Here is a 139,860-nt window from a genome sequence, read left to right on the forward strand (position 1 = left end):
CCCCATATGTGGAGATGTACACTGATTATTGCATAGAATTCAGTAACCAGCAGTTGCATGGAATTGTGCAACTAGCAGATTTTCTCCTTTGATAGAGCAACCACGTTTGGGTCTGGAAGTTCACCACATCAAGGGGTATGGTGGCCAAGGAAAGCTGACTTTCTGATACTCCCCAATTATGGAAAAACTAAGAACATTAGGGATTCATTGAGAAGGGTTGCTAACAGCTGTGCTTGAAGTCTTCTCGCTAAAGATGAACTGGGAAACATTGTAACAGTGTAACCAGAAGGCAGATGAGTCCCCCACTGATTTCCATCAGCCTTTCTTTGTTGAGGCTTTCTCAAAAATCATTGGTGTGGACCTGGGGGCAGATCAAAAGATCCAAGTTGTGCTCTAGTTTTAGCAACCTTTGTCTTGGCTCTCTTGCTGACTATTCAAACACAAATTAAGCAAAAAATGGTAGGATGGCAAGGACAGAGTATTAGTCAAATCTGAGCAGCAGCTACTCGGTTTTGGTATAATCTGGAAGAGGACAAAGAAGAAAAGAAGAAATTAAAGGTTGCTGTGTTGGCTGCTCAGTTAGAACTCTTTACTAAAGTAAATAATCACTACTCTGGTCAATGTATGAAGGGATCAAAGGAAGAGGGACTGTAGAAAGAGACTCTGAAAGATGCAGGAATTGCAGGGACAAGAGAATCAAAACAACCCAGAAGGACAAAACCCTTAGCCAGGAAGTACTTCGCAAATGGCTCAAAATTGACAGATTTTGACAGACAGACAGAGAAAATCTTGGAGGTGGGAACTGCTGAACTATATGTGTCAGTAACTTTTCCTCAGGCTAACCTATCTTTGCCTTTTGTGATAAACACTGGTGCTACTCATTCTGCAATTTCATCAGAAATTTCTCGCTTTTCATCTGGTGACAGATCATTATAGGTTGTTGGTATTTTGCACCAGTCTCCTACTTGTTACTTTTCTTCCACTATTCCCATACAGATAGGTCCTCTTACTGAGGAATGTATGTTTTTACTTTCTCCTGATTCTTCTATAAACCTATCAGGAAGAGACCTGTTATGCGACGAAAAGTCTACTGTGTTCTGTACTCTGAATGGAGTATCTCTAGAGTTCCTTGTGGAAAAGGCACCTGATTTGGTCATTATTTGCCTTCTGAAAGAAAAGGGGTATGACAGAGTGTGGCAGTCTCACATCATGCTGGACAAGCATAGCAAGCTGAAATAAATCAATTCATCACTTTAGGCCTAATGGATGATGCTTTCTTTCCCTTCTGGCTTTGTGTAGAGGTTTTCTAAATTGGAAGATTTTGCTTTTAATTATATTTCCCCAAAGTAGACATCCTTGTCTTGTTCATGATCTTAGGGGGAAAGCATTCAATCTTCCACCATTAAGTAGGATGTTAGCTGTGAGTTTTTCATAAATGGCCTTTACTAGGTTGAGGTAGTTTCATTTTATTCCTAGTTTGCTATATGTTGTATCATGAAAGGGTGCTAGATTTTGTCAAATGCCTGTCTGTATCTACTGAGATAATCATATTATCTCAATATGTGATTATATGAGATAACAATATGAGTTTATTCTATTAGTATGATATATTCCTGTAATACTCATTCTGGATATTCTGTAATTGATGACTTACCATCTTGAAATCATGGGCTGAGCTAACGGCTAAAGTTGTTTACCTGTGTTTCCACAGGTGCATGGAAATCATATTACAAACCCTCCAACCACAAACCCCAACATCTATGCCCAATAGGGCACTTCCCCACCTAACAACTTCCTACCATTATGGTAATAAAGGATCTCATCCATGATTTTCCTTCATGTCTTCTGTCTCTTGACTGACCTGCATGGTATGGTAAGTCCCCTCCTCTTGAAAACTGTAAGTAATAAAGTTTTCTTTAAAAGGCACTTGTCTCCACATCTGTCACCTTATCACACCTGATTAAAACAAATCCTGGGTACATCTTAAAAAAATTGGCTTAGTGAGCAGAGTGGTTTAGTGACAGACAGGGATGACATGTCTCTAGACTGCTTTTGGCTTACTAACTGGACCCAAGAGACGGCAAATACTGCCTGGGAAGGCACTGCTGGCTGTTGACACCCTTGTGCTTTAGCAGCCACTGCATTGTGTTGTGTCTGTTGGGTTTCTCTGGTTATCCAACTCAATTGTGTCAGAGCTCAAAAAGCTGAGTCCTCCCAAAGCAACTGCCTAGCTTAAGGTACTGTCGTCTGGTCAAAGAGGTCCCTAGTTGGTCCCCATGTGTTTGTGATGCACCTAGTCTGGATGAGAGCTCCAGGGGTGCTTTAGAGTAATTGGCTATCATGCTGAGCAAAGGTTCCCTAAAGAGATGGGAACAATTTCCCTCCCACTCTCACCTGATGGGTGAATCTGATCTGTCGACCTTCCAAGTCAGTGTAGATAGGGGCAGCTCCAATATTCCCCCTTGTTTTCCTTGTAGGCAAAACATGCACTAGCCATCTCATCAGGTAGCAGGAGATGGCCTGACTAGGCATCCTTACACTGAAAGGATCTACTGACTATTGGTTTGGGGGCATCTGTCCTACAGAGACCATGGCTCTCCACAAATATTATGTTGTTTCAAACTCTTCTGCTTTTGTCTGCCTTGGTGCTGTCACAGTTCAATTCCAGACCCAGCAGGATATAAGAGGGCTCATCCCCAGAGACCAATAGCTCAATGTTTAATGAGAAAAAGGAAAGGAAAGGAATATCTGGTTCTGACTTCCCCTCAAATCCCAAAGGATGTAGTCGATTATTATGAAATTGTAAAATACCTAATCCTTGTGCATGGGCTCTCTTAAGTGCTGCTGCTTAACAGTACACAAAAGGTCTTATACTCCAACAAAAAATCTGAAAGCTAAAGCTGATGCCACTATTGCTTTCTTGGATGTAAACTCTGGACCCTCTGAGGTCAAATGGGACACTCTAGAGACGGGGGATGCTGCTCACAGCAGATGTCGCTAGGGACCACCAGGAGTTTATCTGGTAACACTAAATGCAAAAACAAAACAAAACAAGAAACAAATGATCAGGGACAGAGAGAAGACAAAAGAAAAAGAAAAAGATTACCCACTTGGAGATACAAGCCATTCTAAAAGATGTTTGAGTGAAAAAAAAAACGGAGAAAGGGGCTTATTATACTGTGGATAGGGGCTGTCCCAGATAGCAGGTGCTGCCTAGAGGCACCTGGCTGCTCTCTCCTCCTCCTTTCTTTCTTAGTAGAGATAGAAACTGAAAAACCACGGCTTCAGGTGGCTAAAACCTAAAACAGAAAGGGAAAAAACCCTAGATACAGGGGGAAAAAAATAAAAGATAACTAAATAAATGATATGTATGATACTTTAGTATAAATATATAGTAAATAAATTATATATGTGTATATATTATAGTATACAATTATATTAAAAGTCCATAATTTGACCCAATTGGAAGTCTAAAATTTCTATACTAAAATAATTTATATGATAAAAAGGTAAAAAGAGTGCCAATTGCCTGTTGTGTCACTACAACATAGATTCTTGATTAACTTAATATTTGCTAAAATGCACTAATTGACAAAGCTTTGTGGACTTTACCAACACTGGGCCTCAAATTATAGTTATAACTGGGGATACCACTCACCTTAAACATTATACCTCTTATAATCTTAGGAGAGTAACTAAATATAAAATAGAGGGAAAACAGGTATGCCTCACTTTAACTGTAACCTTGCCTAAATTTTCCATAGTCATAGTACTCATTGTCCTAAAATATCCCGTATTGGGCATAGATGTTCTAACGATAAATAATACATTAAAATTAAAGTGAATCTTTGGCACTTATGAGTTGGCTTGATAAAATGGGAACCCATGGACCTCTAATTAAAATAGTTAATATGGCCCAATGTAAGTTAAAACAGGGCATTCAAGGATTAAAATTTATTATATAAAACCTAATTAATAAAGGAATGATTATCTCCTTTACTTTTCTGTTTGACATCCTAATTTTGCCTGTTTTAAACATGGGAAAAATAATGGATGCCTCATGATGAATTACTACAACCTTAATCCTGTGGTCCCACCATTAGGGCCCCTGTATTAGTTCAGTTTGGGCTGCCATAACAAAATACCACAGTTCCGGTGGCTAAACAACAGAAATTTATTTTCTCACAGTCTGGAGGCTGGAAAGTTCAAGATCAAGTTCTGGTAGGGTGCAGTTTCTGATGAGGACTCTCCTTTTGTCTTGCAGATGTCTCTACCTTCTCACTGTGTCCTCACATGGCCTTTCTGTGGTGTGTGCACATGGAGAGAGAGAGAGCTCTCTGCTCTCTCTTCTTATAAGGCCACTAATCCCATTAGATCAGGACTCCAAGCTTATGATCTCATTTAACCTTAATTCCTTCTCCAAATACAGCCACACTGGAGGTTAGGTCTTCAATATATGAATTTTGTGGGACATGAACATTCAGTCCATAACAGTCTTTATACTTAATATCCACTATTATTAAAATTACTGACTCTATCCAGTCAACAATGGTAAATACTTTGCTCTTATAGACTTGGCTAACAAGTTCTATTCAGTGCTTATTTCAATAGCCTCTTAGCTACAGTTTGCCTCCACCTCTGAATGGACACAATGCACCTTTTCCAGACTACTCACAGTGTGCTTCAAAGGCTTTGCCATTGCATACAATCTTTGCAGACAAGATATTAACTGCAACCATTTTTATCCAGGTGGATGACATTATAGCTCTGATATGACATTACATTGATGACATCTTCCTATAAGGAGATTCTTTTGACACACTCATTACAGACACACAAATCTAACATCTTTTAGTCTTTTTTAGGTTCTGGTGGCAACATATTCCTCATTTATAAATTTCGTGAAATCTCACTGCTACTGCTTCTTACAAATCAACTTACCTCAAATGGGGCTCCTTCCAATAAAAAACTCAAAAATCTGTCCAAATTAAAATCAACAGGCACTCCTACTAATGCCCTCAGAGACTCTTTCACTAAAGAGACCTCAGTAATCTCTTCTCATGTCTCCTGGAGTCTCTGGACCACTTACGGTGGCCATAAATTACCCAAGAACTTCTGATGCAAGAGACTGCCCCTCTTGGCCTCATGCTATGTACCATTAAAACAACAAATGACTGGCTACATCCTGGGGTCTCCTGGAAATAGAGGCTCTCACAGGCCCTCAGCCTGTGGCGCTCCACACCCAGCTGCCCATTATACTTTGGGTCATGGGAACATACCACACAGCTTGGCACAGCTCCCAAGGCCTTTTTAATACAGGATGGAGCCAAACCTGGGCCCTCTGGCATAATCCACCTGCAGGAAGGGGTGGCATCCCCTATCCTCAGTCCATTGCCAGATGCCATGGTGCTGGAGGAGGCTGCCTCTTTCCCAGAACCCTAAGCTACATGGGTAGCCCCTTGGGATTAACTGAGTAAACAGCAATAGGAATTTGTTGGCTATGTGAATGGCACTGCAAAACATCATAAAAATGATAATGCTCAGTGGAATGATGCTGCTTTCCATTCCCTAGCCAGGATATCTTTGATAAAGGACAGGATCCAAAGGTCAACAAAATTAACCAAACTTCAGGTAGTCATCTTAGCACTGGATGCCCTCGCCAAAAATGGTCCCATCTTCACATTTATTAGAACTATTGGGACACTGCCTAAGAGTTTACCCCTTCAGGACAAAGAACTCTGGGAATCTCTTGCCTCATAGATACCCAAATTACAAATTTAAATTAAATATATATATCAAAATCACACGTCTCTACATACACTAAGGCCACAATGCAAGGTCTTGCCAGGACATTCCTTTTCCCCTTTCAAGTTATAGACATTACTAATAGTAACCAAGGCACACATTTTACTTCTCAATATACATAATTACAGGCTCTTGGAAAAGGCATTCAATAGAATGTTTATGTCCCTGATAGGTTCCAGATATTTGGCATAACTGAGAGACAGATACTTGTCCCTTGGTATCCATGGGAGATTGGCTCCAGGACACCTGCGGATACCAAAATCCGAGGATGCTCAAGTCCCTTATATAAAATGGTGTACTGTGTGCACATAACCTCTGCACATCCTCCTGTATACTTTAAATCTCTAGATTACTTATAATATCTAATACAATGTCAATGTTCTGTCAATATTTGTTATGCTGTATTATTTAGGGAATAATGACAAGAAAAAAAGTCTGTACATGTTCAGTACAGTTGTATCATAGGTCTTTTGATCTGTGGTTAGTTGAATCTGTGGATGCAGAACCCACAAATATGGAGGGTTGACTGTAATTGTCTTCTCAAACAACTCCTTTTCAAATTCTGGTCCAGCAAATGGACACCTAACTGGATCTCTAACTTACTCTTTGAGGAGCAATTGAGGTGGAAAACCAGTGGGGCATATAATTGAAGGGAAGCCGGGGGCAATGACGTTGTTAGCTGAGATTGAATATATCAGCAGAGTAAACATTTAAGGTGGGGTACAGGTGATTGGAGACCAAATGACAAGTCCAGCAATTTCCAATTCCCAATGTGTGGAGAGCCTTCTCAGCTAGGTCAGTTTAACCAGAACCCTCCATTCTTGATATCTGATCAATCTGGATATCTGATCAGTTCCTCATCCTCCACCATCCTCCAGGTGATGTCTGATCACCCTGGCCTGTCTTTAGCAAGAATCCTATTAAGTTGGTTTAGCCAGAGTTCCCCTTAACTTGTTGTTTCCTCTTAGTAATTTCTATCCACTGACACCGCCCTCCTCCCCACCCCCCCACGCCGACCCCCTGCTCATTGACTATAAATTTCTACTTACCCTGCTGTATTTGGAATTGAACTAAGTTCTCTACTGAGATCTCTTTTCCACTTTTGCAATTGTTCTGAATAAAATCTGTTTTTACAGCTTTAACTACTGTCCAGCTTTGGTTTTTCTTTGACAAACCAATGATTTAGCCATATTTCAGTGAGTCGGGCTTGTTCTGATGTCAGTTGTGTCAGGGGTCCCCAAGATCATCCTTGGGTTCAGTGATTTGCTGGGAGGTTTCACAGGATTCGGCATACAGTCATCCTCATGGCTAACATTTATTCCAGCAAAATCAGCAAGGGGAAAGACTCGTGAGGCATTGTCCAGAAGAAACCAGGCATAAGCTTCCAAGGGTCCTCCCCCAGTGGAGTCACACAGGATGTGCTTAATTCCTCCAGCAAGAAAGTGTGATAGCACACGTGGAGTGTTGTCTACCTTGGAAGCTTGAGACTCAGTGCCCAGGGTTTTTATGGGCACCCTCTGCCTGGCACATACTAAAATTCCAGATTCTCAGAAAGAAAACAGGTATTCAGCAGAAACATGTTGTTTGCATAAAGAAGTTTAGGCACAGTGAGCCACTGATTATCAGTTAGAACGGTAGGAATCCTTCAGAAATCCAAGTTCCCAAATCTTTTCAAAATCCAAGTTCCTGGATACCAACCTTACAAGCAGGCCTTCTAAGAAGAGCAGTCTCAGTCCACTTAAATCACAATAGTATTCAATTTATTTTTAGTTTCTTGTTTCAGTTTGCAAGTTGGCAATGCTTTCAATGGTTCAATCCCTGTTTGTGGCTAGTTATGATTCAGACTTGTGAGTGACAGACACACTAATGCAGTCATGAGATTATCAAATTCAATCATTTCAATTTTTGCATTGGTTGCCATTATCTATTTTTACTTGTGTATATTTTAACCCCACAATGCCAAAATGCAAGTGTAAACTTTGTGATGAATTTTCTGAAAAGTGGACATTTATTAAACAAAGAAAAATTTCCTTTGAAGCTTCTTGTGCAGTATGCAAAAATGGTAGTAAGTCAGATATAAACCAGCATATACTAACAGCTAAGCATATGAGATGTATTATTTCCTCAACTAGTACTATAGAAAGGGATAAAATAAATTTTTGATTAAGAGGAATTCAGATTGGGATATAGTAATTGCAGCAGAAGTTGTATATACCCTCCACAATGTATATCGCCATCACTTTTGCAGCTCAAATGACTGTTTGAATGTACTGCTACCAGAAGTATTTTCTGATTCCAAAGTTGCAATCAAAAGTTCAAGTGCCAGGATGAAATCTACTGCAACGATAACAAAAATAATAGCTCCACTTATGATCACAGAGATTTTCAATGATCTAAATGCTCCACCTTTTTTCAGCATAGCCATGGATGCCAGCAATCACAATGCAGAAATAAATATTTTCCCTGTGCTTCTACGCTGCTTTTGGTGGAGGTAATACAAATACAAATTTTGATGGATGTTTGCATAAAGTGCAGACATTTTTATTCCAAGTTGAAACAAAGCACGAATGATTCTGTGGAAGATGTTGGCTGTCCTGCCCTTATTCTTCTTAGTGCTTGCTGTTCAAATAGCTTCCGATGTTCTTTCTATTGACAATGAAGTAATTGTCATGAAATTGTTCTCTTACTTCAGCATTTATACTGTTTGAATTGAGTGTTTAAAGGATTTTTGTTGACATTCAGTATTGTTCGTTTCTCTTGCATTCAGAAAGCCTTGGCTCTCTTTAATAAACAGTTGAGAGAGTAGGTCTGGGAAATCTAATGAAAGAAGTATGTAATCTAGTTACTTATATTTACTTAAGATAAACAACGAATAAAACTGTTGTATAAATATGTCTCATGCTTGTACTTTATTTGCTAAATCTATCAATTCGACCCAATATGCCAAAAATCTCAGACCCTTTTCTAAGCCAGGTCTCGCAAGGGCTTAAGGGAAAAGTCCTGTGCGTTTTCTGGCGCAGGACGCGGGAGCCGCTCCGGACCTTCTGCGCATGTGCACTGCCGCCCCTCCCGGTTTGTTCTCGTTCGTCGGCCGCGGCCTCGCGAGGAGACGGCTCCGGAGCCTCCCGCGCACGAGGACCAAGGCTTAGGAGAGGAGGCTGCGGGCCCCACAGGGTGGGCCGTGCGTGGACCTGGGGACTCCGCGCTGTAGTGGCGGGTGGAGGAGGAAGCGGCTTTGTCGCCTGACCTGGCGTGAATCCGGCTCTGATTTTATGCGCGTGATGAGAACCGGCACGTCCCAGCGCTTGTTACCCAGTGGAACTTAATTTTCTCATGTCGGTGGTGAAGGGTCCTCCGAGGCCTGGGTAAGACCGCGCGGAAACTGGCCTCCGGGCGCTCGGTAGGCGTGCGCTTCTCTCCTCGGGGGCTCACTTAATCCTCCCAACCACCTGTGGGCAGTGTCGCGTCCCTCTGTTAACAGTGAAACAGGCTAGGAGAGGGGATAGAAGTCCCAGTGGCGAACGGAGCAGGGGCAGGAGCAGGGGTAGATCCCATCCCTCGTTCTCCGCCCGGCGTAAGACCTGGGCATGAGTCAGGCACAGCCTCTAGCAGCTTCACGTGCAGTGTGCAAAAATGGTAGTAAGTCGGATATAAACCAGCATGTACTAACAGCTAAACGTAAGAGATGTATTATTTCCTCACTAGTACTATAGAAAGTGATAAAATAAATTTTTGATTAAGAGGCCCTAACCCCTCAAGGAATAATTTAGAAGTGAATGTGGCGTTGGATTTGGGGAATTTCTTCCTGTTTCCAAAGAACCTGTGAGTCTGGCACATAAATGGAGGCGTCCAGGTCCCTCTGACACCCTCCAGCCTTGCCGCTACCCTCAGTAGCAACAGTTTGCATTTGCAGAAAGTCCAGATCCAAGAGCTTTAGATCTTGGATGAATATTCTAACTGACTTAGGTCCAGCTTTCTTGGAACGAAGCAGACTCTTGTGAGGTAAGAAGGGGGATTCCAGGAGCAGGAATCCCTCGTAGGACAGTTAGTCAGTTGGCCTGAGAGCTCAGTAGAGATCCAGATCGAGGTGGAAGGAGCAAAGACTCCCGCTCAGTCAGAAGCAATTCAGGTCCTCCTGCCAGAACCGCTGTCATATCCAGATTCTCTTACAGAATGGGTGATGGTGGAAGCTTTGGGCTAACTTTCAGGAGAGTTGTAAGCGGAGGCTGGGATAGGAGGGCAGGGCAAAAGGAACAGAAAATCCTGCTGCTTGGGGAATAATGAAGGCGTCATGTGGAGGGAAGAGCTTACCAGCCACAGGGGAGGAAAGTACCTCCTTCGTTCTTTACTCCACTCTTTCTCGATTTTGAGCTGCTCGCTGGCTACAGCTCAGCTAGAGATATGCTGATGCTCCCTCTGTCCTGAACTTAGAGAATCAGAGATGGTACTGCAAGAAAAGTCTTTAACTCTTACCTGTTTCTGCTTTACTTAAAAGATGGGGGTGGGATGAGGTGGGCAGGAAGTGGGTCTAAAATGTTAATAGCTGGTTACAGTCACACATTTTGTTGTGGCAGAATCAAGAGCAGACATTGAGTCTTTTGATGGCCTAGGCAGGTCTTGTCTTTGACAACAGTCAAGTCAAAACCAGTTTTTTTAAAAATCAAAAGATGCTTTTGAGAACTTGAAACCAAGTTAGAGCAAACTTTTTTTTTTCTCCAAGAAAGAACAGCCCATAAAACACCCATCGTTTTTTTCAGAACCTTGTTGGGATTCTCTGGTTTATAATGAACATTACAACCGGGGTATTTTTGCTCAGCATCAGTTTTAATGAAAGCAATATGTTTCATTCCTTGGCTTTTCCTAATATGCTTAGTTAGTTTAATGTGTTTACCTTTTTCTGTGTTAGAGCATACATTGTTAATAAATCAGTAGAAAACAAATGTTTTTATATTTGAAAACTGGCAAGCACTGTAATCCTACTAGAGCCATGCGTGGCCGTGGGGTGGTCCTCCCTCCTTCCCTGTTATCCTTTCTGCCCCCTCTCAAGGCGTCTCCCCTTCAGAGGTGCTTTGCCGGTGGCTCTGTGGAGCTTTTTGGGCAGGACGTCTCTCATGAGCTTTCCTTCTTTCTCAGCTGTACTCTCACAATTCTCTACACTGTTCCAGGACCAGTAGAAGATGATCACATCCCAGGTGAGTTGTTCATTTATTCACAGTTTTGTTTTTTAACAGTGATTTTGTGAGGTTTGTAAAATGTCTATACACTCATGGAACAGTAGAAATAAATATGTTAACATCATGGAAAATATAGAGCAGAAGTCAGCAAATTACAGTGCATGGTTCAAATGCAGCTTACTGCCTACTTTTTTATTGCCCACAATCTCAAGAATTTTTAGGTGGTTGAGAAACAAATCAAGAGTAATATTGTGTGATGTGAAAATTGTATGAAATTAAAATTTCAGTGTCTATAAAATTTTATTGGGACACAGCTGTGCTTATTCATTTATGGCTATGGCTGCTTCACATTACAAGGGCAGAGTTGAGTGGTTATGACAGAGATTATGGCTCACAAGGCTAAAATATTTACTATGTGACCATTTGCCAAAAATGTTTGCTGACCTCCAATACAGAGTAGCAGATCAATAGTAGGGCAAAGATGCCATGTAGGTAGATGCAGATCTTGTGATCTTACTGAGTTGTGAAACTGAAACATAAAAATGTTTTTTGAGGGGCGGGCCTGGTGGCGCAGCAGTTAAGTTCGCAATTCTGCTTCAGTGTCCCAGGGTTTGCAGGTTTGGATTGCGCATCACTTGGCAAGCCATGCCGTGGTTGGCATCCCACATATAAAGTAGAGGAAAATGGGCACGGATGTTAACTCAGGGCCAGTCTTCCTCAGCAAAAAGAGGAGGCCTGGCGGCAGATGTTACCTCAGGGCTAATCTTCCTCCAAAAGAAAAGTTTTTTGATAGTTCATTAGGTGACATTGTGAATCTCCCAATGACAATCCTACAATTACAATTACATAAAGAACTGGTAGGAATAAAGTGAATAATTCTTATCTAATCCAGGAGAAAAGTTAAGATGTCAAAAGAAAGTATGTGATTAATTCAAATGAATTGAGCCAGCGTTAGGACTCAAGGTTGTTCAAAGGGACAAGTCTGGGTAAACCACGGGGATGTAGAGTGGTTGGCAGGATGAGGCAGGCTTTCCCAGCCCTGGAGACTGGGCAGAATCTAAATCTTTGCAGAGTCTCTCGAGGGATTCCACTCTTCTTTAATTGTGGTAAAATACACATAACATGAAATTCACATTCTAACCATTTTAAAGTGTAGAATTCAGTGGCATTTAGTACAGTCACAGTGTTCTAAGTTCACAATACCACCATCTATTTCCACAATATTTTCATCACACTAAGAGGAAACCCCATACCCTTAATAAGCAGTAGCATAATTTTATAAGCAGTTACTCCCCATTGCCCTCAGCCCCTACCAATGACTAATCTGTTTTCCATTTATGGATTTTCCTTGTATAAGTGGAATCATACAATATGTAGCCTTTTGTGTGTGGCTTTTTTCTCTTAGCACGATGTTTTCGAGATCATCCATGTTGTCGCATGTATCACTACTTCATCCCTTTTTATGACTGAATAATATTGCGTTGTAGGTATATACCACCTTTTATTTATCCATCAATTGATGGGAATTAGGAGTGATTCTGTGTTTGGCTATTGAGAATAGTGCTGCTAAAGCATGAATGGGCCATGCTTTCCCTTTTGTATGCCTTGTGGTTTTTTGGTTGAACACTGGGCATTTGAATCTAATAATGTAGTAACTCTAGAAATCAGATTCTCCCCCTTCTGTAGGGTTTGCTCTATTTTCTTACTGTTTTTGTTGATTGTTTTTGTTTTTTGGTTGTTGTAGGCTGTCTCTGCCAAGGATTAACCTGATGCATAAACTAAATGTCTTCTTAGGTCTTTTCTGAGCCCTTCCTTGGATGTGCACTGTCACTTTCTAATATTCCCAGCATATGCAATTGTTTTTGCATGTCCTAATGTTCAACGTTTGGTTCCGGAAAGGGGAACAGCAAAAACTGAAGGGGGAAGAGCAAAAAATGAAGGGGCTTGCAACAAAGGGGAGCAGTGCAAAAACAATGGCTAGCTGCCTCTTTGCCCCTCTGTGGTCAGAAGCATCAATCAGCAGTCAGAGCACAGATTCCCAATATTTGGAAGACATAGTCCTTTCTCCCACCAGAGCTCCCACAAGTTGTGTGCAGTAGCTGCTAATATGGTATGAGCTGAAATTGACAAAAGTATACTATCTAAGCCTTCCCCTGGAAGTTGCAAGCCTTCAACAGACTCCAGAGTTCCAAAGTCTTACATCAGACAGATTCTGCCAGTGCAGTTGTTGTCTTTGTGGGGAGACATGTCTGTGGAGAGATGTTTGGGTTGTTTCCACCTTTTGGCTATTTTGAATAGTGCTGCTATGAACGTGTGTGCATGTACTTCTTGTTTTCAGTTCCTTTGGATATATATATAGGAGTGGAATTGCTGGCTCATATGGCAGTTCTACATTTAACTTTTTGAGGAGCAGCCAAACTGTTTTCCACAGCAGCTTGAACCATTTTTCATTTCCACCAGAAATGTATGATTGTTCTGGATTCTCTAATTCTGACCAAAACTTGTTTAGTATTTCTTGATTATTGCCGTGCTAGTGTTTGTGAAGTGGTACCTCGTTATGATTTTGATATGCATTTCCCTAATGACTAATAATGTTGAGCATCTTTTTGCATTGGCCATTTTTTTAATCTTTGGAGAAATGTCTATTCAAGTTCTTTGCCCATATTTTAATTGGGCTATTTGTCTTTTTTGTTGAGTTGTAAAAGTTCTATATATATTCTGGATATCACACCTTTGTCAGATTTGTGATTTGCAAATATTTTCACCCATTATGGAGATAGTCTTTTTCTTGATAAGGTCCTTTGATGTACAGAAGTTTTAAATTTTGATGAAGTCCAATTTATCTATTTTTACTTTTATTGCTTATGCTTTTGGTATCATATCTAAGAATACATTACCAAATCCAAGATTACGAAGATTTACTTCTATGTTTTCTTCTAAGAGTTTTATGGTTTTAGCTCTTATATTTAGATCAATTTTGAGTTAATTTTTGAATATGGTGTTGAGCTAGTTAGTTGTCCAATATCATTCTTTCTCTGGGATATCCAGTTGTCCCAGGACTGGACTATTCTTTCCCCATTGAATGGTTTTGGCCCTCTTGTTGAAAACCAGTTGACCATAGATGTGTAGGTTTATTTCTGGACTCTGTACTATTCCATTGGTCTTCGTGTTTGTTCTTAAGGCAGTACCACACTGTTTTGATTACTGTAGCTTTGTGGTAAGTTTTGAAATCAGGGAAGTGTGACTCCTCCTAATTTGTACTTTTCGTTTGTTTAAGATTGTTTGGACTATTCAAGACTGCTTGTAATTGTGTAGTTTTGGGCATCAGCTTTCCCATTTCTGCAAAAAAGGCTGTTGGAATTTTAATAGGGATTGTAATCTACAGATCACTTTGGATAGTGCTGCTGTTTGAATAGTATCAGATCTTTCCATCCGTGGGCACAGAATGTCTTTCTATTTATTTAGGTCTTTAATTTCTTTTAGCAATGTTTTGTAGTTTTGTATATCCTTGATTAAATTTATTACTATCTATTTTATTCTACTGGATGGTGTTATAAATAGAATTGTTTTCTTAATTTCCTTTTCAGTTTGTTCATTGCTGGCATAGAAGAAACCTGATTATTGTGTTGATTTTGTATTCTGCAATTTTGGTGAATTCATTTATTAGCTCTTCTAGCTTTTTTGTGTATTCTTTGGGATTTTCTATATATAGGATAATGTTATATGCAAATAGAGATAGCTTTGCTCCTGTTTTCCAAATTTGGGTTTATTTTATTTCTTTTTCTTGCCTAACTGCTCTGGCTAGAACTTTTAGTACAGTGTTGAATAGCAGTGGTGAAAGTGGCCATCCTTGTCCTCTTCCTGATCTTAGTGAGGGAGCTTTCAGTCTTTCACTGTTGGGTATATTAGCTGTTGGTTTTTCATATATGCCTTTTATCATGTTGAGAAAGTTTGCCTCTGTTCTTTATTTTCATAGTGTTTTTATCATCAAGTGGTGTTGGATTTTGTTATTTTTTTCCTGCATCAATTGAGAAGATCATTTAGTGTTTTTTGTTTGTTTTACTAGAGTGGTGCATTACACAGATTGATTTTCTTACGTTGAACCACTGTTGTATTCCTGGGATACATCCTGCTTGGTCATAGTATATAATCCTTTTTTTTTTTCTTTCTGCTTTTTCTCGCCAAATCCCCCCCTGTATATAGTTGTATATTTTAGTTGTGGGTCCTTCTAGCTGTGGCATGTGGGATGCCACCTCAACATGGCTTGATGAGTGGTGCCATGTCCATGCCCAGGATCTGAACCAGAGAAGCCCTGGGCTGCCGTAGTGGAGCGCACGAACTTAACCACTCAGCCACATGGCCGGCCCCCTATAATCTTTTCAATATACAACTTAATTTGGTTTGCTACTATTTTATTGAGGATTTTTGCATCTATATTCCTAAGGGATATTGATTTATAATTTTCTTGTGAAGTCTTTAAATTTGGTGTCAAGATAATGCTGTCCTCATAGAATGAGTTAGGAAGCATTTCCTCCTCTTCTATTTTTTGGGAGAGTTTGAGAAGAGTTGGTGTTAATTCTTCCTTAATTGTTTGGTAGAATTCACCAGTGAAGGCATCTTTTCCTGGGCTTTTCTTCATTGGGCAGTTCTTCATTACTGATCTCTCTTTACTTGTTATATGTCTGTTGAGATTTTGTATTTTTTCATAAGTCAGTTTTGGTAATTTGCCTTTTTCTAGGAACTTGTCCATTTCATCTAGTTATCTAAGTTATTGGTTTACAGTTGTTTATAGTATTTTATAATTTTCTCCCTCTAATGTTCCCACCTTCATTTCTGGTTTTAGTTCCTTGTGTCCTCTCTCTTTTTCTTAGTCTGTATGGCCAAAATCTTATTAATTTTGTGTTTCTATTCAACGAATCAACTTTGGGATTTACTTTGTCTATGGTTTTCTATTCTCTGTTCATTTATCTTTGCTCTGATATTTATTTCCTTCTTTTTGCTAGTTTTGGGTTTCATTGCTCCTTTTTTCCTAGTTCCTGAGGCTGTAAAGTAATGCTGTTGTTTTGAGATCATCCTGCTTTGTTAATGTAGGCATTTACTGCTATAAATTTTCCTATGAGTATGCCTTTGGCTGTATCTGATAAGTTCTGATATGTTGTATTTTCTTTTGTGTCTAAGTATTTCCTAATTTTCCTTGTTATTTCTTCTTTGACCTATTGGTTGTTTAAGATTGTATTGTTTAACATTCACTTATTTTTTAATTTTCCAGTTTTCACTTTGTTACTGATTTCTAGCTTTATTTTTATTATGGTCAGACAAGGTACTTACGATGATTTCAGTCTTTTTAAGTGTATTGAGACTTGTTTTGTGGTTGAACCTATGGTCTATCCTGTACAGTGTTTCATGTGCACTTGGGAAGAATGTATATTCTGCTTTAGTAGGTGGAATGTCATACATACTTTTCTTATGTCTAGATGCTTTATGGTGTTGTTCAAGTACTCTATTTTATTGTTCATCTTTTATCTAGGTGTTTGATTCATTAATTGAAGTGGGGTAGTGAAATCTCCACCTATTATTGGTAGAACTCTGTATTTCTCCTTTCTAATCTGTCAACATTTGCCCCATATATTTTGATTCTCTCTTGTTTGGGACATATATGATTTTGATTGATCTATTTTCTTCATGAATTAACCATTTTCTAAATATGTAATGTCCTTTGTCTCTTTTAACAGTTTTTGACTTATAGTATATTTTTTCTGATATTAGTTTAGCTATCCAGCACTCTTTTGGTTGCTACTTGCATGGATATCTTTTTCCACCCTTTTACTTTCAACTCACTATGCCTTTGGATCGAAAATGATTTCTTTTGTAGACAGCATATTGCTGGATCATGGGTTTTTTTTTAATTTTTAATTTTTAAATTTTTTTTTTTTAAAGATTGGCACCTGAGCTAACAACTGTTGCAAATCTTCATTTTTTTCCCCTGCTTTTTCTCCCCAAATCACCCTAGTACGTAGTTGTATATGTATATATTTTTAGTTGTGTCTCCTTCAAGTTGTAGCATGTGGGACGCTGCCTCAGCGTGGCCTGATAAGCGGTGCGATGTCCATGCCCAGGATCTGAACCAGTGAAACCCTGGGCCGCCGAAGCAGAGCATGTGAACTTAACCACTCAGCCACGGGGCCGGCCCATGTTTTTTTTAATCCTGTCTGCCAGTCTCTGCCTTTTCATTGGTGAGTTTAATCCATCTACCTTTAATGTAATTATTCATGAGGGAAGACTTCTGCAGCTGTGTTCTTTCTTTTCTGTGTGTCTTATACCATTTTTGTCCCTAATTTTCTCCGTTACTGCTTTCTTTTCTTTTTAGTTGATTTGATTGTAGTATACTGATTTGATTCCCTTCTCATTTCCTTTTGGGTATATAATTTAGATATTTTCTTAGTGGCTGCCATGGGGATTAATATTAACATTGAAATTTATAACAGTCTAGTTTGAATTGATACCAATGTAGCATCAATAGCCTGTAAAAACTGTTCTCCTATACTGCCGTGTTTCTCTACTCCATGGTGTTACTTTCTCAAATTGCACCTTTATAAATTTTGTGTCCAATAACATAGACTTATAATTATTTCTTATGCATTTGTCTTTTAAATTGTGTAGGAAAAACAAAAGTCAAGTTACATACCAAAAATACAATAATACTGGCTTTTTTTTTTTTAAGATTTTATTTTTCCCTTTTCTTCCCCAAAGCCCCCCCAGTACATAGTTGCATATTTTTAGTTGTGAGTCCTTCTAGTTATGGCATGTGGGATGCTGCCTCAGCGTGGCTTGATGAGTGGTGCCATGTCCACACCCAGGATCCGAACTGGCGAAACCCTGGGCTGCCGAAGCAGAGCATGTGAACTTAACCACTTGGCCACGGGGCTGGCCCTAAATACTGGCTTTTATATTTGACTATATAGTTACCTTTATTACCTTTACTGGAGATCTTTATTTCTTTTTTGGCTTTGACTGACTGCCTCATATCAACTCAAGGACATCTCTTTAGCATTTCTTATAGGACAGGTCTGCTGGTAACAAACTTCCTAGGATTTGTTTATCTGGGGATGTCTTAATTTCTCCATTTTTGAAGGATAGTTTGCTGGAAATAGAGTTTTTGGTTGATGGTTTTCTCTTTAACAGTTTAAAGATATCATACCACTGCTTTCTGGCCTCCATGGTTTCTAATGAAAAACAGGCTTTTAATCTTATGGAGAATTCCTTGTATGTGATGAGTCACATTTCGACCTGAAGGACTCCCTTTAGCATTTCTTACAGGGTAATCTAGTGGTGACGAACTCCCTTGATTTATGTTTATCTGAAAATGCCTTCATTTTAGAAAGCCGTTTTTCATGAGTATAGAATTCTCAGTTGACAGGTTTTTTTCCCCAGCACTTTGAATATATCAACCCAGTGCCTTTGGTCTTCAAGGTTTCTGCGGAGAAGCTGCTGCTAATCTTACTGAGGATCTTTGTGTTTGATGAGTTGCTTTTCTCTTGCTACTTTCAAGATTCTCTTTGTCTTTTTCTTTCTACAATTTGATTATAATATGTCTCAGTGGATGTATTTGAGATTATCCTACTTGGTGTTCATTGAGTTTCTTAGATGTGTAGATTCATGTCTTTCATCAAATTTGGGAAGTTTTGGGCCATTATTTCTGTAAAGATTCTTTCTATCCACCTCTCTCTCTCATTCTCTACAACTCCCATAATATTTATGTTGGTCTGTTTGATGGTGTCCTGTAGGTCCCTTTGGTTCTGTTTACTTTTCTTCATTTTTTTGTTTGCTTCTCAGACTTTATGATTTCAATTGCCCTTTTTTTAAAGTTAGCTGATTCTTTTCTGTGTGCTCAAATCTGCTGCTAAACACTTCTAGTGAATTTTTCGTTTCAGTTATGATACTTTTCAGTTCCAGAATTTCTATTTGTTTCTTTTTTATAGTTTTCTCTGTTTATTTATGTTCTTTGGTTCATAAATTATTTTCCTGTTTTCATTTACTTTTTTGCCTTATGGTTTAGCTTTTTAAGCATATTTGATACAGTTGATTTAAAGTCTTTGTTTAGAAAGTTCAATGTTTGGTCTTCCCCAGGGACATTTCTGTCAATTTATAGTTTTCCTTAGATTGGGCCGTACTTTCCTGTTTCTTTGTATGTTTTGTGATTTTTGTTGTTCTTGTTGTTGAAACTAAACCTTTGTATATTATAATGTTGTAACTTTACAGATCACTTTCTTGCCCTTCTCCAGGCATTGCTGTTCTTGATTTTTTTTTTAAAGCTTCAGTGCATGGTTGTGTATCCTAGTTGTTAGTTTTTAGTGAGCCACCCCCACAGTATGACAACTGACAGACAGGTGGTGTGGTTCCATGACTGGGAAATGAACTTGGGCTGTGGTGGTGAGAGCACCGAATCTTAACCACCAGGGCTGGCTTGAGTTCTTGATTGTTGAAGGCTGTAGTTATCCATTTTTTTTTTTTATGACTTTTCCAAACTGTTTGTTTGGAAAGCTGTGTTTCTTGTCATGTGTGCTCACTGGATTCTCTGTGACCTTATAGCTTGTGTTCAGTTAGGGTTTTGACAGTCTTTTTATTGAAGGTTAGAATAAAACAAACAAGCAAAAAACTCCAAACTCCCACTTTCCCAGTCTTTGTAAATTGGCTTTGTGCTGGAGTGCTTCTTTAGGACTTAGTGTGTGCATGTGCAGCTCGGTCTAAGCTTTCACATCCTGCTTGCACGGAGTGTTAAGGTCAGCCAAAGGTGAAAGCTTAGGATCTTGTGAGGTCTTTTCCAGGCATGCTCTTGTCCTGGGTATGTGTCTTGTATGGCTTTCTAAATTCCCCAAGGTACACAGGTACTTTTGATTACTCTAATTTCCCAAAGAAACTCACAAATTTTTTCCCCAGGCTTTAGGCAGTCTATTGTATGTCTCTACTGTAATCTTTTGCCCCAGGTAGCTATGGGTTTTTCTTGTCTTACAGTGTTTTTTAGCAATGTCCACTCCTTTTCTGCCTTGAGTGAGTTCTGATTTATATGAAGCAGAGATATGTGCTTTGCATTAGTCCTCAACTCCAGACAGATTAGAACAAACACAATAATTTGTGAATAAGATCTGCTCTGCAGCCTTGGAACTAGGGGCTAGGGTCCCACATGGGAATATGGGCTGCCATCTTCAAGACTGCCACCAGGCCAGGGAGGGAGTGGCATAAGGGCAAATAGACCTACCACAAAACTGTCCTACTGTTTTTAAGTTGCGTTTTTGTTGATTTGGTGTTTGCTTGGTTGCTATAAACCTTTGACTGTTTTCCAGAGTGTGACAGAGTTGGTTCTGACTGTTTCTGCTCTTTTTTTGATATTTCTATGGAAGGATGAGCATTTGGTGCTTCCTACTGTACCATTTTGCTGGTGTCACTTCAGTACTTATTTGGTTTCATTGTTGTTGCTTAATTTTTTCTTTTATGACTTTTCCTGGATTGATGACTTTTCTTTTGTTTTTCTGGTAGTTTGAGAGTTTGTTATTCTCTAGTTGATTATCTTGACACAATTTTAAATGTATATATTTCTGTATTAACATCAAATTTTTATTGTCTCTAGTAGCATTTAAACAAGATGTGATTGTTTTTTTATTGAGCTATAATTGACATAAAACATTACATTAGTTTCAGGTGTACAACATAATGATTTCATATTTGTATATATTGCAAAATGATAAACAAGATCTGATTTTTTTGGTAAGTTTTTATTTCTCTCTCCCATATCCTATGTTTTATAGAGATCATCTTAGTAGTTTTTTTACATGTTGAATGTTAATGTTTTTTTATTCTTAATAATTGAAGTGCTAATGAGTTAGACTTGATTTTGTTGTCCCAGTATGAAAGGTAGTTTGTGGAAACAGTTGTTCTTGAGCTCTAGAAGAGCTGTAATTTAAGAATGGCTGTGTGTGAGGCCCTTTAAGTGTCATCCCTTTATCAGCTCATGTAATTCCAACAGTTTTCAGAGTTAGCTTACACTTTTATGTAATTTCAGAGCTGATGAATGCCAGTGAATAAGGGTTTATATGTGGAAGGTAGATAGGATAATTTATCCATGAGAAAATTGTAAATAGTTAAGACATTTTATCTGATTGTGAGGCCAGTGCACGCTGCCTGTGCCTCCTTTAAGTCATCTGCTCTTGTTTCAAGAAGATTATGAAATACCAGAGCTATTTGCAGAAAGTGAGTTTGAAGTTCCCTTTGCTGTGTGTTGCAGACTGCTGAAAAAGATGATCTGGATATTCTTTGTCTTTTATTGCAGATTTTATCATCTCGTTTTCGGTTGCATACTTGAGAAGTTGACTTTACAGCTACAGATGCTTAATTGATTAGTGGAGCCATGGCACTTCCCTTATTTCAGGACATCTCAGTTTCTGAGTCCTCAGCATGTGGCAGTATCCATGGTCACAGTGGAGGGAGGCTTAAGATACATGTACTCTCTCAGGAAGTTAACAGTCTTATGCCACCTGTTCACTAAATCACCGAACTACTTCCCTTCCATTTATAACCCTAGTAGCTGTCTTCTCTGGCTTTACCAGAAACTGGTTAATGTTGGTCTCTTACATTCCCAGTTATTTCTTATATGTCACGTACAGTAGTCTTCCCTTATCTGTGGTTTTGCTTTCCACAGTTTCAGTTATCTGTGGTCAACTGTGGTCCAAAAATATTAAATGGAAAATTCCAGAAATAAACAATTCATAGGTTTTAAATTGTGTACCATTCTAAGTAGCATGATGAAATCTCACACCATCCTGCTTTGTCCCACCAGGGATGTGAATCATCTCATTGTCCAGCATATCCATGCTGTATATGCTACCTGCCTGTTAGTCATTTAGTAGCTGTCGCAGTTATCAGATCAACTGTCACAGTATTGCAGTGCTTGTATTCAACCAACCTTTATTTTATCTCATAATGGCCCCAAAACACAAGAGTAGGGATGCTGGCAGTTTGGATATGCCAAGGAGAAGCTATAAAATGCTTCTTTTAAGTGAGAGGGTGAAAGTTCTCAACATAATAAGGAAAGAAAAAAAAATCATATGCTGAGGTTGTTAAGATCTGTGGTAACTTTTTTTGTAGTATATTGTTGTAATTGTTCTATTTTATTATTAGTTATTGTTAATCTCTTACTGTGCCTAGTTTATAAGTTAAACTTTATCATGGGTATGTATATATAGGAAAAAACATAGTATATGTAGGGTTTAGTATTATCTCTGGTTTCAGGCGTCCACTGGGGGTCTTGAAACATATTCCCTGTGTCTAAGGGGGGAGCTGCTGTACTCCTTGTCCTTGGCTTCTGCTCTTTTGACAGAGTGCATTCTGGAATATTTTGCAAAATGTGTTCAGGGATTTATAGTTTTTTAATTTTTATAGATTTATTTTTCTTTGTTGTATAAATGTATTTACCTGGTTATGTAATTCTGGGGGAAAAAGAGCTACTGCCCTCAGAAAATTGTGGGCATCTCTCTCTCTCTCCATTTTCTTCTGTTATTTATTTTTGCTGTGGATAAATCAAGCGTCAGTTTGATTCTTATTTCTTTGTCGCTGTGATATTGTGATTTATAAGGGAAATATATATTTGGTCATTTAGATAACCAAAATATATTTCTCATATGTATTTGGTCTTTGTCTATGGTTCTTGGCTCACAGTTCCCAAAATCCCTGGAATTTCCTAAGTGTTGAGGGTGATAAATGTGTCTCTTGTTGTAAAGGTGTCTCTGTTTTAAAGTATATAAATTAAATATAAGTTAATAAGGTGACTTTTAGAAAGCACCTAAGGATGGAAAGGGGAGAGGGGCTAGAGATTGAATCAATCACCAGTGGCCAGTGATTTAATCAGTCATGCCTATGTAATGAAGCTCCATAAAACCCCCAAAGGACAGGGTTCCTAGAGCTTCCAGGTTAGTGAACATGTGGAGCTTCTGGGAGAGCTCTGCGTCTGTAAGAGGCATGGAAGCTCCACACCCTTTCCCCATATATTGTCCTACACATTTCTTTCCTCTGGATGTTCATCTGTCTCCTTTATCATATCCTTTTATAATAAATTGGTAATCCAGTAAGTAAACTGTTTCTTTCAGTTCTGTGAGCCAGTCTAGCAAATTGATTGAACCCAAAGAAGGAGGGGGTCATGGGAACCTCTGCTTTATAGCCACTTGGTCAGAAGCACAGGTAACAGCCTGGACTTGTGACTGGTGTCTAAAGTGGTGGTGAGGGACAGGCTTGTAGGACTGAACACTTAAACTGTGGATTCTGATGCTGTCTCCAGGGACTCAGAATTGAGTTGAATTCTTGGACACCCTGCTGGTGAATTATTTGTTCGTGTCGGAGAAAACCTCCTCCATACTGGAAACTGAGTCTCAGAATACCCAATTTAGTAGCCAATCATTGCTTGTTTGCTTTCACAGAAGTTTGAGGATTCTAATTGGATTTCAGAAATTTCATTAGGTTGAGCTACACGTTTTTACTTTTTTTCGAGAAATCCTCCTTGGCATTAATTGTGTCCTTAAGATTTGAAGATTTCATGTATCTCTTCAGGGACATCTTCTGTTATTTCTTTTTTTTCTTCTCTTCTATCCTATGTGATGTATCCTGGAATTTCTTCTAGAGTGGCTTTTATCTCCTGATTTATCCATATTTTATAAACTCTTCTTCATTATTTCTCTGATTTTTATTTTGTTATGAGAGATTTGTACAATTTTGTATTCTATATCCAATTTGTTTTCTAGTAGCATTTTAAGGGCATTTCTTTTGTGTTCTCACAATTAAGCAAATGTGAAAATTTATTTTGAGTACTCTCTCTTTTCTCTCTGATGGATTCTTTTAGCCAACTATTCTCACTTTATGTGGAAGCAGTATTCTCTTGAACATCTTTGAGGATTCTATTTAGAATATTTTGAAACTTTCCCCTATTTCTTGTACTCTTTTCCCCTTACTGTTCAATCATTCTGTTTATTCTGATTGCTTACTTTTCATATTTTGGTTTTCCCCACCTGTTTGGTAAAGTCTTCATTTTCCTTTCATGTTTCCCCATGAAGGTCTAGTTTGAGAAGCACAGGTAACTGTGGCAAATTGACTTCGTAGATATGGATATAGATATGAATGTATCTGACATCTCACCAGAGCGTTCTGTAGGTGAATGGGTGGGGCATGGACATGGGAGGACCCCGCTTCAGGCCAGGCAGAAAGGAAACAGGCAAGCAAGCAGAAGGTCCCCCTTCAGCTGCTGAAATGGAGAATGCTGTATCCTGAGGTTAGAGTACTAAGGTCCGTTTCATTAAGTGGTTTTTCTTTTAAAGAAAATACGTGCTGTTATGGACAATTGAAGTTTTGGGAATTGCATTTCTTAGTTGGCTTTACTTTGGATAGAACTCTCCATTTATATATAGAACTGGTTTTTAAAAAAGCCCCTGGCTTTATATAGAATGGCTACTCATCAGCTTCAGTCTTCATTGACTGCTGGATGTCTGCAGATAGGGGGCAAGGGTGCCCTGAAAGTCAGTTAGTTTGCCAGTAAGCTACTTTGTCACCTATGCTGACCCCTTGCCCTGGTTGGAAGGCTCGGAGCTTGGAGGTCTCTGGCTGTAGCTGGAAGCCTCCTCTTCTGCCCACTTCTGTACTTGTATAAGTTGCAGGTACCATGATTCTAGTTTCTCTTCTCTGATATCGTCTACTGATACCTTCTGGAAGTTACATAAAATTGTCTTTTTTGGTGTATTCTACTGTTATTTGCACACTTCTTTTTTGTTTTTTGTTTCTTCTACTCATATTGTTGGAGGCATCAGAGGTAGATGTTTAAGTCCACGATCTTTAGTTGGAAGGGACAGTTATTTGTGAAACTATCTTCTTTACTGTTTCCACTATTCTCTTGTCATCTGGTTCTTTTCTCACATTTCAAAAAAGTCTCTTCTCAGGGCTGGCCCCATGGCCTAGTGGTTAAGTTCAGTGCACTCTGCTTTGGTGGCCCAGGTTCAGTTCCTGGGTGTGGACCTATGCCACTTGTCAGTGGCCGTGTTGTGGCAGCGACCCACATACCAAAAAAAAAAAAAAAAATAGAGGACGATTGGCAACAGACGTTAGCTCAGGGTGAATCTTCCTCAGGGGGGATAAATCCCTTCTCAGCCTTCATAGCCTAGTCTGTTTTCTTTTTCTGCCAGCCACTTGAATATTGGTGTTCCCTCAAATTCTGTGCTGGTGTTTTTCTTTCCTCAATCTTTGTCTCCTCTGAGCATCTGATTCACTCTGGTGACCCCAGTGACACAGAGTTGTCATTTTCACCCAAATCCTTATTTTCATACTAGACCTCTCTCCTGAACTCCAGAATCATTTATCCAACTTTCAAGTGGGTATTTCCATTTCCGTGTTCTGAAGACATTTAGAGTGCTATGTGTCTAGCATCCATTTCATTGCTACTCTGCATCTACCCTGCTCTTCCTTCTTTTCCCTGAACTTGACAGGTTCCCAGAACCTCCAAGTCTGCTCATGCAGACCCTCTGGGAATAACTCTTCCTCTCTTCCTTTGCTTAATGAGTTCCCTGTTTTGTATATCCACCATTGCCCCTTTAATATACATGATGTAGCTCCAACACTGCTCTCCAGCACAGTCTCCACCCTGCTTTGGGAGCATTGCTTCCTTAGTGACAGATTGTGTAACTGGGACTGGAGGGTCTATTTCCATTTTACCATTGGCTTCCTGTTACAGCCACGCATTACTTGATGACAGGATACATTCTGAGAAATGTGTCCTTAGGAGGTGTCATCGTTGTGCGAACATTGTAGAATGTACTTTCACCAACCTAGGTAGTATAGCCTGCTACACAGCTAGGCCATATGGTACTAATCTTATGGGCCCGCTGTCGTGTATGCAGTCTGTTGTTCACCGAAAGATTGTTGTGTGGTGGATGACCGTATTCACAGCAAGGACTTGGGGCAGGTGGAGGCTGGTGGGAGGGAGGCTATGTCCCAAGGGAGTGTGCAAGATAGTTTTGTATATATCAAATTTTGTCAATGTTTTAGGGCATGAGAAGAAAATACTAGCTTGTCTATTTACATTTTTATCTGAAGAATAACAAAATTAAGCTCTCCTCATATGTGAATTGATGGTATTTTATTTAATTTATAGATAAATATAAATAAAACTGGTGGTGACTCAAGAATTTTACTCATTAGTTGAGTGATTAAATATTTGAAGATCACTAATAGGATTAAAGCCAAGTATATTTCCTAGTTTCCTCCCCTAACCCCTCCCTCCACCTCTGCAGCCTTTATCGCATCACAGGTTCAGATCTGCTCTCTTGCCCTATCGTGCAGTTCCATTGACTTGCCGCATGTTTTTTCAGATCTTTCTTAACTTTTCTTGCAGTTTTGCCATATATTTGCAAAGAAACTGCTATTCATATTTAAGCACTGAAAGTATTATCTGCTCAGTGAAATCCAAGGTGCTAACACTCTCACATGAACTTGCACAGAATCTGTTTATGATCCCTGTCTGTGTTGCACATGTTTATAGTATGGGTCCTTTAAGTCCTATGGTAGGCATGTCTTTGTGTGTTTCCTTATGAGGGTCAGTTCTTTGAGACCAAGAAGAGTATTTTGTTCAAGCTGAGATTCTCATAAACTTGGACAGTGTCAGGCACATGTAGGCACTCAGATATTTTTGCATTAAGTAATAGATTAATTCACCAATGTTATTTCTACTACGATTTCTTTTTTCTTACAAAATGTAACACAACAAGCTATATAGTAGAGGTCCTTTGTAACATTTTCCGGTCAATTATCAACAATAAAAATGATGAGGATTCGTCTTTAAACACCTTTTTTTTCACATCACCTGATTCTGACCACTTCAGATTGAGCAGAAATGTGCTTTTCCAGGGATCGTTGTCATTCAGGGATGTGACTGTGGGCTTCACCCAGGAGGAGTGGCAGCACCTGGACCCTGCTCAGAGGACCTTGTACAGGGACGTGATGCTGGAGAACTACAGCCACCTCATCTCGGTGGGTAGGTAGCAGTTGTTTCCTATGTAGAGCCCCAGTATGCGTGTCCTTTTTTATTTACAGAAACTTGTGGAAATTTTGTAGAATATAGTAATATTTAAATTTGGGATTTAGAAGTCAAGGACAGTTTATCCATTTTGGGTACCAGAAAGGATGTGTTTTCCTCTGCCCCATAACAGGATTAAATGAGCTTTTTTTATTGTACACTCTTTGAGCTATACTGTCCTCCTCCTTCAGAGGCCCTGAAACTCACCGTTTGTCCCAAGTCATACAGTTCTCATCCACAGGATATTGCACTCCTAAACCAGAAGTCATCCTCAAATTGGAGCAAGGAGAGGAGCCATGGATATTAGAGGAGGAGTTCCCAAGCCAGAGTGACCCAGGTGAGTTAGTGAGTATGAGCCGGATGGAGGAAATCAGATCACAAAGGGTTAGTTCAGCGATTGAGACCATAGAAGTGGCCTTCAGGAATCACTTTTTAGAGGCTCCAAACCTTTGGAAGTAGTGTGTTGACATGACTCAAATATCCAGTGTCACTGAATCACCCAGTATCTCCCAGTGTCACTCTCATACACAAGTGGTATCCCTGTTTTTTTAGGTATACATTATATAGAGTTAAGCATGCAGATCTTAAGTGTATAACTAAATGAAATTTTCTATGTGTATACACCCATGTACCGATCATCAGGATGAACATATAGAGCATTTTTCAGCAGCCCAGAAGGCTTCCTGGTGTCCTCTTCCCAGTAAATGATATCCCACACTTCTATTACCATAGATCAGGTATGCCTGTTTTTAACTTCAGATAAATGTGGTGATATGGTATGTACTATATATATATATATATACACACACACACACACACTATATGTATGTAAGGGTATACTATATAGATGATATACAGAGATTGTATCTGGCTTCTTTGGTTCAGCATTATGCATGTGAGATACATCTATGTTGTGTATATCAGTAGTTTATTGCTTTATATTGCTGTGTAGCGTTCCGTTGTGACTATCCCAGAGTTTTCTGTTCATTCTATTATTGAAACATATTTGGGCTACATATTTGAAACATATGTGTTTTGAAATATCTTTGAGTTTGGAGTATTTGAAAAACGTTATAAATATTCTTGTGTGTGTCTTTTGGAGGACGTAAACTCCATATTTTGTTAGATGTATAACCAGGAACGGACTTTCTGGGTGTAGAGTAGTCACATATTTAGCTTTAGCAGTATTTGGTTTAAACAGTTTTCCTGAGTGATTGTACTAAATTGTATTGCCACCGGCAATGTATGAGTTCCAATTGCAGTACATCCTTGTGAGCACTTGGTATTGTCAGTCTAGTTAATTTTAGCTATTCTAGTCATTGTGTTGTGGTATCTCAGTAGGTTTTAATTTCCATTTCTCTTATGACTGATGATGTTGAGCATCTTTCATATGTTTGTTGGCTATTTGGATATCTCCTTTAGTGTAGTGACTACTCAGGTCTTTTACCTATATTATTATATCGAATTATTGGTCTTTTCTTATTGAGCTATAGAAATTTTAAAATATATTCTGGATATGAATCTTTGTCAGATATATGTCTCTTTCCAGTTATATCTTATCACTCTCTTAATGATATCTTCTGATGAACAAAGCTTATTAAAAAGACCATCCTTTCTCCTGCTGAATTGTGGTTTTATCTTTGCCATTTATCAGGTGAGCCTATATGTGTGGTTATGTTTCTGAGCTTTCTGTTCTGTTCCACTGGCTAATCTATCCATCTTTATGACAATATCACTGTCTTTTATTATTATAACTTAATTATAAGTCTTGACGTCTGGCAGTGTTAGCTTTCTAGCTTTGCCGTTTTCTTCAAGACTGCTTGGTTGTTCTATGGCATGGATACAGAATGTTGCCAAGAGCATCTTTAATCTACAAAATATATTAAAATAATATCTGTGTTTCCATACATTATGGATAATGCTATAGTGCTGTAAGTCTTTTGCATTTTCATATAAATTTTGAAATCAGCTAATCAGTTTCCACAAAGACACAGACATACCTACTAGGACTTTTATTGGGATTGCACTGATCATTTTGGGGAAAATTGACATCTTAATGATACTGAGTTTTCCAGTCTATGGCCATAGTATAATTCTACTTAGCTCTTCTTTAATTTCTCCCTGGTTCTCTAGTTTTCTGTTTAGCCCATTTTTTCATTAAATATATTCCTAAGTATTTTATGTTTCTTTTATACTATTTTCATTTTTACTTTATACTATTTATAGTATTTTATTCTCCAATTGTTTAATGCTATTATATAGAAAAACAGTTGATTTTTGCACATTGGCCTTGTATCCTGCAACATTGTAAATTCACTTATTCTGGTAGTTGTTTTATAGATTTCCTAAAATTTTTCTATGTAAACAATTGTGTCATCTATGAATAAAGTCAAGTTTACTTCTCCTTCCTGATCTTTATACCTTTTTCTTTTTCTTGCCTATTGTACTTGGCTAAGAATGCCAGTGAAATGTTGTATAGAAGTGGTGAGAGTGGATGTCCTTGTCTTGTTCCTGACCTCAGGGAGAAACTGTTCAGTATGTTGCCATTAATTTTGATCTTAATCAAAGAATTTCTGTAAATGCTGTTTATCGTTTTGAGCAAGTTCTTTTCTATTCCTAGTTTGCTAGGAGGTTATTTTTTGTGTGTGTCATGAATGAGTATTGAGGTTTTTCAAATGCCTTTTTTGCATGTCTTGAGATAATCATATGATTTTTCTTAGTCTGTTAATATGGTGAGTAATCTTGTTTGATTTTGAAATGTTAACCCAACTTGACATTTCTGAAATACATCCTCCTTGATCATAATGTATTTTGCTGTTTTTATAATCACTGAATTTGGTTTTTTACTCTTTGTAGAATTTTTGTGTGTGTGTTCTTGAAAGAAATTCTCCTTTCATTGTCTTTTCTTGTAATCTTTTCAGACTTGGGGTTGAAGGCTGTACTACTTTCGTAAGATGAGTTGGGCAGTGTTTCATGTTTTCTATTCTATGGATGATTTTATGTAAGACTGTTATTTCTTCTTTAATGTTTGGAAGATTTCACCAGTGAAGTGATTTGGGTCTGAAGTTAGCGCTTTGTGGAGATTTTAAATTTCAAACTGTTAAATTTTTAATATTTATCTTTGTTAATATTACCATAAATACCACCCATGAGGTTTCTGGAACAGAACAGATGGATTATTATTTATTTTAACTCAAGTAACGACTGTGTGATCCCGAGGTACTCAGTTTCCTACTCTGGGGCATTGAGACAGAAGCCAGGTGTCCCATACAAGCATTTGGAGTTGGTATTGTGGCGGAAGAACACTGATAACTTTAATGTGGGTGTGTTTCTGTAGAAGAGAGAGGTAGCTGTCCCCTCTCCTTTTAAAGGAGAGAGAAAACCTTTGCTCCCTTGGGAAGGGTCCTGAGTTCTCACTCTAACCCTTTGGACTGTAAATAAATTTCTTCAAGAGAAAAAGAAGCCCATTGTCTCCAGCTTTACACCCAAGGATTTATACCACCAGGGGTCCCAGGTTTCAGTGCCCCCACTCAAGTGTAAACCTCCCTGGCCTCCCTGGCGTTCCGTTGCTATCTAATCGGTCAGAAATTACTTTCCAAGTCTCATTCTTTTCCCTTAGCTGCCAAGTTTCATTAAGATTCACTCAAAAAGTCCTAACTGTGCAGAAATATAAAATTTTTTTCTCTACAGTCCTACAATGTCACTCATCTTTTTTCTGCATCGGTGCTTCTGGCCAGTTTTTCTATATATGTGCCGTTCTTCATTCATTTCGTTTTAGTCTTTAACCATAAAGGTCTATCTTAGGGAGGCAGATCGTTTCCTCTTCAAGTTTTTTCATTAACCTTTTACCTGGTCCAAGACATTAATCCAGATCTGACAGGACATAGTAATATTTTACCCAGACTTTGCCTTGGCCTGCAAGGAAGAAGTCTGTGGCACGTTGTCTCATCCACACAACTCTGGCCAGTCAGTTGAAGCTGACTTGAATGCCTTCCAGCTGAGGCAGGGTCATGGATCACTTCAGCTAAAGGCAAGAACAAGTTCCACACCTCCTTCCAACAGAGTAACTGCACTGTAGGTAGAACTGCTCACAGAGCACATGTCTGAGGTCTGTCACACTGCCAGATGTTTCCTCAGATGCTTGAATATTTCTGATAACTACCATAGGTGCAAATCTTACTTAAATTGTAAGTTAATGCCTGACTTTCACACACACAAGAAGCACAATCCCAGAGGGTACACCTGGAAATAGAGATTTTGCAGTTCTTAGGAGCTCCCCGAGAAGGCCTCTCACTGGCTGATAGACTTTAGACCCCCCATTTCAGGCCAGATACTCAGTTTTGTCCTCGTTTCAGAGGGCCTCCTGAAGGCAGTCAGTTCCAAACAGTCCTGCTTGTCCATGACACCATTTCCTCTGCCTCTCCCTTTCCCTCCCCCCAGTCTGGAAGTGTTCCACAGGAAAATGTGGGTTCTGTGGTTTGCTGGTCAGAGCATCAGGCAGGGCTGGTGGAAGCAGCTGCCAGTTTGAATGGCAGGGATTCACTGCAGTTTGCACTTGGGATGAGCAGCATGGATGGCAGTTAGGGAGAGAAGCAAAGGCATTTCTCTTCTGGAAGGAGTTCTCTGGGAGCAGTTCTGCAGGACAAAGATGAGCAACGACCTACCCTGTCCCCGGTGCCCTTATAAAGGTTCATGTTCCCAGGTGCCAGAGGTTTTGCTTTCCCTCCATTGTTATAAAATCCCTGTGTCTCATTGGTAACTGAAACTTCACATTTTCTCCAGTGGTCCTCTACTCTCACCTGGATCTTTCATCTGGAAGGTCTGGGTGCAAGAGAGACCAAGCCTTTAACAGAAAAACATGTTCATACAATTTAAACAGAATTAATTCTGAATCCTCTTTTGGCCAGTCTCTGACCTGGAGTTGCTACTGTTAAGAGAAAGAGACATGTCATGCTCAGGGGAATGATCAGGGTGAGATCTTGAATTTTTAAAATTTTCAAAGTTGGTCTATATACTATGCCTCCACACGCCTCTTTTGTCCTTATCATACCTGGTAAGCAGCCTAGGGACTGTCCCTTTCTGAGGACAGCTGCATTTAATAATCAGAGTCTCTTGCTGAGGTGTGTGTACCAAGAAAGAGGTCAGAGAAATAGAATCAGACTCATTCCTGCTCATTGTTGAAAAGGTAGCAGTGGTGAAGTATCCTCTAGAGGGGGTTAAAATTCAGATTTGATTCATTCTCTAGGAATGGGTGGCCCTCCCCACCATCTTGTGCCTTCCATAGGAATCACAAGCTAAGGATGCAGTTAGCTTCTGTGATCTGGGTTGTGCAGTCTCTTCCATCAGAACAAGCCCTTCCTATGTTAATAAGTGACCCAGACAGTTCTGCCAGGATCCGTGATGTTTCCACAGCTCCCTGTGCCACAGGGGTGTCAGAGTTCTGCCACTGAGCAGGATGGCCATACCTGCTTATAGCTTGGCAGAGCTGAAGGCCACAGCAGAGCAGGCCATTAGGGAAAACCTCTGTGACTCCAGGTGTTGGATGGATAGCTAGCAAGGCCTTTCCTGTAGGGTTTTCTTTTTAAAAGTGTTTTTCACCTTGTCGATTGTAGATTCCAAGTTGTTCCACCCAAAAGTGGGTGCAACAGGCTGTTGACTTATTATCAGCCTCTGATGAGTCAGGCATCGGATTTTAACAAGAGCGCATTAGCAAGCTCAACATTGCTTTTCCAAAAGGCAGCTCCCAAAGTGTATCTCCATCTGGAGGCTGCCTCCCTGGTCATGCTGTCTCCTTTGCCTGCTCTTAGGCAAAAATACTTTGTAAGCCTCTTTTAGGCCACTATAGGCAAAAAGCATCAATCATGGAGGCTTGTTCTGTCTCCAGTACTATAAAATTCTTGGCATGGGTACTGAATCCTCATCCATCAATACTTATTTTCCAGATTGGGATGGCCATCTCTAGGACTTATGTCAAATTAATTTATGCCACATATTCAGATGTAGTAACCACAAAACAATACAAAGATGTTTTAAAAAATTCCCCCTTTTTTTTCTTAGTGCAAATTTTGCACAAACTCCAGCAGCTAAAATCAGCATTGACAGGGTTACAATCTCAGCTGTCCAGATCCTGGGTGGGGCAGAGCTGGGGCTGCAAGGCTGCCATGGAGGGTATTTTGAAAAAAGTCCCCCCTTTTACAATTCCTTCTTTGACCCATGGGTTGTTTAGAAGTGAGTTGCTCCTTAAATTGTTCTTTTCTACTTATCCTTTAGTTCTCAAGTTTTAGTTTAATACAGAGAAGATTCTTTGTATGATTTCAGTTGTTTGAACTTTGTTGACATTGTCTATTTTCTGAAATGTTCCATGTGCGCTTGAGGAGAATGTATATTCTGTCATTGTTTTGTATAGTGTTCTATAATAATATTGTTCAGGTCTTCTGTATCCTGAATTTTCGTCTTTTGTCTGCTGTTCTATCCATTACTGAGAAAGGTGTTGTGGAGTCTCCAACTATGATAATTCTTGAGGCTATATTAATTAGGCAAAGAGAAATTTCGGATTGTCACATCTCACTTTTGAATGGCCTCTAGTCATTATGAAATGCCTGTCTTGATATGTGTAGTGGCACTTTTGCCTTTAGATCTACTTCTGATATTAACATAGCGACACCAGTTTTCTTTTATCTAGAGTTTACCTGATATATCCTTTTACATCCTTTACTTTACCATGTCCATATATTTAAAGTGTCTCTTATAAGCTGATTATAGTTGTTTTTTAAATCTCTTCTGTGACTTTTTAAATCTTTTATTTAGATTCATTAGTCCATTTATGTTTGCTGGTATAATTAGGTTTAAGCCTACATCTTGCTGTTTCTTGTCTTTTTGTACCACTTCTTCTTTATTCTCCTATTCCTTCGTTCACGTCTCTTTTTAGATTTTTATTATTATATTTTTTTGCCTCTATTAGCTTTTAATGAGTTATGTATTTGTAAAAATTACTTTATTTAGAGGTTACACTACTTATGACAATATGCATTCCATTAGGGCAGAACTAAAGAGATAAGTGTGGATGCCAGCAGTGTGAAGATGTTCAAAGTTGTGAGAACTACATGAGATCTTCTTGTACATGAGTATAAATAAATGAGAGATGTGATCTTGTGGCTGAATCCTGTGGCACTACAAGGTTTAAAAGTGATGAGGAGGAGAAGGATTGAACAGTGGGGACTGTAGGAAGAGTCTGAGGATGCAGTAAAACTGAGAGTATGTGATGTTCTGGAGGCCAAAAGAAGAGTGTATTTCAAGGAGAAGTCAATGGACCTCAGATTTGAAGATGGAAACGTAAAGTTGGTATTTTAACCTTGACTTTTTTGAAACAAGAATACAACAAGTGGTAAGAGATACAAACAAATCAAACCCCACTTTTGAAAGAACTATCAGAGAGTTTAGCTCCGAATCTCAAAATAAGTGAAAGGGTTGCCAGTAGCAGTGGAAAGTGAAGTAGAGGTGTTTGCAGCACTGCAGAGTGCGGAGGTGTCATGTTCAGATAGAACTCGAATTGTTCAACCCAGTCTTTTAGAACATCAGGAAGGACTTTTAGGATAGTGGTAGCTCTCTGTACTGGGTTTCTTCCTGAGAAGCAGAGGGCTGGGGTTACATGAGGACTCAGACACACAAAGTATATTAGAAAGATGCAGTCTATCTCTGAGGTAGTAGAAAATGAAAAAGACTTGATACTTGAAAAAAACAAAGACTTTTCTTATTTTGTTGGAGAGTAGTAAAGACTGTGCCCTTGTCATAAGAAATATTCCTGCCAGGTTGGAATATAGCCCTCAGTTCAACTCATGGGAAAGTCTTGCAAATAGCTGGATCAGGAAAAACTCACCTCGTTCAATACTGAGTAGTTAAAAAGAAACTAACACAAGATGCATTCAAAGTTATTACAAGAAACAGGAGGAGACAGGAAAAGCAAGTGGCAGGTGAAAAATAATTCACCTGAGAAGTGTTGCCATGGAATACCTGAATATTGTTACTAATTTTTAATATAAATTAACTCAATGAAATAATGGCTTCTAGTGTACAAGAACATAAAATAGGAACATAAGAGATTCTGAAAGAGATAATAAGACCACAAGAAGATGCATTATGAGCTGTGTTATATCACAGGAAATAATTGGAAAAAAAGAATAAAATCACTGCAGTAATCAAAGTACAATCTGAAGACACAGAAGTAGAAAAGACTTTACTGGAAACTCACTAGGGAATGTGGAGGTTAGAAATGAGAAACCTAAGCAGAAAGCAAAGAATTTGGAAATGGTGCCTTACAGAGTAATGGCTTCTTGTTTTTATTACGTACGGTTTATAATTTTTAGCCCAAATTTTCTTTGTCAAGAAAAACTCATTAAATGCTTCAGCTCATTTCTCCTTCCATATTTGTTCATCAAGAAATTCATTCCTGGTCATATAATTAGAGTACATGATAGTTTACTGAGACTTCTCAAAGAGAAAGATCTTGGTTTCACTCTCTCATCTCATAGTATTACATATTATTTATGATTTTGCTTAACCATGGAGCCAGATGTAGAGAGTTCTTTCATAATAATTCAGAAAGCATTACCACAAATTATTTCTTAGTATACATGCTGGATTATCAAGCAGTAGATTCTGATTTGTCAAGTATGCATTGACATAGACACTGAAAAATCTTGTCTGTGTCTTAACAGAAGTCACACATGCCCGTTTTAAAAGTTAATCATGGGATGTGAAAGCCAATCTCATGTCATCCCCATCAGACACACACATCAAGCCCTAAGATAAACGGGACATTTATGATGGGGTGTACATAGATTTGTTAGTAACATTTATCTCATAATAAACTAATACTATTAATATCACTGTAAGTTTTAAATATGTTATTCTATATATGCTTTTTTTGAATTGTTCATTCATTAGCATTTTACCACATTTGCTGTTTTATACAGAAGTATTTAAAAAAACAATACATTTAGTGGTTCACTAAATCTTTTAAGTATGAAACCTAAAAATTTGTGTTGCGTAAAGCTCTCCAGGTAATTCAGATAAACACTGTTTGTTAAATACCATTGATTTAATATCCATTCTGAGTGCTGAAAGAAAATCATAGAGTTATAGCTGCCAGGAACATAGTTGATGAGTGAAAATCACAGCTGCTTGAAATATTTTAATATCTGGTGTTTCTCAAAGACTATTAATGTTACAGCAATGCAGCTCACCTCATATTTGTGTTAAAATAAATTATATGAAACAGTCCTTTCAATTTTTTTAGTAAATGAAGCTGAAAGTGGTGAGGAGATTTGGGAAGGCAGCTTTTAAAAAACGTTGTTGGACTCTAAGCCAACAGAATGAAAAACCGTGAGTTTAAGATTGTAGGTGAGAATGAGCAGTTTATGAGGGACAAACAACTGGGCTTACCCAGAGCAAAACACATTAATTTTAGATTTTTTAAATGATGGCTTGATTCTAATCTGAATCCAGATGTAATGATATGTTTGCTTCAATGATAGCTTTCTAAAAAATATTGTCAGTTCTTAGGACATTAGACTCAGGGAAATACAGTATTGTAGATAGCAGAGGAATAAAAAACAGGCATGTGTAACCAAAAAACCTTAAAGGTAAATGAAAGTTCTAGGACCAGGTTTAGAATTGTATTCCTTAAGGTTTTCATGGTGTACAGAGATGTAGAAACATATATATAAAAGCAGGATTGAAGACTAATATTAGGATGAGATTTGTCTGTGGGAAAGCCAGAAAGCATTGGAACAGGGTTTGATGGTCAGGAGAGGTCCACAATTGAACAACTCTGATGGCATAAAGGGAAAATACCATAACCAGAATAAAGCTGTAAATCTGATCCTGTGGCAAGGATGGTTTGACTCTTCATTGATTTTGCTCTTTTGTTGCATATTTTTGTTCCTAGTGAATCAAAGCTAGATAGGGAATTAGAGTTTGGGTTATAGTACTGTTCTTTATGAATTAGAGCTCTCAGAAGTTTGATCTGTTGTTGCTCTGTAGAATGGAAAAGAGAGATGAGATTGGAAGTGTGTACATTGTTGTCATAATCTAGGCATGAAGAGATAATGCTCTGAATTGATCCACTCCCATAAATCTAATGCTAACTCTTGTTTCTCCTAAATATTCTTGTCAACTAATCTTTGTTGTCACTATTTATATTTCAGAATTAACTAATAGCAGTAGAAACTATTCAAGAAAGAAGTTCAGTGTGTTTAACAAAGGTAGAAAATGGCCCCATGATGATAAGCATGAAAAAATTCATTCTGAAGAGAAACCTTATGAATATAATAAAAATGGGAATGGCCTCTGTCTCAATGAAGACTTTGTGCAGCATCAGAATATTCAAGTTTTGGAGCAACCTTTTGAATACAGTGAATGTGAGGAAGTTTTCCATGAGAATTCACTCTTTGTTGTACATAAGAAAGCTTACACAGGACAGAACACTTGTGAATACACTGAATATGGGAAAACTTTCTGTGATTTGTCATCTCTCATTGCCCATCAGAGAACATATCCAAGAGAGAATCACTGTGAATTTAATGAATGTGAAGAAAATTTCTTTGAGGAATCCATTCTCTTTGAACATCGGAGTGTTCACCCTTTCAGCGAGAAGTCAAACCTCATTCCAGTTCAGAGAACCCACTCAATTGACAATATAATTGACTATAATGAATGTGGAACCTTTTTTGGTGAAAAGTTAGTCTTTGGTGTACAGCAGAGAACACCCACAGGAGAAAAGCCCTATGAATGTCATGAATGTGGAAAAACCTTCAACCAGAAGTCAGCCCACACAAGACATCAGAAAACACACACAGGGGAAAAGTACTGTGAATGTCGTGAATGTGGAAAAACTTTCTACAAGAATTCGGACCTCATTAAACATCAGAGAATTCATACAGGGGAGAAACCTTATGAATGTCAGGAATGTGGGAAATCCTTCAGTGAAAAGTCAACCCTCACTCAACATCGGAGAACACACACAGGGGAGAAACCATATGAATGTCATGAATGTGGAAAAGCTTTCTCATTTAAGTCAGTCCTTACTGTACATCAGAAAACACACACAGGGGAGAAGCCCTATGAATGCTATGAATGTGGGAAAGCCTTTCTCAGAAAATCAGACCTTATTAAACATCAAAGAACTCACACAGGGGAAAAACCTTATGAATGTACTGAATGTGGAAAATCCTTCTCTGAGAAGTCAACCCTCACTAAACATCTGAGAACTCATACAGGTGAGAAACCCTATGAATGTATTGAATGTGGAAAATTTTTCTGCTATTACTCGGGTTTCATAGAACATCAGAGAAGGCACACAGGGGAGAAACCTTTTGGATGTAAAGAATGTGGGAAAAACTTCCGTCAGAAGTCAGCCCTAATTGTTCATCAGAGAACTCACATAAGACATAAACCCTATGAATGTAATGAATGTGGAAAATCATTCTGTGTGAAGTCAAAACTCATTGCACATCATAGAACACACACGGGGGAGAAACCTTATGAATGTAATGTTTGTGGAAAATCATTCTATGTGAAGTCAAAACTCACTGTTCATCAGAGAACACATTTGGAGAGAAACTCTGTAAATGTAATAAATGAAGGAAATCATTCTGGGTGAAGTCAAGAGTTTATAGAACGAAAAACACAAAAGGGGAGAAACATCTGTTCATATAATAATTTTGAGAGTACTTTTGGTCTAAAGTCAGTTCTCACAGTATAGCAGATATCTTTCAGAGGGGAGAAAATAATATGGAGATATTGAATATAGGAAAATTTTCTACTGGAATTTAAACCATATAGTATATCAGAAAACTCAGAGTGGAGAAAACTTGTTAGCAATTGAATATAGGGAACTTTTTGCTCAAAGCGATGCATCACTAAACATCAGCGAAATCACACAGGGTAGAAACCTCTGTCAGGAACGTGACAGGGTAGGGTAGAGAAGACTTCATCCAAAGGCCAGAGAAAATGCACAGACTATAGGAAACTATAGGAAAGCATTTACTATTGAGGTGATATTTTACTGGACTTATGTGAAATGCTTGAAGTAGCATCTCAGTAGACATCAGATAGTAGTTATTGGAGAAAATACTTTTAACTTTTTAAAAAGTGTGGAAGCTTTAAGTTAAAATGTCAGATTTTGAATTGAAGGGTATCTAGCAATTTAGGAAATGTGGAGAATGTTTTTCATTTATAAATAGCATTTTACTTTGTTAAAACACAATATGGCTCCCTGCTGGGTCTGCTGTTCCTGTCTGTTTAAGATATTAGGTGTGAAAACACACCACACTGGAACCAGTGGTTGCAAGCAGTTCAAAGATTTATTATCAGGCATATGCAAAAGAAGAGAAGACATTTAGCAAGAGAACCTGCCAACAGGAAAACTTTATGATATCCAGATGGAAAGAGAGATATCCTGGTCTGGTGACATACATAGGACAGGAGCCTGCCAGCAGGACTTTTGAATAATTCTGGAGCAGACTAATTTTGAGGGGCCTGTCATGGAATGGTATATCAAAGGGGCAAGGTGGGTTGCCTTGCGTGCAACTTATTGGGTGTAGTAGAAGTGAGTGAGTATGTAACATAGGTGGTTTCCACCCTGGCAGATGTTTAACAGTTTGGCCTGGTGTTATCCTGTTCTCAGTGACTTATTGCACCCAACTCTGTTTCTCTGCATACTTAACACAGGTTTCATATGTGGTATAATTTTAGAAAAACAAGACATTCATATACAGACAAATACAGTGTTAAATATGGAGCTCTGAAAGAGCATGAATAGATTCTCCTACTGGGTACGATACAGTAGCTTGCAGCAGATCAGTGCACTCACTGAGAATAGCTAGAAAAGCAAATCACAAAAAGCATCTATTTAAATGCAACCTATTGCCGCAGAAGCAAAGACGAGAGTGGTAAAATTCAGGAGAGGAGTGAAACACAGAGAGTACGTGGGCAATATGCAGCTGTTTTACCTGGGAGCACTTGCCAGTTCTGGCTACAGGGAGGAACCTGAGTATTGAGCTTGGCTCAGGCAGAGAGCTATAGCTTGTTGGGGGGCATGGTAGGGGGAAGAACAAAAGCCAGAAAAAAACAGAACTATGGCAGTCAAGCTGGAGTGAAAACTTTTGGAACATTAGAGGCTTCAAACACATAGCCAGTTTCCCAAGAAATTTTCAGGAGACTAACTCAGCATGGGACAGGAGCCCAGAAAACTAAACTGAAGAACATAAGTAGATTTTTTTCAGTACTGAGAAATAAATAATTAGTATTCAAGAACTGCCAGTAGGATGGGTACTTGGTGAACACACCATGTTATCAATAAAAGCACAAGGTCATACCAGAGGTAGATTGTACCTTATCAAAACTGCAAACAGTACCTGAGTGGTATTTTAAAAACCTGTCCAGAAAGAAAATTCTAAGAACAGATGGCTTTGCTGCAGTTATTCCAAATATTTTTGAAAGAAATAATACTAACCTTTTATAAACTTTTCCAGAGGAAGGAAGATGGAACTTTTCCAATTTATTTTTTGAGTAAAGTGTAACCTTGATACAAAAACCTGTAAAAGACATTTCAGGAAAGTAAAGTTACAGACCAATATCCTATGAATTTAGATGCAAAATTCTAAAATTAAAAAACCCAGCTATATCCATGGGCAATATATCATTACCAAGTAATGTTTATTAGAAGAATCAAAGGATGATTTGTTATTTAAAATTCAATCAATTTGGCGTCCTATTCCTCTTCCTTTCACATTCCCCTTTCCCTGTTGCTCTGTCTGTGTTTCACTCCTGCCTTCTCTTCCCAGAGTGGATAAGTCAGAACAGGCCTGCCATGGAGGATGAGAGACATGTGATGATGTGCCCACTTGCATCCAGAGTGCTGAGGGCAGATGGGAGAGCTGGTCAGTATGGCTGAGATATTGGTAACATTGAGCAAATAAGAAAATGTGTTGAGGATGGTGAGAGCCAGGTTTCTCACTTTTGGAGAAGGAATTTATAAATATGGAAAGGGAGAAAGTTAGAAAACCCTGGAGTGTTGCATTGGAATGTAACTCGTGTCTTTTAAATACACAGAAATGGTTAGTTATAATAATGACACTGTGTGTGTGTGTGTGTGTATTTTATGGATCTGTCTACTGAGAGGGCTTAATACAATGACACCCCAGTAGTGGTCTATACACCAAGTGCCATGTTATTAATTTCTAAATACTATCCTCCACCAAAAAAAGGGACCAGGTCTCTGGAGTGATGGCTGATTCCAGGTCAGAGATGGGGAGAAATAGAAGATGAACCTGAATCATCTTATCTACCAGACAGTAAGAAAATGTTCAAAGAAACATGGAGACATTCAAAAGGACAAAAGAACCATCTTGGTTCCACTAGCCAAATTTGAGACAGTTTGAGCATCAAACTAAATAATGATAACATCAGAATACAAAAGACTTAATAAAATGGGAATCTAATAATTTATACTGAAATAAATAAATGCACAAATCCATGGAGGAGAAGGAAAAGCTTTTCTTTACAGTAGAATGCCAACTAATAAATGTAGGAAGAATAAGGGGAAAAGGAAAATGTTCTTTGGCCCCATCAGAGTGGTAGTTGATTTGAGAGGTAGTTGCCAGCATAGGCTAAAGTTTGTGGGTAGAGGTTTGATGAAGAACAGGTTATTGACATAATCTCCAACTATCTCCCCACAAAATACTAATCAAATACAAAGGCAAAAGTGGTGATTTTATGATAAACCTGGCAAACATCAACATGATCAGGTGATCAAAGTTCACCTCACCAATGGTAGGGAACATACACCTGATGAGATGCACCGAGAAGAGCCAGCATCATTTATGTGGTGGTCTTGCCAAGAAAGTGTGACCAGAGCTTGCTTATGAGGAAACATCAGATGAACCCATTGGAAAGCTTATTTTACAGAATGTAAAGCCTCTATTCTTTAGAACTGTCAAGAACATAAAAGGAAGAGACTCAGAGACTGCTCCTGTTTGGAGGAGACTGAAGATATTTAAAAAGGAAAAACAGACATTTTTAGAACAGTTTGCAAAATTCAGAGTGTATCGATTTTATGGTAGTGTTTATCAATGTTTATTTCCTGACTTGGATGATGGTTGGTTCTGTAGGTTAGTGCCCTTGTTTGGGGAAAATATACACTGGAGTATGTGGGCATAAGGGAGTCTCATGTCTGCAGCTTATTTTCAAATGCTTTAGAAAAAGGCTAATAATAAGTGTGTGTGTGTATAGAGATTGCAAGCAAGTGTGCAAGGGACAGATGGAGGAAATGCAGTGCCCCGTTGGGAAAATCTGAGTGGGAGAGCTATGTGAGTTCTTTGGCACTATAGTTGTAACATTTTTAGAAGTTTGAAATCATTTCAGAACAAATATTTAAAAGTTTAAGTAAATTGACATAATGTACCGTGTTAGAAAAAATAAGTGAAGCTATATGATTATCACAATAGATGCAGAAAGCATATTTGATAAAACTCTGGGTCCATTCATGACTGAAAAACAGAACAAAGCTAAATGAGAGTAGAATGAAACATCAAAAATAAAACCAACATACAACAAACATAATACTAAGTAGGTAAATGTCAAAATATCTTTTCCTGATATTAATAATGAAATGAATGCTTGTTACTACCACTTGTACTTAACATTGAACTGAAGGCTCTGGCTAGGTCAGTAAGGCAAAAAAAAAAAAAAAAAAAAAAGGCATAAAAACTGGGAATATTGAAGTGCAACTTCTTATTTGCAGGTGATATCATTGTATACATAGAAAAGTCAAAGAAAACCTATGGAGCAGTTATTAGAAATAAGTGAGTTTAACAAACTGACTGTAGAAAAATTGTATTTTTATGTATAAACAGCAAATATGAAAATTAAGTGATACGAGGACAGTTGTATCCACCTAGGATAGGGTAGCAGAGACCAGATTTACCCTCCTGCCTGAAAAAACCAGGAAAAAAGAAAACTGACAAAATAGAGGAAATAATTGTTTTCAAGTCAGTAGACATCAGGCAATAAAGGGCAGTGATCCCTGCAAGTGATGGCTAGGTTCACCATCTTTATTGCAGTGATGGTTATGCACATTTATCAATTTTACCAAGATGTTCACTTTAAATACTGTGTTAAATTCCTGTTAAATTTACAGTAGCACTAAAACAGTAAGTTCTAGAAGTCCAAAAACTACATCACAAAATTCAGAGACATTAAAAACCAAAATAAAGGAAAAGTATCCTTACTGTTTTGATGACTTTGAAGCCTCATTTCTCCCCAAATTGAATGGTAGATTCAGTGCAACCCTAATTGCTATCCACCAGCAAGTTTTGTTCTTGGAAATTAACAAGTCTGACTTTAAAATGTATATGCAGATGCAATGACCATAGCTAAGGTAATCTGAAAATAGAAAAATAAAGCTGCAAGATTTAGATAGCCGGATATGAGGACTGTGGTATAAGTACAAGGATGCACAATGTCTAGAAACAGGCCCAAACATATTGATATGTGGCAAAGGTGACACTATAATATTGTGGTGAGAAGATGGTGTTCTTGGTAAATGATGTTGGGTTAATTGGCCCTCAATATTCACAAGAGCAATGTATTTTGACTATAACCATCACCATACACAAAAATCAATTTCATGTGGATTATGCATCTAAATGTGAAAGGTAATACAATAATGATTTTGGAAGAAAATATAGGTGAACATCATGACCTTAGCTAAGTCACCTTAAACAAGAAACAAAAACAGAGAATTTGACCACATTAGAATTAAGAACTGCTATTTGTTCAAAAAACAAAAAAACACAAGAGTTAAAAGTCAGCCATAGACTGGGGGAAGGCAATTGCAATGTATGTATTTAACCAAGGACTCTTATACTGCATTTATAAAGAACTACAATAAAAAGTCAGAGGGGCCAGCCCCGTGGCCGAGTGGTTAAGTTTGCACGCTCCACTTCGGTGGTCCAGGGTTTCGCCAGTTTGGATCCTGGGCACGGATGTCTCACTGCTCATCGAGCCGTGCTGAGGTGGTGTCCCACATGGCACATCCAGTGGCACTCACAACTAGAATATATAACTATGTACTGGGGTGCTTTGGGGAGAAGAGGAAGAAGGAAAAAAAAAGCAGAAAATTTGAACATAATTCACAAAGGTATATTTAAATGGTGAGTAAATGTATGACAAGTTGTTCAGCTTCATTTGTCATCAAGAAAAGGCAAATTAGAACAAAAATTTAATACCACTACACACCAGAATGGTTAAAATGATTAAAATACCAACTGATGGTGAAGATATGAACCAACTGGGACTCAATACAAGTTTGGTGGGAGTGTAAATTGTGTGCTTTGGAAAATAAACTCTGCTAAAGCTGAACATACTGTAAATTTTGACTGCGTAATTCTAGGTATCTGTCCAACAAATATAAATATATGTTGACTGAAAGAATATTCATAATAGTACTAATCTCAATAGCTCAGAAGTAGAAACAGCGCAAATATCCACCGACACTAGAATGAATACATAAATTATACTCTGTTCATTCAGTGGTATACTTTACAGCATCGGGAATGAATGAACTACAATTGCATGCATGCAAAAGAAACACAAAAGAGTACATGCTCTATGCTTTTATTTAAAAAGCAGATAAATATAAGGGATTAGAAGTTGGGATGGCGGTTGCCTGGATGGTGGCAGATTGCAGGGATTGACTTGAGGTGGCTCCTCTGGTGCTAATAGTGTTCTGTTTCTTGATCTGGATATTGATTGTAGGTGTCTTCGCTTTGCAAAAGTTATTACTTGTGAATTTTTATTTATACATATTCATGTTTTAGTATAAAAGTTCCTTAATAAAAATCAGAAAGTCGGAATGTGCTGGCTCTCTGCTTAGATCCCTCCAATAACTTCTCATCTTAAAAACTTAACACAAATAAGATGAGTAATTAGGACAACAGCAGTAAACGTGTGTGAAGAACCCCTTGTGATAAGTGCTTATATATGTGAGTATTCTACATAATGTATTTTGTTCTCTTAGCTATGTGGCAAATAACAAAGATTTTCCATGTTAAATGCTAACCAGTTTTGCTAAATTGTTCAATATGCATTTTAAGTGAAATAATGTTTCACAATTTTACCATACCTCATACATATTCTCTCACAGTTTCCTAGCATATATAAGTGGATATAACCAGCGTTTTGTATGAAATTTTCAATAAAGAATTCAAACGTTGTGTTTATAAAGTTCTCACCTGCCTCAGGATCTACCAGTGAGTATAATGAAACTACTAGTTACACAAAATAAGCAATATCACATTAATTAAAGAAAGCAGATGTGAACAGTAGTACTTGAATTCAACACAGTATTGCTTTCCATCATGTGAAAAAATATCCTGCTGAAATGTTCAGATGAGAAACCTACTCAGGTATGCGTTGCATAACCCAAGCATAACAAATGATCTACATTTGTATTGTGGTGATGTTTATATTTTGTCCTATCCCTTTCTTCTTAGTAATAGGGGAGGCTGTTGAATCAGATATCATATTGCCTGGGTTCATATGCTGTCTGGCTCTGTCACTTAATAGGTTTGTGACAGATTACTGTTTGTACTCAGACCCTCATCTGTAAAATAGGGACATGAATAGTGCCTACTGCATAGGGGAATTCATAATAATTTGTGAACTACATAATATGGGCTATGTGTCTGTTAGCTATTATTTCTTGAACTACCTTTCAAACGATAGGTTCTTACAGACTATACCTAATGCTCATTTTTCCTCCATGGCAGAGCTTTAATTATTTAATTATATTTGTATTTTTTACCTTAGCGTTGGAAAGTTCAAAGGTAAAGCTTGATTAGGTTAAGCCAGTCATGGAAGACATTCACCTCAGGGATTTGTTTGAGATTGGCACATGTCCTAGTTCTGGCCAGAGTTATTTGCAGAAGTGTTCTGACAACTTCTGGGAAAAGTTTCTTTCTTATGCAGCTGCAATGTTTCATGCCTGGACTTGACACTTAGTTGTATCTTACAACTCTGAGGGATAGGTGGTGCTGAAGATGGTAGAACAGAGAGTGAAACAGATTTGGGTTTATGAGGAGGTCATTGAGCTGCGCACTCTTTAACTGGTCTGAAGTGAGGATGGTTGGAGGTTGTATTCTGCAGTGGCAGAGCTATGGAGTAGCTTACGTGCTCAGGCAGGGCCATAGAACAGGACCCAAGGCTGGCAAAACTCTTGTTTGGGGAGCTAATCAGGCAGAACTGTGCCCCAAGTTCCCTTGCCACAAGGAGCCAGTGTCCTGGCTCTGCAGATCTGCTCCACTCAAGTGCTATTGGGTTAAGTAGCTTCTCAGATGCTCAGGTCAGGCTTCCTGGTTGGGTGGGGCCAGCAGCTACACTCACCAGTGGATTGGGCTATGTGTTAGCTCGCTTACCTGGATGGAGCAGGTGAACTAGCTCCAAGCCCTGCAAGGGTCTTTTTTGCGATTTTAACTCAAGGCTGTTCTGTGGTCCCACCTGGGCAGAGAAGCTACTCTGTAGCTCTGCCCACTGCTGAATACAACTGCCAATCCTGCCAACCAGGGAACCTAACTAGAACTCCTGGGAATCTTGGTAACCACCCCTGCAGCCCTGATTACAGCAGCACTTGAGTGGAGAGCCCAGCCAGCAGCTCTGCATCTGCAGAACCAACACCATGTGTCCAGGGAGTTTAGTGCACAGTTCTGTCTGACTCAGTCCCCAAACAAAGAGCCTTGCCAGCCCCAGGGCCTGTTCTGCAGCCCCAACTGGGCAGGAAAGCTAATTTATAGTCCAGCCAAGACTGAATACAGCCTTCAGTCTGGCCTGACCAGAAAACTGAGTCAAAGCTCCTAGGAATCTGTGTAGCCCATCCTGCAACTCTGATTACAGCAGCACTTTAGCAGAGAGCCTCGCTGGTGGCCCTGCCCATCTGCAGAGCCAGAATAGTTGCCCATCAGACCAGAGAACTTGGTTCATAGTTCTACCTAATTTGATCCCCAAGCAAGAGCTTCCTCAGCCTTGGGACATGCACAGTGACCCTTCTTGGGCAGGGAAGCTAATTTGTAGTCCCTCCCATTGCTGAATTCAGCATTCAGCCTACCTGACTAGGGAATCTAACCAGAGCACAAGAGGAGCTGCATAGCCCGTCCAGCAGCCATGCTTACAGTGGCACTTGAACAGAGAGCACAGTGCATGGCTTTCCACATCTTCAGAGCAAAACTGATGGCCCTGTCTAGCCAGGGAATTCAGTGTACAGTCTTGCCTTATTTGGGTCCCCAGACTATGAGCCGTGCAGGCCTTGGGACCTGTTCTGCCCCACCAGAGAAGAGAAGCTAACTCATCCCCACCTATGCTGAGTATAGTATTCAGTCCTGACCATCTAGCAAGCCTGACCAGACAACCTAGGCAACAGCAGAGCCCATCCTACAGCCTCGCTTTGGCAGGGAACTGAGTCAGCAATTCCTATCCAAATATTCTCAGCTAGAGGCACCCCGTCCCTGACCTCAGAGCTTGGGCGGTGGCCTTGCCTCAAAATAGACCCTGGTAGCAAGCCCAAGCTGCCAGAGGATGCTACCAGCTGAAATATCCAGAAACCCAAACTGAGCTGACTGGTGAGAACTGTCTCTGTCAAAGCAAATCTGTAAAGTCTGGAAGAGGAGACTGCTTACTCAGATGTGCAGATATCAACGTAAGGAATTAAGGATCATGAAAAATCAAGTAAGCATGACACCACCAAAGGAAATTGATAAAGCTCCAATACCTCACCCTAAAGAAATGGAGATCTGTGAACTGTCAGGCAAGGAATTCAGAAATCCTCTTAAGTTTAATGAATTACAAGAACACATCTAAATGAAATTAGGGAAAAATGCATGAACAAAATGAGAATTTCAACAAAGAAATAGAAATCATCAAAGAAACCCCCAGAAATCTGAGAGCTGAAAAATATGACTGCACTGAAGAATTCAGTGGAGAGCTTCAAAAGCAGACTCAACCATGTAGAAGAAAGAATCAGAGACCTAGAAGACAGGACTATTGAAATTATCCAGGCAGAGGAACAAAAAGAATAAAGAATGAAAAAGAATAAGAAAGCCTATGAGACTTGGACAACATCAACAGAAACAATATCCACGTTATGGGAATTCCAAAAGGAGAAGAGACAGGGACAGAAAGTATATTTAAAACAATAATGGCTGAAAACTTCCTAAACCTTGGGAGAGAAATGGACATCCAGCTCTGTGAGGCCTAAAGGACCCCGAGTAGGTTAAACATTATAATTAAATTGTCAACAAAGTCAAAGAGAGGATGTTCAAAGCAGCAAGTGGATGGAGAAAAGTTATATAGAGGGGAACCCCCATAATACTATGGGTGGATTTCTCAACAGAAACTTTTCAGGCCAGGAGAGAAAGGGATGATACATTCAAAATATTGAAAGAAAAAATACTGTCAACCAAGAGTTCTACACCCAGCAAAGCTGTCTTTTAGAAATGAGGGAGAGATGAAGGCTTTTCCAAACAAACAAAAGGTGAGGGAATTCATCACCACTAGACCTGCCTTGCAAGACATGCTAAAGGGAGTTCCTTGAGTGGACTAAAAGTGGAAGTAAAAGGATGCTAATTAACATCATGAAAACATCAGGAGGTAGGATAAAACTCACTGATAATGGTAAATATATAGTCAAAATTAGATTCTGTAATATGGTAATGGTGGCGCATAATTCCCTAACAACTCTAGTTTGTTAAAAAACAAACTTAGTAAAAATAACCATAACTACAATAATCTGTTGTTGGATACACAATATAAAAAAATATGTAAACTGTAACATCAAAACCAAAAATGTGGAGAGAAGTAAAAGTGTAAGCTTAGGAATGCTCTTGAATTTAAATTATCAGTTTAAAATAAAGTGTTATAATTTTAAGATATTTTATGTAAGCCTCATGGTAACCACAGAGAAGAACCTGTAGTATTTATGCAAAAGAACATGATAAAGAAGTCATAGAAAACTCATTACAAAAGACATCAAAACACACACAGGGGCCATCCCTATGGCCTAGTGGTTAAGTTTTGTGTGCTCTGCTTCAGTGGCCTGGGTTCACAGGTTTGGATCCCAGATGCGGACCTACACAACTCATCAGCCATGCTGTAGTGGTGACCCACATACAAAATAGAGGAAGACTGGCACAGATATTAGCTCAGGTCAAATCTTCCTCAAGCAAAAAGAGGAAGATTGGCAACAGATGTCAGCTCAGGGTGAATCTTCCTCAATGACAACAACAACAACAGCAACAAAACAAACCCACAAACACAGAAGGCTAAGAAGCAAGGAATAATGGATCTACAAAACAGCCAGAAAACAGTTAACAAATTGACTTAATAAGTCCTTATCTATCAATAATTACTTTAAGCATAAATGGATTAAATTCTATAATCAACAGGAATTGCTGAATGGATAAAACAAGATCCAATGAAATGCTGCCTACAGGAGACTCACGTTAGCCTTAACACACATAGACTGAGAGTGAGAGAGTGAAAAAAGATATTTCATGTGAATGGTAACCAAAAATAGCAGAAGTAGTTATATCAGACAAAATAGACTTTAAAACTGGTAAAAGAGAAAAGTTCGTTATATAATGGTAAAGGGGTCAATCCATCAAGAAGATGCAACACTTTTAAATATTTATATACTCAAGTTTGAAGTAACTATAAATATAAAGTAAAATTTAACAGAACTCAAAGGAGAAATAAACAGCAATACAATAGTAGTTGGAGACTTTAATACCCCCTCTCAAAAAGGAAAGATCATCCAGAGAGAGAATTAATAAGGAAACAGCAGGTTTGAACAACACTATAGGCCAAATGGACCTAATGGATATATACAGAACATTCTATTCAAGTACAGCAGAATACATGTTCTTTTCAAGTACACATGGAACATTTTCTAGGATGTGCTCTATGTTAGGGCACAGAACAAGTCTTAACAAACTTAAGAAGATTGAAATCATACCAAATATCCTCTCTGACTACAATAATATGAAACTAAAAATAACAGGAGGATAACCAGAAAACTCATGAATACATAGAAATTAAATAACACTCTCTGTACAACCAATGTAACAAAGAAGAAATTAAAGAGAGAGTAAAATACTATCTGGAGACTCACAAAAATGGACATCAAAGTACCAAAACTTAGGGGATACAGCAAAAACAGTTCTAAGAGGAAAGTTCATGGTAATAAATGCCTATATTAAGAGACAAGAAAGATCTCAAATAAACAACCTGACTATGCCTCAAGGAAGTAGAAAAAGAACAAACTGAGTCCAAAGTTAGCAGAAAGAAGGAAATAAAGATTACAGCAGAATTAAATTGAATAGAGAACAGGAAAACAATAGAAAAGACTAACAAAACTAAGAGTTGGTTCTTTGAAAAGATAAACAAAATTGATAAAACTTAAGGAAGAGTAACCAAAGAAAAAAGAGAGAGGACCCAAATTGACAACATTATAAATGAAATGGGAGACATTACAGTTGATACCACAGAAATAAAAAGGATTGTAAGAAGCTATATGAAAATGTATATGCCAACAAACTGGACAACTAGAAGAAATGGAAAAAGTCTTACAAATGTGCAGTTTACCAAGACTGAATCAGGAAGAAATAGAAATTCTGAACAGACCAATTACTAGTAAGGAGATTGAGTCAGTAATCAAAAGTCTCCCAATGAAGGAAAGTCCAGGGCCAGATGGTTTCACTGGTGAATTTTATCAAACACTTGAAGAAGAATTAATGCCAATCCTTCTCAAACTATTCTGAAGATTGAAGAGGAGGGAACACTCCAAAACTCATGTTATGAGGCCAACATTATCCTGATGCCAAAGCCAGAAAAGAACACTAAGAAAAGAAAACTATAGACCAATATCCTTGATGACTATAGATGCAAAATTCTCAATAAAACACTAGCAAACTGAATTCAGCAGCACATGAAAAGGATCATTCACTGTGATCAAGTGGGATTTATCCCTGGAATGCAAGGATGGTTCAAGATATGCAAATCAATAAATGTGATACATTAATGAAATAAAAGGAAACAATCATTTATCATCTCAATAGATGCAGAAAAAGCATTTGACAGAATTCAACATCCAGTCATGATAAAAACTCATAAATTAGGTACAGAAGGAATGTACCTCAACATAATAAAGGCTGTATATGACAAGCCTGCAGCTGACATCATGCTCAATGAAAGGTTGGAAGCTTTCCCACTAAGATCAGAAACAAGATAATGGTGCCCACTCCCATCACTACTATTCAACATAGTACTGGAAGTCCTAGCCAGGGCATTCAGGCGAGAAAAAAGAAAAGTATCAGAATTGGAAAGGAAGAAGTAAAATTGTCTTTATTTAAAGATGACATGATTTTATATATAGAAAATCCTAAAGATTTCACCAAAAAACTGTTAGGTCTAAGCAATGATTTCAGGAAGGTTGCAAAATATAAAATTAACATGGAAAAATCAGTAGCATTTCTATAACAATGAATTTTTGAAAAAGAAAACTGTCCCATTCACAGTAGCATCAAAAACAGTAAAATACCTAGGTTAGATTTAGCCAAGGAGGTGAAAGATCTCTATATTGAAAACTAGAACATATTATGAAAGAAATCTAAGAAAACAGAAATAAATGGGAAGGTATTTCATGTTCATAGATTGGAAAAATTAATATTGTTAAAATGTGTCCATAAAAACCAAAGCCATCAATAGATTCAGTGCAATCTCTATCAAGATTCCAATGGCATTTTTTACAGAAGTAGAAGAAAATCATCCTAAAATTTATGTGGAACAACCAAAGACCCTGAATAGCCAAAGCAATCCTGAGGGAGAACAACAAAGTCATACTTCCTGATTTCAAGCTATGTTATAAAGCTAAAGTAATCAAAACAGTATGATGTTGGCATAAAACAGATGCACAGACTAATATAAAAGAATTGAGAGCCTAGAATTAAGCCTGTGTATATGTGGTCAACTATTATTTGATAAGGGAACCAAGAATACTCAATGGAGAAAAGACAGTCTCTTCAATAACTAGTGCTAGGAAAGTTGGCTATTCACATGTGAAGGAATGAAACTAGACCCCTGTATTTCACCACTCACAAATATTAACTTGAAATGGATTAAAGACTTAAATGTAAGACTGGAAACCAGAAAACTCCTAGAAGAAAAAATAGGGAAAAAGCTCCTTGACATGGGTCTTGTAGTGATTTTTTGAATGTAACACATAAAGCACAAGCAACAAAACAAAAAATAAACAAGTGGGACCATCTCAAACTAAAAACTCTGCAGAAAAGAAGAGACAGTCAACAAAATGAACAGACAACCTACAGAATGGGAAAAATATTTGTAAACCATGTATTTGATAAAGAGTTAATATCCAAAAGATATAAAGGACTGATAAAACTCAGTGGCAAAAAAAAAAAAAAAAGATCCAATTAAAAAATGGGCAAAGGATAGGATAAACATTTGTCCAAATATGATATTAAAGTGGCCATCAGTATGTGAAAAGGTGTTCAACATCACCAATCATTAGAAAAGTGCAAATCAAAATCACAAGATGTTTCTCACCTGTTAGAATGGCTGTCATGAGAAACATAAACGATAAATGCTGGTAAGGGTGTGAAGAAGAGAGACCGTTGTGCACTGTTGGTGGGATTGTAACTTGGTACTATGGAAAATAGTATGGAGTTTCCTCAAAAATGAAAATAGAACTGCCACCTGATCTGGTAATTCCACTTCTGGGACTATATCTGAAGGAAATGAAAATACTATGTTGAAGAGATATATGCACCCCCATGTTCATAGTAGCGTTATCTACAACAGGTAAGACATGGAAATGACTGAAGTGTCCATCCAGATGAATGGAAAAAGAAGTTGTGGTGTTTATACGTACAATGGAATATTCAGCCATAATTAGAAGGAAATCTTGCCATTTGCAACAGCATGGATGGAACTTGAGGGCTTTTTGCTAAGTGAAATAATTCAGACAGAGAAAGACAAATACTGCATGATCTTACTTATATGTGGAATCTAAAACAAAACAAACTCAAACAAACAAAAACAAAAATCAAAAAACCCCCAAACTCATAGAAAAAAGAGTTTGGATTTGTGGTTACCAGAGGTGATAGGTGGGGGGTGGTGGGGGAACTGGATGAAGGTGGTCAAAATATAAAACTTGCAGTTATAAAAGAAATAAGTACTGAGTATGTAATGTACATCATGGTGACTGTAATTAGCTCTGCTGTGTGATCTATTCAAAAGTTGTTAAGAGAGTAGATCCTAGGAGTTCTCGTCACAAGGAAAATGTTTTTCTTTTTTCGTATGTATGAGATGATGTACTGCAATCATTTGTTTTGATCATGTTACTTTGAGAAGACATTTCATGGAATGGATGTGATAGCCTTTCAGTAATGCATTTAGACAAATAATTAAAAACACATGGAATACCGATGGTTATAAGAGTGAAATCCACTTGCTACAAAAAGAACAGTGTTATGTAAGGGAGTGGTTGTGATATCCGTTCTGTAATAGATTTAGAGCAGAGTTTAAAAACACGTGATAAAGATGGTTATTAGACTGCTACATACCAGCTTTTTTTTTTTTTTACAAGAGTGTTATTTCAGAGAATGCATATGCTAGACATCCTATAATGCATGTAAAGAAATGTTTAAAAACACATGTAGTAATGATGCTTATAACAGGGCTATATCAATGCTACCTAGAGAAGAGTGTAATTTTGGGGAATGGATGTAATAGACATTTTGTAATGCATTTAGAGACTTGTTATGTGCAAGCTACTTTGACAACTTTATTATTTCAGGGAATGGATGTGATAGCTCTTCTGTGATGCATTTAGAGAAGTATTTAAAAACACATATAATAAAAATGTTTAAAAGAGTTGCACATAACTTTAACAAGAGTGTTATTTAAGGGAATGGATGTGATATTCATTCTGCAGTGCATTAGAGAAGTTTTTAAAAGCACATGTAATAATGATGGTTATAACAGTAATGCTTGCTTGCTATGTAGCAAAGAGAGTTGTTCAAGGGAATGAATATGATAGACATTCTATAATGAATTTAGAGGAGTATCTCAAAATACAAGTAATAAGATGGTTATGAGTGCTACTTCAAGGTACTTTAACAAGAGTGTTAATTAAGGGAATGGATGTGATAGACATTCTACAGGGCATTTAGAGAAGTGTTTGGAAACATGGAATAAAGATGGTTACAATCATGCAACTTGTTTTGTACATAGGATAGAATGTTATTTAAGGGAATGGTTGTGATAGCCATTCTGTAATACATTTAGAGAAGTGCTTAAACCACATGTAATAAAATGATTATAGAAGTCCTATGGGCAAGTTACTTTGCCAACAGTGTTATTTCAGGGAATGAACGTGGTAGCTATTCTGTAAGACATTTATAGAAGTATTTAAAAACATGTAATAAAAATGGTTATGAGTATGCTACTTAATGTGACTTTGATTACAATGTTATATTAGGAAATTGACATTTTAGCCATTCTGTAAATTATATAGAGACGTGTTTAAAAAGACATGTAGTAAAGATGATTATTAGGGTGGTATGGGAATCCTGCCTTGAGAAGATTGTTATTTCAGTGGTTGGATGTAATATCCATTCTGTAAGGCATTTAGAGGAGTTTAAAACCAAATGTAATAAAGGTGGCTCTAAGAGTGCTACTTGCTTTCTACCTGGAGAAGAGTTATTTTAGAAAATGGATGTGATGTCCATTCTGTAATGAATTTAGAGAAGTGTTTAAAATCATATGTAATAAAGATGGGCATAAGAGTTCTTGTAGTGTAAGGCCTGACAGTTGGGTTTTCTCTTTTTTGTAATGCAAGTGCCTGACTTAAGCTTTGATTGCCAAGTCATCCACTTCAAAGAGGGCTATCTCAGATAAACACATTGCCAGTCACACAACTATACAGAGAGCCACTCCACACCCTGCAAGTTTCCTCTGTTTTAGAAATCTTGGTTCATTTCCATAACTGACCATTTGGGTCACTTGTTTTTTCTCTTCCTACACTTTAAATTTCCACCCTTATGTCTTAAATTCACTAATAAAAAACAAGCCCATGAAACCTTAGGCTCCCATCCTCAACCCCAATAAAAGTGGAACCCCAGGCCCAAGCTCTCTTTCTACCTATGACCTTGCTTTGTGGCCTTAGGTGTGCCCTATAATTTCCAGGGCCTGTAAGTAATAAACCCTTTTCCCCCCACAGTTTCCTGATAATTATTGCTGTGGGTGTCTTGCAGTGTTATTAAGAACCACAAGAGCTGGTCCAGCCACAACATTGGTTATTGATAGGCTGAGACCGGCACACAAAACAGTGCTGCTTGCAAGCTACCTTGACGAGAGTGTTATTACAGGGAATGTCTATCATAAACATTCTGTAAGACATTTAGAAAAGAGTTTTAAAACATGCAATAAAGATGGTTATATGAATATTATGTGGAATCTACTTTGATAAGAGGGTTATTTCAGGGAATTGATGTGATTGCTCTTCTGTAATGCATTTAAAGAGGTGTTTAAAAACATTAGATGATGATTATATGAGTGCTATGAACAAGCTACCTTGACAATAATATTATTTAAGAGAATGGCTTGGTAGACATTCTGTAATGCATTTAGACAAGTATTTAAGAACACATGGAAGAAAGATGTTTATAAGAGTGCAACCCACTTTTAACATAGAGGCAAACGTTATTTGCTGAATGATAAGATCAACACCGTGTAATGCATTTAGAGAAGTGTTTAAAAACATGTGTAAGGATGGTGTTTATAAGCAGGCTACCTGCTTGCTATGGAGAGAACAGTGTTGTCTAAGTTAATGGATGTGATACTATTATGTAATGTGTTTAGAGAAGCATTTAAAAACATTTATGTTGACATTTGTCATATGAGTGTTCTGTACAGGCTACTTTGACAAGGGTGTTATTTCAGGGAGTGGATGTGATAGCGTCTGTAATGCTTCAGAGAAGTGTATAAAATGTGTAATAGAGATGATTATAAGTGTGCTACATGCATGCTATCTTGTCGAGTTATTTCAGGAATGGATGTGATAGCAATTCTGTAATGCATTTAGAAAGGTTTTTTAAAACTTTGTAATAATGATGATTTATAGTAGTGCTACCTGGCTGCTATGAAGAGAACTTTATTATTAAGTGAATGGACCTTATTGTCCTTCTGAACTGCATTTAGAGAAGTATTTAAAAACATGTAAGAAAATGGTTATATGAGTGCAATGTAGAAGCTTCTTTAACAGTAGTGTCATTTTAGGGAATATATGTGATAGTTCTTTTTTCCCCAGTTTTATTGAGATATAATTGACCTATAACGTTGTATAAGTTTTAGGTGCACAATGTAATGATTTTATATACGTATATATTGAAAAATGACTGCCACATAAGATTAGTTAACCTCCATCAATGCACATTGTTAAAATTATTTTCCTTGTGATGAAATAGAAATCTACTCTCAGCAACTTTCAAATATACCAGTATTGTTAATTACAGTTATAATTTTTTACATGACATCTCTAGAACTCGTTTATCTTATAACTGGATGTTTGTAGCTTTTGACCACCTTCAGCTAATTTCCTCACCTTCCTCTTGCCTCTGGTAACCACAAATATGATCTCTTTTTCTATGAGTTAGGTTATTTTAGATTCCACATATACGTGAGATCATACAGTATTTGTCTTCCTCTGCCTGACTTACTTCACTTAGCATAGTGCCCTCCATGTTGTCACAAATGGCAGGATTTCCTTTTTTTAAATGACTTAATGGTATTCCATTGTATCTATGTACCCCAATTTCTTTAATCATTCATCTCTTGATTGACATTATGAAGTTTCCGTATCTTGGCTGTTGTAAATAATGCTATAGTGAACTTGGGGGTGCAGATATTTTTTCAGAACAATGATTTCATTTCTTTCAGACATATATCGAGATTTTAAATTGCAGGATCATATGGTAGTTCTATTTTTGATTTTTGGAGGAATCTCCATTCTTTTTTCCTTAGCGGCTGTATCCCCACCAACAGTGCACATGGGTTCCCTTTTCTCCACATCCTTGCCAGCATGTGTTATCCCTTGTCTTTTTGATGATAGCCATTCTGACAGGTTTGAAGTAATAACTTATTGTGGTTTTGATTTGCATTTCCCTAATAATTAGTGAGATTGAGCAGCTTTTTTATACCTATTGGCCATTTGAACGTCTTTTTTTTGTTTTTGTAAAAATGTCTGCTCAGGTTCTTTGTCAATTTTTAAATTGGATTATTTAGTTTTTTTGCTATCGAGTTGTATGTGTTCCTTACATATTTTAGATATTAATCCCTCATCAGATATGTGGTTTGCAAATATTTTCTCCCATTCTGTAGGTTTCCGTTGCATTTTGTTGATCATTTCTTTGGCTGTGTAGAAGCTTTTTAGTTTGTTGTGGTTCTGCTTGTTTATTTTTGATTTTGTTGCTTGTGATATAGGTATTGTATAAAAAATATCATTGCCAAGATGCATGGCAAGAAGTTTTTCCCTATATTTCTCCTAGGAGTTCATGGTTTCAAGCTTACATTTAATTTTTCTTTAATTCATTTCAAGTTAGTCTTTGTGAGTAGTTTAAGATAGGGATCTAGTTTTAATCTTTTGCATGTGAATGTCCAATTTTCCCAGCACCATTAAATGAAGAGACTGTCTTTTCTCCATTGAGTATTCTTGGTTCCCTTGTCAAATATTAGTTGACCACCTATATGAGGGTTTATTTCTAGGCGCTCTATTCTGTTCCATTGGTCTATATGTCTGTTTTTATGCCAGTGCCATAGTTTTTTGATTATTATAGCTTTGTAATATAGATTGATATGTTACACAGGAAGCATAATGCTTCCAGCTTTGTTTTTCTTTCTTAAGATTGTTTTGGCTACTGGGGTCTTTTGTGGTTCCATATGAATTCTGGGATTGCTTTTTCTGTATCTGTAAAAAATGCCATTGGACTCTTGATAGGGATTACATTGAATCTGTAGATGGCTTTAGGTAGTATGGACATTTTAAACAGTATTAATTATTCCAATTCATAAACATGGAATATCTTTCCATTTATTTATGTCTTCTTAAATTTCTTTTATCAATGTCTTGAATTTTCTATGTAGAGATCTTTCATCTCCTTGGTTAAATTTATTCCTAAGTATTTTATTGTTTTTGATGCTGTTGTAAATAGTTATCTTTATTTCTCTCTCAGACAATTCATTGTTAGTGGATAGAAATGCTACTGATTTTTGTATGTTGGTTTCGTATCCTGCAACTTTCCTGAGTTTTGTTAGATTTAACCGTTTCTTGGTGGGATCTTTGGGATTTTACATTCAAAATCATGTCATTTGAGAAGAGTGAGTCTCTTGTAGACAACATATCATTGGATCTTGTTTTTTTTTTATTTTTTTAAATTATTTTACTTTATTTTAAAAAGATTAGCCCTGTGCTAACATCTGCTGCCAGTCCTCTTTTTTGCTGAGGAAGACTGGCCTTGAGCTAACATCCATGGCCATCTTCCTCTACTTTATATGTGGGAGGCTTACCACAGTATGGCTTGCCAAGCAGGTAGTGCCATGTCCGCACCTGGGGTCTGAACTGGCAAACCCTGGACTGCCTAAGTGAAACATGTGTACTTAACCACTGCACCACTGGCTGGCCCCTGGATGTTGTTTTTTTATCCATTCATTCTCTGTATTTTTATTGGGGAACTTAATCCATTTATGTTTAGATTACTTACTGATAGGTAAGGACTTACTTTTGTCATTTTGTTAATTGTTTCTTGACTGTACTGTAGATCCATTGTTTCTTGCTTCTTATTTTGCAGGCTTCTCTTTGATTTGATGATTTTTTTTGTAGTGGTATGCTTTGACTTTTCATCATAACCTTTTGTCTAGCTACTGCAGGTTTTTCTTTGTTGTTCCTATGAGGCATACATAAAATAGCTCATGTATAAAGTGCTCTATTTTTTACTGATAACAATTTAATGTTGATGGTATTCCTAAACTTTCCACTTTTACTCCCCCTGCCTCCATTTTAGGTTTATTGATGTTACAGGTGACATACATTTTATATTGTGTATCAATAACAAATTATTGCAGGTATGTTTATTTTTAATACATTTATTTTCAACTTTTAAACTAGAGTCATAAGTGAATTATGCATCATGATTACAACATTGGAGAATATGAATTTAATTACATATTTACTCTTTAACAGTGAATTTTTTCATTTTTGTGAGGAGTTTGGCCCTGCGTTAACATCTGTTGCCAATATTCCTCTTTTTGCTTGAGGGGAGTTGTTGCTGAGCTAAAATCTGTGCCAATTTTCCTCTATTTTATATGGGACACTGCCTCAGCATGGCTTGAGGAGCAGTGCTAGGTCTGCGCCCAGGATTGAAACCTGTGAACCCCAGACTGCCAAAGCAGAGCATGTGAACTTAACAACTACACCACCAGGCTGGCCCCTTAACAGTTAATTTTACACCTACATTCATTTGTTTTTACAATGTTAATTTGCATCCTTTTATTTCCACTTGAAGAACTCCTTTCATCTTTGACTGTAAGGCAGGTGTAATGGCAAATGAACTCCTTCAGCTTTTGTTTGTTTGGGAAAGCCTTTATCTCTTTTATTTTTGATGGACAGCTTTGCCAGGTATAGAATTCTTGTTTGACAGTTTTTTTTCTTAAATATTTTGAATGTATCATCCCATTCTCTCCTGTCCTGAAAAAAAATCTTTAGAGATATCCACCAATTATCTTATGAGAGTATCCCTTGTAGGTGATGTGTTGCTTTTTCCTTGCTGCTTTCAAAATTCTCTTTGTCTATAACGTTTTGTTTTTGAGGAAGATTAGCCCTGAGCTAACATCTGCTGCCAATCCTCCTCTTTTTGCTGAAGAAGACTGGCCATGAGCTAAGATCTGTGCCCATATTCCTCTACTTTATACTTGGGACTCCTGCCATAGCATGGCTTGCCAAGTGGTGCCATGTCTGTATCTGGGATCCAAACTGGCGCCGAAGCAGAATGTATGAACTTAACCGCTGCGCCACTGGGTTGCCCTGTCTTTAAATTTTGACAATTTAATTATATGTGTTGGTGTAGCCTTTTTCAGATTCAATCTGTTTGAGATTCTTTGGGCTCATGAATCTGGATGTTCATTTGTCTCCAAAGGCTTGGGAAGTTTTTGCTCATTATTGCTTCAAATATACTTTATTACTTTCTTTTTCTCTTCTTCTGGGATCTTATAGTGTGCGTATTATTTTCTTTTATAGAATCCCTTATGTTCTGTTGGTTTTCTTCATTACTTTTCCTTCCCTTTTTTTTGCTCCTCTGATTGGATAACTTCAAAAGACCTATCTTCTAGTTCACTGTTTCTTTCTGTTGCTTGATCAAGACTACTGTTGAAGCTCTCTATTGAATTCTTTAGTCCACTCATTGTATTCTTCAGCTCTAGGACTTTTTGATGGTTTCTATTTTTTTGTTGAACTTATCATTTTGTTTATGCATTGTTTTCTTAATTTCATTTAGTTGTCTGTCTGAGTGTTCTTGTACTTCACTAGACTTCCTTTAAAAGATTATTCTGAATTCTTTGTCAGATAGTTCATGAATCTTCATTTCTTTAGGGTCAGTTACTGGAGCTTTATTAGGTTCCCTTGGTGGTATCATGTTTCCCTGATTTTTTTGTGTTCCTTGATTCCTTATGTTGCTGTCTACATGTTTGGGTAAGTAGTCTCCTCCTCCAGACTTCACATTTTCTTTGACAGAGATAGTTATTCACCAATCGACTTAGCTGGCGGTTTGCTGCAGGCTAGGAACAGTGGGATAGGAAAGCTGGCTTGGTTCCTTGCCCAAGCACATGTGTATAATGGGCTCAGTAGTTGCCTGGATTCTCTGGTCAGGCTTCTTTTTCAGGTGGGACTGAGTACTATACTCAACAGTAGGCAGGGCTATGAATTAACTTCACTGCCTGGGCAGGGCAGCAGAACGGGTCCCAAGGCAGGCACAGCTTGTTGTTTGGGGATCTGAATCTGGAAAACTGCCCACTGAGTTCCCTCACCAGTCATGGTCACTGGCTTTGCTCTGCAGACAGGCAGAGATGGTTCCTGCCCTCTGCTCACATACCACTGTAAGCAGGGCTATGCATGGGCTACACAACTTCCTGAGTGCTCTTGTTAGGTTTTCTGATCTGGCATGGCTGAAGGCTGTATTCAGCAGTGGGTAGAGCTATGAGTTAGCTTCCTCTCCTGGAAGAGGTGGCAGAACCAGCTCCAAGGCAACAAGGCTTGTTATTTGGGCTCCTGAGTCAGGCAGAATTGTGCACCATGCCCCCTGGCTAGATAGTGCCACCAGCTTGGCTTGGAAGAATGGCAATGTGGTCAGCCAGGTTCTCTGCTCAAGTCTTGCAGGTTTGTGCAGCTTCCTGGGTGTTCTGGCTAGAGTTCCTGAGTTCCAGTTGGGAAGATCTAGGGGCAATGCTCACCAGTAGGCAGGGCTATGAATTAGCTTCCCTATCTGGCTGAGCTGGCATTACAGTCTCTATGGCTGGCAAAGCTTATTTTTGGAGGGTCCCAAATTAGACAGAACTGTGCAACAAGCTCCCTGTCCAGATGGGGCCACTGGCTTGGATCTGCAGAGGAGCAGAGCCAGGGGCCAGGCTCTCTGCTCCAGTACTGCTGGGCCACACAGATTCCCAAATCCTCTGGTCATATTTGCTTCTTGGGCAGGGCTGAGGGCTGCACTAAAGAGTTGGTGGTGCTATGAGTTAACTTTCTGCCTGGGTGAGGCAGCAGAACTCAGTCTCCAAGCTTAGCAAAGCTTGTTTTTTGGGGTCTTGAATCAGGTAGTACTACACACTGAGTTACCTGCCCATGTGGGGCCACATCCCTTGTTCTTCCTCCGTGCAGAGCTGCTGGCCAGGTTCCTTGCTTAAGTGTAGCTGGACTATGCAGGTCTCCAGGTGTTTCAGCCAGGCTTACTGGTTGGGTGGTGCTGTGGGATACATTCAGTGGTAGGTGGGCTATGATAGCTTCCTTGCCCTGGAGAGGCAGCAGAACACTCTTCAAGGCCACCAGAGTATGTAGTTTGGGATCTCGAATCAGGCACCATTGCACACCACATTCCCTGGTCAGATGGGGCCACCATCATGGCTCTTCCTATGGGCAGAACCACTGGCTGAGCTATTTGCTCAAGTGCTGTTGGGCTATGTGGTTTTCTACATACTCTGGCCAGGATTCCTGCTTGGTTCAACAAGATATCAAACAGCTTACTGCCTATGTTTTTGTCTAGGAGGTTTATGGTTTCAGGTTTTACATTCAAGTCTTTAATCCCTTTTGAGTTAATTTTTGTGTATGGTGTAAGATAGTGGTCCAGATTCATTCTTTTGCACGTGGTTGTCCAGTTTTCTCAACACTATTTATCGAGGGGACTGTCCCTTCCCCATTGTTTATTATGAGTCTGGCTGCTTTATAGCAGTATTTGAGAAATAGTGTTGAGAAAGTATTTTCCACATCAAACTTCTATAAGACATTTAAATTGCTTGATCCTGCATTGAAAATGTAGCATAATAAACTATTTATTATTTATCCATGTTTATTTTTAATTTAATGAAATGGGATCAATTTTTAAAAAAATAAATGACAGGATTTCTTGTCCACATGATAATTTCATGACTATAGATTCTGTCTTTGTAAGATTTTTTTTGTAATAACTGTTTGTACCCACTCAACTTCCCTGACTAAAATAATACGTATCAAAATTTTTCAAAATTACCTTGTCCTTCCATCAGTTTTCAGTCAATAACATTTTACCACAGGCAGTTTTATTTGGTGTGGATTATTTTTATTAGGAATATTCACAGTGATGGTCGCAGTGTCCTTAAGGTCAAAATGCTGCTGTCCACCCAGCCCACTTCTTTGATTGACAAGAGTCAGTTTTTATCCCTCTCTGCGAACACGCTGCTTGCCCACAAGGCTCCACCACCCTCCACTGCTTCCCACCTCATTAGGGAACAGAAGAGGATTTCTTAGAGCTACTTGCAAGGTTCAGGCAGATGAAGCTACACAGTGGTTCCAGTCACCTCTTCAGGAATTGAAAGAACATTTCCTGCTCAAACATTCTGGTTAGGAACCCAGGTTCTAACTTCTCTGGGAATGAAGAAACACCAAGGAAAGAGAGTGTGTGGTCGGTAGAGGAACGTCCAGTTCACCTGAAAATTACTCCATCTCCTCCTCTTCATTCTGGTGTCTAGTGCAGGGAAAGAGCACTGGTCCCCACCATGGTTTTCATTCTTTATTCCTTAAGAAGAGAAACTCAGTTTTATTGAGGACAGCAATGCACCACATAAATGCTCTAATTCCTAACCTCTCCTGTAGCCGAGAGTGGTCGGATAAACTTTGGGCTAATGATTGTGAGCAGAAGGATTGTGTGGAGCTTTGGAGAGGCTGCTTGGAGGAGCAGACACAGTTGTGTGGGCCCTTTGGCCCTTCAGCTTTCCTCCTTCCTGCCTCAGAATGAAGACATGGTGGCTGGTCCAGGCTTGTGCTCCAGCAGCCATCTTGGGTCAAGAGACAACCTTAAGGATGAACACCAGCTACTAAGATGCTGGGGCAGAATGAGAGATGATGGCTGACTACTGTGGGGTGCAGTAGAGGCTCAGCATGGACTGTCCATGTCCATAGTTCTTTTACATGAAAAAGGAAAAAAGCTCTCTCTTGTCTGTGCCTATATTGTTCCAGGTTTTCTGCTTTATTAGGGAAATCTAATCTTAAAGGAAATACTAGCTTTGCATTGAATCACTATGTGAACTGTGACAAGACACTTCCAATGTCAGGGAGACATCCTGTATGTACCATGGCAGACGCAGGGGTGAAGTTCATCCATATATTCTGAAGAGCCCAATCAATGGCTGCTCTGCATCTGTGTCATCTTCTAGGAGATACAGTGCTTCAGTTTTTCTTTGGGGAACTACCACTTCTCCCTCAGTCCACAGGTTAAGTGAGGCTGAAAAGGCCTCCTGGCTGCAGGTCAGAGGGGTCCGCAGAGCCATTGGGGTGCCTCCAACCTGTGAGGGAGTCTACACCCAACCCAGGGAGGTGGGAGGTGGGACCCTGCAACTCTGCCAGGCTGGGTGTAGGCTTATGCACTTCCTTGTTCAACCCATCATTGTCCAGTTGGGAAACTGAGGCTCACAAGGGGCAGGGACAGGCCCAGGGCACTGGGGGGAACCATCCAGAGGTGAAGGGAGAGTTTGGGCCTCTCATGGGGTTTTATCCCTCCCATGGGGTTTGCTTTGGGAATAAGAGCTCCCAGGACCCTGGCCCACCCCACCCATGTAGAATTGCTTTCCCTGGGTATCCACACAGGTACATACAGACAGAAACCCTGGCATCAGAGGAGGGGACCACAGGGCATGGACTCAGAGGAGGAGTGGACCTTGGGGAGGTGACAAAGGGAAAAGAAGAAGGAGATAGGACACTGGATCACTCAACCTTGGACCTGGGCAGAGACCTCCTTGTCAGAGCCTCAGGGTCTTCATTTGGAATTGGGGCCAGAATCCTTGCACTGGCTGTTGTCAGGAGTTCTTGTGAGGGAACTAGACACCCCAGGGCCAATGCAGACAGGAGGTGCACAGGGGAAGCTTCTTTCAAGGACCCAGGATCCTACAGATCCTGTTCCATTGCCCCGCCCGCGGCCGCCCCCCCAGCCCTGGAGCCCAGGAGAGTTAATGCCTTGAAGTCTCTCTAACAAAGGTGTAAGGGTTTTCCTGATTGGGGTGCTGTACTAGAGATTACCACCAGGGGGCGTCATGTGTCCAATGTGTTCTCCTGGAACAATTGGAGCCTGGAGGGTGTCACCTGGACTCATTCTGCACATTCCCTGCCCGCGAACCGACCTGCACCTCCCGTTGTGAGCATCCATCTCTAATATCCGAGCTTGTCAGTGGCGGGAGGAATCCTCCTATCCATTCATTCAGCATCTGTGCCCTAAGCACACAAATTGTTGCAGCTCCTAAAATAGCCCACAGGGGTCCTGCCCTCTAGCAGCTCACAGTCTGGACGGAAAATGGACAAAATCGTGAACACAAAAACAAATGAAAGAAAAGAGCAAGTGCTGTATCAGAAAACAGCAAGATGCCACAAGGGAGTGCTGGGCTCCACTAGGTGAGGGGTCAGAGAAGGCTGTGCCGAGGTGGCATTTATATTTCCAGCAGGATGATGAGAAGGAGCCAGCCCTGCACAGGTCTTGGGATGTTTAGCCAAGAAGAAGACACAACTGTGCAGAGAGAGAGAACAAGGGTGAGGGCAAGCAGGAGATCAGGCACTGACTGTTTAAAACCAAATTGGAGGTGACATTGCATCACTTTGCCACCTTCTATGGGATAGAGGGAGTCACCAAGTCCAGTCCACAGTCAAGGGGAGAGGATGACACAAGGACATGTCCCCCAGGAGGTGGGGTTCATGGGGAGCCACTGAGGGGAGATGGGAAGGCCGGAGAAGTTGAGTGCCTGGCTCAGAAGCACAGACACATAATAGGCAGAGGCAGGTATGAACTCAGCTCTGTGTCCTCAGAGTTGGGGTTCTGGCTGCACAAGCCTTTCTCAGGGGCTCTGGAACAGTCTGTGCTGGTGTAACTGGTACAGACTTGGGGGTGGCATGTGGGTGACAGTGAGGACTAGGCAGCCTTGATGGGCGAATGGCAAGATCTTGTCTGAGGCGGAACCCAGGTCAGGGGAACCCCTTGGGTTCACCCCTGTCCACACCCCACCCAGGGTGGAGGGACCCAGTGCCACATCCATGCTGAACTCACCCTTATGCAGCTCTGGCTCCATCTCTCATTGGACAATTGGGAAACTGAGGCCCATAAACAGGTGGGGACTACCACATAGCACACAGCAGGCAGAGTCCAGAGTGAGGATCTGTTTTGACCTTCCATGCCAAGGCTTGAAGCCCTCTCTTAGGGTTTCTTTGGAAATTAGAAACCCTAAGATCTTAGGAAGTTCTTGCCCCTCCCTGCCTGTGGGGGGGCTGTTTTATTCTGGGCATCCAGAACATGAGCACTGACACATGCGTGAGCCCACTCACATACACGTGTGCGTATGTGCGCGCACACAAACACACACTGAAATTAGATAAGGAGTATGGGGTGATGTCAGAAGAGGATCAGACACAGGATAGGGACCAGAGGGAGAAAAGAGTTGGAGGCACTACCCACATGTGACACCACCTGTCCAATTTTATAGGTATTATCCCACATATGCCTGAGGACATACGTAGAAGTCCATGCTAGAATAATCCCCATTGTCAACGTGGGGAGACAGCCCCTGAGAGACACAATGACTTATCCAGGATCAAGAACAGGTAAGAATGAGGAGTTGAGTCTGAACTCAGGTCTGTCTCCTTAAAGCTGGGACCCTGGCTGCACCCAGACCTTCCCAGGGCCCCGTGGAGAGGGTGTATTGGTGTAACTGTGCACGGATAGGGTGTTGCATGGAGATGGGGGGTGAGCAGTAGCAGCTCAGAGGGCTGTTTGGATAGGTGTTGTCTGAGAAGGGGACTCAGGAAGAGAACCCCAAAGTGAAGTCACTTCCTTGGCAATAGACCCCCACAGAACTTGGAAGCCCTGTAACCAGGCGCCCACATTCCAGTGACAGCCCCATACTCAGCCCGCTTGGCCAGAGACACTTCAGTTAGAAATGTGTTCTCCTGCTGTGTCCCCTCTTAACGGGGCTCTTGTTTCCGGAAAGCCTGGAGTGAGAGCCTTTTCGGAAGCTGCAGACATTTGTTCAACCCTCACTCGACCCAGACACCTCTGGCCATTTGCCAGGAGGTCCCGGAAGGTAACACAAGGCAGCCTAGGGCAGGCCAATCCAGGCCAGGCCACCTCTGTGAGACCTCCCTGGGAGGCCCCACATCCCCTCCTCTTCAGTGTCGGGGGAAGAGGGACATGAGGGGAGGGTAAGCCCTGAGCAGTGATACCTGGTGGCCCTGAGTGGACACACTGCTGAACTGGACTGGCAGGGTGGCAAGGGGATTGCTGAGGTGTCTCTTATTTGTGCCTGTGTGAATCCAAGGCCCTCAGGCTGTCATCTTTTCTGTCTCCTTGGGGGAGGTCTGTGCAGACAGTGGTGTGCATGTGTCTGGAGTGGAGAAGTCTTTTGGGTCTGAGAACCAGCATAGAGCCAGCCGGTCTGAGGCTTCTGCCTGGCTGCCGGGCACTGTCTTTCCAGAGCTCCACCCAGGAGACGGGACAGGAGCTGATCAGTGGGGTCCTCTACTGCATCTGCCTGCAGGGGGGCAGGTGCCCCACGCCAGCCACAGAGTCCGGCGCTGGCTCATGGTGAGTGTAGGCAATGAGGAGACTCCACACCCAGGACCCTGATACAGCCAAAGGCAGCCCGGGGCCCCAGAAGCCACCCTGATACTCCCTTGGGCTCCCTTCTAGAGTCCTGCTCCCAAAGGAATCTGGGTCCCCAAGTCCTCCCCCAACACACCCTCACTGCCTAGCTCTGCTGTGGCCACATGCAAAGTCACTGTCCACCTATTTGTAGGAATATCACAAAGATAATGTTATACAACTTCACTTCACATGAAGTCAAGAGTGTTGCTATTTTTCTACAGATTTTCCTGTTTTAACTCCTGTCCGCAGGTGCACTTGTTGTCTTGCCAAGCCTTCCGCACCTTCTCCAGGTCTTACACATCATCGTGATCAGTAGGGATGTCTTTACCCAAAACCACAGGGGGCTCATGGTACTATGTCTGTTTCTCTACAACTTACTGTCTCAGGGAACTCATCCCCGTGGCCCCTCCAGGTCGGGGGCTGGGCTCACTGGGCTGCACAACATTCCAGAAGGGAGACCAGGTACCACAGCGATTCAGCCCTTCACTGATGTGGGAGCTTGACCTGATTCCCATCTCACCCTTTCAACGTGACGCATGACCATCCCACATGTCTTAACATCCTGATCCCTCCCACCCCAGGATAAGCCTCTGTGTTCTCATCTCTAGAATGGGATGCTGTGTCAGGAATCACAGGGGGGATGCAGGTGGTACAGGGCGGTGCTGTCAATACTCTGCTAACAAACTGACCTCAGATGCTAATATATTTAATCCTTCCCCACCTCACATTCTACTTTAATACCAAGAACCATTTTTCTGAAGAAGGTGCTCATGTCCCACCTCCTGCCACAGGTCACCTAGTGCTTGGGGATTTGTTTTAAGCTTCTGCCCCACCCCTCCTGGTGTCCATGGTGCTGCTCTGATTGCATGTCCTTCCTCTGTCCCACCCCAGGGTGAAACTGTGTCCACAGTGAACAGGAAAGAGACCCACGTCAGGGAGACAGGCCAGAAAAGCAGGTGGAGCGCCTGGTTACCGCCTTGCTGGGCACTGACCCCTCCTATGTGCCCACCTTCCTGGGCACCTGCAGAGCTTTGCCACCACCCAACATTGCTGGACCTGCTGTTCAAAGGTGAGCGCTATGTCCCTCAACGAGACAGTGGTGTTTTGGTGACTTACTAACTGTGAGACTTCAGAATGTCACTGCTCCTCTCTGAGCCTCAGTTTGCTCCTCTGAACAGTAGGGTGAATAGAGGAACAATATCATTAGGTTATTGTAGGGAGTAAGTGGGTCCTCCCTGGAAAGTGCTGTCTGGGTGCCTGGCCTCATGGACAGGTCTGCTGCAGGGCCTGTAGTTGTGCTAATTTATCATTTTCGTTGTGCCCATGAGGAAGCCTCTGCCTCATCCCTCGCTGTCCCCATGGTCTTCGGCTGAGCTGTTTTCTCCTTTGAAAAAGTTATTGAGATTCCCTTAGGGGGTCCCTGTCGAATTCTCTAAGAGTCTACATTTTGAGGATGCCTCCTCATGGAAATCATTGTCTTGTCATTTCACTCTGTGAAGACACAGGCCTCTTGCCAAGGGCGGTGTTTCAGGGAGTGTTCATGGAGCACCTGGTCAGGCCCTGGTTCCACAGCAGGAAACAGAGAGGATGTCGCTGCCTCCCAGGACCCGCAGAGGGTTGGTGGGAATAACTGGTCTACCTCACTGCTCTGTGTATCTGGTCTTAAGAAAATAATACATCACAGCAGAGCATATTTATGTATCCTCCTGATTCTCTAAACAACGAAACATTTTAGAAAATTGGAAAACTATTGCTCAACGTATTTGTATACTTTAAGCTAATTTAGATAGTTTTTCCCAAAATGGGATTACCCTATATTCCCAGTCACTCATTCATTTAATATGAGTAAGTATCTCTGCCCTTTAATATTTTTGAAAATATGGTGTTAATGGTTGCATAGCATTTCTTATGATATCTTGTATGTAATTGTATAAATGAGTGGCTTAAAAATTTTTTTTTTATTGTGGTCACATTGGTTTATAACACTATATAAATTTCAGGTGTACATCATTATATTTCAACCTCTGTATAGACTGCATTGTATTCACCACCAAAAGTCTGTTTACCATCCATCGCTGTACACATGTCCCCTTTTACCCCTTTCGCCCTCCCCCCACCCCCTTCCCCTCTGGTAACCACCAATCTGTTCTCTGTATCCATGTATTTATCTTCCACGTATGAGTGAAATCATACAGTATTTGTCTTTCTCTGTCTATGTTGCTTAGCATAATACCCTCAAGGTCCATCCATGTTGTCAGAAATGACAAGCGTTTCATCTCTTTTTTGGTTGAGTAGTATTCCATTGTTTATATATACCCCATCTTCTTTATCCATTAACCCATTGTTAGGCACATAGGTTGCTTCCCAGTCTTAGCTATTGTGAATAATTTTGCAATGAACATAGGGGTGCATATAGTTTCGATTTAGTATTTTTGTGTTTTTTGCATAAATACCCAGAAGTGGTATATATGGTAGTTCTGGATCATATGGTAGTTCTATTTTTAAATTTTTGAAGAATCTGCATACTATTTTCTCTAGTGACTGCACCCATTTATGTTCCCACAAGTAGTGTACAGGGGTTCCTATTAATCCACATTTTCTCCAAGACTTTATATATCTTTTCTTTTTAATAATAGCCATTTTGTTGGGTGTGAGGTTATCATTGTATCTCACTGTAATTGTGATTTGCATTTCCCTAATAGTTAATGATGTTGAATATTTTTTCATATGCCAGTTGGCCTTTTGTATACTTTGGAAGAAAATGTGTTCAGATCGTCTGTCCATTTTTTGATGTGGTTGGTTGTTTTTGGTGTTGTTGTTGAGTTGTATGTGTTTTTCATATATTTTGGATATTAACCACTTATCAGATATATGATTTATAAATATCTTCTCCCAACTGGTATGTTGTTTTTTCGTTTCGTTTTCCTTTGCTGTGCAGAAGCTTTTTAGTTTGGTGTAGTCTCATTTGTTTATTGTTTCTTTTGTTTTCCTTGCCTAAAGTGACATGATATTCAAAAAGATATTGCTAAGATCAATGAAAAAGAGTGTACTGTGGATGTTTTCTTCTAGAAATTATATGCTTTCAGGTCTTATATTCAAGTCTTCAAGCCATTTTGAGTTGATTTTTGTGCATGGTGTAAGGTAATGGTCTACTTTCATTCTTTTGCATGTGGCTGTCCAGTCTTCCCAACACCATTATTGAAGAGATTTTCCTTTGTACATTGTGTGTTCTTGGCCCCTTTCTTGAATATTAGCTGTCTATACATGTCTGGGTTTATTTCTTTGGTCTCAATTCTGTTCCACTGATCTGTATGTCTGTTTTTGTGCTAGTACCATGCTGTTTTGATGACTATAATTTTGCAGTATATTTTGACATCAGGGATTGTGATACCTCCAGCTTTGTTCTTTTTTCTCAGGATTACTGTGGCTATTTGGGGTCTTTTTTGGTTCCATATAAATTTTAGGATTCTTTGTTCTATTTCTGTGAAAAATGTTATTGGGATTCTGATTGGGATTGCATTGAATCTGTTGATTGCTTTAGGTAATATGGACATTTTAAGTATGTTAATTCTTCCAATCCATGAGCACAGAATATCTTTCCATTTCTTTATATTATCTTCTATTTCTTTCAACAATGTCTTATTTTCTTCAGTGTACAGGTTTTTCACCTCCTTGGTTCAATTTATTCCTTGGTATTTTATTCTCTTTGTTGCAATTGAAAATGGAATTGTATTCTTGATTTCTCTGCTAGTTCATTGTTAGTGTGTAGAAACAACTGAATTTTGTACTTTGATATTTTGCCCTGCCTCTTTACTATATTCATGAATTATTTCTAATAGTTTTTTTGGTGAATTCTTTATGATTTTTGATATATAAAATCATGTCATCTGCGAATAGTGATAGTTTTACCTCTAGCTTTCCAATTTGGATCCCTTTTATTTCTTTTCCTGCCTAATTGCTCTGGCTAGGACTTTCAATACTGTGTTGAATAAGTGTGGTGAGAGTGGGCATCCTTGTCTTGTTCCTGTTCTTAGAGGGATGACTTTCAGTTTTTCACTGTTGAGTATGATGTTGGCTTTGGGTTTGTCATATATGGCCTTTGTTATGTTGAGGTACTTTCCTTCTGAACCAATTTTATTGAGAGTTTTTATCATAAATGGATGATGAATCTTGTTGAATACTTTCTCTGCATCTATTGACATGATTGTGTTGTTTTTATTCTTCATTTTCTTAGTGTGGTGTATCACATTAATTGATTTGCAGATGTTGAACCATCCTTGCATCTCTGGAATAAGTCTCACTTGATCATGGTGTATCTTCCTTTTAATGTATTGTTGTATTTGATTTGCTAATATAATTTGTTGAAGATTTTTGCATCTATGTTCAAAAATGATATTGGCCTGTAATTTTCCTTTTTTGTGTTGTTCTTGTCTGGTTTTGGTATCAGGGTAATGTTGGCCTTGTAAAATGAGTTAGGAAACATCTTGTCCTCTTCAATTTTTTTGAAGCATTTGAGAAGAATAAGTATTAAATCTTCATTGAATATTTGGCAGACTTCACCAGAGAAGCTGTGTGGTCCTGAACTTTTGTTTTTTTGGGAGGTTTTTGATTACTGTTTCAATATCTTTACTTCTGATTGATCTATTCAGAGTCTCTATTTCTTGATTCAGTTTTAGGAGGTTGTATGATTCTAAGAATTTTTCAATTTCTTCTAGGTTATCTGATTTGTTAACGTATAGTTTTTCACAGTATTCTCTTATCATCCTTTGTATTTCTGTGTAATTTCTGTGTAATTCTGTGTAATTTCTCCTCTTTAATTTCTGATATTATTTGAAATTCCTCTCTTTTTTTCTTAGTGAGTCTAGCTAAGGGTTTGTCAATTTGTTTATCTTTTTACAGAACCAGCTCCTAGTTTCATTGATCTTTTCTATTGTCCTTTTGTCTCTAGTTCATTTATTTCCACTCTGATTTTTATTATTTCCTTCCTTCTACTGATTGGGCTTCATTTGTTCTTCTTTTGTCTAGTTCTTTTAGGTGTAGTGTTAGATTGTTTACTTGAGGTTTTTCTTGTTTCATGAGGTGAGCCTGTATTGCTATAAACTTCCCTCTTAGTACCACTTTTGCTGCATCCCATGGATTTGATATGTTGTGTTTTCATTTTCATTTGTCTCCAGGTATATATTTTTATTTCTCCTTTGATTTCTTCATTGATCCAGTAGTTGTTCAGCAGCATGTTGGTTAGTCTCCACATATTTGTGACTTTTCCAGATTTCTTCTTGTAGTTGGTTTCCATTTTTATACCATTGTGGTTGGAAAAGATGCTTAACATGATTTCAATCTTCTTAAATTTATTGAGGCTTGTTTTGTTTCTCAACATATGGTCTATCTTTGTTCCATGTGCACTTGAGAAGAATGTGTATTCTGCTGCTTTTAAATGGAGTGTTCTATAAATATCTATTAAGTTCATATGGTCTAGTGTTTCATTTACAGTCAATGTTTCCTTGTCAATTTTCTGTTTGGATGATCTATCCATTGATGTAAGTGGAGTGCTGAGGTCTCCTACTATTATTGTGTTGCTGTCAATTTCTCCCTTTAGATCTGCTAATAGTTTACACACTTTGGTGCTTCTATGTTAGGTGCATGTATGTTGATCAGTATTATGTCTTCTTGGTAGAATGTCCCTTCTATCATTATATAATGTCCATCTTTGTCTCTTGTTATCTTTTTTGGCTTGAAGTCTTTGTCTGATGTAAGTATGGCTACAGCACTTTCTTTTTCCCTTTTGTTTGGAGTATCTCTTCACTCTGAGTCTGTGTTTGTCTTTAGAGCTGAGTGGGTGTCCTGGAGGCAGCATATTTTGGGGTCTTGTTTTTTAATCCATATAGTCACTCTGTGTCTTTGGATTGGTGAATTAAATTCATTTACATTTAGGGTGATTATTGATATATGAGGGCTTAATACTGCCATTTTATTTTTTATTTTCTCATTGTTCTATATTTCCTTTGATTCCTTTTCTATGTGTTTCTGTCTGCCATTTCTGTTTGCTGATTTTCTGTGACGTATTTCTAAGATTCCTCTTTTTTTATGTTTTGTGACTCTGCTCTGAATTTTTGTTTCGTGGTTACCATGAGGTTTGTATAAAAGATCTCATAGATGAGACAGTCCTTTTTCTGCTGATAGTATCTTATCTCCATTTGCCTATGATGATTCTGTCCTTTTCCTCTTACCCTTCTATGTTTTTGTTGTCCCAAATGATCTCTTTTTGTATTGTGAGTTTGATACCAAGTTGAAGTGGTTATAGTTATTTTTAATGCTTTCTTTCCTTTTAGACTTTATGTTATAATTAAGTATTTACTGACCTATTCTGATATAGAGTTGCAATTTTCTGATTCTATTTATCACCTTCCTCAAAGCTTTGTATACCTTTGCCTTTTTGTTTCAGGTAGGAAGGCTCCTTTCAATATTTCTTGTAAGGCAAGTCTAGTGGTGATGAACTCCCTCAGCTTTTGTATGTCTGGGAAAACCTTTATTTTTCCTTCATACTTGAAGAATAACTTTTCTGGATAGAGTGTTCTTGGCTGATAGCTTTTATCTTTCAATATTTTGAATATATCATTCCACTCTCTCCTAGCCTGTAGAGTTTATGTTGAGAAATCCACTGATGCCCTAGTGTGGGTTTCTTTGTAAGGTATTTTCTTCTGTGTGGCCACCCTTAATATTCTTTCTTTGTCATTGATTTTACAGTTTTAATATAATGTGCCTTGGAGAAAAGTCATTTTGCCTTGAGGTAATTAGATGTTCTATTAACTTAATGTACTTGTATATCCAGTTCCTTCCTCTGGTTTGGGAAGTTCTCAGCTATTATTTCTTTAAATAAGCTCTCTACTCCTTTCTCCCTCTCTTCTCCTTCTGGGATATCCATTTGCCTTATGTTGCTTTTCCTAATTGAGTTGGTTATTTCTCATAGAATTTCTCCGTTTAAAAAAAGTCTTAGTTCTCTCTCCTCTTCTACCTGCATCACTTCTAGATTTCTATCTTTGAACTTGCTAATTCTCTCTTCCGTATGGTCTTCACTATTTCCAATGCTTTCCCACTTATTCTTTATCTCATTTACTGTGTTCTTCAGCTCCAGAATTTCTGTTTCCTTTTTTTAGAGTTTCAATCTCTTTGGTGAAGTACTCCTTCTCTTCATTAATTTTACTCCTGAGTTCACTGAACTGTCTTTCTGAGTTTTTTTTGTAACCTGTTGATTCTTCTTGACAGCTGTTTTGAATTTTCTGTAAGTTAGATTGCCATCTTTCAAGCATTCAAGTCTGGTTTCTGGAGAGTTGTCATTTTCTTTATGTGCTACCGTGTTACTATAGGTCTTCATGGTGCTTGATGAGTTGTTCCTCTGCCAGCACATTTGTGGTAGCAAACACCTTTCTTATTTAGGTAAAGCTTTGCTTACTTTGATTCTGAGCTGCTTCCTTTTGTATTTGAGAGCCTGCACTTTCCATCCTCTGGTGCCTCTGCCAGAGGCATCATCAGTGTCCTCCTTGTGCTACTTGTACCTCCAAGGTTGCTTTTGCCTTGCTACTTATGATGTCACTGCAGTTATGGGTGTTGCCACCAGGATCACTGGGCTGCTAGCACCTCTGCTGCTTCCGGGGTCACCTGGGTCATATGTTCCCCCACTGTGGCAGTGGGGAGGGGAATAATGGGATGAGAGCTGGCATCCTGGGCACATCTACCACATTTGGGTTTGTTGGGTCTGCAGGTGCCACTGCTACAAGTGGGGGCGGGGTTGGAGTTTCTGGGCACCTCTGCACCTTGGAGGCACTGGGATTGTGGGCTCTGCTGTTGCTCTTACCTGTCTATGCACAGGCTCTTCATTGACTTGGTTGCTGCTGCTGTGTGCACTGCTGTTGTGTGCACTGCTGCTGTGTGCACTGCCTGCACTGTTGCTCCTAGGTTATTTGGGTGTGCTGGCAACATCACTGCTGGGGCACTGGGTTCACAGGTGTTGCTGCCACTACCAGGTGGGCCAGGGTTGTGGGCCTCACCACCACTACCACAGGGGGAGGAGTACCTGTGTCTCGAACACCGCCAGGGCTCCTGAAGCCTCTGGTCTCTGACACCTGTGTGGTTCTTGGAATCTCAAGTCAAGGGCACTGCCACTGCTGCTGTGGGACCTGGAGTCTTGTATGCAGACCCTGCTGCTGGCAGGGCACATTGTTGGGGAGTGCCACTGCCAGGGGCTGGCTTCCAGGCACCGTTGCTGCTCCTGAAGCCTCAGGTCATGGGTACCACCCACCACTGATGGGAGAGAGATAGGAGCTGAGCCATAAGTGCCACTGTGGCCCCTGTAGCCTCTGGTCTTTGGTGCTGGCACACTTTTTGGAACCTCAGGTCACAAGCACTGCTGCTGCTGTCAGGGGTATCTGGGTCTTGGATGTAGCCCTTGCTGGAAGGGCCAGTGTTGGTGGTGCTGCTACCGGGGAAGGGAGAGGGTGCTGGGTCATAGTTACCACTGGGGTTCTTGGAGTCTCTGGCTGTGGGCCTGCAGTGATTCCTGGCACCTCCCAGAGTGTGGGCTAACTGGATTCCTGGGGCCTCCATTTGTGGGTGTTGCCTCAGGTCCTGGGGCCTCTGGTCCCAGGCATGGCTGCAGATCCTGGAACCTCCAGTCTTGGGAGCTGTTGCCGCTCCTGGTCCTCTGGCTCCACTGCCTCCAGGAGGTCCAATCCTCCCACCTTTGGATGTATAGATGTTTGGATCTCAGAGGCATTCTGGTGTTCTATGCAGAGAGTCCTTTGTTGGTCAGTGGATGTCTGATTGGTTGTGACTTAGAGGAGAGGGGCAAAGGGAGCAACGCATTCTGCCATGATGCTGATGTCACTCACACTGCGCTATATTTTTTTTAAAAAGAATAAGGAATTAAAATGTCTTATTGAAGTTAGCTCTGGAAAATACATTCTCAAGAAGATTTAAAATATTGGTGTAACTCTGATTTCAATGTTAATCAAGCACAGAATAAAAATATTTTGAGGGATGAAGTTCTCTGAGGCTAAATGGCTGAGACAGACTATCAAGTTCAAACTGGAGGGGTAAAGCTGGCAGGCCAAATTGACTTTTGTCATTTTAAATGTACCAGACAGATACCCATTTAATTTAATCCTATGTTTAAGTTTCTAAACAGATGCATTACTTAGGTTATGCTGAAATACCAGTTAACCCCTATAATTCAGTGACATATCACTATATATTTGCCCACATATCAGTCCTGGATGGGTGTTCAGGTTGGGGAGGCAACAGTTCTGCCTGTGGTTGTTTAGGATCCCAGAATTCTTTCATCATGTGCCTTCACCATCCATAGGTCCGTATCCCCATCTACATCCGTCAGCAAAAGGGGAAAGAGCAGGAAGAAATGCCTGTGGGAAGATTTCATGGCCATGTCTGGAAAGGCACACAGCACTTTCACTTCTTCTATTGGCAAGAACTGGTCACATGGCCATACCTAATGCAAAGGAAGCTGGGAAATGTAGTTCACTGTTGTCCAAAGAAGAGGAGAATGGATTTTGATGAACTGAAGCTCTCTGCAACAGAGAGTAATTCATTTGGATTTATTGTGTTTCTCAAATCCTTATTGAGTATCTGCCGTAGGCCAAGCACAGTACTAAGGGCTTGAAGAGGGACACAGAATTGATTCAGCAGAGTCCTGGCCTGGGGGAAGTTACAAGTCTAAAGAAGGAGAAAAGACATGGTATTAAGTGCCTGCCATTCTAAGAGAGAAAAGGATAAAGTAGAAAGTGCTCTGAAAGTTCAGTGAATTATCTTAGAATGGGAAGATGCTTGGAGATGACACCAACTGATCTTCATTTTCAGAGATAAGATATTGTTGGTGGAAGAAAATGGCAACAAGAACTATATAAGCAGGTAATTTATGTATGAGATATTTTTAGAAATACTGTGCAGCCATTAAAATGATATTTTCAAAAATATTTAATGACATGAGCAAGTAATTATATTAAGAAGAAATAACTGGGAATATATAAAAATTCTATTTTTGGAAAACATAAATTTAAATGACAGTATATAGATATGTTGAGTGATAATTTTCAAATTTTCTAAAATGTTTTATTGTTTAATCAGAAGGATTCCAAAACTGTGCTTTGATTTGATGTGCTATTTTCTTTAAACCTGACATACAGAGCAGTGTTGTAGACTGGTTTTTTCCATCACTTTTCTATGCCACCACCTATGGGTTCTGTGAGGCAGTGATCTTGACTGTTTTCTGCCATTCAACCCAGGGCCTGACTCGGGTACTCAATAAATGCTCCCTAAAATATTGCACTGGGGGAGGGGCCTATTTTTTCACAATGTGAAATGACAAGTCAAGGACTTCCACTGGAGGGCACCTCCAAAACATTGAATCTTACAGAATTTGGTTTTTTACTAACAGCAAAGGAGTGTGAAGGAGTCTAAGTTTGAATGTCGGCTTTTATTGCAGCGAAAACCGAGGAGCCCTGGAGCACTCATGCAATTTCCTGTAAGTCCACCAGTGAACAGTGTGTGATTGCTTACGACACCGACGCTGATCCACTGCAAAAATTTACTTTACAGGCTAGCCTTCTTCAGAACATGTCTTTTAACTTAAGAAAAATTCTTTAAGGAGTGTTTATTTGCTTTTATTCTTCCACTTCTTCGGAATATAATGAAAATTCTCTACAAGTGACAAGTATAAGGTAATCCACTAACTGGAAGATGTCCCTCTTTATGTATTCAGATATGTAATATTATGAGTTCCTGACTGAATTTGGATCTTTGCCTAATACCGTATAAAAAATTAACCCAAAATGGATTAAAGACCTCAACTTAAGAGCTAAAACTACAAAAATGTTGAGGAAAACTTAGGGGCAGATCTCCACGACCTTGGATTTGGCATTGGTTTCTTAAAAATGACACCAAGAAGAATAAAAGAAAGACAGATGCATTGGACATCCTCAAGATAAAAACATTTTGTTGTTTGCTATCACAGGGTACTCTCAAGAAAGTGAAAAAACAACCCACAGGATGGTGGAAATTATTTACAGATGATAAATCTGACAGAGGTCTTGTACTCAGAATATCTAACACAAATAAACCAACTAAAATGGGCAAAGAACTTGAAGAGACACTTCTCCAAAGAAGATATACAAATAACCAACAAATACATGAAAATATGATCAATATCCTTGGATATCAGGGAGATGCCGATCAAAACCACAATGAGATACCACTCCACACCCACTGCAATGGCTATAATTAACACACACACACAGAAATTAGAAACTGTTGGCAAAGATGTGTATCTCAAGAACAATCATTACTACCAACTCCAGAGATAAAAGTATCTCTATGAGTAAGTAACTCCAGTGCCAGCTCCATACTTGGCTCGGATCTTAGTGTCTGTAGACAGTGACATGCTACATTTTGAGATCTGCATTCTGGGATTCCGTGCATGCATTTTCTGCTCCAATGACAGGGCACCCTCTTTGCCGAGGCAGGAAATGTTTCTGCCCTGGGTCATGCATTTTTCATCCCTCCTCTCTGCTCACAAGGTAGGCAGCATGTTGGGCTTCCATGGCTGCCAGGTAGCCCACAGTCATTTTGGTGGTCAGAATTGAAGATGTTTTCTGGAGGAGAATGTGGTTTTGGATGAAACTTTGGCAGGATGATTCCTGGCCCCTTCCTGCAATCCGACACAGAGCCCGTGCCCCTATTCATAAGGGCAGCGACACAGCCCATGGCAACCCTTCCCCTTAGTCCTCGCTGATCTCTGCTCTCCCCTGCCCCCATTCAATCAGGGATGTCACTTTCTCTACCTCTAGGGAGAGCTCCAGTTTCTTCCCAATGAAGACCAATGTTCTCTGCATGGGGGATCCATCTCTGGATTCCCAGAGAAGAGAGAGATCGCTGACCATGGCCTCACTCAACAGCCTCTGACCAGAGGACTCAACTTGATCTTATTTTGAGGGAGAATAGGGCTCCCTTTTTCATCCTCACTTGGAGTCTTGGGCAGGAGGCAGAGCTCACTCCAACACAGAAGCCTAATGTGAGGGATAGCAGGGCCGGGGGCTGGCACAGGGCTGGGCACAGGGGGTCACTGCTGGAGGAGCCTGAGGGGTGATTTGGGGCTGTGCCCAGCTCCAATACCCTGGCCTGAGCCTCTGACCTTCACGCAGCTTCCAAGAGCCCTTGATGTGCTTTATAAAGGCCTCTTCTGCTCACACAAGCTCAAGTGGGTCCTGCTGTTGCAACTGAGAACTTCACCTGGATTGAACACATTCAAGGTCATGCCTACAACACGCTGACGTGCCCTTAGAGGAGCTTTCCTGTGGAGAGAAAGGGACTCTGGCATGGGGGAAGATGGCAGACAGGAGTGGCCTGGCCTGTACCTTCCTCTGTCCTAGATGGCAGGGTCTGGCTTTGCCCAGAGGCTGAGTTGTGGAGCAGGAGGGGCTGGGGTGGCCGCTGGGTGGGGCCTGGGGTGTGTCATAGAAGGGGCTGGGAGACACATGGTCCAGGGCATGGAGCAGTGGGTGTTGTGGAAGAGGTATCTGGTGGGGTCTTCAGGGGCCCTCCCTGCTCCATGGATCACTCCCAGGTATCCTGATGGCCTCCACTGCTGGCTTTTTCAACTTCCTCAAAATGCTTATGTTCAACCAAGTGTCTCTGGAGTCCCTGCTTTCCCAAACAAAGCTTAAACTTCATAAAGAGACCGCAGGTAATGGAAGCCACAGCAATACCTTAAAACGTGGACATATTGTGTTCCAGAAATTCCATTTATAGGGATCAGTCCTAAAAGAATAGAGATTTATGGACACAGTTGTACCTTTCAGCACAATTTTGGGAGTGAAAAATTGGAAATGGCCCCATTGTTCAACAGCCGGGGATGCTGAGTAAGTCGTGATGTGTGGCCACTGAGAATGCACAAGGGGACAGGACTGACTGTGCATGTCCACCTGTGGGGACATCAGGTTACAGAAGAGCACAGCCCTGGAATCCCCACACCACACCCTCAAACACACACACCCGCCACCTGCACTTAAAGGGAAAGGATGGAAGGATGGACGCCACGTGCTGTGGGCAACTATTTCTTGGTAGGAGGAGTATATCTTCCTTTATTAGTCCATATTTAAATCCTTATTTTAATAAATAAACATTATCTTTATCTTAAACTTTAAAAAACCATATAAAGTACATTATTAATTAAGAGATTTGTGATAAATGGATAACATTTAATATGTGATATCAATTTTAAAAAAATACATGTTAGAAAAAATTCACACATTGCCAATCCAAAAAAGAAAAGATTTTAAGTGTCTCACTGTTCAGATATTTCCCTTATGTTGCTGGCTCTTGTGTCATACATGTGAAAGTGTTCCCTATCCCAAGGTAATGAAAACATTTAATATTTAGGCATCATTTCCTACACATAATCTTTCATGGATCAAGGATTGTCCTTGTTAATAAAAAAAATTACTTCTGTTGAAATAAAAATGATCATTAATCAGTCTCCTCATGCATTATTTAGCCAGACACAGAAGGCCACATATTATATGATTCCTCTGATATGGACAGCCCCGTTTTGATAAATCCATAGAGACATAAAGAAGATAGTCGGTGCCAGGGGCTGGGTGACAGGAAGGAGGAGTGACTGACTAGTAGATACGGGGCTTCTCTTTGATGAAAATGTTCTGGAATAGACAGCAGTGGGGATTATGCAAGATTGTGAATGTACTTAATGTCCCATTTAAAGTGATCAAAGAGTTAAATTTTATTTTGTGAATTTTATATGATAGAATATAGTAAAATATTGAGTAAATATAAGGAAAAACAAAAATTTAAAAAGTGGAATTATAGGGGAGGGGAAGGAAGTCTCTGGGGCTGCAGCTGGTGTGAGTTGCAGCTTGTGATCGGGCCCTGGAGGCGTTGCAGGAGCTGGCGCTGGTTGCTGAGCTGGTACCAGCTCTAGTATACTGGGGGAGGAACTGGCTCTGGCACCAGTGTTGCTTTGAGAATGGGGTCTGTTATTGTCTTTAGTTCTAGAACTGGAGCTGGTGCCAAAGCACTATGGGGCTCAAGAGCTGGCGGTAGTGCTCTTGCTGTGGTTGGCTTGTGCTCTGGAGCTGGAGCTGTTGATGGAACTTGCTGGAGTTCTGGAGCTCATACTAGAATAGGTTTTCGTGATGCTTCTAGCTCTGGACATTAGGTGGGAGGTGTTGCTTGAACCTTTCCTGGCTCTGGAATTGGAGCTTATGTAGGTGCTTGTTCTAGCTCTTGAGCTTGAATGACAGCTGTGGCTTGAGCACTCCCTGGCTCAGGAATTATAGCTGACATATATGCTTGTTTGAGCTCTTGAATTGAATGAGAGCTGTGGCTTGAGCTGGCTCTGGCTCTGGAACTGTAGTGGGCAGTAGAATGGGAGCTGGCACTAACTCTTGAAGTGGTTCTAGAGCTTGCTCTGGAGCTGGTACTGTAGCTCCAAGAGGAGAAAATATCATGAACATGACTGCCTTTCCATGTGCCCTCCAAATACACAGGAAACCTCTCTCTGTCAATCGATGAAGTCTTCTTCCAGGAACCCACCCCCAGGAAGTGGTCCAGACTGCAGTGGGTGGGAATAGTGATCTGAGGCTACTCATTGCTCCTGACCCAACTCTAGCCTCCGGAGGCTCAGCTCTGTGTGACCCAGCCCCACCGCTCCCCACAGCCCACATCGCCCACCCTGAGTCTTCACCCTCAGTCCTCCTCACCCTCAATGGGCTTAAGGTGCTCTAGTTGTGCCAGAAGCGGGTGGGCATGGCGCTCCAGGTCCGAGCCGGCATGTTGAGCCCAGTGTAGGCCAGTAGCATCTTCAGGCAGGGAAATTCTGGTGGCTGGTGGAAATCCTGGTCCAGTCAGGTGCCCAGGATTGAGGAGATGATCCTGGGGGTAGTTGAGTCAGAGGCCTGGTTTCCTTCCACACTCCCTTCCCAGGGCATCCCTTTGGGGACTTGGGCCTCTGTGCCTTCTGCTCCTGCCCACCCAGAGGCCAGCCTTATTCCATGTCCACCTCCATTCTGGCAGTTGTGGCAGAGGCAGGCCTGGTCACCAAGGAGGGGCTGGTAAAAAGCCTTCTTAAGTGAGAGCCCTTGATCCATCGATGTGACCACTTCTCCACTTCTTTGGGAAAGCCTGGCACACACCTCTGTCTATCTCCCTGACTCTTCCCCACTGGGATGTCAACTCCATGAGGACAAGGAGGAGTGTCTGCTCTGTTCATTGCACTCACTGGCACACAGTAGGTGCTCCATGAAAATCTGACCGATGAAGAACATATGAACTCTGTCTCCTGCTCAGGATTCCCAGGGCTCTCCCAGTTCCTCAAACTTACCTCCTTCACCTATATCTGCCTAATTCTCTAAATGCTCCATGTGGGTCTCCTCCTGCCACTGCCACTCATCTCCCACAGTGTGGGTTCAGCCAGCCCCAGAGCCCTCAGTGAGTCCCCTGAGCACCAGCCGAGCCCCCGCTGTTGAGGTTCCACCAGATTCATGAGCAGGATGCTCTCCACACCTCCTGTTCTGGGTCCCAGGATGGGGATGGAGGCAGGGCTGGAATGGGGAAGGGCTATTTCCAGGGCTGACTCTGTCCTCTGACCTCCCCTCTATTCCTCACAGCATCCACAGCCCCATCTGTAGCTCTCTCTGACTCCTTTCCTTTTTGCCAGGAGAAGCGCTCAGACTTCTGCCCTCAAGCAAGAATCATAAGATGTTGGATCCAGGGCTCTGCCATCCCCTCCTCATCCACAGAACCCCACATCTCTACACAGTTCTTTGGAAAAGGGAGTTGCTCCTTCTTAAATCAAAGCCCATTCACATTTTTAATTGATACTAGTGACTGCCATCCTCATCAGAATGAGGGAGGATGCATCCATCTAGAGGAGGCCAGGAGGACATTAGATCGGCTGTAGTGTGGACACTACCTTCTTGTGATGTCTAGTGTGACATTCTGACTCCCGACTAGAATGGAAGCCCTGAGAGGCAGGACTTGTCTGCTCTGTGCGCTGGATTATGGTCATACCGAGATAAGTGCCTGCACCTAGTGGGGCTTCCTATATGTTTGATAAATGAATGAGCCCCAACCAGCCCCATCATGGATATATGAGTGGGCCTGTGGCCTCCCTGCTCACCCCCAAGGATCCCTCCTCAGACTTTACCCATGAAAAGGAACCACTAATGGAATCTCAAATCTCATTTTCCAATGGGAAAACACTTTAGCCCAAGGCTACAAGAACAGTGATGAATGAGGCAGAGGCTTCGTCATGGCATGAGGGAAATGATAAATTAGCACAAACATGGCCCTGCAGCAGTTCTTGCCCCAGGGCCAGGCACCCGGACAGCACTTTCCATGGTGGACCCACTTAGTCTTGAAAATAACCCTATGAGGTTGGTGCTCTATTCACTCCAAGGTTCACAGGAGCAAACTGAGGCTCAGAGAGGGGCAGTGACATTCTGAAGTCTCACAGCTAGTAAGTCACCAAAACACCACTGTCTCGTGGACGGACATAGTGCTCACCTTTGAACAGCAGGTCGAGTGCTGTTGGGTGTTGGCAGAAGCTCTGCAGGTGCCCAGGAGGGTGGGCACGTATGAGGGGTCACTGCCCAGGAAGGCGAACACCAGGTGCTCCACTTGCTTTTCTGGCCTGCCTCCCTGGACGGTCCACACCATGCGGGTCTCTTCCATTTCACTGTGGACACATTTTCACCCTGGGGTGGGACAGAAGAGGAAATGCTGTCAGAGCAGCACCGTGGACACCAGGAGGGTGGAGCAGAAGCTCAGGACAAATCCCCAAGCACTAAGTGACCTGTGGCAGGAGGTGGGACATGAACGCCCTCAGCAGAAAAATGGTTCTTGGTATTAAAGTAGAATGTGAGGTGGGGAAGGATTACATATATTAGCATCTGAGGTTGTTTTGTTAGCAGAGTATTGACAGCACCGCCCTGTACCACCTGCATCCCCCCTGTGATTCCTGACACAGCATCCCATTCTAGAGATGAGAACACAGAGGCTTATCCTGGGGTGGGAGGGATCAGGATGTTAAGACATGTGGGATGGTCATGCGGCACGTTGAAAGGGTGAGATGGGAATCAGGTCAAGCTCCCACATCAGTGAAGGGCTGACTCGCTGTGGTACCTGGTCTCCCTTCTGGAATGTTGTGCAGCCCAGTGAGCCCAGCCCCCGACCTGGAGGGGCCACGGGGATGAGTTCCCTGAGACAGTAAGTTGTAGAGAAACAGACATAGTACCATGAGCCCCCTGTGGTTTTGGGTAAAGACATCCCTACTGATCACGATGATGTGTAAGACCTGGAGAAGGTGCGGAAGGCTTGGCAAGACAACAAGTGCACCTGCGGACAGGAGTTAAAACAGGAAAATCTGTAGAAAAATAGCAACACTCTTGACTTCATGTGAAGTGAAGTTGTATAACATTATCTTTGTGATATTCCTACAAGTATGTGGACAATGACTTTGCATGTGGCCACAGCAGGGCTAGGCAGTGAGGGTGTGTTGGGGGAGAACTTGGGGACCCAGATTTCTTTGGGAGCAGGATTCTATAAAAGAGCCCAGGGGAGTATCAGGGTGGCTTCTGGGGCCCAGGGCTGCCTTTGGCTGTATCAGGGTCCTGGGTGTGGAGTCTCCTCATTGCCTACACTCACCATGAGCCAGCGCCGGACTCTGTGGCTGGTGTGGGGCACCTGCTCCCCTGCAGGCAGATGCAGTAGAGGACCCCACTGATCAGCTCCTGTCCCGTCTCCTGGGTGGAGCTCTGGAAAGACAGTGCCCGGCAGCCAGGCAGAAGCCTCAGACCGGCTGGCTCTATGCTGGTTCTCAGACCCAAAAGACTTCTCCACTCCAGACACATGCACACCACTGTCTGCACAGACCTCCCCCAAGGAGACAGAAAAGATGACAGCCTGAGGGCCTTGGATTCACACAGGCACAAATAAGAGGCACCTCAGCAATCCCCTTACCACCCTGCCAGTCCAGTCCAGCGGTGTGACGACTTAGGACTACCAGGGTATCACTGCCCTGGGCGTGCCCTCCCCTCATGTCCCTCTTCCCCCGACACTGAAGAGGAGGGGATGTGGGGCCTCCCAGGGAGGTCTCACAGAGGTGGCCTGGCCTGGATTGGCCTGCCCTAGGCTGCCTTGTGTTACCTTAGGGGACCTCCTGTCAAATGGCCAGAGGTGTCTGGGTCGAGTGAGGGTTGAACAAATGTCTGCAGCTTCCGAAAAGGCTCTCACTCCAGGCTGTCCCAAAACAAGAGCCCCGTTAAGTGAGGACACAGCGGGAGAACATATTTGTAAGTGAAGTGTCTGGCCAAGTGGGCTGGGTATGGGGCTGTCACTGGAATGTGGGCGCCTGGTTACAGGGGTTCCAAGTTCTGTGGGGGTCTATTGTCAAGGAAGTGACTTCACTTTGGGCTCTCTTCCTGAGTCCCCTTCTCAGACAACATCTATCCAAACAGCCCTCTGGGCTGCTACTGCTCACCCCCCATCTCCATGCAACACCCTATCTGTGCAGTTACACCAATACACCCTCTCCACGGGGCCCTGGGAAGGTCTGGGTGCAGCCAGGGTCCCAGGTTTAAGGAGACAGACCTAAGTTCAGACTCAACTCCTCATTCTTACCTGTTCTTGATCCTGGATAAGTCATTCTGTCTCTCAGGGGCTGTCAGTCTCCCCACATGCACAATGGGGATTATTCTAGCATGGACTTCTAGGTATGTCCTCAGGCATATGTGAGATAATACCTATGAAATTGGACAGGTGGTGGCACATGTTTGTAGTGCCTCCAACTTCTTTTTTCTCCCTCTTGTCACCTCCCCTGTGTCTGCTCCTCTTTTGGCTCCACTCATAGTTTTTACCTAATGTCAGTGTATGTGTTTGTGTGTGTGCATACACGTGTGTGTGTGTGTGCATGCGTGTGTCAGTTCTCATGTTCTGGATGTCCAGAAGAGAATAACCCTCACATAGGGAGGGAAGGGCAAGAGCTTCCTAACATCTTAGGGTTTCTAATTTCCAAAGAAGCCCTAGGAGAGGGCTTTGAACCTTGGCATGGAATGTCAGAAGCTGATGAGTAGCCATTCTATATAAAGCCAGGGGCTTTTTAAAAAACCAGTTCTATATATAAATGGAGAGTTCTGTCCAAAGTAAAGCCGACTAAGAAATACAATTCCCAAAACTTCAATCGTCCATAACAGCATGTATTTTCTTTAAAAGAAAAACCACTTAATGAAACGGACCTTAGTATTCTAACCTCAGGATACAGCATTCTCCATTTCAGCAGCTGAAGGGGGACCTTCTGCTTGCTTGCCTGTTTCCTTTCTGCCTGGCCTGAAGCAGGGTCCTCCCATGTCCACATCTGAATTGACTTCAATTTAAATGTACTGGATTGATGCATATTTAAGTTGCTCCTTGGATTAAAATTTTTGTGCATGTATTAGTTTATGCTGAATTACAAATAACTCCCCCAATTTTAGTAGCATATATATTTTCCCACATCACAGTGCTGGGTGAGTCTTCATGTTGGGGAGATTGCGCTCCCTCATGTGGTCATTCAGGAGCCCAGAGTTCTTCCATCACATGCCTTCTCCATCCTGATGACCTCATGCCCATCTGCATCCATCAGCAAAGGAGAAAGAACAAGGAGGAAGGCATGTGGGAGGTTATAACAAGCCAGGTCTGGTATGGCACACATCCCTTTCATTCCTCTTCCGTTGGCAAAGACATGGTCATATGGCCTCAAGGGAGGCTGGGAAATATTCCAGCTGTGTGCCCCAAGAAGGGGAGAAGGGATTTTCATAGACAATTAAAGTTTTCCGCAGCAGTGAGTAACTTGTTCAGATTTATGGTGTTTTTCAAATCTTTATTGAGTATTTGCCATATGCCTGGCTCTGTGCTGAGAGGAGACTGAAACTGACTGAGCACCATCTTGGCCTGGGAGGAGTTCCCAATCTAAAGGAGGGTAGGAGACGTGGTGTGAACTGCCTGCTGTCCTAAGAGAGAAGGGTTAAAATGAAAGTCTCTGGAAGTTCAGGAAATGATGCCAGATTAGGACGCAGTCTGGAGCTGTTATCAAGTGACTCACTTTCGGGAGTAACAGATATGATTGGTGGAAGAGGATGGCAGCAGGAACTGTAGAAGCAGGTCATTCATACGAGATATGTACCATTTATCGTAAGGGATGCTGTGTAACCATAAAACCATTAAAATTATATTTTCAAAAATATTAAAAGGCAGGGATATTTACTCATATTAAGTGAAAAAGTCACTAACAATATAGGGTCATCCCATGTTTGGAAAAACTCTAATTGAAGTATACAGATATGTTGAGCAATAGTTTTCCAATTTTCTAAAATATTTCCTTGTTTAGATAATCAGGAGGATACATAAATATGCCTTGTTGTGATGTATTATTTTCTTTTTTTTTTCTGCTTTTTTTCCTCCCCAAATCCCCCCAGTGCATAGTTGTGTATTTCTTTAGTTGTAGGTCATTCTAATTGTGGCACATGGGACGCCGCCTCAACATGGCCTGACAAGTGGCGCCATGTCCGTGCCCAGGATCTGAACCACTGAAACCCCGGACTGCGGGAAGCAGAGCGCACGAATTTGACCACTCGGCCACGGGGCCAGCCCCCTGATGTATTATTTTCTTAAGACCAGATACACAGAGCAGTGAGGTAGGCCAGTTATTCCCACCAACCCCCTGTGGGTCCTGTGAGGCGGTGACCTCTCTGTTTCCTGCTGTGGAACCAGGGCCTGACCAGGTGCTCCATGAACACTCCCTGAAACACCGCCCTTGGCAAGAGGCCTGTGTCTTCACAGTGTGAAATGACAAGACATTGACTTCCATGAGGAGGTATCCCCAAACATTGACTCTTACAGAATTTGCTTTGGTCTAACAGCAAGACTGTGAAGAAGTCTAAATTTGATGGTGGCTTCTATGGCTGAGAGAATGACAGAGCCCTGCAGCATTCGTACCCTTTCCTTTGTGGTCGCCAGAGGGGAATGTATGACTGCTCGTGACAATGACATGGCCCTACTTCAAAAGATTGACTTTACAAGTTAGCCTTCTTCAGCACAGTTTTTTATACCTTTACAGACTTTCTTTAGGAAATATTTAAATGCATTTGTTCTTCAATTTATTTTAGAATATGCTGAAAATTCCCTACAGTAATAAATATAAGATTATCCACTAATTGGAAAATGTCCCTCATTACATGTACTGTGTAAAATTACTAATGACTGAGTGAAGTTGGACCCTTAACCTAATATCATGTAAAAAATTAACCCAAAATGGATCAAAGACGTACATTTAAGAGCTATAACTATAAAACTCATAGAAGGAAACAGGGGCAAATCTTCATGATCTTGTATTTGGCATTGATTTCTTAAAGATGACACTAAAAGCAGTAAAAGATAAAAGAGACTCATTAGATATCTTCAAAATGAAAACTTTGTGCATCAAAGGACACTGTCAAGAGAGTGAAAAGACAACACACAGAATGATAGAAGATATTTACTACCGATAAATCTGACAAGTCTTGTACCCAAAATATCTAAAGAATTCTTACAACCCAACAACAGACACAAAGAACTGAAGTATAAAAGGGCAAAGGACTTGAATAAACATTATTCCACAGTAGATACACAAATGGCCAGCAAGCATATGAAAAGATGATCAACATCCCTAGATGTCAGGGAGATGCAAATCAAAACCACTTCATGCCCACTAGGATGGCCATAAATAAAACACACACATACAGAAAATAGCAACTATTGGTTGAGAAGTGGAGAAATTTAAGCCTTATTGCTGGGGAAATGTCCACTTGTACATAAACTGTGGAAAACAGTCTGGTAATTACTCATAATGTAAAGCATGGAGATTCCAGTAAACCCAGCATTTCCAATCCTAAGTAAATACCCAAAAGAAGAGAACACAAGCATTCAAATACCTGTACACAAATATTCACAGCACCACTATTCACAACAGCCATATGTGAGAACAATGAAAATGTCCACCAACAGATGAAGGGTTAAACGAAATGTATGTTTATACAGTGAAATATTATGCAGCCATAAAAAGGTATGAGGTATTCATACATCTACAACGTGGATGAACCATGAGGACATTATGCTAAGTGATAGAAGACAGACATAAAAGGCCACATATTGTATGACTCCAGGTGTGTGAAAAATCCAGATAGGTGAATGAATAGAAAGAACGGATTGGTGGTTGCCAGGAGCAAGGAGGAGTGGGGATAGGGAGTAACTCTTCAGTAGGTATGAGGTTTCTATCTGGGGTGATGAAAATATTCTGGAACTAGATAGTGGAGATGGTGCCAGCCTAGTGAATGTAGTTAGTGCCCTAAATTGTACTAATTAAAATATTTTAGAAGTAAAGGATAGAAGAAATCTGCTGCTGGTGCTGGCTCTTCCTCTGAACCTAGTACTGTCTTTAATCTAGAATTGGTTTGGAAATGGTTCTAGTTCTAGAACTGGCAATAGAGCTATCGCTGAATGTGGGATAGGAATTGGTGATAGAGCTGCCTCTGTCCGGAGATGGCACTAGGGATGGTGAAGGAGGGGATGGCACTGGCTCAGACCCAGATGTGGCACTGGAGCTATTGCTGGGCTTGTATAGGAGTTACCAGCTGACTCTATCTCAGGTGTTGATGCAAGAGCTGGTGCTGTAGTTGGTTCTAGTTCTACACATAGTACTACCTTTAGTCTGGATTACATGCCAGAGCTGAATGCATCTCAGGAGATAGTGTCAGATCTGGTTCTAGAAACAGCTATAGCTTAGACCTGGCTCTCAATCAGTTGTTGCCAGAGCTGGTGTTGGAGGTTGCATTAGCTAAGGAGGTGATGCTAGACCTAACTCTGGTGCTGGCACTACCTCTGGAGATGGCTCCAATTCTGGAGCTGCTTGTCGCTCTGGTGGTGTTGCCAGGGTGGTGCTGGAGCTGTCTGTAGCTTTGGGCATGACATTACCTGTAATCCCAAACTGGTGTGGGACTAATTCTAGTACTAGAGCTGGTGCTGGAGCTGGCACATGAGTTGATGATAGAACTGCCTTTTTCTCTGGAGTTGCTATAGAGCTTCTGCCAGAGCTAGAGGTAGCAGGAAGCTTTTGCTTGATTTGGTGTTGGTACTGGTTGTAGCTCTGGAATTGATGTGAAAACTAGCTCTAGCTCTGAATGTGGCACTGGCTCTAACTCTGCAAGTGGGACTGGAGCCAGATCTGGATCAGCTCTGGACTCTGGCAAGGGCTGATGCTGGAGTGGCTCTAGCTATGTAGCTCACATTAGATCTGCCTGTGATGCTGATGTAAAAATGGCTCTTAACTCTGGAGCTGGTGCAAGAGCTGAATCTAGGCCTGGAGCTGGAGTTCCTACCCTCTTTGGGGCTGGTGTTGGAGCTGGACTAGGACTGGCAGAGTTGTGGAGCTGGTTTTAGAGCTGGCACTGAAGGTGACGAGGATGCAACAAGAAGATAAATGGTCACCACCATAAGTGCCATTGCATTTGCCTGTCAAAACTGCTTTTAAGAGATTCCCTATTCCATGAACCCACTGTAAGGAACTCTTCCCAGACTGCAATTCTCCTGATGAGTGTGTGCTCAGACACAGCAAGGACCAAAAGGATGGAACAAAAGGATATTTGCTGAAGGAATGAATGAGTGAAGGAATGCAGAGTGAATGAAAACCCAGGAGTCACTCCAGATGAGCCTTTATATGAGATGGGGTCAGAGGGCATCACAGAACAGGCCCTGGGGTTTAGGCACTGAGGGCTTCCATCTGTACTTGCAGCACTGAGCCTCCTTCTCCTGAACCGTGCTGTCATTGTGGAATGTCTTCATCTCCTCCTCAAAAGTACTCAGTGTTTCTGGGAGCAGGGCAAAGGAAAGGACCACCTGGTCAGTCTGGATAGGGTATCCCTAGGCTGAGCTCCCACATCACTGGGGTCTATGCCGTCAGGCCCAGGCTATCCCTTTCACTGGACATGACCTGTGGCTCCAGTCCTTGTGCCTGTGGACATTGACTGTCCTAAGTGTTGAGACCTGCACCCTTGGGCTTCTTAATGTGTGTCATCTGCTCCAGGGGACAAATATGGGCACCCAATGATAGTGCTCCCCCCTTGCCAAGGCAGACAAACCGAGCTGCCCTGAGCTCCGTGGGACACCCTATGCCCACCCCTTCTCCCTGCTCACCAGGTAGACAGCATCTCCTGCTTCCCTGGCTCTCAGGTGACGGTGGCCATTTTGGTGGTCTGTATTGAAAGTGCTCTCTGGAGGCGAGTTTGGTTTTTCATAGAGACTTTGATGTGATGATTCCTGGCCATTTCCTACAAACAAACACAGAGGCTGTGCTCCTAATCATCATGGCACTGCCGCAGCCCATGGCAGCCCTTCCCCGCAGTCCTCCCTGATCTCTGCTCTCACCTGCTCCCCATTCATTCAGGGGCTTCTCTTCCTTGCTGTGGGGAGAGGTCTGAGTTTCCTCCATATGAGGACCTATGTTCTCTGCATGGGGGGCTCCATCTTTGGCAGAAAAGGGAGAGGTCGCTGACCGTGGCCTCACTCAGGCCTCAGACCATGGGACTCCCCGTGACCTTACTTTTAGGGAGATGATGGCACCTCCCTCCTCCACAGTTGGGGTCTTGGGCAGGAGGCCAAGCTTCTCCCCACACAGAAGCTGAATGCGAGGGATACTAGCACTGTGGGCTGGCATAGATGCGGGCACTGGGTCACTGCTGGAGGACCCTGAGTGCTGCTAAGGGGCTGTGCTCAGCTCCAAAGCCCCTTGCCTGAGGTGCTGACCGTCCCTCAGCTTCTTTGAGCACCTGATACGTCTTGTAAAGATCCCTTCTGCTCAAACTAGCTCAAGTGGGTCCTGCTGTTGCAACTCAGAACTTCCTCTCAATTGAACACATCCAACGCCATGCCTTTAACTTAATGACTTGCCTTTATTTTTATTTTTTAAAAAGCTTTTGTTAAAACAAAAAACAAACATTAGTTAGTCTCCTCATGCATGACTTGGCCAGACATAACAAGCCACATATTATATGATTCCACTGACGTGATAAACCCATAGAGAAGAACTGATAAATCCATAGAGACATAAAGAAGATTAGAGGGTGCCAGGGGTTGGGGTGACGGGAATGAGTGACTGACTAGTAGATACAGGGTTTCTCTTTGATGAAAATGTTCTGGAATTGATAGCAGAGGGGGTTGTGAAACACTGTGAATGGACTTAATGTCACTTAACTGTCCGATTTAAAATGATCAAAGAGTTAAATAAGTGAATTTTGTATGATAGAATAGAGTAAATCATGGAGTATATGTATAAAAAAACCAAAAATTTAAAAAATGGAATTATAGGGAAAAGAAGGAAGTCTCTGGGGCTGCAGCTGGCATTAGTTTCAGCTCATAATCAGGCCCTGGAGGCATCGCAGGAGCTGGCACTGGTTGCTGAGCTGGTACCAGCTCTAGTATACTGGGGGAGGAACTGGCTCTGGCACTGGACTAACTATATGAACTGGGTCTGTTGTTGTCTCTAGATTGATCTAGAACTGGAACCAGATCACTCTTGGGAGCTAGAGCTGGTGCCAAAGCACTATGGAGCTGAAGAGCTGGTGGTAGGGCTCCTGCTGGGGTTGGCTTAAGCTCTGGTATTGAGGCTGTTGATGGAACTGGCTGGAGTTGTGGAGAAAGTGCTAGAACAGGTTTTTGTGATGATTCCAGCTTTGTAGACTTGATGAGAGCCGTTGCTTGAACCTTTTCTGGATCTGGAATTGGAGCCTGTGTAGGTGCTTTTCCTAGCTCTTGAATTTGAACAAGAGCTGTGGCTTGAGATGCTCTGGCTGTTTGGGTGGAGTTGGCGTCTCTGCTTGTTCTAGCTCTTGAGCTTGAATGAGAGCTGTGGCTTGGGCGTGCTGTGGCTTGGGGGGCAGCTCTCTCATCCTGATCTTCCACCTGGCATAGAACCTACTTGTCTCTCCTATTATTACAATCCACGTCCAGGATCTGAGCTCACCAGAGGCATGCAGGGAGGCTCCCCAAACCTTCTATTTGTTAATTCAACAACTGTTTATTATTTCAGCAACTATAATCTGAGCACTCACTCTATGGCTCGTGATGGGATAGGTCCCACTCTACAAGTTGACAAACAGATTCAATGCAATCCCCATCATAACTCCACTTGACTTTTTGCACATTTTGACAAGCCAGTACTAAAATTTACATGGAAACGCAAGAGACCCAGAATAGCCAAGGTAACCTGGAAAGAGAAATACAAAATTGAAGGACTCATACTTCCTGATTTCAAATGTTAGTACAAAGCAGCATTCATGAAGACAGTGTAGTAGTGGCATAAAAAAATCGATGTATAGATCAATGGAACAGAATTGAGAATCCAGAAATAAACCCTCGTATCTACAGATAATTGAAATTTGACAAAGATGAGGAGACAATTCGTGAGGGAAAGAACAGTCTTTCCAAGAGTTTGTGGTGGGACAACTGGATCCTTGCATTCACAGATCGAAGTCCGATGCCTTCCTCACACCACTAACAAAAATTAACTCTAAGTGGATCAAAGACCTAAAAATAAAAGAGAAAACTATAAAATTTTTAGAAAAAAATATGGGAATAAAGTTTTGTAGCTGTGGGTTAGGCAGTGTGGTTTCTTAGGAATGTCACCGAAGACAAGGATAAAAGAAAATATAGATAAATTAAGCTCAATAAAAATTAAACACTTTTGGGGGCGGCCCAGTGGTGCAGTGGCTAAGTGCACGTGTTCTGCTTTGGGGGCCCGGGTCCACCAGTTGGGATCCTGGGTGTGGACGTGGCACTGCTTGGCAAGCCATGCTGTGGTAGGCGTCCCACATATAAAGTAGAGGAAGATGGGCACAGATGTTAGCTCAGGGCCAGTCTTCCTCAGCAAAAAGAGGAGGATTGGCGGCAGATGTTAGCTCAGGGCTAATCTTCCTCAAAAAAAACAAAAACGAACAAAATTAAAAACTTTATGCATCAAGGGATACTGTCAAGGAAGTGAAAAGACAGCCCCAGTATGAGATAAAATATTGGCAAATCATGTATCTTAGAAGTGACTTGTATATATAGCATATAATGAACACTCACAACTTAAACATGAGACAGATTACCAATTAATAGATGGGGGAAAGGATCTGAATTGATATTTCTACAGAGAAGATACACAAGTGGCAAATAAGCACATGAAAAATTCTCAATACCATTATTCCTTAAGAAGCACAAATCAAAAGAGGAATGAGGAACCACTTCATATTGACTAGCATGGCAATAATTAAAAAGATGGATATTAATAAGTGGTGTTCAGGGTGTGGAGAAATTGGAACCCTCATACATTCCTGGTGGGGATATGAAATGGCACAGCCCTTTGGAAAACAGTCTGGCAGTTCTTCAAAAAGTTGAACACAGGGTTACCACGTGATAGAGCACTTCCAGACCTGGGTAGCATGGAAGAGAAGTGAAGACATGTGAAAAGCTTGTACGCAAATGTTCATCGCAGCATTGTTCATAATAGCCAAAAGGTAGAAACAATCTAAATTCTATCAACTGGTAAATGGATAAATAAAATATAGTACATATGTACAGTGCACAAATATTTGACTGTAAAAGAATGAAAAACTCATACTTGCTACAGTCATGGATAAGCGTTAAAAACTTAGTGCTGCATCAAAGAAGCCACACGTAAAAGACCACATAGTGGATGATTCCGTTTATATGAATAGTCCTGAATAGGCAAATCCATCGAGACTTAAAGTCCATTAGTGTTTGTGTAGAGCTGATGGGGAGGGAAAAAGGGGAGTGACTTCCCTTGGGGTGCAGGGTCTCTTTTGGGGTAATGAAAAGCTCTATCATTGTGGTGTTGGATTGTACATTTTAAATGTCTCAATTGTATGGTATGTGAATTCTATCTCAATAAAGCTGTTTATAAAAATGAAAACAAAGCTCATTTTCTTTCCTTTCAAGTTTCATGTGTCTTTGTCTAAAGATAGCCAGGAATAAGCAATTGCTATGGCTTCAAATCACAAAGAACCCAAAGGATATGGGTCAAAACCCAATAAATCCCAATCCAGGGGAAATATAGGCAGACATCCTTGGAAAGAAAAGCTGAAGATGCTGGCCACAGGAGAGCGGGTGCAGCTTGGCTCCAGGCAGCAGCACAGACACAAGCGCAAACCTTTTCCTTAATGCCTTTATCTCCCCTGACGAAGAGGAAGCACGTGCAGCTGAGAGCCTCTTTTGGCAAGATGGTAGCTGTTTTACAGCCAGAAGAGGACTGTGACAGAGGGAGTATTTTACGTTTTGCTTTGCAAAGTGGCTGTACCTGTAAGAAATACATCACAGAGGGGAAAAAAACATGAATGGAAATGGTGATATATTCATTGCAATTCACTCAGACCAAGAAAGTGAAATTTGCTTTAGAAACTTGCCAAGAACATGGATGGAAATGGGATTTAAAAATAAGACTTAGAATTATTGTGTATTACTGAGATTGAATTAGAGTTTACTTAATGGGTGCTATATCCGGAAACTCATCATGGAAACATATATGTACACTAAAAATCAAGAAAGTGCTTCAAGGTCAATGATAAATCCTGGTGACATGAAGGAGCCCTGCATACACCAGTGTTCACATCAAGGGTCACTTTCCATGACACAATAAATGTGACAGGGTTTCACTCTAATAACTCATCTTAGAGTTGGGGGCTCTGGTTATGAAATTCTGCTAGCCTGTGTGTATTGAGGAAAAATCTCTTTGCATCACATGTTTCATTTGACAATCATAGCCATTGACTGCTGGAGCTGCAAGAGCTCTGGGAAGTCATTCAGACCCCCTATCTTATTGCCATTGCCCAGATGTGGAAACTAAGGCCCAGAGAGTGATCCTGAATTGTCCAAGGACACACAAGGAGTTTCTCTTGTCATCTGATGCAGAATTCTTTCTCACCTAGGATTAATGAAGATCTCTCTTACCTCCACATGTAGTAGTCTTATCATCAGAATATGTCATTTTCAAAGCAAGTTTCCGTTTTAAAATGAATTGCATTTGGCGAAATTTGAATAATGCAAATAAGCTTTCATATCATCTTAAAGTAAGTAAACCCAGGGTTTGATGTTTTATGTTTTCCAAAGTAGAAAATACAGGATTATTTTAGTTCTTCCCAGCGGCATTGAAACCAATTAACTCTATGAAAAGAGAAAATTTTCAGGGTATGTTGCAATTTTATTTTGGTCCTAAATAGGTTTTAATGAAATAGCCTGAGTCTCACCCCCTTTGTCATTCTAGTCAACCTAAGGAGGTATAAATGAGCTATAACACGTGTTTTTATCCAGACCAGTGACCTCAGCATGAGAGCATCAACACTAGTAGCAATAATGACTCCAGATGTGTACCTACCACCAGGTATAGGTCCCTCTCTCAGGTTCCTGCACAGGGGGTGGGAAGAGTGTTGGTTGGGAGATATTAACCTGGGTGACTTTTATCAGTTCTCTCAGGATGATGGTGGTCAGGGACCCTGTCTCATTCATGAAGTTATGTAGCTCTCCAGCTTGCCTTAAAACGTGTCCATCTTGTCCCTCACATTCGCAAACATGCAGAACTAATGACAGTGGCTCAGGAATGCAGAAAAGAGACTTCACTGTCTAACCTGAGTGCAGCCCAGATTTGAACAAACGATGGGCTCTGTTTCAGAGGCTAGTCTCTCCCAGGCATTCAGACCTCTTCTGAAATTGACCTTGGGCACCAGCTATACCGAAATGACTGGAACTGTGAGTTTCTGGAAACAGGAGTCAGCCCACATGCTGTTCTCCACCTCACAGCATAGAAACTGAGGCCCCACAAAGGCTAGAGAAACTCCTTAAACACCAGTGTATAAAACCCCGAACAACAGCATGTGGAGCACTCTTGGGTTGATGAACACATTGAACAGCTGTGAGGTGGTGCACCTGGAGAGGGCTTGGAAGCTCTGTGCCCTTTTCCTCATCCCATAACCCATGCATCCCTTGCCTTTGGCTGTTCCTGCGTTGCAACCTTTCTAAGAAATCTGTGCAGGTAAAAAAAATCCAACCAGAGTGAAATGAATGACTAAGTTCGGGTACGGGGTGACTTTGCAGATGATTCCAGCCCTGTGTCACATGGCCAAATTGAAGAAGATACTGCTTTTTGTCCACATCTCATGCTGCCCACCTTCCTATCAATCTGTCATCATGTCATTCCTTTCATAGTTCCTGATGTCATCTTCTTCCACCAAACAAGTCTTATCTCTGAAATTGGAGCTCAATTGCTCTCATCTGTGGGCAGCTTCCAAACCTGGAATTATTCATGGAACTTCAAGGGCACTTTCACTTTAATATTCACTGTTAGGATGGCAGCTCCTCTATGCCATGTCTTATCTCCTTCTTTTAGATGTTGAACTTCTCCCAGGACAGAACTCTGATGAATCAGTTCTCTGTCGCCTTCCAGCACTTCTTAGCACATTTCTTGGCATATGGTAGATATTAAATAAAGATTTTTGAAACACTGTAGTCCAGATGAGTTACTCACTATTGCAGTTATCACTCTAGTTGTCCATCAGAATCCAGTCTCCCTTCCTTTGGATGCACAGCTGCACTGCGTTGCCTAACCTCCCTTCATTATTTGTGGTCATTTGACCAGTCCTTGCCAACGGATGGCGAGTGGAACTGGTGTGTGCCACCTCCAGAGCTGGCCTATGGAATCCTCCCATGTGTATTTTTCCCTTTCTGCTGACGGGATGCAGACTGAGATGAGGTCCTCAGGATGGTGAAAGCACATGATGAAACTCTGGGCTCCTGAATGAACACATGGAGGCCCACTGTGTGCCCAGTCTGAACAACTAGACAGCTGCTCTGTGATAAAATTTGCAGGGTTAAGCCACTGAAATTTGAGAATGATTGGTATTCAACATAACCTAACTAGTGCATCTCCTTAACACCTTATTCGAAGGAGGAACTTAAATATGCACCTTTTAAGTGCAGTTAAAAGGACAAAACTCAATTTGGCCTTGCCATTGTTATCCCTCCATTTTGAACCTGCTAGTCTGACCCAGTTGTTTTACCTCCTTACCTCTTGGATCTCTCAAAATGTTATTGTTCTGTGCTTAGTAGAATCTTGAAAACTATATTTAATAATTTTTAAAAATTTTTGTTGAGAAAATATTTTCCAGAGCAAACTTCACTAAGACATTTTAATTCCTTGAGCCACGTTTTAAAATATATCATTTTAAACCAATTCTGGTTTATCCATGTTTATTTCTAACTCACTGAAACTGTTTTTATCAGGATCAATTTTTTCTTTTTCTTTGTTTTTCTTTTTGGAGGAAGATTGGCCCTGAGCTCACATCCACTGCCAATCCTCCTCTTTTTGCTGAGGAAGACTGGCCCTGAGCTAACATCTGTGCCCATCTTCCTCTATTTGATATGTGGGACACCTGCCACAGCATGGCTTATAAGCAGTGCTAGGTCCACGCCTGGGATCTGAACCTGCAAACCCCGGGCCACTGAAGCAGAGCCTGTGAACTTAACTGCTATGCTGCCGGGCCGGCCTCAGGATCAATTTTTTTAATGTAAATGACTTGATTTTGTGCCTGCAACATAATTTACTGACTGTAGATCTCAGTTTTGTACGTTTTCTTTAGGGATCATGATTTCTACCTAGTCAACTTTCCTGAGTGAAATAACTCATATCAAAATGTTTTCAAAGATATTTTTTCCATCAATTTTTAGTCCATAATAAATTTTACCATGTGCAGTTTTAACCATTATCAGTTTTATTTTGTGTGGATCATTTTTACCAGTAATGTTCACCACGTGGGTGAAAGGGTCATTAGGTCTGAGTGACAAGGTCGGAGCCTTCTGCGATGATTTGCAGAGACACAATTTCAATCCTGCTTTACACACGTGCTGCAGCCTGAGAGCTCCCGCCAACCTCCACTCCAACCCACCTGTTTTATGAATAGAAGAGGAGCTTCTCTGGGCTTCTTACGCGGCACAGGCAGAGGAAAGGCAACATGCTGGTTCCAAAAATTCTGCTCAGGAACTGAAAGCAGGTTTCCCACTCAAATATCCTGTTTTGGAACCAAGACTTTTTCTCTCTCTCTGAGAACAACTAAAACCAAGAAATGAGATGCTGTGGTAGTGAAACTGGCAAACAGCCATTGATGATTAAGTATCGAGGTACTAAAGTGTTTTCCTTTTTGCAATTACTGATTATAGCTTTTAGCTGTTTAACCCACCCATCGATAACTGTGCTGTTTAGGCAATATGCTCTCTGACTCCCACTGGCTCCTATAGATAACATCTCCCTGGAGCCTGGGTCACCATGGTACTGGGTGTGGGAGCTGTTTTTCAGGAATTAGAACCCCTTGTCCACTTCAGGCCAGTTGAGACCACCAACTCATCAAGTGGGCACATGCAGATGTCTGATAGGTGACTTTTTGATGTCAAGAGGCTAAAAACTCCACCCTCAGATCATGCTCACGATGCCATTTTGTGAACGTGGGTCCTGTGAAGAGGCATGGAGTCTGACTACGCTTGCGCAGATCATCAATTCCCTCACCTCTCCTCACCTCCAATCACCTCTCCACATTTCAGACCACCTTGCCCCCATCCCATAAATATCCCTGAGTCCCTATTTTCGGGGAAGCGAATTTGAGGCTCATGCTCTCTCTTCCTCACATGGCTGCCTTGTGAGTAAACTCTCTCTCTGCTGCAATCTTGCCATCTTGGTGTTTGGTTTTCTGGACGGTGGGTAAAAACGAACCTGGTTCGGTAAGAGTAGGTATATGAGTGCCCGAGGCATCTGAAAAGAGCTCCATTCCCTCCCTCCATTCTGGTATTTGGTGTAGGGAAAGGGCCCCGGCCTTATCCACAGGGTTTACATTCTTCTTTTCTTAAGTTCAGAGATAGTTTTATTCAGGGCAGCCATTCACCAGGCCAAAAACGCTCTAGTTTCTCACCTCTTGCAGCTAAGAGTGACCACGTGAAGTTCAGGCCAACTAGAGTGAGCAGAAGGATTGTGTGGGACTTTGGGGAGCCTGCTTAGATGGAGCTGACACACTATGCACCCCACTGGTCCTTCCTTTTCCCTCCTTCCTGTGCTCTGAAATGCACTACCTTAAGAACACCAAAACAAAGTTTTGTGTACTGTCCTCTGGTTTTCCAGTCTGAGTTGACAATGCCAGTGCTGGCCACCAGAGGCATCTTGTGCCCAGTGCACTCTGCTGGAACAACTGGAGCCAGAAAGACTCACCCAGAGGTCATTCTGGCCATTTCTCTGCCCCAACCCAACAGGCACCTTCAATTATGGGCGTTCATCTACACAATCTGAGCTGGGCAGAGGTGGGATGAGGGCTCCAACATCCTCTCATTTGTTCATTTCAGCAACTGTGCCCAGAGCATTCATCTTGGTTCCGGGGCTGATTTAGACCTGATTCAAATGCTGAAAAGGACAGACAAGGTCCTGCCCCCCAGGGACTCACAGTCTGGATGGGAAGATGGACAACTCCACAAAAACAAATATATGTGAAAGAAAAACAAGTGCTATATTTAATAAAGCAAAGTACTGCGAGGGAAGGCTGGGGGCCACTAGGTGAGGAGGTCTGAGCAGGCGGCCTCACTGAGGTGACATTTATGCTGTGACCAGAATGACAAGATGAAGCCAGCCTGGCACAGGTCTCAGAACAGTGAGCCAGGGGAAGGCTCATTTGTGCAGTGGTTTGGAGGCAGAAGTGAGTTTCACTAGAAAAGAGGTTTGAAATGCACCCATGTGGCTGGAGCCACATTGGGACACGAGGAGGGAGGCAGGCAGAGGGCAGGGCCCGGTCCTGGGACGTTAAACACTGCATCAGTGATCTATTTCTGTGTGACAAAATTACCACAAACATAGTGGCTTATAACAACAAACATTTATTATCTCACAGTTTCTGTGGACCAGGAATCCACCTTATCTCAGCTGGGAGCATCTCACCTAGGAAATCTCAAGAAGTTGGGGCTCTGGTCTCAACTGAGGCTCAAATGGGGCTGGAGTAACAGCCACGTACACTTGTGGGTACTGGCAAGATGTGGTTTGGACGGAGGGCCTGAGTTCCTCTCTGTCTGTTGGTCTCTCTCAGTTCTAGGCTGAATGAATCTTTCCTTAGCACAGCTAACAAAATTGCTGTTCTGCCCCAGAATGAGGGATACGACAAGAAAAGAGAGACAGAAAGAAGAAAAGAGGAAAGAACAAAAGAAAGAGTGAACAAAACCATACTCAAAGTCATTTCTAATGCTTGGAAGCGACATTGCATCACCTTGTCACCTTCTATGGGAAAGAGTGAGCCACGAAGTCCAGTCCAAGTCAAGGGGGGGACATGACACAAGGATGTGTCCCCAAGGAGGTGGGAATCGTGAGAAGCTACTGAGGGGAGATGGGAAGGCCCGAGAGGTTCAGTGCCTGCCTCAAGAACACAGACAGGTAATAGGCAGAGGCAGGTGTGAACCCAGCTCTGTGTCCTCAGAGTTGGGGCCCTGGCTGCACAAGGCTTTCTCAGGGGCTCTGGAACAGTCTGTGCTGGTGTAACTGGTACAGACATAGGGTTGGCATGTGGGTGACAGTGAGGACTAGGCAGCCTTGATGGGCGAATGGCAAGATGTTTTCTGAGGAGGAGCCCAAGTCAGGGGAACCCCCTGAGTTCACCCCTGTCCACACCCTACCCAGGGTGGAGGGACCCAGTGCCACATCCATGCTGAACTCACCCTTATGCAGCTCTGGCTCCATCTCCCATTGGACAATTGGGAAATTGAGGCCCATAAACAGGCAGGGACGCCACAGAGGACACGGCAGGCGGAGTCCAGAGTGAGGGTATATTCTGACCTTCTAGGCAGATAGGCACACAGGATTTGTTTGGAAATTAGAAACCCTGAGATTTTAGGAAGCTCTTGTCCAACCCTATGAGTACTGTTTTCTTCTGAGCATCAAGACTGTGAGCACAGACACACACACACACACACACACACACACACACACACACACACGACATTAGATAAAAACTATGAGTGGAGTCAGAAGAGGAGCAGACACAAGAGAGGTGACCAGAGGGAGAAAAAAGAGATTGGAGACACTACCCACATGGGATACCACCCCTCCAATTTTATAGGTATTATCCTACATACACCTGAGGACATACCTAGAAGTCCATGCTAGAATAATCCCCATTGTGCATGTTGGGAGACAGACAGCCCCTGAAAGGCACAATGACTTATCCAGGATCAAGAACAGGTATGAATGAGGAGTTGAGTCTGAACTCAGGTCTGTCTCCTCAAAGCTGGGACCCTGGCAGCACCCAGGGCCTCGTGGAGAGGAGTGTGTTGGTGTAACATGGAGAAGGGGGGTGAGCAGTCAGCAGCCCAGAGGGCTGTTTGGATAGGTGTCTGAGAAGGGGACTCAGGTAAGGGGATCCCAAAGTGAAGTCATTTCCTTGGCAATAGACTCCCACAGAACTTGGAAGCTCTGTAACCAGGCACCCACATTCCAGTGACAGTCCCATTCCTAGCCCACTTGGCCAGAGACACTTCAGTTAGAAATGTGTTCTCTGCTGGGCCCCTACTTAACGGGGCTCTTGCTTCGGGAAAGCCTGGAGTGAGAGTCTTTTCAGAAGCTGCAGACATTGGTTCAACCCTCGACCCAGACACCTCTGGCCATTTGCCAGGAGGTCCCCTAGGGTAACACAAGGCAGCCTAGGGCAGGCCAGTCCAGGCCAGGCCACCTCTGAGCACTCCCTGGGCGGCCCCACATCCCCTCCTCTTCAGCGTCGGGGGAAGAGGGACATGAAGGGAGGGCACACCCTGGGAAGTGATACCTGGTGGCCCTGAGTGGTCACACTGCTGGACTGGCACGGTGGCAAGGGGATTGCGGAGGTGTCTCTTATCTGTGCCTGTGTGAATCCAAGGCCCTCAGGCTGTCATCTTTTCTGTCTCCTTGGGGGAGGTCTGTGCAGAGTGTGGTGTGTGTGTGTGTCTGAAGTGGAGACATCTCGTGGTCTGAGAAGCAGCAAAGAGCCAGCCGGTCTGAGGCTTCTGCCTGGCTGCCGGGCACTGCCTTTCCAGAGCTCCACCCAGGAGGTGGGGCAGGCTCCTGATCAGTGGGGTCCTCTACTCCATCTCCCTGCAGGGGTGCAGGTGCCCCACACCTGCCACAAAGTCTGGCGCTGGCTCATGGTGAGTGCAGGCGAGGAGGAGACTCCACACCCAGGACCCTGATACAGCCAAAGGGGGCCCTGGGCCCCAGAAGCTGCCCTGCTACTCCCCTGGGCTCCCTTCTAGAGTCCTGCTCCCAAAGGAATCTGGGTCCCCAAGTCCTCCCCCAACACACCCTCACTGCCTAGCCCTGCTTGTGGCCACATGCAAAATCACCGTCCACATATTTGTAGGAATATCAGCAAACAGACTTTTATAGGATTTCGCTTCACATGATATCAAATTTGTTTGCATTTTTCTACAGATTTTCCTGTTTTAACTCCTGTCCGCAGGTGTCCATGTTGGCCTGTCAAGCCTTCCACACCTTCTCCAGGTCTTACACATCATCAAAACCACATGGGCTCATGGTACTATGTCTGTTTCTCTGCAACTTATCGTCTCAAGGAGCTCATCCCCGTGGCCCCTCCAGGTCGGGGGCTGGGCTCACTTGGCTGCACAACATTCCAGAAGGGAGACCAGGTACCACAGCGATTCAGCCCTTCACTGATGGGGGAGCTTGACCTGGTTCCCATCTCTCGCCATTTCAACATGCCGCATGACCATCCTACATGTCTTAACATCCTGATCCCTCCCACCCCAGGATAAGCCTCTGTGTTCTCATCTCTAGAATGGGATGTTATATCAGGGATCACAGGGGTGGTGCAGGTGGTACAGAGAGGTGCTGTCAATACTCTGCTAACAAAACAACCTTAGATACTAATGTATTTAACCCTTCCCCACCTCAAATTCTACTTTAATACCAAGAACCCTTTTTCTGCTGAGGGCACTCATTTCCCACCTCCTGCCACAGGTCACCTGGTTTGGAGATTTGTTCTGAGCTCCTACCTGACTCCTGGTGTCCACAGTGCTGCTCTGGCTGCATATCCTTCCTCTGTCCCACCCCATGGTGAAAATGTGTCCACAGTGAACAGGAATGAGACCTGCATGGTGTGGACCGTCCAGGGAGGCAGGCCGGAAAAGCAGGTGGAGACCTGGTGCCTGTCTTCCTGGGCAGTGATCCCTCATACGTGCCCACCTTCCTGGGTACCTGCAGAGCTTTTGCCACCAACCAATAGCACTTGACCTGCTGTTCAAAAGTGAGCACTTTGCCCCTTCATGGGACACTGGTGATTCAACCATCTACGAGCTGTGAGCCTTCAGAATGCCACTGCACCTCTCTGAGCCTCAGTTTGCTGCTCTGAACAGTAGGGCGAATAGAGGATCAATATCATTGGGTTATTGTAGGGACTAAGTGGGTCCTCCCTGGAAAGTGCTGTCTGAGTGCCTGGCCCTGTGGACCAGGACCTGTTGCAGGGCCTGTGGTTGTGCTAATTTATCATTTTCCTCATTCCCATGAGGAAGCCTCTGCCTCATTCATCACTCTCCCCGTGGCCTTGGGCTGAGCTGTTTTCCCACTTGAAAAGGTGATTGAGATTCCCTCAGTGGGTCCTTGTTTGGACGAAGCCAGACAAAGGGTTCTTGCAGGTGAGCAGTGGGTCCCCAGGCCCACTCAGTTATCTCTGATGAGGCCCGTTGGAGTTCATTCATTTATCAAAAATATAACAAGCCCCACTAGGTGCAGGACATTTCTAGAACTGACTATAAGCCAGTGCAGAGAGCAGACCATAATTCTGCCCTCCAGAGTTTCCATTCTAGTTGGGAGTCAGAATGTTACACTAGACGTCAAAAGCAGGTAGTGTCCACAGCACAGTCAATGTGATGCCCTCCTGGCCTCCTCTAGATGTGGATGCATCCTCCCTTACTCTGATGAGGATGGCAGACCCCTAGACCAACTGAAAAAGTAAGTGGGCTTTGGTTCAAGAAGCAGCAACTCCCTTCTCCAACAAACTGCGTGGAGTTGTAGGGTTCTGTGGATGGGGAAGGGCTGGCAGAGTACTGAATTCCACACATCTTATGATTCCTGCTTGAGGGCCAAGGTCTGAGGACTCCTCCTGGCAAAGAAGATAGAAGTCAAAGAGAGCTGTGGGTGGGGCTGTGGGTACTGTGGGGAGCACCAGAAAGATCAGAGGACAGAGTCAGCCCCTGAAAGAATCCATACCTGTCCCCTCCCCATCCCAGCCCTGCATTAACCCCCACCCGAGGACTCAGAACAGGAGGTGTGGAGAGCATCCTGCTCGTGAATCTGGTGGAACCTCAACAGTGGGTGCTCAGCTGTTGCTCAGGGTACTCAGTGAGAGCTCAGGGGCTGGCTGAACCCACACTGTGGAAGATGAGTGGCAGTGGCAGGAGGAGACCCACATGGAGCATCTAGAGAATTAGGCAGCAGGTAGATACAGGAGGTAAAGTTTGAGATATTAGGAAAGCCCTGGGAATCCTGGGCAGGAGACAGAGTCTGTTTGTTCCCTTATTGGTCAGATACTCATGGAGAACTGACTGTGTCAGCAAGTGCAGTGAATGAGCAGACATCTCTCCCTGTCCTCATGGAGTTGACGTACCAGTGGGGAGTGTCGGGGAGACAGATAGACCAGTGTGTCAGGCTTCCCTGAAGAAGAAGAGAGGTAATCACACCATTGATCAAGGGCTCTCAATATGAAGACTTTTTGCCAGCCCCTCCTTGGTGACCAGGCCTGCCTCTGCCAGGGCTGCCAGAAGTGAGTTGGACATGGACTAGGCCTCTGGGTGGACAGGAACAGAAGGACAGAGGCCCAGATCCCCACAGGGATGCCCTGGGAGGGCTGTGTGGAAGGAAAGGCCAGGCTTCTGACTCTGCTGCCCACCCAACTAGCCCCCGGGCCATAATCTCCATCCTGGGCACCTGATTGGACCAGGACTCTAAGGATTTTCACCAGCCCCCAGAATTTCCCTACCTGAAGATGCTATTGTCCTATGTAGAGCTCAACATGCCCTGCTTGGACCTAGAGTGCCATGCCTACCTCCTCCTGGCAAAAACCTAGAGCTTCATGAGTCCATTGATGCCAAGGGTAAGGAGGACTGAGGGTGAGGAGACTTGAGTGATGTGGGCTGTGGGGAGGGGAGAGTGTTGGGTCACACAAAGCTGAGCCTCCAGAGGCTGAGGTTGGGCGAGGAGCAATGAGTAGCCTCAGATCACTATTCACCTGGACTGCAGTCTGGGAAGACCTCCTGGGGGTGCGTTCTTGGACAGAGACTTCAGTAACTGGCAGTGAGAGATTTCCTGTCTTTGGAGGGCACATGGAAAGGTAATCATGTGGATGGTATTTTCTTTTCTTGGAGCTACAGCACCAGCTCCACAACAAGCCCTAGAACCACTTCAAGAGCTAGCACCAGCTCCAACTCAACTGCCCACTACAGCTCCAGAGCCAGATCAGACTCAGGCCCAGTTTTCGTTTAAGCTCTAGAGCTAGAAGAAGCATGTACGCAGGCTCCAATTCCAGAGCCAGAGGAATTCAAGCAACAGCTCTCACCCAAGCTCCATAGCTAGAACCATCACAAAAACCTGTTCTAGTATTTGCTCCAGAACTCTAGCCACTTCCGTCCATAGCCTCGATTCCAGAGCTTAAGCCTACACCAGCAAGAGCCCTACCATTAGTTCTTGAGCTCCATAGTGCTTTGGCACAGCTCCAGCTCCAGAGCGTAATCTGGTTCCAGCTCTAGATCTAGAGACAACAATAGACCCAGTTCTTATAGTTACTCCAGTGCCAGATCCAGTTCCTCCCCCAGTATACTAGAGCTGGTACCAGCTCAACAACTAGCACCAGCCCCTGCAGCATCTCCAGGTCCCGGTCCTTAGCTGCAACTAGTGCCAGCTGCAGCCCCAGAGACTTCCTTCCCCTCCCCTATAATTCCACTTTTTAAAATTTTGTTTTTTTCTTATATATACTCAATATTTTACTCTATTCTAGTGTATAAAATTCCCTTAAAATAAAATTTACCTCTTTGATCGTTTTAAGTTGTACACTTACGTGGCATTAAGTACATTCACAGTGTTGCACAAGCCCCTTTGCTATCTGTTCCAGGACATTTTCATCAAAGAGAAGCCCTGTCTATACTAGTCGGTCACTCCTCACTCTCCTCATCCCAGCCCCTGGCACCAACTGATCTTCTTTATCGCTGGATAGATTTATCAAATCTGGATTGTCCATATCAGTAGAATCGGATAAGGTGTGGCCTTTTGTGTCTAGCAAAGTAATGCATGAGGAGACTGATTAATGATTGCTTTCTGGTTTTAATAAAATTAACATTTTGGGGGGCCGGCCCCATGGCATAGTAGTTAAGTTCAGTGCGCTCCACTTCAGCAGCCTGGTTCACAGGTTCGGATCCCGGGCACAGAGCAAACCACTTGTCAGTCATGATGTGGTGGCAACCCACATACAAAATAGAGGAAGATTGGCACAGATGTTAGCTCAGGGCTAATCTTCCTCAAGCAAAAAGAGAGGAATAGTGGCAACAGATGTTAGCTCAGGGTGAATCTTCCTCAGAAAAGGAAAAAAGAAATAAAAATAAAGTTAACATTTTTTATAAAGAAGGAAAATCCCTGATAGGTCAACAATTATGTGTGAAAAATGCAGCCCCAATATTAAATATTTTAATGATCTAGGATAGGGACCACTTTTCGAAGTATGACACAAGAGCTAGAAAATATCTGGGACAGTGAGAAGCTTTTAAAGTCTTTTATTTTCTCAAATAGGCAATGTTTGGATTTTTTTATAATGTGTATATCATAAAAAGGTTAAAATCAGATATTAAATGTTATCCATTTATTACTGGTATATTAAGTAATAATATACACTATGTAGTTTCTTAAAAAAGTTTTAGACGAAGACAATGTTTATTGTTAAAATAAGAAAATTCACTCCTCCCACCAAGAAATAGTTGCCCCTAGCACGTGGCGTCCATCCTTCCATCCTTTCCCTTTAAGTGCAGGTGGTGGGTGTGTGTGAGCGAGGGTGTGGGGTGGGGATTCCAAGGCTGTGCTCTTCTGTAACCTAATGTCCCCACAGGAGGACATGCACAGTCAGTCCTGTCCCCTTTTGCATTATCAGTGACCACACATCACAACTTAGTAGCCACGGCTGTTGAACAATGGGGCAAATTTTTCAGTCCCTAAAATGTGTTGAAGGGTACATCTGTGTCCATAAATCTCTATTTTTTTTAGGACTGATCCCTATAAATGGAATTTCTAGTACACAATATGTCTTCATTTTTAAGGTGTTGGCTGCAGTTTCCAATACCTGTGTGGCCTCTTGGTCAAGTTTAAGTTTTGTTTGGGAAAGCAGGGACTCCAGAGACACTGGAGTGACACGTGAAGGCTTTCAGGAGGGTGAAAATGTCAGCAGTGGAGGCCACGGTGTAGTGACTCATGCAGCAAGGAAGGCCCCTGCAGACCCCACTAGATACCCCTTCCACAACACCCGCTGCTCCATGCTCTGGACCATATTTCACCCAGCCCCTTCTATGACACACCTGAGGCCCCACTCAGGGGCCACCCCAGCCCCTCCTGCTCCATAACTCAGCTTCTGGGCAAAGCTAGACCCTGCCATCCAGGACAGAGGAAGGTACAGGCCAGGCCACTCCTGTCTGCCATCTTCCCCCATGCCAGAGTCCCTTTCTCTCCACAGGAAAGCTCCTCTAAGGGCACGTCAGCATGTTGTAGGCATGACCTTGAATGTGTTCAATCCAGGTGAAGTTCTCAGTTGCAACAGCAGGACCCACTTGAGCTTGTGTGAGCAGAAGAGGCCTTTATAAAGCACATCAAGGGCTCTTGGAAGCTGCGTGAAGGTCAGAGGCTCAGGCCAGGGTTTTGGAGCTGGGCACAGCCCCAAATCACCCCTCAGGCTCCTCCAGCAGTGACCCCCTGTGCCCAGCCCTGTGCCAGCCCCCGGCCCTGCTGTCCCTCACATTAGGCTTCTGTGTTGGAGTGAGCTGTGCCTCCTGCCCAAGACTCCAAGTGGCGAGGAAAGGGGAGACCTAATCTCCTTCCAAAGAAGGTTAAGGGTGGGGTGTAATGTACAGCATGCTGACTATAGTTAACAATACTGTATTGCGTATTTGAAAGTTACTAGGAGAGTAGATCTTAAAAGTTCTCATCACAAGAAAAAATGATTTTTACAGTTAGACTTTTTGTGATCATTTCACAATATATACAAATATCGAATTGTTATGTTGTACTCCTGAAACTAACATAATGTTATATGTCAATTACACCTCAAACAAAAAGAAAAGGTCAGGGGCAGTCCACTTGATCTGAGGCTGTTGAGTGAGGCCATGGTCAGTGGCCTCTCTCTCCTCTGTCCGGAGATGGATGCCCCCAAGCAGAGAACGTACATCCTCATAGGGAGGAAATTTGGGGCTCTCCTTAGAGAAAGAGAGAGAAGTCCCTGATTGAAGGGGGTGCAGGTGAGAGGAGAAATCAGTGAGGACTAGGGGAAAGGTGTGGGGGCAGTTCCATAGTGGTTAAGGCCATGGGCTCTGTGTTGATTTGTAGGAAGTGGGTTGGAACCCTCCCACCAAAGTTTTCATCCAAAACCAAATTTTCCTCCAGAGAATGCCTTCAATAATAACCACCACCAAGACCATGGCCACCTGGTAGCTGTGGAGGCCCATGAGGCTGTATACTTGGTGAGAGGAGAGAGGAGTGCCTATGTCTTATGTCAGGGAGCTCAGGGCACCTGAGCTTGGCGGTCTGGGGAGGAGGAAGTCCCATCACCTGGGGCCCTGACACTTGTCCTGTGGGGCAGCAGATGCAATTCAGGAAGCCCCAGAGTGCAGGTCTCAACCCTCAGGAGAGATGATGTCCAGAGACACAAATATGCGGGCTGAGGGTCACGTCCAGTCCCAGTGCTAACCTGGGTCTGATGGTGTGAGCATCAGTGCTGTGGGGGCCCAGCTGAGGGGCACCCCACCCAGTGTGACAGGTGAAGATAGGCTTTCTGGAGAACCAGTTGAGTCAGAACGAGTGACCTGCCAGGCAGAGGGAACAGAGTGGGAAGAAGCAGGCAGCCAAGAGCAGCAGTGGGCCCACAGGGGGTGGGTAACAGCACCAGCTACAGCTAAGGGTTGTGGAGTACTTACCAGGGCCTGTTTTCTGGACATGAATCATCTCACTGAATCCTCATAACAGCTAAGAGGGCAGTAGATTTATTGTCCCCATTTGAGTGATGAGGAAACTGAGGCTTGAAGACACTACCTCCTTCTATGCCCCACAGTGAGGCAGAGGCAGGATTTGAACCCAGTGCCTGTTAGATCCCAGCGGGGCCCGCCTGACAAGGAGATTGCACTCATATGCCATAAGATGGCCCCCTCACCTCAGAAATTTCATAAACCTTTGTTCCTGGTCCCCAGAGAAAAACCTTGACCTGCCCAAAGATAGGCTGGTCCTGGTACTGGGAGAGAAAACAGTGCCCAGGGCTGGTCCTTCCTTGGCTGCCAGGCCAAGCCGCAGTCCCAGAGGGTGACTCTGCCCCCTGAGTTCAGTGAGATCTTAAGGCCTGGAAGGCCTGACCTATGGAGGAATCCTGGACTCCTGAGCTCCGGGGAGGAACAGTACTGAGGGACAACAGAGAAGAAAGTCAGAGAAATGGAAGTTTTAGTCTCTGCTGAACCTCCTTCTAGCTGGGTGAGCCCAGACAAGTCTCTGAGCCTCAGTGACCCCATGTCTAAAATGGAGAACTCTGTTTATTAGGTTGTTAGGAGAATTACCTGAGAAATGACGTGTGGAATGCTTGCCTGGTGCCTGGAGCACATTACAAGTCACCTGCCTGCTGGTCACATATTACTATAGGATACAGTGTCCAAAATCCTTTCTCAGATGGCCCCTCTTCCTGCTTCACTCCCAGAAATACTTAGCATTACTTGAGGACGAGTTGAAGAAGATTCAGGTGAGAACACGTTGCTGGTGAAGCAGACTCAGTGCTGCAAGGAGAGCTGAAAACACTCCGCGTCCATCATCCAGGGCCTGTTCTGTGACACCCTCCGACCGCACCTCAAATAAAGACTCGTCTTGTGTGGGCTCTAGCTCCAAGGCTTTCATTCACTCTGCATTCATTAGCTGATTCATTCATTCAGCAAACATTCATTGGTCCTCCTGTGTCCCCCACACTATCTGGTGGACTATCTGGGAAGACTTCCTTGGGGTGGGTTCTTAGACTAGGGATTCTCTTAAAGACAGTGAGATGTTCTCTGTCTTTGAAAGAAACATTGAAAAGCAGTCACGTTGATCATTTATCTTCTTGAAGCTCCTTCATCAGCTTTAGTGTCAGATCTTAAACTAGCTACTTAGCTGCTGCTAGTCCCTAGTACCAGCTGTAATGCCAGCTCCAAAGGCAGCATAGCCCCACCCCAAGCTCTAGCATCAGCTCTTGCACTTGCTGCAGAGGTAGAGCCATTTCTGGCATCAGCACCAGAGGTAGATCTATCCCAGCTCCAGAGCTAGAGCCAACATCAGCACCAGCTCTTGCAACAACAGTTCAGAGCTGGATTCAGTTCTGGCTCCAGCGCCACTTCCAGGTTTAGGGCCAGTGCCATTTCCAGAGCTACAACTAGCAATTGCAAAGGCTCTACCATGAACTCCAGAGGTAGAGGCAGCTCTTTCATCAACTAATCTGCCAAACCTAGCACGAACTCCAGCACCAGGTCTAGCACCAGCTCTGAAGTTAGAATTAGCTCCCACACGAATTCCAGAGTTGGGGGTAATGATAGGTCCAGAGCTAGAGCTGGTTCCAGCACCAATTCTGGCAATACATCTGAGCTACAGGCAGCTCCAGGGTTAAGGCCATCTCCAGAGCTAGTGCCAGCACCAGAATTAGCTCTAGCACCACCACTTGAGCTAGAGAAAACTACTTTGCCAGTTCCATCGACAACATTAGCAACAGCTCCTGTACCAGATTTCAAGCCAACTCTAGAGCTATAGCCAACTTCAGAAGCAGCTATGGCACTATCTGCTGAGATAGATCCAGCTCTGGCACATCTCCAGAACTAGAGCTAGAACCAGCTAGAGACCTAGAGTCAACTCCAGTGCCAGTTCTTGCATCAGCTCTTGAGATAGAGCCAGCTGGTAACTCCTGTACCAGCCCAGCAATAGCTCCTATATGCCACTTGCAGAGTCTGAGCTAAAACCATTCCTTGAGCTATAGCCAGCTTCATCCTCATCTCTAGAGCCAACTCCAGAGATAGAGGCAGCTGTGTCACCAACTCCTACCCCAACTCTTATCCCTGTATCCTTACTCCTATACCTAGCTCCAAAACCAATTCCAGACTTAAGGATAGCACCAGGTTTAGAGGCAATGCCAGCTCCAGCAGCAGCTATAGCACCAGCTCCAGAGTTAGATCCCATCTCAGTGTTTTCTCCAGAGCTACAGCGAGAGGCAAATTTAAAGCTAGAGTCAGCCCCAGTACCAACTTTGTCGTTGGCTTCAGAGTTTTATCCTCTTCTGGTGCTAGCTACAGTGGTAAAAATAGCAGAAGCTCCAGAACCAGAATCAGCTGCAGCACCATTTATTGTACTATAGCACCAAAACCAGAGCTAGAACCAACTCCAAACTCAGCTCTACCACTAACTCCTGTGCCAGATTCACACCAGCTCTAGAGCAAGAATCTGCTCTGACACCAACTGTAGATGCAGTGCCACATTCAGAATTAGAACTAGCTTCACAATCAGATATTGCACCAGCTACAGAGCTAGTGCTAATGCAAGCTATACAGATAGCATAGGCTCCAGAATCAAATTTAGCACCAATGCCAGGGTAAGAGCCAGGTACAGACCTAGAGCTATCTACTGCACCAGCTCTAACACCATCTCCAGAGCTGGAGCCACGTTGGGGGCCAGTTTCTACACCAGTTACACAGATGGAGACAGAATTAGCTGTAGCATCAACTCTAACACAAGCTCCAGGGTGACAGCCAGTTTCAATGCCAAATCAATAGTTGTTGTGAGCATTAGCACTTGCTTCAGAGCTGGAGCCAGCTCCAGTGCCAGCTAAAGGACTAGAGCCAACCTCAGCTCCAGAGCCAGAGCCATCTACACCAGCACCATTAGTACCAGCTCTAGCTCCCGAGATAGAGCCAACTCTAAAGCTAAATCCGGTGCCATAATCAGCTATAGCTCTTTCTAGATCTACCTTTGAATCTACAGCCGGCTCTAGCACCTTCCGATTTAGAGCTACTGCCAGATATAGAGCTAGAGTCAACTTCAACACCAGGTCTAGCATTGGCCCCCGAGATAGAGCCACTACCTAGTCTTGCTCCTGTGCCAGTTCTAGTAAGAGAGCCAGCATCAACTCTTGCATAAGAGCCAGCTCTCATGTGAGCTGTAGAAATAGAGCCCACACAATTGCCAGCTTCTGCAGCAGCTCCAGAGACAGAGCCAGCGTTACGTGCAGGGCTAGAACCAGCTTCAGCACCAGCTCTAAAAACACCACCAGAGACAGTCTTCTCTCTATCACTAAATCCTGTACCAGCTCCAGTAGTAGGTTTTGTCCCACCTCTAGAGCTAGAATTAGCTCCAAAATCCATTCCAGAGATACAGCCATTGTCAAGTCCAGAGTCAGTGCTGGGTTCAGAGGATATGCCAGCTCCAGCACCAGCTCTAGCACCATCTTTAGAGCTAGAGCTGATGCCAGTGCCCACTTCAGCACCAGCTCCAGAGCCACAATTAGCTTTGGCAGCAGTTCCATGCTAGAGAGCCCATGCCAGCTTCAGAAGTAGAACCAGCTTCAGAAACAGCACTGCTCCAACACTAGAGCTAGAAATACCTCAAGAACCATTATTACCACCAAATCCAGAAAGAGAGAGACAGTTCTATCACCAGCTCCAGTGCCAGCTCTAGCACCAGTTTTAGATCTAGAACCTCCTTCAACACCAATTCCTGAGTTAGAGCCAGTGTAAGAGACAGAGCTACAACCAACTCCACCACCAGATCTAGTACCATATACAGAGCTAGAACAACCTCCATTGTCACCTTGAGCACTAGCTCCAGCCCCAGACTTAGGGCCAACCCTAACTGGCTAGAGCTGGTTTCAGAGACAGAGGCGCCGCTAGACCCAGCCCTTTTACGACTTACAGAGCTAAAGCAAGCTCCAGAACCACCTGCAGGGCCAGCTGCTGATGTGGCCAGTACCATCTCCAGCACCAGAGCCTTTGGGTCCCTTGCCTATGAAGGCATCCTTTTCTTTTTTCGTAGCTAATTTTTGTTTTCATCTGCTTTACCATTATCTATATTTTATGTTATAAGATATATACAAACTAAAATTTACGTTTTAAAATATTTCAAATTGTACAATTCAGTGAAATTAACTACATTCACTATGGTATGCACAATCGTCACTGTCTAGTTTCAGAGCATTTTCATCACCCCAGTAAGAAATTCCATATCCATTAAGCAATCACTCCCCAATCCCCACTCCCCCTAGCTCCTGGCAACCACTAATTTGTTTTCTGTCTCTACTCATTTACTTACTACGGATTTTTCACACAAGTGGAAATATATAATATGTGTCCTTTTGTGTCTGCCTTCTTTTAGCCTAATGTTTTTGAGAGTCATCTACATCGTATATATCAATACCTCGCTCTGTCTTGTGGCTGAAAAATATCCCATTCTATGAGCATATCACAGTTCGTTTAGCCATTCGTCTGTTGATGGAGATTTGGGTTGTTTTCACCTTTTTGGCTATAGTGAACAGTGTTGCTATGGATATTTCTGTCCAAGTATATGTTTGAATACTTCTATTCAATTCTTTGGGTATATACCTAGGAGTGGAATTGCTGAGTTAAGTGGGAGCTCTATGCTTAACTATTTGAGAAGCTGCCAAACTGCTTTCCACCGTGGTTGCACCATTATACATAACCCCCAGCAATGAGGCTCACAATTTCTCCACTTCTTCATGAACAGTTGCTATTTCCTCTGCGTGTGTGTGTTTATATTTTAATAAGGGCCATCCTAGTGAAAGTGGAGTGATATCTCATTATGGTTTTGATTTGCATCTGCCTAACATCTAAGGATGTTGATTATGTTTTCATGTGCTTGTTGGCCATTTGTGTATCTTCTCTGGAGAAGTGTCTTTCAAGTCCTTTGCCCATTTTTAGTCAGGTTATTTGTGTTTTTGCTGTTGAGTTGTAAGAGTTCTTTATACATTCTGGGTACAAGACCCTTATCATATGTATCATTTGTAAATATTTTCTTCCATTCTGTGGATTGTCTTTTCACTCTTTTGAGAATGTTCTTTGATGCACAGACGTTCCAATTTTGATGATGTCCAATGTATCTGTTTTTCCTTTCGTTGATTTTGATGTCATCTTTAAGAAACTGATGCCAAATCCAAGAGCATGAAGATTTGCCCTTATGTTTTTTTCTATGAGTTTTATTGTTTTCGCCCTTAAACTTAGGTCTTTGATCCATTTTGGGTTAATTTTTTTATCTAGTATTAAGTAAGGGTCCACCTTCACTCACTCATTCATAATTTTACGTCTGCATGTATAACAAGAGACTTCATCCACTGAATGGATTACCTTATCTGTTACATGTAGAGAAGTGGATTCTAAAGAAATTGAAGAATTAAAGCAAATAAAGAGTTCTTAAATAAATTCTTTAAGGTTATAAAACGTTCTGATGAAGGCTAACTTGAAAAGCAATGCTTTTGAAGTGTGGCAGTCTCATTGCCACAAGTGGCCATGGTGCCCTCTGGTGGTCGAGTGAGAAATGGCATGAAATCAGTCGTGCTCCATGGTTTTGTCGACAGTCATTCAAACTTATCTTCACAGAATTGCAGGTAGATCAAAACCAAATTCTATGTCTCAGTGTTTTGCGGGTGTCTTCTAACGGAAGCCATTTCACACTGTGAAGACACAGGCCTCTTCCCACGGGCAATGTTTCAGGGAATGTTTGTGGAGCACCTGGTCAGGCCCTGGCTCCACAGCAGGAAACAGAAGGGAGGTCGCTGCCTCCCAGGACCCAGTGAGACTGGGGCAGGGAAGTGCTGGGAATAACGGGTCTGCATCACAGCTCTATATGTCTGGTTTAAAGAAAATAGTACACAAAACCAAAGCGTTTTAATGGAATCCGTCTGATTGTTTAACAATAAAATATTTTAGAAAATTGGAAAATCATCATTCAACAAAATGTATACTTTCATCTAGATTAGATGATATCATCCTATATTCCCGACTACTTTTTTGATCAATGTAAGCACTTATCCATGTCATTAAATGGTTTTATAAACATGATTTTAATAGCTGCATAGTATTCCTTAACATATTCTATACGTCAATTGCACGAATTTCAGTTTTACCATGGAAATATACTGCCAAGAAAAGTTTTTAATTTTAACCTAAACTTGTTTTTAAAATTTATTTCAATGAGAATGTCTCTGAAGAGCTAAAATTTTTATGAAAAGTGAGTTCTTTAGAGTCTTTTTTCCTTTCACCTATCATGCCCTATTGTCATTTACTTCTAAGGACTTTCTGACTTTATTGGTATTTTTCCATTTCATTTTAATTTTTCATTGAGATTACATTTTAATTTGAAGTTTAAGAATGTCAGGAAGAAAACTGGAGAATAAACATGACTTCAATATTTTAAGTTCTAGCTTCCTGTATTTCAAGAACCTTGGTTAATGTATTCTGTTACGTGCAATAGTTCTGGCCTATTAGAATTCCTCCTTATGACTTGGTGGTATTTTTTGAAATGAGTTGTCTATTTAGTAAGCATTTCATATTGATAAATACAAAGTGCTCAGATTCCTAGTTCTGTTAGACTTTAAATTTTTATAGCTTTTTGAAGTATAATTTATGTAACAAAAAACTCCATAGATTTAAAGTGTACAATTTCATGAGATATGATATTTATACACATACCCCTAAAACTGTTACCATAATTAAGGTAATGTACATATGTCCATCACCTTCTTGCTTTTTGTAATCTATTGTTAGCTTGCTGGATGACTTCTGCTCATCCCTCCAGATTCACTGTTCACTCAAGGAGAAGGTTGTCTATGCAATGAAAGAATTGCTTGACTTTGCTAATCTGAATTGGTAGGAGCCCATAATAGAGGTACATGTAAAGACAGATTTTAAAATAGCCAGGATAGAAAGTTCCTAGGACTTCCCTGGAGGAGATAGGCTCTATGCTTAAAGTTTACAGGACCCTGTAACCTGTGTTGGCAAAGGCCTGAGCAGTCTGGGTGGGGATCATTTCTGGGGTGGCAGACCAAAGGGGCCAAATAAAGGTCTTGATTGGATTGGATTCATTAACGTGAATGTACACATTAAGGATTTGGGATTTAAAGTATTGGCCTGACCACCTGATGTAGATGTTTTGGAACCTATATTGGGTCAATGAGGTCAATATGCTGGAATTTACTTGGTATACTGTTGAGGAAGGCAACAGTCAGGAGGCATAAGGAAACAGGAAAGTTGACATGGATCTATGATATCCAACCTGCTCATCTATTTCTAATCGTGCTTGCTGGGAGAGACAGGAGTTCACTCCCTTCACTAAAGCTTTCAGAAATGCATTGGCAAGGGAGGCACCAGCATCCTTGAAGAGCAATTTGGGGACTGTCCTTCATTGCAGGAGATGATGGTAGGGCAAGGTAGAGTGGCAGGAGCAGACGGCTTAACCAGCAGAGACAAGGTATGTGCAGTTCACAGAGTAAGTCACAGGGACACGTGATCAGGTGTGCCTAGAAGTGAAGTTGGTGGGCAGCCTACCAAGCAAAAACATGTAGCTATAGTAATTGTTCTAGTGAGGAGTCATGGTCTCTTACCTACTTATGAGACCTCAGCCAGTGCTCGGTTCTGAGCCCCTAGACTGAGGGAGAGAGTGGAGCCCTTTAGGGAATGACCCTGCAGTAGTCTCAGATGTGCACCAAGCTCCTTCTTCCCCAGCTTTGCCAAAATGTCCCCAAAGCTGCAGACATTCACCAGTGTGACCATACTCTGGAAATAGGAAAATAAACACATTTTGGGGGGAATTTTGTAGTGGTTCTGAACATATGCTGATTCCCAAAGGTCACCAATGCTATGTAGCCCATCAGTCAGAGGAGGGGCTTTTGGAGGTCTGGGGATAGAAGAAAGCTTGGCCCATGTTTTAACAGTTTGTTCAGTGGGACCACTGGGATTTCCCCAGTTCCAGAATGTACAATGGGAATAGATATATTTAGCATCTAGTGGGATTTCCTCTTTGGTTTCCTGAACATTGAGTAAAGTTTTATATGGAAGAAAAGGCCATGTAGACGTTCTTGGAACTACCCCCCCTTCAGAGTAAACAGCAGGCAATACCACATCCACGGGGAGATTGGAGAGAGGAGCAATTTCATGAAGCTCTGGAGAGATGCAGGGTGGCAGTTCCTACCGTTGCTCATTTTACTTGCCTTTTAGGCTACTGTAAAAGCTGGATGGGTCATGGAGTCTGACAGGAGGTTTTCACAAACTTCATCAGATGAAGAAGCAACTGCAGCTATGATTCTGTTTGTGGTTTCTCTACTGGACAAATCTGTCAGTTACCTGACCCCACAGAAAGTCAAGCCCGGGCAGTCCATTGCTGGGGGAGAGGCAGAAGCATGATGGGAGACCATCTCCCCCCATGATACTGTCCGCTGAAAATGGAGATATGATACAGGAAAACCCCCGTCACCCCAAGCTCCACACTAAGCCCGAGGTAACAGCAGCCAGCCCACCCTGGAGGAATTTGAAACCAACACTACTACTGGCCTGGTGGGAGAGGTGTGCCCACTTCTGGACATAAATCCTCATTACTTCAGTCACCATTATTCTCTGCATACATCAGTACATTTTGAAATCTAAATGAAAAGGACAAATACCTTGAAAGGAAGAAAAACGAATCGACTACATAGATGGTTACTCAATTTTTCATACTTATAGAAGTGTTCAAAAAAATCTTCTTCTCTTCTCCCTCTTCTGTCTAAGCAAGATAAGTTACTTTATGCAAGTGCCTCATTTTTAAGGTAACATTAACATTCTCCTTCAACCATCCAAGTATTCACCACTCTCCCTTGTTCCTGCATATTTCCAATTTTCACACAGAAGTGAGGATACTGCTTTCTGAGTTAAGACTCAAGCGACATTGCCAGGAAGGAAATGACTCATGTATGCTAATGTTTTCTCCAGGAGAGACACATGTTGTGGCAGACACAGCAATGTTTCAGAAAAATTAATTTTCTCCTCTTTCTGAGCACTTGCACTGGGTGGCCAAATGACTGAGATTTACCCTGTGGAATATGAGTAGAAGTGATGTGCGTCACATCTGGGCTATGACTTTAAGATGTAGCTATGCCTGCTCCACGCTCTCTTCTTCCTTCTGCTGGATGAATTCTGACCAACTGGAAGAAGCCTTCATCTCTGAATTGCGTTGTGGAGGAAAACTATTTGTCAACCAGAAATATCTGTTGTGTGCCAAGCATCAATTTCTACTATGTTAGGCCACTGCAATGTGGGGGCCTATGGGTTTTAGCATCTAGCATTAATGTAACTAATACAGATGCTGGGGTAGATGATATCAAATATCACTAATGTCAAATGTTATATAAGATAAGTGATTTCTTTAGATAACTCTTCTTAACTAAATATGGCTAAGGTCACTAGTTTCCCCTACTATCCATTGTCTTCTTCTCTGGTAACAATACAATGTCTGATTTTAGCTGGGAACATAATGGCTGAAAATAAAGATGACAGGACATTTTCCAGCCTTCACTGTGTGTCACGGGTGTGGCCATGTGACTCAATCTGACTATGTGGCTAATTCTAGATAATAGGATGTAAGCTGAAACATCATGTGGTAGCTGGTGGAATCTTGCCTTAAAAAAAAGATGCTTTTTGCAATGTGCCCTTTTCTTCTTGATTGTTTTCTTCATTCTGCTCTCTGGAATGCAGATATGATGGCTGGAGCACTGGCTGCCATCCCGAGTGATAATGATGAGTACCCTAAGGGTGGTAGAGTGGTGGGGTAGAAGGAACCTGAGCTGCAAGGATCCCATGGATTAGCTACATTCAGACTTACATATGAGAGAAAAAACTTATTTTTGTAGAAATCACTCTTATTTGAGGATCTCTTATGTATAGCTACAATAAATTTTAATTCAAATACTTGATCTTGAAGGATAAGTAGAAGTTTAACAGGTTCAAAAACTTTGAAAAGACACTATATGGGAAGAACAAACTATGTTTGCTTAACTGTTGTTGCTGAAGAAAAAAAGAATTGTTATCACTTTACTGATCTTCCTAGTAAGTGTAGCCTAGGGAACAAGTGAATCATTCTTAGAGATTTGAGAATTGTAGTACAGAAGATCTACAGCTGTAAATGTGAAGGTGCAAGAGTCGGTGTTGATTGAGTGCCATATTAGTATCCTGGGGCTGCTGTAGCAGAATTCCACAAACTGGGGCCTCAAACAACAGAGATGTATTGTCTCACAGCTCTGGAGGCTGGAAAGCCCAAGTCAAGGTGTCAGTAGGGTTGGTTCCTTCTGAAGGCTCAGAAGGAGTGTAATCGAAAGTTCAGCCTCTGAACTTTATTTGCCAATCCAAATAATGAGAACAGAGTCTTGAGTAGAAGAGGAAAGGTTTTTACTATGCCAGGCACAGGGAGCAAAGCAAGGGCTCATGCCTCAAAAATTGCTAGCTCCCCGATGAGGAATGGGTAGGGATTTTTATTTGGGGTTTTGGGTAGAGGAGGGGGAAACATGTAGCTTGTACAGCTTGGTGCTTTCCCACCAGCCTGCATTTGGCCTTGAGAGGCTGTTTGTAGGAAGGAGGGTGGTAAGATAAGGGAATCTGTAGGTGGGTATCCTTGATTGTCTGCCTCTGTGATGGGTGGTGGATTCTGGCACCAGAAAGCAGAGGAGTCGGAGTCTGGGAAATTTCAGCTTCTTGATATTCTCTGGACATCAGTTTCTCTGCAATAAACTTCAACAACCCATAATTAGCCACAACTTGACTGTGAGCCCAGTGTGAGGCCACCTGGGCTTTTAACAATTTATAACTTCTACTTGCCTTGTGAAGCTCAGGGAAATAAAGGTTAAAGAACTGATATTTATGTTTGAATGTAACTAGAGAAACAGAGAGGGGATGGATGCTTTTGATTTTAGCACCATATATGCTGGATTTAATGTAGGGGAACAGATATCAGAGCCCATATCATAGTCGTTTGTTAGTCTCTCTTAGCTTCTGACAGTTTGCTGGCAATCTTTGGCTGATGGATACCTCACCCTGATCTCTGCCTTCATCTTTACTTGATGTTTCACCTGTGCGCATCTGTGTCCAAATTTCCTCTCTTATAAGGACATCAGCCATTTTGGATTAGGGGCTGTGATACCGTGATTTATAAGAAAAATATATATTTGGTTGTTCATATGACCAAAATATATTTCTCATATGTATTTGGTCTTCATTCAAGGTTCCTGGCTCACAGCTCCAAAGCCCTCAGAATTTCTTAGGTGGGGGGAGGGTCTTTTGTTATGTTAATGAAGTGACTTTTGGAAAGCACCTAAGGGTGGAAGCTGGTTGCCAGGAGAACCAACCATGTGATTACAAGGTTGAAACTTTCAGTCCCACCCCTTGACCTCCAGGGAGGGGAGAGGGACTGGAGGTTGAATCAATGGTCAATGGCCAATGATTTAATCAACCATGCTTATATAATGAAGCCTCCTTAAAAACCCAAAAGAACAGGGTTGGAGAGCTTCCAGGTTGGTGAATACATGGAGATTTGGGGAGAATAGCCTACTTGGAGCATGGAATCTCTATCCCCTTTCCCCATACCATGCCCTATGCATCTCTTCTATCTTGCTCTTCCTGAGTTATGTCCTTTAAAAAAATTATTATTATTTTATTTGAATTATTTTCCAAGTAATTTTATTGGGATTATAATGTTTATCACATTGTGTAATTTTAGGTGTGCATTATTCTTTATCACTTCCTGAATACACTTCCTTTTGCTCACCCCCAGTAGTCTAATTTTTATCCATCGCCATACATATGTGCCCCTTTATCCTTTTCACCCACCCCCCAACCCCCTTCCCCTCTGGTAACCACTAATCTGTTCTCTTTATCCATGTATTTGTTATCTTCCACATATGAGTGAAATCATGCAGTATTTGTCTTTCTTTGTCTGGCTTATTTTGCTTAATATCATGCCCTCAAGATCCATCCATGTTGTTCCGAATGGGACAATTTTGTCTTTTTTATGGCTGAGTAGTTTTCCACTGTATATATATATGCCACATCTTCCTTATCCATTCATCTACAGAAGGGCACTTGGGTTGCTTCCACATGTTGGCTATTGTGAATAATGCTGCAATGAGTATAGGAGTTATGTCCTTTTATAATAAACCAGTAATCTAGTAAGTAAAGTGTTTCTATGAGTTCTGTGAGCCTCTTTAGTAAATTAATTGAACCCAAGGAGGAGGTCTTGGGAACCTCTGATCTATAGCTGGTCTGTCAGAAGCATGGTAACAATCTGGACTAGCAATTGGCATCTGAAGAGTGGAGAAGGCGTGTCGGGGAGGACTGTGGGACTCAGCCCTCAACCTGTGGAATCTGATGCTCTCTCTGGGTAGATAGTGTCAGAGTTGAGTTGAATCGAGTGAACTGTAGGACACCCAGCTAGTGTCAGAGCATTGCATGTTGGAGGTGTGGGGAACCACCCCCTACATTGAAAGTGTGTGCTCCACCCTATTCCAGTATGACCTCATCTTAGCCTAACTAATTACATCTGCATCAATCCTATTTCCAAACAAGGTCATATTCTGAGGTCCTGGGAGTTAGGATTTCAACACGTAAATTTTGGAGGGGACATAATCCAACCCATAACATGTACTGACATTAAAATGTTGATAGACTAAAATCATTCCTACTTTACTGTTCTCACGTTGCTAAATGTAAAGTGAAACAATGAAGGCATTATTTATTTGAGAGGTCGAGCTTAACTGTGGATTTATTTTAGACTCATCTTCTCTGGGGTGAGTAGGGAGGATACAAAGGTGAGGGAACATCAATCCCTGTCCTCGGGATAGCTTCAGAGCCAGAGGGCCACTCAGGATGACGAGACAGAACCCAAGAATTATTGCCACCAGAACTCCAGTTAAAACACTGCAAGTGCATTGAGGAGGGAACAGCTAACTCCAAGGGAAGACGCTGAGTGTGGCCAACAGTTTTAAATGAAAAGTCAGTGCTCATGGGCTCTACTCAAAACCTGACAATGGGAACAAACACCCCTTGAAAGTTCAGGGTCTATATGATCACAATTGTTTACAGAGGAAGCACCAATTAAATCAGGTATTATAGGAAATAAGTTGATGGACAGTGATGGAGTGGGGAGGTGGAATAACAGAAGCAAATTCAAAGTGGATTGAAGGACAGAAGGCCAGGTTGTGCTGATGGCCGCTGCAGCCTCAGCAGATGGAAACTGACGGAGGAGCCTCACTGGGAGCCAGAACAGCATAGGGGTGTGAAAGCAGCCCTTTGTCTGTCTGATATTCACCCCAGCTTCAAAAAGGTCACTTTGGTATTGACAAATAAAAATGGCAAGCAATAGGATATATTGGAGTATATGATGAAGCCATTTGGTGTAAACCTAATTCGGCCTGACTTTGTTTTTTCCAAAAGGGCCTGACTGTGGCTATTGAGCATGCATTGTATATCTGCTTTAAAACATTTACTATGGCAAGAACAAATGGCCTTAAGATAAAGGTGCAATTCCCCCTCCCAACGTTGGCATCTCCTTAAAGATTAAGCATATTTCCTTAGGGGGGGAACTGATTGCAGTGCTCACCTGTGACCACTCAGCTCGAGGCAACCTGCCACCCTGCTGTGTTCACTGAGACGGCAGACCTATCTGCTGTTTCCATCGATCGCTGTGCTAGAGCAGCCTCGTGACTATTGTAAAAGGGACATTTCAATCATATGTGAAACATCCTCTTTGAGGGTATATAACCACCCCGTATACCCCTAGTTCTTTGGAGTGCTCTGTTCCTTTGTGGAAAGACTCTCCCAGGTTATAATCCTCAGATTTCAGCTCAGAATAAACTCACCCAAATTTTCATTTATAGATTGGTTATGGATTATTTTCGTCGACAATATGAAGCAGATTTGGTATATTGTACAACTGTTTTCAAAGCTGATTTAAGGCTAGGTGGAACACCACCATCAAATTAACAGTTTGTTAAAAACCTATTTTTCCATTATGGTACTTGTTGGTCTGCTCTGCTGGACTCCACCAGTTTCTCCTCAACGTTACGTGACTGAGTCACTAACATCAGGCAATTCCAGGCTCAGGTTCCTCAAACTCTGGCTGCACACAGATTCCTTTGGGTGCTTGAAAATACTGATATACAGGTTGGAAGTGAGTCTGAAGTCTGAAGCCCAAACATAGCCGTGAAACAACCTCTAGGTGGGTTTTATGATTTGGCAGTTTTGGGAACCCTGGTTCCCTTGTGGCTATGGTGTCAGCTAATAACATTTTCGAGAAGGCAATGGGATGTGACCACCCATTTTAAACTTGGCCACAAAGATGGTAAAACAAGAAGTTGATGTTCTGAATCACAGAATCCTGCAATAATAAAGGTCTTCTAAAGAACTAGTGGAAAACAGTAAAAATTTATAGTAGAATTTCACTCTTCTGCTTATTTTAGTTCTCTTATCTCTTTTCTTCAGTTTAAATATAACTCAATGAAACCCACAAAGGGAAAGGCTGTTTTTCTCCTATACAAGTCTGTTAGGTTTCTGGAGAGGGAAGGAAAGAGGAGGAGAAAGGGGACGGCAATCAACATTTAACTGGTACTTCTTACTGTGCTAGGTAACTTAAAATTCACCATATTATTTATTTATTACAAAATAGTGATTATCATTTCAGTTTTAAGTAAAAGGTACCCAAATCTTAGAGTAGTTAAAAATGCTTTGCTGAAACACCTAGAAAAGCCAAAATACTCTTGAAAAGAACAAATTTGGAGGATCACATTACTTGGTTCCATGACTTACTAGAAATCTATAGTAATCAAGACAGTGTGGTAATAGCGTCTTAAGAAGAGACACACAGATCAAAGGAACAGAGCAGAGTCTAGGAATAGATCCATCTTGTACACTAAATCTTTCTTGACATAAACAAAGATAATTCAATGGTGAGAGGGGAAGTTATACTTTGGTACTCTTTCACGTCTAACTCTTTCTGCATAACATAATGTTTTAAAGATTCATCAATTTTATCCCATTTATCAGTAGTTGGTTCCTTTATTGCAGAGCAGTGTTTTACTATACAAGTATACTACGTTTATATAATTACCCATTCTCCTGTTGATGGATATTTGAGTTGTTTCCAATTTGGAGATGTTATGAATAAAATAGCTTAGAACATTCTGGTAAAAGTCTTTTTGTGGATGTATGTTTTATTTATCTCGATAAATACTAAGGAGTGGAGTCATTGGAATATAGAATGGGTATTACTTTTATATTACGTATTATTACATATTATATCATTACGTATTACTTTTATAAAAAACTATGGTAGCATTTGTACCATTTTTCACTCTAACAAGGAATGTGTGAGAGCTCTGGTTGCTTTATATCCTCTCTGACTTTTTGGTATTTTCACTCTTTTTAGTTTTTACCCTTCAAGTGTGGTGAACTGGCCCTTCATTGTGGTTTCAATTTGTGTTTCCCTGATAACTGATTATGCTGAGCACTGCATCCCTGTTTATTATCCACTTGTATATTTTCCTTTGTGAAGTCTGTTCACATGCCAGCTTGTTTTATTATTGAGGTGTAGGAGTATATATCTCTAGCTATCTGCTACCTTCTGGGTTCAAGGCCATTATCAGGAAGGGTTTTGAACAGAAAAGGAAAGGTTATTTTTCTCACACACAGGTTTAGTAGTTTTTTGGAGACAGAAGGAAATATATATACTTATATTTTCCTCTTAAAACCTTTATAACTTTAGCTTTCATGATTGGGTCTATGGTCCATACCAAATTAACTTTGGGGAATGGTGAGTGGTAGGGACATTAATTTCTTCTCATACAGATGATAAAACCAATTCTGAAAAGTTTTTATAATCTCTACTTTTATCATTGTAACCACTGCTGAAATGAAGATATAGAACATTTTATCACTCTAGAAATTATGTATACATTTGTTTATTTATGTTTACATTTACATTTATACATATAGTCTTAGCTTGGGCCTCTATAACAAAAATACCATAGAGTAGGTGACTTGCAAAACAAACACTTACTTCTCACGGTTCTGAAGGCTGGGGAGGATCCTGTGTCTGGTGACAGCAGCTTCCTAACTCACTGGATCGTTGCTCCCTGCTGTGCACTCACCGGGCTGCAGTGGGAGAGAGCAAGCTCTCTGGTGATCTTCCACGGGCTCTAATCCCATTGGTGAGGGTGCAGACCTCGTGACCTCATCTAATCTTAAACCTTACCTGCCAAAGGCCCATGTCTTGACACATCACATTGGGGGTAGAGTTTCAGCGTATGAATTTTGAGGGGACACAAACATTCAGTTCATAACAGACTGATAGATATAGATATAGACAAATATCTATTTATCTATATCTAATTCTAGATATAGATACAAATAGATATATCTATATCTATCTATCTATTTATCTATGTACAGATATCTGTCTGTCTGTCTGAATCAAGACAGATATCTGTCTCTCTATATATAGAAAGGAATTGTGGGAACAGAGTGAGCAAGTCCAAAATCCACAGAGCACCCTGTCAGGAAGGGCAGGCTGGAACTCTCCTGTAGGAGCTGATGCTCCATCCAGTCCACAGATGAAACTTTTTCTTCATCAGAAAAACCTCAATTCTATCTTAAGTCCTTTCAACTGACTATACCAGGCCCACCCAGATTATGGAGAATAATCTCCTTTATAAGTCAACTGATTATAGGTGTTAATCAGATCTACAAAATACCTGCACAGCAATACCCAGATTAGTGTTTGACTAAGTAAATGAGGACTGTCGTCTAGCCAAGTTGACATATAAACCAACCATCAGCACCCCTCCCACCTTCTGATGAGTTTTGCCTGTTCTTGGACTTCAAATATGTGGAATCTCTTTTGTGCCTGGTTTTGTCCTGGAACGTGCTATTATTTGACAAAGTTCAAACTGCTACAGAGACAGGATTTAACTGAGGCAATGTGCGTTGAAATCCTGAAATTTTAACCAATTTGCTTGTGAGGAAAAAGAGACTAGAGTGCAATAAAAGAGCCCAGTGTGTCAATTTGTAAAATTTGGAAACATAGATAAAGAACAGGCTTATGAGATATGTTAAAAAATACGTTGAATACATTTGATAAAAGTATGTAGCTCAAATTATAAAAATTATAATATGCAAAATATGACATATTTTACATTCAGTTGTATAACTTTTATGCATGTGAATCACACTGTAACCTATACTAATCTCATGTAAACAAAAAAAATAACATTTATAGTTCTGTGATAGTTTACACCAGGCAGCTCAAATACCAGACTATTCAGAATCAGACATGTGCTATCCTGATTAAAAAAAAAAATTGTATTGGTCAGGATGGACTCAGGACACAGAAAGCACACCAATAACTTGAACAGGGATAATTTAATATGACAAATTACTAACTAGTAAAAGATGTTTAACTACTAACCGGGATTAAAAAAACTCTCTAAAGAATTCAAGAATTGTAGCAGGGGTGCAAGCTCCGCCAATCAGATCCGTGTTCCGGGACTGTCAATTCAGGAGTAAGCTACTTAAGGAAGCAAGCTCTGCATTTTGATTGCCAAAGTGGATGCACAAGTATCTGGCTTTTGGAAGCATCAAGGGTGGAAAAAACAGGTTTTTGACACAAGTCGCGCTGGTCATGATGCCAGTAGCGGCTGAAGGAAAGTCTGGAGGTGGGGCGCCATCTTGTGGCCATGAGGGAAAGGCTAAGAGAATCGCTAAAAAGCTGGACAAGGCTTTACCACGCACAGCTGTCTGTTGATGCTGACGCTGGACAGTTTCCTGTTCCAGCACTTCCTTCGTCTCTATAATAATCCCTGCCAATGCTTACCTTTTCTGTGTACAAGTCTTTTTTAAAAAAATCATTTTTACTAGTTTTTCAGAATACCATCTTTTAGGTTTGTTGATTTTCCCCAGTGTACATTTTTTTCTCTTAATTAATTTCTGCTCTTATATTTATAATTTTAGAAGCTTAGTTAACTGATCTTCAACATTTATTCTTTTCTAATATAAGCATTTGAAGCTATAATTTCCTTCTAAGCAACGTCCCACAAGTATTAGGATAGTGGATTTTTATTACCATTCAGTCCAAAATATTTTCTAGATTTTACTGTGATGTCTTCCTTGACGTGTGGGTCATATGAAAATGTCTTGTTTGTATGGGATCTTTTTAGTTCTCTTTCTGTTGTTGACTTCCAGTTTAGTTCCACCGTTTTCAGAGAACACACTGAGTAGAATTTCAGTCTTTCGCTATTTGTTGGGATTTGGTTTATCCTCCAGCATAGAGTCTATTTTGGTAAATATGTCATTTGTAACTAAAAAGAATGTACGTTCTTCACTTGTTACATGTAGCGTTTTATATATCAGGTCAAGTTGGTTAATCATCTTGTTTTTTTAATTTTTTTATCCTTTTATTTTTAACTTTTCTGTGCCGGTCCGCATGTGCTGCCTGTAAAGAGCATGTAGTTGAGTCTTCTTTTTGATTTCAGCCTGACAATATTTACTTTGAATTTGCTTTAGATTGGTCCACTTATGTTAATGTAATTGTTGATGGAGTCGTATTTATGTTTGCCATCTTGCTATTTTATTTCACCATTGTGCTCTTTCTTCCATTATTTCTCCTTTCTTGCTTTCTTTTGGATTAATTATTTTAATTTTTCCATTTTCTCCTCTATTAGCTTTTTAATTATATCTATATCACATCTCACTATTCATAATTGTAATAATTATTTTTTTGGTGGCTACCCTTGAGATTTGGTTCCTTTCTTATTTTCTTTTGGATTATTATTTTTAATTATTAATTATTTATTAATTAATTCCGCTTTTCTCCTCTACTAGCTTTTTAGTTATGTATGTATCTATATATTTATATCTCTTTATGTATATCTATGTGTACATAGATATACATAATTATTTTAATTTTATTGGTGGTAACCACCCTACAGATTCAATATTTACTCTATATTTATTGTTGTGTGGCTTATATTACTTTCAGTGCTTCTAAACAATCAAAAATTTTAAGATTCATTAAATTAATTTGTCACCTTCCTGCCTTTTTTACTATTACTGTCATATTTTTTACTTTCACATATTTTCAACCGCACTAGATATTATGATGATTGCTATTTTTAGTAATTCTTCTTTTCATATTTCCATGCGTGTATATTTGCTCCTCTTTATATATATTGCATGGAGACATATATATACACACACACAAAATTTGCTCTTGTTTATTCCTTCCTGCTTCAAGTAGAAAAATTTTCTTCAGCCTAAAGAATTCCTTTTAGTATTTCTTGTGGTGCAGATCTAGTGATGAATTCTTTAGGTTTTGTGGGACATAATATTCCATGAACCACTACTTCAAAACCTTTGCCTTAAAAACAAAAGCTGAGTATAAAGGTGACATTTTAGACAAACTAGGAAAATATTGGATAAGTGTTTTGAATTAGGTAGGAATTTGATCGCTTATCAGATCACCCTGTTGCAGGCAACAAGCCACTTTATATGTACAGATGTCAAGTATATTGGTCATAGCTTGTCGTATAAAAACTAAGTTAGCAGTTATGTTTAAGGTTTGATACCTTTAACCCTAATATAAATATTGATTTATTTAGCTGCCTTTCTTAGCTGATCTTAACATAAGAGTGCATAGATTACAGTGATACTCAATAAATATTTGCTGAATGGATGAACATGAAAAGAGATTTTTAAAATAACACTCATTAGACCCACAACTAAAACATACAACTATGTACTGGGGGGATTTGGGGAGAAAAAGCAGAAAAAATTAAAAAAATAACACATTAAATTGTAGACATAAAGATAAATATGAGCATATTTCATCACTTGTCAGTTTCTCAAACTCTGTTTGATCACTGAGTATCCCTAGTAAGCAGAGCAACATCAGTTACATAAGCTAAGTGTCGAATAACAATGAAACATATGGCATTAAACCACAGGTTTTTCTGGTTACCACTGCAAAGGAGATATTTGACAAAAACTTCGAACATGTAGAATTCTTTTCTTTCTATATCATGACAAAAGTCATACTCTTTCAATTTGATTTTGATGTATAATTATATCAATATTATCTAATTAGAAACCTAATTAGAAATCACAAATCAACTCCTATCCATCCAGAAAGAGTGTATTTATAGAAAATGGTCACATAAATGACATCATCAATTGAAATCTAGAAGGAACAAATTTTATATTTAGAAAATTGGTAATTATCAAAGATACTCTTCATTTACACCTGAATTACATTAAAAAGCAAATAAATCATATCAAGATATAGCTCCTTGCATTAATCTAGATAAATTCTCAACATTCAATTCAGGGTACTATCAAATTTGCCTTCTTTATGGTAAACATAAATATGAGACTTCTTAGTATGGAGATGCATAAGACATAAAAACTCATTCATTACTGTACCAGAGAACAGTTGATTCACTTCAAATATCTTTTCTTTTAGTAAGATACTTTGGTTTTTATTTTGGTAAAAGTAAGTAGAGTCAGAATTTTTTTCCCCCTGAAGACATTAACATAAAATGAAATTTAAAAGGTCACTATCCTTGTTTTAGGAATTTATTGTCTGTCAACTTTAGTAGCAACGTAACACAAAATCAAACACATAATTCCATATTTCATTGTATCTAAGTCATCAATTGTGAGAACATTTTATGTGCCACTGAAAAAGAAAAGTTCCTCCTTAATAAAAGAAACTTTAACTAAGTTGGAGTCGGGAAGTCCTGTAGGGGCAGCTCTCACACCATATCACAAATGGTCAATTACACCAAACAGAAAGAGACATAGCCTTGGAGCTTTGACAGGAAGTAAAACTACTTTACTACTGAAGGAAGTTCCTCTCCCCACCCAGCAACAGCCCAGCCAATGAGAAACACTGTAGCTCAGCCAACGAGAAGCCACTGCCACCCTGAACTGTTACTTTCCTCTAATGGACTTTCATTTTGAACAGCCCCTCCCCACTCCTCCTTTTCCTCTGTAAAAGCCCCTCCCCTCCTTTGTTTTCTGGATTGGCCGCAGCACGCACATCCTGAATTGCAATTCTTTTGGCTATTCCCAAATAAATTCTTTTTGAGGATAAAAGAACAGGTGAATTTGTTTTTTAAGTTGACACTGCTATTATCCAGTGCTTCTTTTTTTAAAAAAGAAACTTTTTGTTTTAGAAGTTTTAGGTTCACAGAACCCGGTGCTTTTCAGTCATTAATATTGTTATAGTACGTTTAATGACAGAGCTCTTGGAGACTTTAGATGTGGATTTAAAAATATGTATCTTTTTCATGTGTATGTAAAAGAGGGGATACAAGCAAAATAGTTTAAGGCATTTCCAAAGCTTCTTGGTGTTCAGTGTTCAGCTTTCTGAATCACAGCCCCTAATGTCCGTTATGTTTTCTCTACACTCTTTGTTATCAAGAACCTTGGTGATGCCATAGCTCTTCAAAGCATGTCACAATCTGGTTGTTGGGAGTTTCTCCCTGGTTTGTACTCATTCTGCAAATTTGACTGCTGGCCCTTTCTCAATTTGTCAAGTGTCAAAATAATTTCAGACAACTAGAACACTTACTCCTTTCTCTAATGGTCCTTTGATGGTTTTGTTGACTCAGACATCAAGTGGTGGCCATTGTCCAGACAGGTCCTCAGTAATAACAACCAATATTGGTTGTGTCACATATTCACAGGCAACGATAACCATGTCACAATCCCAGCTGGATACAGTCAATTGCAGGTAAGTATGAAACTAAAAAGCATGTGAGCCATACAATGAATTTGCTCCATTAGTCCTTCTCTTATCGCAAACAGTCTTCCCTCACCCCTTGCCCCAACCGAGCTGAGCAATAAAGCAAAACAATGCAATGTGTTTATAATTTTATTATGCCTATTTTAATGTCAGAGAAGGAAGTGGTTTAAATAAAAGTTTTTCATACATTTTGAAACCATGGAATTTTTATATAATAAAGAAAAAACACATTGTTCTGGACTTTGCATTTTACCATTCTTTCTGTTTAATATGTCTTGGTAGCTCAAAGCCAGCACCAGGGGCAGCCAGGACCTGCAAAGCAAGTAACTGAAACCAAAAGATTCAGGCAAGCCCCAAGTGAGTGATGCTGAAGGCAGCAGTCAGCGGGGAAGCCTGCATATTAGCCTTCAGTTGAGGCCAGGATCAGCAGTGGGGATTACACGGGGATACTGCAGAGGGTTGGGGCCCAGGCGGAAGTCAGCCAGCCCAGCATCAGAGGCTAGAAGCAACGCCAGCGACAGGCCAGGGCACTCACTAGGGACTCACTGGCAGGCACTGATTCAAGCTCTTGGAAGCCTGGGCTCCTAGAATTTATGCCCAGGGTCAAGCCAGCTTCAATTCCCTGACTTCAGCCACACCCATGTCTCACGCGCGTTTGCACTCAGCATTTGTGCTCTCCAGACTTCACATCTATCTCAAAAATAGATCCTACTGCTTATGAACATGACCTAAAGAGCACAACATGTGGTTAGTAGAGGAAGTGAGAGGAATAATGACAGAAGTGCATTTAGGAAAGGTAAAAAGACCCCTAACAAAGAATACAAGGCGTCTTTATGGAAGAGGTTCTAAAATCCGTTAGAGTCAGACAGACCAATATCTGAATTCCAGATCAGTCAGTTTATAAATATGTGGTTTTAGGCAAATAACTTCTCTGAGGCTCAATTTCCCTTTTGTAGACTTAACTATCTCATCGGATCGTAGAAGGAATAAATAGGATGCAAATTTGTTAGCACAGCACTTTGCCCACAATAAGCATTCAACAAACTGGAGGCTATCTTGTATCATTAATTCAAGTAATCTATGAAATTTGAGAATTCTTTTGTGAAAACTGGCCCTTAGTGCTAAAAACTAACATAGTGATTTGAGAGGCTCACATGGCCTTCCAGAGTACACTGGCTCTTCAAACTGAATGCATGTTATTTGAATTAACAGGGAAATCTATATACATCTCAGGATGTAAATCAATTAGAGAACAGTGCTGGAACCTAGAATTTGTAATCCCATATCTGTATATAGTATCATTTAGATAGACATTTATATATCACTTTTAAACATGCTGGGACGATCTCATCCTCTCCTAAATTCCTCTCTCACACTCCAAGGATGGCATGCCTTTAGTCCATCTTTAGAAATCAATTTTATAGGCTTTTCTTTTGAAGTGCAAATATTTGTCCCTCCTGGGGAAGGTGGGAGAATGAAGAACACGTTACCACTTCTGTTAGGCAGAATAATAGCCCCAAAAGATGTCCATATACTAATTCCCAAATCAGTGAATATGTTATTTTACATGGCAAAAGGGACTTTACAGACGTGATTAAATTAAGGCTCTTAAAATGGGGAGATTACTATGGATTATCTGGGTGGCCCAATTTAATCATAAGAGTCCTTATAAGTGAAAGAGGAAGGTGGAAGCAGAAAATCAGACTCAGAGAAGCAGAAGTAGTAGGGGAAGCTGAGGTCAAGCAATAATATTGTTGGCTTTGAAGAGGGAAGGGGCCACAAACCAAGGAATGCAGGTGGCCTCTAGAAGCTGGAAGAGGCAAAGAAACGAACTCTCTCTTAGACCTTCCAGAAGGAATGCAGCTGTGCCAACACTTTGATTTTAGTCCAGTGAGACTCATTTTGGACTTATGACCTGTAGAACCATAGAAATAAATTTGTGTTGTTGTAAGCCATTAAGTTTGTGGTAATTTGGTACAACAGGAATAGGAACTAATACACCACTCGTATTTTGTGAGTTAATTTAGTAGATGTTTTCTTCCAGGTCAGTACACACCTGGAAGAGAAGGATCTTGGGGGAAAAAAGACCAAAAGGGGGAAGAAAAACAAAGAAAGAAACCAATAAGGGCAGTAAAAAAATGCCTGAATATGAATTTGCCTATTTTACATTTATTTTTCCTTATCTGGAAATGACCACATAGAACTACCAGATTAAATGAAACAAAAGAAACCAAAGCAAGCCTGAAAAGAAAGAAACGAACAATCAAGGGAAAAAACCAGGACTTGTTTCAGACGAGAAGGCTGGAGCTGCCTCCCATCTGGCCTGAGAGCATTCAGTGTGGAGCCACATGTGAATGGATTCATCTTGACATAGGCACCCTTTTCATTCCATTATTGTTTTCAAGGTATCCAAAGCCTCATCTTTCTCTTGTAATGGCAAAACACATTTTAAATGACTGGACTTTACTTTTTCAGAAAGCAGAGAAAAATATGCAATTCCCACATATTTTTCAACAGTACAAAGAAGTTTTGGAATGATGAGTCAATGACCATCCATGAAATACTTGCAAGAAAAAGTTTCTCAGTCAGGGTGAGTAGTGTGGTAGACATCACAGGTGATCAAATCCTGGGAATTTTATTTGCATGTTTCTGGATTCTGCTGTCTGAGGTTTGGGGACTGCTAGTGGAAGGGAGGGAGTTATTTTTTTGGAGTGATACTTTATAAAGCTTAAAAAGAAACTGTGGGACATGAAGTATGATACAGAGATCATTATTGGTTATGATGTTGAACTAGCTTCAAGCTAGAATAACTCTAAGGCAGGAGAAAGAAATAACCATTTGGTGGCTTATTGAATAGTATGAGGTCTGAAGGATTAAAGAAAAAAGACAGTAGTGTCAAAATTGAAGATTTCAAAATAACTAAAAACAGCAGTTAACAATTTCATAGTTTTATGGCTGAAAGAAACAATGATCAACAATAAAATATACATATATTTATACACACATTCACATCTGTCTATGAATAGTCATTAATATATGACAACAAAGTATTTTATATATGTGAACATTTTGCACAGACGTGGAGAAATTTCCAAAATATGAGTACATTTCAATGTAAACTCTGGATCAAATGTAAAACATTTTACTGAAGACCTGACAATGTAATATAGACCATTCAAAAACTCACATCATTATTGAATATGTGATATTAAATATCTGCTAAGCTTTCATTGCAATAAGCTCATGGTTATTCCCAGAGCTCTAGAAATAAAAAGAAAAATATTAGAAATCATAGCACATGCTATATAGAAAGACCTTGATTTGGATAATGGAGAGAATTCTTCATTTCATTGTCTTGCACTCAAGGCTGGAGATCATATTACATTTCTGCTTGAAGAATTATTGATCACACTCTAGGTAGGAAGCTACATGTATCAAAAGAATAATTCAGATCAATTGAAATGAGAAAGTATGACGACAGACTGTGGAATTTTATTCATTCACTTAACAAATACATCTTCAGTCCCTGACAAGTATCAAAGTGCTTTTGTAGGTACTAGGAGTACATAGGATGAGGAGGCAGGAAAAACAAACAAAAACTCATTGTCCCCGGAGCTGACATTCCAGTAAGGGGAGATAAGCCATAAGTACATTTAAAAATGTGTAAATGTGAAGAAAAATAAAGTAGGGTAAATAGGTGAGAATGCAGTGGGTAGGTGCTACTTCAGGGAGGAGGGCAAGGAAGCCTGCTCTGAGAAGTTCACACCTGAGCAGGGGACAAATGGCTTACATCATATCTCAGCTGCATGGATGGCTGGGAGAGGCGTGATCTAGGTAGAAATCACAGTAAGCCAGAGGAATGGGGTTGAAGCCAGCTTCACCTGTACCTAAGGAAATGCCTCTGTGCCTTCCTCTTCTATTGGTTGTAACTAGAGAATTCTGGGTGACTCTGTCCCTAACTTCAGTTGCTGCCCCAAATCATTCTAAAGTCAGTTTTCTCTTTCTCCTGTTGCTCAACATGGAACTATGGACTCCAGAACATTCCCATTTTGCTTTCTATCCCTTAAACTCCCTCTTGATAAATATGAAGACAGGGCATATATAACCAGCCCCTGGTGTATGGCTTCAACTGTGAACAGGAGCATTGGGAGAGCGAGAATTCTGGAGACCTTCCTTTTATTTTGAGGGGACTTAACTCTATATCTTGCTTCACTGTTTAAAATAGTATATAGAATAAGAAATATAATTAGTGTGGTTTCATGAAATTCTGCATTTCCCAGGGGAATATCTGAACAGTCTGTTATCATAGTGAACCCAGAGAAGTACCGGGAGTTGATGGTACCTGAGCCCAGAAAGATGACTATTTTGGGTGTTTCCTCTCTGTAGTTACCTCTCTACTCTGTAAAGCAGCTAGAAGCCTCCATCAGACTGGAAACAGAAAGTTTAGTGGTTGAGCTGAAAAGGAACCAGAGTTTTGAATCAGGAACGAGCAAACAATAACAGCAACAACAGCAACGATTGGCTGTGAGCTGAAGAAGATGGTGCTGGATACAGATTTCAGGAAAATGTGGCTCTCATGGGTACTGTGAAGACTCAGCCCTGATTATGGTTGAGAACTTCCTACTCAGCTGAGGCCTAGAGGGTCAGTGATGGCCTGGAAAATACACTTCAGGGAAACTTAATGGGCAGAGAGAAATGAGGGCACTATTTCCGGGGGCTCAGAGACAGACGTCCTTTGGTAGAAGCCGTAGGAAGGTTTTAGAATTTCCAAAAGCATTTCTCTCTTTCAGGTGCCTGTCTATGACGTTTGAAAGTTATGGCTTTAAAGACTTCTTTTTCTAATAGGTTGATTAAAAAATCTACTTAGAAGCTCAGAAGTTAAAATTTTTGACTCTTTTTCTCTTTGCATCAGCCCTTTCCTTAAGGCGGTACTTATAGAAACCTGTAATTTTATATGTGCAAGATTTGGCCAGGAGTGGGGTGAGGAGTGACAGTGGTGGTGATAGAGAAAGTAATGGACAACCTCTTGCCCTCTCAGAATCATGGCCTACTACATGTGCGTGATGTCACTGTGTATTTAAAACACTATTGGCTCTAACCATGTAATCAGTGGCCTTGCTTATGGATGTGTTCCCATCCTCAATAAGGTTGGATACACACTTATTTTCCTTCAGCCTCCCTTATTCTTCATGGGCTCCTACGTTTTGGCTGTCTTATACTTTTGGATTGTGTCTTGAGACAGACACAACACCTCTTATCACATGATTAGCTGGAGGTAAGGTAAGAAATTATGGTCAAGTCACTTGCTGACTCTTTGAGGATAAAGTGGTTGTTGCTATAGTCTTTTGTTGGCTGCTTGTATGTAGTCAGTGAGGTTGGACAAGCCAACTGCAGAGCCTGTGTATATCATGAGTGCTGGGTGGGGGTGTGAGCTGTTAGGAAAGACAGGGCTGAGATTTCTGGGATTACTCACTCTTTCCCACCTCAGTGATGCCCTTGAATATCAATTATGAAGAATAGCTCAGGTTATCAGGGAGGTTTAAAGTGGAGAATAAGTGGTGTACTGGAGAAATGAGAGCTGTGTTCATATATTCAGAGATCTGCCATATGGATGAGGGAATTTATTATTCTGTCTTCTTCTATTGCACTGTTTTTTTTTTTGCTCTTGTACACAAAAGAATTTTTAAAAGCATATGCCTCTTGCATATTTTTAATTTGTCTGTAAACAATTTTATCATACGTCTGATAGTTCAAAGGATGCAATTTCCTGCATATGCCATATTATCTTTGTTCATCAAATATATTTTTTGTCAAAACCTTGTAATGTAGATTTTATCATTCACTTTATGGAAAATGTACACCTTATAATCCAATTGGCAAAGCCAGTCCTGATTGTCAAATTAGTCAACCAAATTACATTTACTTTATGTTAGAAAAAACCTGATCTAATTTTCCAACTCAAATAAATGTGGTAACACATGTTGTTTTGTCAGCTACCTCACCTTTGAATTCTAATTCATAAATAGATTAATGGAGGGGCTGGCCCCGTGGCTGAGTGGTTAAGTTTGCGTGCTTGGCTTTGGCGGTCCAGGGTTTCACTGGTTTGGATCCTGGGTGCAGACATGGCACTGCTGACCAAGCCATGCTGAGGCGGTGTCCCACATAGGACAACCAGAAGGACCTACAACCAGCATATACAACTACGTACTGGGGGACTTTGGAGAGAAGAAGAAGAAGAAGAAGAAGAAAAAAAGAAGATTGGCAGCAGATGTTAGTTCAGGTGCCAATCTTTAAAAAATAAAAAAATTAAAAGAAAAAAAGAAATAGATTAATGGTTGGATTGATATATGGATAGGTAGATAGAGGCAGAGAGCTTTAGTGGAAGTTTCCTCTCTGGATGAAATAAGGCACTGCTCTCCTCAATATTTCTTTGAAGCTCTATTTGCTTTTCTGCCACAGGGCAGTCTCTCAGGAACTAGGCATTTTGAAACTGTCTTTTTGTTTATTGTCCAGATTTTTTGTGCACAAGAGTGAGATTTGGGCTGGGTGAGATGTATGTCACGTAAAATAGAAGAAAGGCAGATGTACAGGAGGAGGTGATCTTTCCAAGCAGGGCAACTTTGAGAAAGAGTATCTATGGCAACTGAGGATCTAGAAAATCACTTCCTTATGCTGACCTTACTCTAGTACTCCCTGGAAAGTCGTCATGTATCGCCACTGATAGGCATACTCCATTTGGAAGACGATGCCCTAGAGGGGAACCAATGGGTAAAGTGTAACAAAACAAGTAAAACTCTATAAACACAAAGTGGTCTGCTTTGTTAAATGAGTTTCTTGTCATTGGAATTATTTACACAGAATCTGGGTAGTTAGTAGTCAAGGATGCTATAAAAAGAAGGGTCTTTGCATTGAGTATAAATCTGACCAGAGAACATTTAAAGAGTCCCTTCCAAGAAAAGGATCTGTAATATTTTAGCCAGGGTT

General features: G+C 41.3%; 1 protein-coding gene and 1 long non-coding RNA gene across 25 annotated transcripts; one reads left to right on the forward strand and one right to left on the reverse strand.

Moving 5' to 3' along the window:
• Positions 1 to 8,853: 8,853 nt before the first annotated feature.
• On the forward strand, positions 8,854 to 81,158 carry LOC103551190 (zinc finger protein 37A-like). Of its 24 annotated transcripts, XM_070567550.1 has the most exons (10): positions 8,909 to 9,170; positions 10,939 to 10,997; positions 26,910 to 27,036; positions 27,320 to 27,415; positions 37,284 to 38,354; positions 40,923 to 41,018; positions 66,463 to 66,580; positions 67,450 to 67,559; positions 68,511 to 68,688; positions 78,112 to 81,158. In XM_070567550.1, the coding sequence occupies exons 2-7, from the start codon at positions 10,983 to 10,985 to the stop codon at positions 66,507 to 66,509; spliced, it is 1,452 nt and encodes a 483-aa protein (XP_070423651.1). In that variant the 5' UTR covers positions 8,909 to 9,170; positions 10,939 to 10,982; the 3' UTR covers positions 66,510 to 66,580; positions 67,450 to 67,559; positions 68,511 to 68,688; positions 78,112 to 81,158. The 24 variants fall into 24 exon arrangements, with proteins under 24 accessions (XP_070423698.1, XP_070423546.1, XP_070423593.1 ...); XM_070567559.1 differs by lacking the exon at positions 67,450 to 67,559; XM_070567536.1 differs by lacking the exons at positions 67,450 to 67,559; positions 78,112 to 81,158 and having other exon boundaries at positions 27,270 to 27,415; positions 68,511 to 68,625.
• On the reverse strand, positions 80,861 to 86,047 carry LOC139074877 (uncharacterized). The gene is made up of 4 exons (XR_011524762.1): positions 85,845 to 86,047; positions 85,344 to 85,453; positions 84,204 to 84,394; positions 80,861 to 82,571 (listed from the first exon to the last, which is right to left on the reverse strand). It is a non-coding gene; the product is annotated as an uncharacterized lncRNA (long non-coding RNA).
• Positions 86,048 to 139,860: the final 53,813 nt, after the last annotated feature.

Source organism: Equus przewalskii, chromosome 1, assembly GCF_037783145.1.
Source record: "Equus przewalskii isolate Varuska chromosome 1, EquPr2, whole genome shotgun sequence".
NCBI lineage: Eukaryota > Metazoa > Chordata > Mammalia > Perissodactyla > Equidae > Equus > Equus przewalskii.

Coding starts and splice junctions, on each gene's coding strand:
- LOC103551190 (XM_008520556.2), top strand. CDS start 9,139: ATGTCGGTGGTGAAGGGTCCTCCGAGGCCTGG. Junction 27,037..27,269: donor CAGCCACCTCATCTCGGTGG/GTAGGTAGCAGT, acceptor CTCCTCCTTCAG/AGGCCCTGAAACTCACCGTT. Junction 27,416..37,283: donor CCCAAGCCAGAGTGACCCAG/GTGAGTTAGTGA, acceptor TTTATATTTCAG/AATTAACTAATAGCAGTAGA.